Source organism: Ambystoma mexicanum, chromosome 7q (assembly GCF_040938575.1).
Source record: "Ambystoma mexicanum isolate Mex_15411 chromosome 7q, UKY_AmexF1_1, whole genome shotgun sequence".
Classification (NCBI taxonomy): domain Eukaryota; kingdom Metazoa; phylum Chordata; class Amphibia; order Caudata; family Ambystomatidae; genus Ambystoma; species Ambystoma mexicanum.
The window spans coordinates 1,138,920,482-1,139,064,660 of record NC_090941.1 but is presented as its reverse complement, the minus strand read 5'-3'; positions in this window follow the sequence as shown (position 1 = coordinate 1,139,064,660).

Below are 144,179 nucleotides of genomic sequence, written 5' to 3'. Positions count from 1 at the left end.
AGTGGAGATATTGCAACAATTGCTCACCTAACATGGAAGCACTTACTAACTAAAGAAAAATAGAAAGAACTCCTGTTAGGTGAGCACCTGATGCTCAAATGCAATTATTCTCTAAATATTATAACATACACTTCCAGAGCTGTTGTTTAGTTAACAGAACTTCAACCTCAATAGGTAAGCACTTACAAGCTTGAAGCTGTATTTCTATGAGGTTTCAAGACATCTGAAATTCAAAACTGCAATGTTCAGCCAGTTGGCCTGAATCACTGTTCTCATCCGAGGCCGTTCCTGCTATGGGCACTGTGGAAGAAGTGCCCACCTTTTTATCCCTTGAAAGGCCCTCAAGGCACCAAACCATTAAGTAGCTCCTCCCACATTTGTCCCGCTCTTTTCTGAGCTTGCTTGGTGAAGATTTTGAAAGTATAGAGAGATGGTTTTCTGTAGTAGAGATATTGCAACAATTGCTCACCTAACATGGAAGCACTTACTAACTAAAGAAAAATAGAAAGAACTCCTGTTAGGTGAGCACCTGATGCTCAAATGCAATTATTCTCTAAATATTATAACATACACTTCCAGAGCTGTTGTTTAGTTAACAGAACTTCAACCTCAATAGGTAAGCACTTACAAGCTTGAAGGTGTATTTCTATGAGGTTTCAAGACATCTGAAATTCAAAACTGCAATGTTCAGCCAGTTGGCCTGCATCACTGTTCTCATCCGAGGCCGTTCCTGCTATGGGCACTGTGGAAGAAGTGCCCACCTTTTTATCCCTTGAAAGGCCCTGAAGGCACCAAACCATTAAGTAGCTCCTCCCACATTTTTCCCGCTCTTTTCTGAGCTTGCTTGGTGAAGATTTTGAAAGTATAGAGAGATGGTTTTCTGTAGTGGAGATATTGCAACAATTGCTCACCTAACATGGAAGCACTTACTAACTAAAGAAAAATAGAAAGAACTCCTGTTAGGTGAGCACCTGATGCTCAAATGCAATTATTCTCTAAATATTATAACATACACTTCCAGAGCTGTTGTTTAGTTAACAGAACTTCAACCTCAATAGGTAAGCACTTACAAGCTTGAAGCTGTATTTCTATGAGGTTTCAAGACATCTGAAATTCAAAACTGCAATGTTCAGCCAGTTGGCCTGCATCACTGTTCTCATCCGAGGCTGTTCCTGCTATGGGCACTGTGGAAGAAGTGCCCACCTTTTTATCCCTTGAAAGGCCCTCAAGGCACCAAACCATTAAGTAGCTCCTCCCACATTTGTCCCGCTCTTTTCTGAGCTTGCTTGGTGAAGATTTTGAAAGTATAGAGAGATGGTTTTCTGTAGTAGAGATATTGCAACAAAATTGCTCACCTAACATGGAAGCACTTACTAACTAAAGAAAAATAGAAAGAACTCCTGTTAGGTGAGCACCTGATGCTCAAATGCAATTATTCTCTAAATATTATAACATACACTTCCAGAGCTGTTGTTTAGTTAACAGAACTTCAACCTCAATAGGTAAGCACTTACAAGCTTGAAGCTGTATTTCTATGAGGTTTCAAGACATCTGAAATTCAAAACTGCAATGTTCAGCCAGTTGGCCTGCATCACTGTTCTCATCCGAGGCCGTTCCTGCTATGGGCACTGTGGAAGAAGTGCCCACCTTTTTATCCCTTGAAAGGCCCTCAAGGCACCAAACCATTAAGTAGCTCCTCCCACATTTTTCCCGCTCTTTTCTGAGCTTGCTTGGTGAAGATTTTGAAAGTATAGAGAGATGGTTTTCTGTAGTGGGGATATTGCAACAATTGCTCACCTAACATGGTAGCACTTACTTACTAAAGGAAAATAGAAAGAACTCCTGTTAGGTGAGCACCTGATGTTCAAATGCAATCCATCCTAAATATTATAACATACACTTCCAAAGTTGCTGTTTAGTTCACAGAACTTCAACCTCAAAAGGTAAGCACTTATAACCATGAAGCTGTATTTCTATGAGGTTTCAAGACATCTGAAATTCAAAACTGCAATGTTCAGCCAATGGGTCTGCATCCCCGTTCTTGTCTGAGGCTATTCCTGTTATGGGCAATGTGGAAGAAGTGCTCGCCTTTTTATCCCTTGAAAGGCCCTGAAGGCACCAAACCATTAAGTAGCTCCTCCCACATTTTTCCCGCTCTTTCTGAGCTTGCTTGGTGAAGATTTTGAAAGTATAGAGAGATGGTTTTCTGTAGTAGAGATATTGCAACAATTGCTCACCTAACATGGAAGCACTTACTAACTAAAGAAAAATAGAAAGAACTCCTGTTAGGTGAGCACCTGATGCTCAAATGCAATTATTCTCTAAATATTATAACATACACTTCCAGAGCTGTTGTTTAGTTAACAGAACTTCAACCTCAATAGGTAAGCACTTACAAGCTTGAAGCTGTATTTCTATGAGGTTTCAAGACATCTGAAATTCAAAACTGCAATGTTCAGCCAGTTGGCCTGCATCACTGTTCTCATCCGAGGCCGTTCCTGCTATGGGCACTGTGGAAGAAGTGCCCACCTTTTTATCCCTTGAAAGGCCCTCAAGGCACCAAACCATTAAGTAGCTCCTCCCACATTTTTCCCGCTCTTTTCTGAGCTTGCTTGGTGAAGATTTTGAAAGTATGGAGAGATGGTTTTCTGTAGTGGGGATATTGCAACAATTGCTCACCTAACATGGAAGCACTTACTAACTAAAGAAAAATAGAAAGAACTCCTGTTAGGTGAGCACCTGATGTTCAAATGCAATCCATCCTAAATATTATAACATACACTTCCAAAGTTGCTGTTTAGTTCACAGAACTTCAACCTCAAAAGGTAAGCACTTATAACCATGAAGCTGTATTTCTATGAGGTTTCAAGACATCTGAAATTCAAAACTGCAATGTTCAGCCAATGGGTCTGCATCCCTGTTCTTGTCTGAGGCTGTTACTGTTATGGGCACTGTGGAAGAAGTGCTCGCCTTTTTATCCCTTGAAAGGCCCTGAAGGCACCAAACCATTAAGTAGCTCCTCCCACATTTTTCCCGCTCTTTTCTGAGCTTGCCTGGTGAAGATTTTGCAAGTATGGAGAGATGGTTTTCTGTAGTGGGGATATTGCAACAATTGCTCACCTAACATGGAAGCACTTACTAACTAAAGAAAAATAGAAAGAACTCCTGTTAGGTGAGCACCTGATGTTCAAATGCAATCCATCCTAAATATTATAACATACACTTCCAAAGTTGCTGTTTAGTTCACAGAACTTCAACCTCAAAAGGTAAGCACTTATAACCATGAAGCTGTATTTCTATGAGGTTTCAAGACATCTGAAATTCAAAACTGCAATGTTCAGCCAATGGGTCTGCATCCCTGTTCTTGTCTGAGGCTGTTACTGTTATGGGCACTGTGGAAGAAGTGCTCGCCTTTTTATCCCTTGAAAGGCCCTGAAGGCACCAAACCATTAAGTAGCTCCTCCCACATTTTTCCCGCTCTTTTCTGAGCTTGCTTGGTGAAGATTTTGAAAGTATAGAGAGATGGTTTTCTGTAGTGGAGATATTGCAACAATTGCTCACCTAACATGGAAGCACTTACTAACTAAAGAAAAATAGAAAGAACTCCTGTTAGGTGAGCACCTGATGCTCAAATGCAATTATTCTCTAAATATTATAACATACACTTCCAGAGCTGTTGTTTAGTTAACAGAACTTCAACCTCAATAGGTAAGCACTTACAAGCTTGAAGCTGTATTTCTATGAGGTTTCAAGACATCTGAAATTCAAAACTGCAATGTTCAGCCAGTTGGCCTGCATCACTGTTCTCATCCGAGGCTGTTCCTGCTATGGGCACTGTGGAAGAAGTGCCCACCTTTTTATCCCTTGAAAGGCCCTGAAGGCACCAAACCATTAAGTAGCTCCTCCCACATTTTTCCCGCTCTTTTCTGAGCTTGCTTGGTGAAGATTTTGAAAGTATAGAGAGATGGTTTTCTGTAGTGGAGATATTGCAACAATTGCTCACCTAACAAGGAAGCACTTACTAACTAAAGAAAAATAGAAAGAACTCCTGTTAGGTGAGCACCTTATGCTCAAATGCAATTATTCTCTAAATATTATAACATACACTTCCAGAGCTGTTGTTTAGTTAACAGAACTTCAACCTCAATAGGTAAGCACTTACAAGCTTGAAGCTGTATTTCTATGAGGTTTCAAGACATCTGAAATTCAAAACTGCAATGTTCAGCCAGTTGGCCTGCATCACTGTTCTCATCCGAGGCCGTTCCTGCTATGGGCACTGTGGAAGAAGTGCCCACCTTTTTATCCCTTGAAAGGCCCTCAAGGCACCAAACCATTAAGTAGCTCCTCCCACATTTGTCCCGCTCTTTTCTGAGCTTGCTTTGTGAAGATTTTGAAAGTATAGAGAGATGGTTTTCTGTAGTAGAGATATTGCAACAATTGCTCACCTAACATGGAAGCACTTACTAACTAAAGAAAAATAGAAAGAACTCCTGTTAGGTGAGCACCTGATGCTCAAATGCAATTATTCTCTAAATATGATAACATACACTTCCAGAGCTGTTGTTTAGTTAACAGAACTTCAACCTCAATAGGTAAGCACTTACAAGCTTGAAGCTGTATTTCTATGAGGTTTCAAGACATCTGAAATTCAAAACTGCAATGTTCAGCCAGTTGGCCTGCATCACTGTTCTCATCCGAGGCCGTTCCTGCTATGGGCACTGTGGAAGAAGTGCCCACCTTTTTATCCCTTGAAAGGCCCTCAAGGCACCAAACCATTAAGTAGCTCCTCCCACATTTTTCCCGCTCTTTTCTGAGCTTGCTTGGTGAAGATTTTGAAAGTATGGAGAGATGGTTTTCTGTAGTGGGGATATTGCAACAATTGCTCACCTAACATGGAAGCACTTACTAACTAAAGAAAAATAGAAAGAACTCCTGTTAGGTGAGCACCTGATGTTCAAATGCAATCCATCCTAAATATTATAACATACACTTCCAAAGTTGCTGTTTAGTTCACAGAACTTCAACCTCAAAAGGTAAGCACTTATAACCATGAAGCTGTATTTCTATGAGGTTTCAAGACATCTGAAATTCAAAACTGCAATGTTCAGCCAATGGGTCTGCATCCCTGTTCTTGTCTGAGGCTGTTACTGTTATGGGCACTGTGGAAGAAGTGCTCGCCTTTTTATCCCTTGAAAGGCCCTGAAGGCACCAAACCATTAAGTAGCTCCTCCCACATTTTTCCCGCTCTTTTCTGAGCTTGCCTGGTGAAGATTTTGCAAGTATGGAGAGATGGTTTTCTGTAGTGGGGATATTGCAACAATTGCTCACCTAACATGGAAGCACTTACTAACTAAAGAAAAATAGAAAGAACTCCTGTTAGGTGAGCACCTGATGTTCAAATGCAATCCATCCTAAATATTATAACATACACTTCCAAAGTTGCTGTTTAGTTCACAGAACTTCAACCTCAAAAGGTAAGCACTTATAACCATGAAGCTGTATTTCTATGAGGTTTCAAGACATCTGAAATTCAAAACTGCAATGTTCAGCCAATGGGTCTGCATCCCTGTTCTTGTCTGAGGCTGTTACTGTTATGGGCACTGTGGAAGAAGTGCTCGCCTTTTTATCCCTTGAAAGGCCCTGAAGGCACCAAACCATTAAGTAGCTCCTCCCACATTTTTCCCGCTCTTTTCTGAGCTTGCTTGGTGAAGATTTTGAAAGTATAGAGAGATGGTTTTCTGTAGTGGAGATATTGCAACAATTGCTCACCTAACATGGAAGCACTTACTAACTAAAGAAAAATAGAAAGAACTCCTGTTAGGTGAGCACCTGATGCTCAAATCCAATTATTCTCTAAATATTATAACATACACTTCCAGAGCTGTTGTTTAGTTAACAGAACTTCAACCTCAATAGGTAAGCACTTACAAGCTTGAAGCTGTATTTCTATGAGGTTTCAAGACATCTGAAATTCAAAACTGCAATGTTCAGCCAGTTGGCCTGCATCACTGTTCTCATCCGAGGCTGTTCCTGCTATGGGCACTGTGGAAGAAGTGCCCACCTTTTTATCCCTTGAAAGGCCCTCAAGGCACCAAACCATTAAGTAGCTCCTCCCACATTTGTCCCGCTCTTTTCTGAGCTTGCTTGGTGAAGATTTTGAAAGTATAGAGAGATGGTTTTCTGTAGTAGAGATATTGCAACAAAATTGCTCACCTAACATGGAAGCACTTACTAACTAAAGAAAAATAGAAAGAACTCCTGTTAGGTGAGCACCTGATGCTCAAATGCAATTATTCTCTAAATATTATAACATACACTTCCAGAGCTGTTGTTTAGTTAACAGAACTTCAACCTCAATAGGTAAGCACTTACAAGCTTGAAGCTGTATTTCTATGAGGTTTCAAGACATCTGAAATTCAAAACTGCAATGTTCAGCCAGTTGGCCTGCATCACTGTTCTCATCCGAGGCCGTTCCTGCTATGGGCACTGTGGAAGAAGTGCCCACCTTTTTATCCCTTGAAAGGCCCTCAAGGCACCAAACCATTAAGTAGCTCCTCCCACATTTTTCCCGCTCTTTTCTGAGCTTGCTTGGTGAAAATTTTGAAAGTATAGAGAGATGGTTTTCTGTAGTGGGGATATTGCAACAATTGCTCACCTAACATGGAAGCACTTACTTACTAAAGGAAAATAGAAAGAACTCCTGTTAGGTGAGCACCTGATGTTCAAATGCAATCCATCCTAAATATTATAACATACACTTCCAAAGTTGCTGTTTAGTTCACAGAACTTCAACCTCAAAAGGTAAGCACTTATAACCATGAAGCTGTATTTCTATGAGGTTTCAAGACATCTGAAATTCAAAACTGCAATGTTCAGCCAATGGGTCTGCATCCCCGTTCTTGTCTGAGGCTATTCCTGTTATGGGCAATGTGGAAGAAGTGCTCGCCTTTTTATCCCTTGAAAGGCCCTGAAGGCACCAAACCATTAAGTAGCTCCTCCCACATTTTTCCCGCTCTTTCTGAGCTTGCTTGGTGAAGATTTTGAAAGTATAGAGAGATGGTTTTCTGTAGTGGGGATATTGCAACAATTGCTCACCTAACATGGAAGCACTTACTAACTAAAGAAAAATAGAAAGAACTCCTGTTAGGTGAACACCTGATGCTCAAATGTAATCCATCCCTAAATATTATACCATGTACTTCCAGAGTTGTTGTTTATTTCACAGAACTTCAAACTCAAAAGGTAAGCACTTACAAGCTTGAAGCTGTATTTCTATGAGGTTTCAAGACATCTGAAATTCAAAACTGCAATGTTCAGCCAAAGGGTCTGCATCCCTGTTCTTGTCTGAGGCTGTTCCTGGTATGGGCACTGTGGAAGAAGTTCTAGCCTTTTTATCCCTTGAAAGTCCCTGAAGGCACCAAACCATTAAGAAGCTCCTCCCACATTTTTCCCGCTCTTTTCTGAGCTTGCTTGGTGAAGATTTTGAAAGTATAGAGAGATGGTTTTCTGTAGTGGAGATATTGCAACAATTGCTCACCTAACATGGAAGCACTTACTAACTAAAGAAAAATAGAAAGAACTCCTGTTAGGTGAGCACCTGATGCTCAAATGCAATTATTCTCTAAATATTATAACATACACTTCCAGAGCTGTTGTTTAGTTAACAGAACTTCAACCTCAATAGGTAAGCACTTACAAGCTTGAAGCTGTATTTCTATGAGGTTTCAAGACATCTGAAATTCAAAACTGCAATGTTCAGCCAGTTGGCCTGCATCACTGTTCTCATCCGAGGCCGTTCCTGCTATGGGCACTGTGGAAGAAGTGCCCACCTTTTTATCCCTTGAAAGGCCCTCAAGGCACCAAACCATTAAGTAGCTCCTCCCACATTTTTCCCGCTCTTTTCTGAGCTTGCTTGGTGAAGATTTTGAAAGTATGGAGAGATGGTTTTCTGTAGTGGGGATATTGCAACAATTGCTCACCTAACATGGAAGCACTTACTAACTAAAGAAAAATAGAAAGAACTCCTGTTAGGTGAGCACCTGATGTTCAAATGCAATCCATCCTAAATATTATAACATACACTTCCAAAGTTGCTGTTTAGTTCACAGAACTTCAACCTCAAAAGGTAAGCACTTATAACCATGAAGCTGTATTTCTATGAGGTTTCAAGACATCTGAAATTCAAAACTGCAATGTTCAGCCAATGGGTCTGCATCCCTGTTCTTGTCTGAGGCTGTTACTGTTATGGGCACTGTGGAAGAAGTGCTCGCCTTTTTATCCCTTGAAAGGCCCTGAAGGCACCAAACCATTAAGTAGCTCCTCCCACATTTTTCCCGCTCTTTTCTGAGCTTGCTTGGTGAAGATTTTGAAAGTATAGAGAGATGGTTTTCTGTAGTGGAGATATTGCAACAATTGCTCACCTAACATGGAAGCACTTACTAACTAAAGAAAAATAGAAAGAACTCCTGTTAGGTGAGCACCTGATGCTCAAATGCAATTATTCTCTAAATATTTTAACATACACTTCCAGAGCTGTTGTTTAGTTAACAGAACTTCAACCTCAATAGGTAAGCACTTACAAGCTTGAAGCTGTATTTCTATGAGGTTTCAAGACATCTGAAATTCAAAACTGCAATGTTCAGCCAGTTGGCCTGCATCACTGTTCTCATCCGAGGCCGTTCCTGCTATGGGCACTGTGGAAGAAGTGCCCACCTTTTTATCCCTTGAAAGGCCCTCAAGGCACCAAACCATTAAGTAGCTCCTCCCACATTTTTCCCGCTCTTTTCTGAGCTTGCTTGGTGAAGATTTTGAAAGTATGGAGAGATGGTTTTCTGTAGTGGGGATATTGCAACAATTGCTCACCTAACATGGAAGCACTTACTAACTAAAGAAAAATAGAAAGAACTCCTGTTAGGTGAGCACCTGATGTTCAAATGCAATCCATCCTAAATATTATAACATACACTTCCAAAGTTGCTGTTTAGTTCACAGAACTTCAACCTCAAAAGGTAAGCACTTATAACCATGAAGCTGTATTTCTATGAGGTTTCAAGACATCTGAAATTCAAAACTGCAATGTTCAGCCAATGGGTCTGCATCCCTGTTCTTGTCTGAGGCTGTTACTGTTATGGGCACTGTGGAAGAAGTGCTCGCCTTTTTATCCCTTGAAAGGCCCTGAAGGCACCAAACCATTAAGTAGCTCCTCCCACATTTTTCCCGCTCTTTTCTGAGCTTGCCTGGTTAAGATTTTGCAAGTATGGAGAGATGGTTTTCTGTAGTGGGGATATTGCAACAATTGCTCACCTAACATGGAAGCACTTACTAACTAAAGAAAAATAGAAAGAACTCCTGTTAGGTGAGCACCTGATGTTCAAATGCAATCCATCCTAAATATTATAACATACACTTCCAAAGTTGCTGTTTAGTTCACAGAACTTCAACCTCAAAAGGTAAGCACTTATAACCATGAAGCTGTATTTCTATGAGGTTTCAAGACATCTGAAATTCAAAACTGCAATGTTCAGCCAATGGGTCTGCATCCCTGTTCTTGTCTGAGGCTGTTACTGTTATGGGCACTGTGGAAGAAGTGCTCGCCTTTTTATCCCTTGAAAGGCCCTGAAGGCACCAAACCATTAAGTAGCTCCTCCCACATTTTTCCCGCTCTTTTCTGAGCTTGCTTGGTGAAGATTTTGAAAGTATAGAGAGATGGTTTTCTGTAGTGGAGATATTGCAACAATTGCTCACCTAACATGGAAGCACTTACTAACTAAAGAAAAATAGAAAGAACTCCTGTTAGGTGAGCACCTGATGCTCAAATGCAATTATTCTCTAAATATTATAACATACACTTCCAGAGCTGTTGTTTAGTTAACAGAACTTCAACCTCAATAGGTAAGCACTTACAAGCTTGAAGCTGTATTTCTATGAGGTTTCAAGACATCTGAAATTCAAAACTGCAATGTTCAGCCAGTTGGCCTGCATCACTGTTCTCATCCGAGGCTGTTCCTGCTATGGGCACTGTGGAAGAAGTGCCCACCTTTTTATCCCTTGAAAGGCCCTCAAGGCACCAAACCATTAAGTAGCTCCTCCCACATTTGTCCCGCTCTTTTCTGAGCTTGCTTGGTGAAGATTTTGAAAGTATAGAGAGATGGTTTTCTGTAGTAGAGATATTGCAACAAAATTGCTCACCTAACATGGAAGCACTTACTAACTAAAGAAAAATAGAAAGAACTCCTGTTAGGTGAGCACCTGATGCTCAAATGCAATTATTCTCTAAATATTATAACATACACTTCCAGAGCTGTTGTTTAGTTAACAGAACTTCAACCTCAATAGGTAAGCACTTACAAGCTTGAAGCTGTATTTCTATGAGGTTTCAAGACATCTGAAATTCAAAACTGCAATGTTCAGCCAGTTGGCCTGCATCACTGTTCTCATCCGAGGCCGTTCCTGCTATGGGCACTGTGGAAGAAGTGCCCACCTTTTTATCCCTTGAAAGGCCCTGAAGGCACCAAACCATTAAGTAGCTCCTCCCACATTTTTCCCGCTCTTTTCTGAGCTTGCTTGGTGAAGATTTTGAAAGTATAGAGAGATGGTTTTCTGTAGTGGAGATATTGCAACAATTGCTCACCTAACATGGAAGCACTTACTAACTAAAGAAAAATAGAAAGAACTCCTGTTAGGTGAACACCTGATGCTCAAATGTAATCCATCCCTAAATATTATACCATGTACTTCCAGAGTTGTTGTTTATTTCACAGAACTTCAAACTCAAAAGGTAAGCACTTACAAGCTTGAAGCTGTATTTCTATGAGGTTTCAAGACATCTGAAATTCAAAACTGCAATGTTCAGCCAAAGGGTCTGCATCCCTGTTCTTGTCTGAGGCTGTTCCTGGTATGGGCACTGTGGAAGAAGTTCTAGCCTTTTTATCCCTTGAAAGTCCCTGAAGGCACCAAACCATTAAGAAGCTCCTCCCACATTTTTCCCGCTCTTTTCTGAGCTTGCTTGGTGAAGATTTTGAAAGTATAGAGAGATGGTTTTCTGTAGTGGAGATATTGCAACAATTGCTCACCTAACATGGAAGCACTTACTAACTAAAGAAAAATAGAAAGAACTCCTGTTAGGTGAGCACCTGATGCTCAAATGCAATTATTCTCTAAATATTATAACATACACTTCCAGAGCTGTTGTTTAGTTAACAGAACTTCAACCTCAATAGGTAAGCACTTACAAGCTTGAAGCTGTATTTCTATGAGGTTTCAAGACATCTGAAATTCAAAACTGCAATGTTCAGCCAGTTGGCCTGCATCACTGTTCTCATCCGAGGCCGTTCCTGCTATGGGCACTGTGGAAGAAGTGCCCACCTTTTTATCCCTTGAAAGGCCCTCAAGGCACCAAACCATTAAGTAGCTCCTCCCACATTTTTCCCGCTCTTTTCTGAGCTTGCTTGGTGAAGATTTTGAAAGTATGGAGAGATGGTTTTCTGTAGTGGGGATATTGCAACAATTGCTCACCTAACATGGAAGCACTTACTAACTAAAGAAAAATAGAAAGAACTCCTGTTAGGTGAGCACCTGATGTTCAAATGCAATCCATCCTAAATATTATAACATACACTTCCAAAGTTGCTGTTTAGTTCACAGAACTTCAACCTCAAAAGGTAAGCACTTATAACCATGAAGCTGTATTTCTATGAGGTTTCAAGACATCTGAAATTCAAAACTGCAATGTTCAGCCAATGGGTCTGAATCACTGTTCTCATCCGTTCCTGCTATGGGCACTGTGGAAGAAGTGCCCACCTTTTTATCCCTTGAAAGGCCCTCAAGGCACCAAACCATTAAGTAGCTCCTCCCACATTTGTCCCGCTCTTTTCTGAGCTTGCTTGGTGAAGATTTTGAAAGTATAGAGAGATGGTTTTCTGTAGTAGAGATATTGCAACAATTGCTCACCTAACATGGAAGCACTTACTAACTAAAGAAAAATAGAAAGAACTCCTGTTAGGTGAGCACCTGATGCTCAAATGCAATTATTCTCTAAATATTATAACATACACTTCCAGAGCTGTTGTTTAGTTAACAGAACTTCAACCTCAATAGGTAAGCACTTACAAGCTTGAAGGTGTATTTCTATGAGGTTTCAAGACATCTGAAATTCAAAACTGCAATGTTCAGCCAGTTGGCCTGCATCACTGTTCTCATCCGAGGCCGTTCCTGCTATGGGCACTGTGGAAGAAGTGCCCACCTTTTTATCCCTTGAAAGGCCCTGAAGGCACCAAACCATTAAGTAGCTCCTCCCACATTTTTCCCGCTCTTTTCTGAGCTTGCTTGGTGAAGATTTTGAAAGTATAGAGAGATGGTTTTCTGTAGTGGAGATATTGCAACAATTGCTCACCTAACATGGAAGCACTTACTAACTAAAGAAAAATAGAAAGAACTCCTGTTAGGTGAGCACCTGATGCTCAAATGCAATTATTCTCTAAATATTATAACATACACTTCCAGAGCTGTTGTTTAGTTAACAGAACTTCAACCTCAATAGGTAAGCACTTACAAGCTTGAAGCTGTATTTCTATGAGGTTTCAAGACATCTGAAATTCAAAACTGCAATGTTCAGCCAGTTGGCCTGCATCACTGTTCTCATCCGAGGCTGTTCCTGCTATGGGCACTGTGGAAGAAGTGCCCACCTTTTTATCCCTTGAAAGGCCCTCAAGGCACCAAACCATTAAGTAGCTCCTCCCACATTTGTCCCGCTCTTTTCTGAGCTTGCTTGGTGAAGATTTTGAAAGTATAGAGAGATGGTTTTCTGTAGTAGAGATATTGCAACAAAATTGCTCACCTAACATGGAAGCACTTACTAACTAAAGAAAAATAGAAAGAACTCCTGTTAGGTGAGCACCTGATGCTCAAATGCAATTATTCTCTAAATATTATAACATACACTTCCAGAGCTGTTGTTTAGTTAACAGAACTTCAACCTCAATAGGTAAGCACTTACAAGCTTGAAGCTGTATTTCTATGAGGTTTCAAGACATCTGAAATTCAAAACTGCAATGTTCAGCCAGTTGGCCTGCATCACTGTTCTCATCCGAGGCCGTTCCTGCTATGGGCACTGTGGAAGAAGTGCCCACCTTTTTATCCCTTGAAAGGCCCTCAAGGCACCAAACCATTAAGTAGCTCCTCCCACATTTTTCCCGCTCTTTTCTGAGCTTGCTTGGTGAAGATTTTGAAAGTATAGAGAGATGGTTTTCTGTAGTGGGGATATTGCAACAATTGCTCACCTAACATGGTAGCACTTACTTACTAAAGGAAAATAGAAAGAACTCCTGTTAGGTGAGCACCTGATGTTCAAATGCAATCCATCCTAAATATTATAACATACACTTCCAAAGTTGCTGTTTAGTTCACAGAACTTCAACCTCAAAAGGTAAGCACTTATAACCATGAAGCTGTATTTCTATGAGGTTTCAAGACATCTGAAATTCAAAACTGCAATGTTCAGCCAATGGGTCTGCATCCCCGTTCTTGTCTGAGGCTATTCCTGTTATGGGCAATGTGGAAGAAGTGCTCGCCTTTTTATCCCTTGAAAGGCCCTGAAGGCACCAAACCATTAAGTAGCTCCTCCCACATTTTTCCCGCTCTTTCTGAGCTTGCTTGGTGAAGATTTTGAAAGTATAGAGAGATGGTTTTCTGTAGTGGGGATATTGCAACAATTGCTCACCTAACATGGAAGCACTTACTAACTAAAGAAAAATAGAAAGAACTCCTGTTAGGTGAACACCTGATGCTCAAATGTAATCCATCCCTAAATATTATACCATGTACTTCCAGAGTTGTTGTTTATTTCACAGAACTTCAAACTCAAAAGGTAAGCACTTACAAGCTTGAAGCTGTATTTCTATGAGGTTTCAAGACATCTGAAATTCAAAACTGCAATGTTCAGCCAAAGGGTCTGCATCCCTGTTCTTGTCTGAGGCTGTTCCTGGTATGGGCACTGTGGAAGAAGTTCTAGCCTTTTTATCCCTTGAAAGTCCCTGAAGGCACCAAACCATTAAGAAGCTCCTCCCACATTTTTCCCGCTCTTTTCTGAGCTTGCTTGGTGAAGATTTTGAAAGTATAGAGAGATGGTTTTCTGTAGTGGAGATATTGCAACAATTGCTCACCTAACATGGAAGCACTTACTAACTAAAGAAAAATAGAAATAACTCCTGTTAGGTGAGCACCTGATGTTCAAATGCAATCCATCCTAAATATTATAACATACACTTCCAAAATTGCTGTTTAGTTCACAGAACTTCAACCTCAAAAGGGAAGCACTTACACATATATAAAACGCAGGTGCCAACCTTGAAGCTGTATTTCTGTGAGGTTCCAAGACATCTGAAATTCAAAACTGCAATGTTCAGCCAGTGGGTCTGCATCCCTGTTCTTGTCTGAGGCTGTTCCTGTTATGGGCACTGTGGAAGAAGTGCTCGCCTTTTTATCCCTTGAAAGGCCCTGAAGGCACCAAAACATTAAGTAGCTCCTCCCACATTTTTCCCGCTCTTTTCTGAGCTTGATTGGTGAAGATTTTAAAAGTATAGAGAGATGGTTTTCTGTAGTGGGGATATTGCAACAATTGCTCACCTAACATGGAAGCACTTACTAACTAAAGAAAAATAGAAAGAACTCCTGTTAGGTGAGCACCTGATGCTCAAATGCAATTATTCTCTAAATATTATAACATACACTTCCAGAGCTGTTGTTTAGTTAACAGAGTTGTTGTTTATTTCACAGAACTTCAAACTCAAAAGGTAAGCACTTACAAGCTTGAAGCTGTATTTCTATGAGGTTTCAAGGCATCTGAAATTCAAAACTGCAATGTTCAGCCAAAGGGTCTGCATCCCTGTTCTTGTCAGAGGCTGTTTCTGGTATGGGCACTGTGGAAGAAGTGCCCACCTTTTTATCCCTTGAAAGGCCCTCAAGGCACCAAACCATTAATTAGCTCCTCCCACATTTTTCCCGCTCTTTTCCGAGCTTGCTTGGTGAAGATTTTGAAAGTATAGAGAGATGGTTTTCTGTAGTGGGGATAGTGCAACAATTGCTCACCTAACATAGAAGCACTTACTAACTAAAGAAAAATAGAAAGAACTCCTGTTAGGTGAACACCTGATGCTCAAATGCAATCCATCCCTAAATAGTATACCATGTACTTCCAGAGTTGTTGTTTATTTCACAGAACTTCAAACTCAAAAGGTAAGCACTTATAACCATGAAGCTGTATTTCTATGAGGTTTCAAGACATCTGAAATTCAAAACTGCAATGTTCAGCCAGTTGGCCTGCATCACTGTTGTCATCCGAGGCCGTTCCTGCTATGGGCACTGTGGAGAAGGGCCCACCTTTTTATCCCTTGAAAGGCCCTCAAGGCACCAGACCATTAAGTAGCTCCTCCCACATTTTTCCCGCTCTTTTCTGAGGTTGCTTGGTGAAGATTTTGAAAGTATAGAGAGATGGTTTTCTGTAGTGGGGATATTGCAACAATTGCTCACCTAACATGGAAGCACTTACTAACTAAAGAAAAATAGAAAGAACTCCTGTTAGGTGAACACCTGATGCTCAAATGCAATCCATCCCTAAATATTATACCATGTACTTCCAGAGTTGTTGTTTATTTCACAGAACTTCAAACTCAAAAGGTAAGCACTTACAAGCTTGAAGCTGTATTTCTATGAGGTTTCAAGGCATCTGAAATTCAAAACTGCAATGTTCAGCCAAAGGGTCTGCATCCCTGTTCTTGTCAGAGGCTGTTTCTGGTATGGGCACTGTGGAATAAGTGCTCGCCTTTTTATCCCTTGAAAGGCCCTGAAGGCACCAAACCATTAAGTAGCTCCTCCCACATTTTTCCCGCTCTTTTCTGAGCTTGCTTGGTGAAGATTTTAAAAGTATAGAGGGATGGTTTTCTGCAGTGGAGATATTGCAACAATTGCTCACCTAACATGGAAGCACTTACTAACTAAAGAAAAATAGAAAGAACTCCTGTTAGGTGAGCACCTGATGTTCAAATGCAATCCATCCTAAATATTATATCATACACTTCCAAAGTTGCTGTTTAGTTCACAGAACTTCAACCTCAAAAGGTAAGCACTTATAACCATGAAGCTGTATTTCTATGAGGTTTCAAGACATCTGAAATTCAAAACTGCAATGTTCAGCCAATGGGTCTGCATCCCTGTTCTTGTCTGAGGCTGTTACTGTTATGGGCACTGTGGAAGAAGTGCTCGCCTTTTTATCCCTTGAAAGGCCCTGAAGGCACCAAACCATTAAGTAGCTCCTCCCACATTTTTCCCGCTCTTTTCTGAGCTTGCTTGGTGAAGATTTTGAAAGTATAGAGAGATGGTTTTCTGTAGTGGAGATATTGCAACAATTGCTCACCTAACATGGAAGCACTTACTAACTAAAGAAAAATAGAAAGAACTCCTGTTAGGTGAGCACCTGATGCTCAAATGCAATTATTCTCTAAATATTATAACATACACTTCCAGAGCTGTTGTTTAGTTAACAGAACTTCAACCTCAATAGGTAAGCACTTACAAGCTTGAAGCTGTATTTCTATGAGGTTTCAAGACATCTGAAATTCAAAACTGCAATGTTCAGCCAGTTGGCCTGAATCACTGTTCTCATCCGAGGCCGTTCCTGCTATGGGCACTGTGGAAGAAGTGCCCACCTTTTTATCCCTTGAAAGGCCCTCAAGGCACCAAACCATTAAGTAGCTCCTCCCACATTTGTCCCGCTCTTTTCTGAGCTTGCTTGGTGAAGATTTTGAAAGTATAGAGAGATGGTTTTCTGTAGTAGAGATATTGCAACAATTGCTCACCTAACATGGAAGCACTTACTAACTAAAGAAAAATAGAAAGAACTCCTGTTAGGTGAGCACCTGATGCTCAAATGCAATTATTCTCTAAATATTATAACATACACTTCCAGAGCTGTTGTTTAGTTAACAGAACTTCAACCTCAATAGGTAAGCACTTACAAGCTTGAAGGTGTATTTCTATGAGGTTTCAAGACATCTGAAATTCAAAACTGCAATGTTCAGCCAGTTGGCCTGCATCACTGTTCTCATCCGAGGCCGTTCCTGCTATGGGCACTGTGGAAGAAGTGCCCACCTTTTTATCCCTTGAAAGGCCCTGAAGGCACCAAACCATTAAGTAGCTCCTCCCACATTTTTCCCGCTCTTTTCTGAGCTTGCTTGGTGAAGATTTTGAAAGTATAGAGAGATGGTTTTCTGTAGTGGAGATATTGCAACAATTGCTCACCTAACATGGAAGCACTTACTAACTAAAGAAAAATAGAAAGAACTCCTGTTAGGTGAGCACCTGATGCTCAAATGCAATTATTCTCTAAATATTATAACATACACTTCCAGAGCTGTTGTTTAGTTAACAGAACTTCAACCTCAATAGGTAAGCACTTACAAGCTTGAAGCTGTATTTCTATGAGGTTTCAAGACATCTGAAATTCAAAACTGCAATGTTCAGCCAGTTGGCCTGCATCACTGTTCTCATCCGAGGCTGTTCCTGCTATGGGCACTGTGGAAGAAGTGCCCACCTTTTTATCCCTTGAAAGGCCCTCAAGGCACCAAACCATTAAGTAGCTCCTCCCACATTTGTCCCGCTCTTTTCTGAGCTTGCTTGGTGAAGATTTTGAAAGTATAGAGAGATGGTTTTCTGTAGTAGAGATATTGCAACAAAATTGCTCACCTAACATGGAAGCACTTACTAACTAAAGAAAAATAGAAAGAACTCCTGTTAGGTGAGCACCTGATGCTCAAATGCAATTATTCTCTAAATATTATAACATACACTTCCAGAGCTGTTGTTTAGTTAACAGAACTTCAACCTCAATAGGTAAGCACTTACAAGCTTGAAGCTGTATTTCTATGAGGTTTCAAGACATCTGAAATTCAAAACTGCAATGTTCAGCCAGTTGGCCTGCATCACTGTTCTCATCCGAGGCCGTTCCTGCTATGGGCACTGTGGAAGAAGTGCCCACCTTTTTATCCCTTGAAAGGCCCTCAAGGCACCAAACCATTAAGTAGCTCCTCCCACATTTTTCCCGCTCTTTTCTGAGCTTGCTTGGTGAAGATTTTGAAAGTATAGAGAGATGGTTTTCTGTAGTGGGGATATTGCAACAATTGCTCACCTAACATGGTAGCACTTACTTACTAAAGGAAAATAGAAAGAACTCCTGTTAGGTGAGCACCTGATGTTCAAATGCAATCCATCCTAAATATTATAACATACACTTCCAAAGTTGCTGTTTAGTTCACAGAACTTCAACCTCAAAAGGTAAGCACTTATAACCATGAAGCTGTATTTCTATGAGGTTTCAAGACATCTGAAATTCAAAACTGCAATGTTCAGCCAATGGGTCTGCATCCCCGTTCTTGTCTGAGGCTATTCCTGTTATGGGCAATGTGGAAGAAGTGCTCGCCTTTTTATCCCTTGAAAGGCCCTGAAGGCACCAAACCATTAAGTAGCTCCTCCCACATTTTTCCCGCTCTTTCTGAGCTTGCTTGGTGAAGATTTTGAAAGTATAGAGAGATGGTTTTCTGTAGTGGGGATATTGCAACAATTGCTCACCTAACATGGAAGCACTTACTAACTAAAGAAAAATAGAAAGAACTCCTGTTAGGTGAACACCTGATGCTCAAATGTAATCCATCCCTAAATATTATACCATGTACTTCCAGAGTTGTTGTTTATTTCACAGAACTTCAAACTCAAAAGGTAAGCACTTACAAGCTTGAAGCTGTATTTCTATGAGGTTTCAAGACATCTGAAATTCAAAACTGCAATGTTCAGCCAAAGGGTCTGCATCCCTGTTCTTGTCTGAGGCTGTTCCTGGTATGGGCACTGTGGAAGAAGTTCTAGCCTTTTTATCCCTTGAAAGTCCCTGAAGGCACCAAACCATTAAGAAGCTCCTCCCACATTTTTCCCGCTCTTTTCTGAGCTTGCTTGGTGAAGATTTTGAAAGTATAGAGAGATGGTTTTCTGTAGTGGAGATATTGCAACAATTGCTCACCTAACATGGAAGCACTTACTAACTAAAGAAAAATAGAAATAACTCCTGTTAGGTGAGCACCTGATGTTCAAATGCAATCCATCCTAAATATTATAACATACACTTCCAAAATTGCTGTTTAGTTCACAGAACTTCAACCTCAAAAGGGAAGCACTTACACATATATAAAACGCAGGTGCCAACCTTGAAGCTGTATTTCTGTGAGGTTCCAAGACATCTGAAATTCAAAACTGCAATGTTCAGCCAGTGGGTCTGCATCCCTGTTCTTGTCTGAGGCTGTTCCTGTTATGGGCACTGTGGAAGAAGTGCTCGCCTTTTTATCCCTTGAAAGGCCCTGAAGGCACCAAAACATTAAGTAGCTCCTCCCACATTTTTCCCGCTCTTTTCTGAGCTTGATTGGTGAAGATTTTAAAAGTATAGAGAGATGGTTTTCTGTAGTGGGGATATTGCAACAATTGCTCACCTAACATGGAAGCACTTACTAACTAAAGAAAAATAGAAAGAACTCCTGTTAGGTGAGCACCTGATGCTCAAATGCAATTATTCTCTAAATATTATAACATACACTTCCAGAGCTGTTGTTTAGTTAACAGAGTTGTTGTTTATTTCACAGAACTTCAAACTCAAAAGGTAAGCACTTACAAGCTTGAAGCTGTATTTCTATGAGGTTTCAAGGCATCTGAAATTCAAAACTGCAATGTTCAGCCAAAGGGTCTGCATCCCTGTTCTTGTCAGAGGCTGTTTCTGGTATGGGCACTGTGGAAGAAGTGCCCACCTTTTTATCCCTTGAAAGGCCCTCAAGGCACCAAACCATTAATTAGCTCCTCCCACATTTTTCCCGCTCTTTTCCGAGCTTGCTTGGTGAAGATTTTGAAAGTATAGAGAGATGGTTTTCTGTAGTGGGGATAGTGCAACAATTGCTCACCTAACATAGAAGCACTTACTAACTAAAGAAAAATAGAAAGAACTCCTGTTAGGTGAACACCTGATGCTCAAATGCAATCCATCCCTAAATAGTATACCATGTACTTCCAGAGTTGTTGTTTATTTCACAGAACTTCAAACTCAAAAGGTAAGCACTTATAACCATGAAGCTGTATTTCTATGAGGTTTCAAGACATCTGAAATTCAAAACTGCAATGTTCAGCCAGTTGGCCTGCATCACTGTTGTCATCCGAGGCCGTTCCTGCTATGGGCACTGTGGAGAAGGGCCCACCTTTTTATCCCTTGAAAGGCCCTCAAGGCACCAGACCATTAAGTAGCTCCTCCCACATTTTTCCCGCTCTTTTCTGAGGTTGCTTGGTGAAGATTTTGAAAGTATAGAGAGATGGTTTTCTGTAGTGGGGATATTGCAACAATTGCTCACCTAACATGGAAGCACTTACTAACTAAAGAAAAATAGAAAGAACTCCTGTTAGGTGAACACCTGATGCTCAAATGCAATCCATCCCTAAATATTATACCATGTACTTCCAGAGTTGTTGTTTATTTCACAGAACTTCAAACTCAAAAGGTAAGCACTTACAAGCTTGAAGCTGTATTTCTATGAGGTTTCAAGGCATCTGAAATTCAAAACTGCAATGTTCAGCCAAAGGGTCTGCATCCCTGTTCTTGTCAGAGGCTGTTTCTGGTATGGGCACTGTGGAATAAGTGCTCGCCTTTTTATCCCTTGAAAGGCCCTGAAGGCACCAAACCATTAAGTAGCTCCTCCCACATTTTTCCCGCTCTTTTCTGAGCTTGCTTGGTGAAGATTTTAAAAGTATAGAGGGATGGTTTTCTGCAGTGGAGATATTGCAACAATTGCTCACCTAACATGGAAGCACTTACTAACTAAAGAAAAATAGAAAGAACTCCTGTTAGGTGAGCACCTGATGTTCAAATGCAATCCATCCTAAATATTATATCATACACTTCCAAAGTTGCTGTTTAGTTCACAGAACTTCAACCTCAAAAGGTAAGCACTTATAACCATGAAGCTGTATTTCTATGAGGTTTCAAGACATCTGAAATTCAAAACTGCAATGTTCAGCCAATGGGTCTGCATCCCTGTTCTTGTCTGAGGCTGTTACTGTTATGGGCACTGTGGAAGAAGTGCTCGCCTTTTTATCCCTTGAAAGGCCCTGAAGGCACCAAACCATTAAGTAGCTCCTCCCACATTTTTCCCGCTCTTTTCTGAGCTTGCTTGGTGAAGATTTTGAAAGTATAGAGAGATGGTTTTCTGTAGTGGAGATATTGCAACAATTGCTCACCTAACATGGAAGCACTTACTAACTAAAGAAAAATAGAAAGAACTCCTGTTAGGTGAGCACCTGATGCTCAAATGCAATTATTCTCTAAATATTATAACATACACTTCCAGAGCTGTTGTTTAGTTAACAGAACTTCAACCTCAATAGGTAAGCACTTACAAGCTTGAAGCTGTATTTCTATGAGGTTTCAAGACATCTGAAATTCAAAACTGCAATGTTCAGCCAGTTGGCCTGCATCACTGTTCTCATCCGAGGCCGTTCCTGCTATGGGCACTGTGGAAGAAGTGCCCACCTTTTTATCCCTTGAAAGGCCCTCAAGGCACCAAACCATTAAGTAGCTCCTCCCACATTTTTCCCGCTCTTTTCTGAGCTTGCTTGGTGAAGATTTTGAAAGTATAGAGAGATGGTTTTCTGTAGTGGGGATATTGCAACAATTGCTCACCTAACATGGAAGCACTTACTTACTAAAGGAAAATAGAAAGAACTCCTGTTAGGTGAGCACCTGATGTTCAAATGCAATCCATCCTAAATATTATAACATACACTTCCAAAGTTGCTGTTTAGTTCACAGAACTTCAACCTCAAAAGGTAAGCACTTATAACCATGAAGCTGTATTTCTATGAGGTTTCAAGACATCTGAAATTCAAAACTGCAATGTTCAGCCAATGGGTCTGCATCCCCGTTCTTGTCTGAGGCTATTCCTGTTATGGGCAATGTGGAAGAAGTGCTCGCCTTTTTATCCCTTGAAAGGCCCTGAAGGCACCAAACCATTAAGTAGCTCCTCCCACATTTTTCCCGCTCTTTCTGAGCTTGCTTGGTGAAGATTTTGAAAGTATAGAGAGATGGTTTTCTGTAGTGGGGATATTGCAACAATTGCTCACCTAACATGGAAGCACTTACTAACTAAAGAAAAATAGAAAGAACTCCTGTTAGGTGAGCACCCGATGCTCAAATGCAATTATTCTCTAAATATTATAACATACACTTCCAGAGCTGTTGTTTAGTTAACAGAACTTCAACCTCAATAGGTAAGCACTTACAAGCTTGAAGCTGTATTTCTATGAGGTTTCAAGACATCTGAAATTCAAAACTGCAATGTTCAGCCAGTTGGCCTGCATCACTGTTCTCATCCGAGGCCGTTCCTGCTATGGGCGCTGTGGAAGAAGTGCCCACCTTTTTATCCCTTGAAAGGCCCTGAAGGCACCAAACCATTAAGTAGCTCCTCCCACATTTTTCCCGCTCTTTTCTGAGCTTGCTTGGTGAAGATTTTGAAAGTATAGAGAGATGGTTTTCTGTAGTGGAGATATTGCAACAATTGCTCACCTAACATGGAAGCACTTACTAACTAAAGAAAAATAGAAAGAACTCCTGTTAGGTGAGCACCTGATGCTCAAATGCAATTATTCTCTAAATATTATAACATACACTTCCAGAGCTGTTGTTTAGTTAACAGAACTTCAACCTCAATAGGTAAGCACTTACAAGCTTGAAGCTGTATTTCTATGAGGTTTCAAGACATCTGAAATTCAAAACTGCAATGTTCAGCCAGTTGGCCTGCATCACTGTTCTCATCCGAGGCCGTTCCTGCTATGGGCACTGTGGAAGAAGTGCCCACCTTTTTATCCCTTGAAAGGCCCTCAAGGCACCAAACCATTACGTAGCTCCTCCCACATTTGTCCCGCTCTTTTCTGAGCTTGCTTGGTGAAGATTTTGAAAGTATAGAGAGATGGTTTTCTGTAGTAGAGATATTGCAACAATTGCTCACCTAACATGGAAGCACTTACTAACTAAAGAAAAATAGAAAGAACTCCTGTTAGGTGAGCACCTGAGCCTCAAATGCAATTATTCTCTAAATATTATAACATACACTTCCAGAGCTGTTGTTTAGTTAACAGAACTTCAACCTCAATAGGTAAGCACTTACAAGCTTGAAGCTGTATTTCTATGAGGTTTCAAGACATCTGAAATTCAAAACTGCAATGTTCAGCCAGTTGGCCTGCATCACTGTTCTCATCCGAGGCCGTTCCTGCTATGGGCACTGTGGAAGAAGTGCCCACCTTTTTATCCCTTGAAAGGCCCTCAAGGCACCAAACCATTAAGTAGCTCCTCCCACATTTTTCCCGCTCTTTTCTGAGCTTGCTTGGTGAAGATTTTGAAAGTATAGAGAGATGGTTTTCTGTAGTGGGGATATTGCAACAATTGCTCACCTAACATGGAAGCACTTACTAACTAAAGAAAAATAGAAAGAACTCCTGTTAGGTGAGCACCTGATGTTCAAATGCAATCCATCCTAAATATTATAACATACACTTCCAAAGTTGCTGTTTAGTTCACACAACTTCAACCTCAAAAGGTAAGCACTTATAACCATGAAGCTGTATTTCTATGAGGTTTCAAGACATCTGAAATTCAAAACTGCAATGTTCAGCCAAAGGGTCTGCATCCCTGTTCTTGTCTGAGGCTGTTCCTGGTATGGGCACTGTGGAAGAAGTTCTAGCCTTTTTATCCCTTGAAAGTCCCTGAAGGCACCAAACCATTAAGAAGCTCCTCCCACATTTTTCCCGCTCTTTTCTGAGCTTGCTTGGTGAAGATTTTGAAAGTATAGAGAGATGGTTTTCTGTAGTGGAGATATTGCAACAATTGCTCACCTAACATGGAAGCACTTACTAACTAAAGAAAAATAGAAATAACTCCTGTTAGGTGAGCACCTGATGTTCAAATGCAATCCATCCTAAATATTATAACATACACTTCCAAAATTGCTGTTTAGTTCACAGAACTTCAACCTCAAAAGGGAAGCACTTACACATATATAAAACGCAGGTGCCAACCTTGAAGCTGTATTTCTGTGAGGTTCCAAGACATCTGAAATTCAAAACTGCAATGTTCAGCCAGTGGGTCTGCATCCCTGTTCTTGTCTGAGGCTGTTCCTGTTATGGGCACTGTGGAAGAAGTGCTCGCCTTTTTATCCCTTGAAAGGCCCTGAAGGCACCAAAACATTAAGTAGCTCCTCCCACATTTTTCCCGCTCTTTTCTGAGCTTGATTGGTGAAGATTTTAAAAGTATAGAGAGATGGTTTTCTGTAGTGGGGATATTGCAACAATTGCTCACCTAACATGGAAGCACTTACTAACTAAAGAAAAATAGAAAGAACTCCTGTTAGGTGAGCACCTGATGCTCAAATGCAATTATTCTCTAAATATTATAACATACACTTCCAGAGCTGAAGGCACCAAACCATTAAGTAGCTCCTCCCACATTTTTCCCGCTCTTTTCTGAGCTTGCTTGGTGAAGATTTTGAAAGTATAGAGAGATGGTTTTCTGTAGTGGAGATATTGCAACAATTGCTCACCTAACATGGAAGCACTTACTAACTAAAGAAAAATAGAAAGAACTCCTGTTAGGTGAGCACCTGATGCTCAAATGCAATTATTCTCTAAATATTATAACATACACTTCCAGAGCTGTTGTTTAGTTAACAGAACTTCAACCTCAATAGGTAAGCACTTACAAGCTTGAAGCTGTATTTCTATGAGGTTTCAAGACATCTGAAATTCAAAACTGCAATGTTCAGCCAGTTGGCCTGCATCACTGTTCTCATCCGAGGCCGTTCCTGCTATGGGCACTGTGGAAGAAGTGCCCACCTTTTTATCCCTTGAAAGGCCCTCAAGGCACCAAACCATTACGTAGCTCCTCCCACATTTGTCCCGCTCTTTTCTGAGCTTGCTTGGTGAAGATTTTGAAAGTATAGAGAGATGGTTTTCTGTAGTAGAGATATTGCAACAATTGCTCACCTAACATGGAAGCACTTACTAACTAAAGAAAAATAGAAAGAACTCCTGTTAGGTGAGCACCTGAGCCTCAAATGCAATTATTCTCTAAATATTATAACATACACTTCCAGAGCTGTTGTTTAGTTAACAGAACTTCAACCTCAATAGGTAAGCACTTACAAGCTTGAAGCTGTATTTCTATGAGGTTTCAAGACATCTGAAATTCAAAACTGCAATGTTCAGCCAGTTGGCCTGCATCACTGTTCTCATCCGAGGCCGTTCCTGCTATGGGCACTGTGGAAGAAGTGCCCACCTTTTTATCCCTTGAAAGGCCCTCAAGGCACCAAACCATTAAGTAGCTCCTCCCACATTTTTCCCGCTCTTTTCTGAGCTTGCTTGGTGAAGATTTTGAAAGTATAGAGAGATGGTTTTCTGTAGTGGGGATATTGCAACAATTGCTCACCTAACATGGAAGCACTTACTAACTAAAGAAAAATAGAAAGAACTCCTGTTAGGTGAGCACCTGATGTTCAAATGCAATCCATCCTAAATATTATAACATACACTTCCAAAGTTGCTGTTTAGTTCACACAACTTCAACCTCAAAAGGTAAGCACTTATAACCATGAAGCTGTATTTCTATGAGGTTTCAAGACATCTGAAATTCAAAACTGCAATGTTCAGCCAAAGGGTCTGCATCCCTGTTCTTGTCTGAGGCTGTTCCTGGTATGGGCACTGTGGAAGAAGTTCTAGCCTTTTTATCCCTTGAAAGTCCCTGAAGGCACCAAACCATTAAGAAGCTCCTCCCACATTTTTCCCGCTCTTTTCTGAGCTTGCTTGGTGAAGATTTTGAAAGTATAGAGAGATGGTTTTCTGTAGTGGAGATATTGCAACAATTGCTCACCTAACATGGAAGCACTTACTAACTAAAGAAAAATAGAAATAACTCCTGTTAGGTGAGCACCTGATGTTCAAATGCAATCCATCCTAAATATTATAACATACACTTCCAAAATTGCTGTTTAGTTCACAGAACTTCAACCTCAAAAGGGAAGCACTTACACATATATAAAACGCAGGTGCCAACCTTGAAGCTGTATTTCTGTGAGGTTCCAAGACATCTGAAATTCAAAACTGCAATGTTCAGCCAGTGGGTCTGCATCCCTGTTCTTGTCTGAGGCTGTTCCTGTTATGGGCACTGTGGAAGAAGTGCTCGCCTTTTTATCCCTTGAAAGGCCCTGAAGGCACCAAAACATTAAGTAGCTCCTCCCACATTTTTCCCGCTCTTTTCTGAGCTTGATTGGTGAAGATTTTAAAAGTATAGAGAGATGGTTTTCTGTAGTGGGGATATTGCAACAATTGCTCACCTAACATGGAAGCACTTACTAACTAAAGAAAAATAGAAAGAACTCCTGTTAGGTGAGCACCTGATGCTCAAATGCAATTATTCTCTAAATATTATAACATACACTTCCAGAGCTGTTGTTTAGTTAACAGAGTTGTTGTTTATTTCACAGAACTTCAAACTCAAAAGGTAAGCACTTACAAGCTTGAAGCTGTATTTCTATGAGGTTTCAAGGCATCTGAAATTCAAAACTGCAATGTTCAGCCAAAGGGTCTGCATCCCTGTTCTTGTCAGAGGCTGTTTCTGGTATGGGCACTGTGGAAGAAGTGCCCACCTTTTTATCCCTTGAAAGGCCCTCAAGGCACCAAACCATTAATTAGCTCCTCCCACATTGTTCCCGCTCTTTTCCGAGCTTGCTTGGTGAAGATTTTGAAAGTATAGAGAGATGGTTTTCTGTAGTGGGGATAGTGCAACAATTGCTCACCTAACATAGAAGCACTTACTAACTAAAGAAAAATAGAAAGAACTCCTGTTAGGTGAACACCTGATGCTCAAATGCAATCCATCCCTAAATAGTATACCATGTACTTCCAGAGTTGTTGTTTATTTCACAGAACTTCAAACTCAAAAGGTAAGCACTTATAACCATGAAGCTGTATTTCTATGAGGTTTCAAGACATCTGAAATTCAAAACTGCAATGTTCAGCCAGTTGGCCTGCATCACTGTTGTCATCCGAGGCCGTTCCTGCTATGGGCACTGTGGAGAAGGGCCCACCTTTTTATCCCTTGAAAGGCCCTCAAGGCACCAGACCATTAAGTAGCTCCTCCCACATTTTTCCCGCTCTTTTCTGAGGTTGCTTGGTGAAGATTTTGAAAGTATAGAGAGATGGTTTTCTGTAGTGGGGATATTGCAACAATTGCTCACCTAACATGGAAGCACTTACTAACTAAAGAAAAATAGAAAGAACTCCTGTTAGGTGAACACCTGATGCTCAAATGCAATCCATCCCTAAATATTATACCATGTACTTCCAGAGTTGTTGTTTATTTCACAGAACTTCAAACTCAAAAGGTAAGCACTTACAAGCTTGAAGCTGTATTTCTATGAGGTTTCAAGACATCTGAAATTCAAAACTGCAATGTTCAGCCAATGGGTCTGCATCCCTGTTCTTGTCTGAGGCTGTTACTGTTATGGGCACTGTGGAAGAAGTGCTCGCCTTTTTATCCCTTGAAAGGCCCTGAAGGCACCAAACCATTAAGTAGCTCCTCCCACATTTTTCCCGCTCTTTTCTGAGCTTGCTTGGTGAAGATTTTGAAAGTATAGAGAGATGGTTTTCTGTAGTGGAGATATTGCAACAATTGCTCACCTAACATGGAAGCACTTACTAACTAAAGAAAAATAGAAAGAACTCCTGTTAGGTGAGCACCTGATGCTCAAATGCAATTATTCTCTAAATATTATAACATACACTTCCAGAGCTGTTGTTTAGTTAACAGAACTTCAACCTCAATAGGTAAGCACTTACAAGCTTGAAGCTGTATTTCTATGAGGTTTCAAGACATCTGAAATTCAAAACTGCAATGTTCAGCCAGTTGGCCTGCATCACTGTTCTCATCCGAGGCCGTTCCTGCTATGGGCACTGTGGAAGAAGTGCCCACCTTTGTATCCCTTGAAAGGCCCTGAAGGCACCAAACCATTAAGTAGCTCCTCCCACATTTTTCCCGCTCTTTTCTGAGCTTGCTTGGTGAAGATTTTGAAAGTATAGAGAGATGGTTTTCTGTAGTGGAGATATTGTAACAATTGCTCACCTAACATGGAAGCACTTACTAACTAAAGAAAAATAGAAAGAACTCCTGTTAGGTGAGCACCTGATGCTCAAATGCAATTATTATCTAAATATTATAACATACACTTCCAGAGCTGTTGTTTAGTTAACAGAACTTCAACCTCAATAGGTAAGCACTTACAAGCTTGAAGCTGTATTTCTATGAGGTTTCAAGACATCTGAAATTCAAAACTGCAATGTTCAGCCAGTTGGCCTGCATCACTGTTCTCATCCGAGGCCGTTCCTGCTATGGGCACTGTGGAAGAAGTGCCCACCTTTGTATCCCTTGAAAGGCCCTGAAGGCACCAAACCATTAAGTAGCTCCTCCCACATTTTTCCCGCTCTTTTCTGAGCTTGCTTGGTGAAGATTTTGAAAGTATAGAGAGATGGTTTTCTGTAGTGGAGATATTGTAACAATTGCTCACCTAACATGGAAGCACTTACTAACTAAAGAAAAATAGAAAGAACTCCTGTTAGGTGAGCACCTGATGCGCAAATGCAATTATTCTCTAAATATTATAACATACACTTCCAGAGCTGTTGTTTAGTTAACAGAACTTCAACCTCAATAGGTAAGCACTTACAAGCTTGAAGCTGTATTTCTATGAGGTTTCAAGACATCTGAAATTCAAAACTGCAATGTTCAGCCAGTTGGCCTGCATCACTGTTCTCATCCGAGGCCGTTCCTGCTATGGGCACTGTGGAAGAAGTGCCCACCTTTTTATCCCTTGAAAGGCCCTCAAGGCACCAAACCATTAAGTAGCTCCTCCCACATTTTTCCCGCTCTTTTCTGAGCTTGCTTGGTGAAGATTTTGAAAGTATAGAGAGATGGTTTTCTGTAGTAGAGATATTGCAACAATTGCTCACCTAACATGGAAGCACTTACTAACTAAAGAAAAATAGAAAGAACTCCTGTTAGGTGAGCACCTGATGCGCAAATGCAATTATTCTCTAAATATTATAACATACACTTCCAGAGCTGTTGTTTAGTTAACAGAACTTCAACCTCAATAGGTAAGCACTTACAAGCTTGAAGCTGTATTTCTATGAGGTTTCAAGACATCTGAAATTCAAAACTGCAATGTTCAGCCAGTTGGCCTGCATCACTGTTCTCATCCGAGGCCGTTCCTGCTATGGGCACTGTGGAAGAAGTGCCCACCTTTTTATCCCTTGAAAGGCCCTCAAGGCACCAAACCATTAAGTAGCTCCTCCCACATTTTTCCCGCTCTTTTCTGAGCTTGCTTGGTGAAGATTTTGAAAGTATAGAGAGATGGTTTTCTGTAGTGGGGATATTGCAACAATTGCTCACCTAACATGGAAGCACTTACTAACTAAAGAAAAATAGAAAGAACTCCTGTTAGGTGAGCACCTGATGTTCAAATGCAATCCATCCTAAATATTATAACATACACTTCCAAAGTTGCTGTTTAGTTCACAGAACTTCAACCTCAAAAGGTAAGCACTTATAACCATGAAGCTGTATTTCTATGAGGTTTCAAGACATCTGAAATTCAAAACTGCAATGTTCAGCCAATGGGTCTGCATCCCTGTTCTTGTCTGAGGCTGTTACTGTTATGGGCACTGTGGAAGAAGTGCTCGCCTTTTTATCCCTTGAAAGGCCCTGAAGGCACCAAACCATTAAGTAGCTCCTCCCACATTTTTCCCGCTCTTTTCTGAGCTTGCTTGGTGAAGATTTTGAAAGTATAGAGAGATGGTTTTCTGTAGTGGAGATATTGCAACAATTGCTCACCTAACATGGAAGCACTTACTAACTAAAGAAAAATAGAAAGAACTCCTGTTAGGTGAGCACCCGATGCTCAAATGCAATTATTCTCTAAATATTATAACATACACTTCCAGAGCTGTTGTTTAGTTAACAGAACTTCAACCTCAATAGGTAAGCACTTACAAGCTTGAGGCTGTATTTCTATGAGGTTTCAAGACATCTGAAATTCAAAACTGCAATGTTCAGCCAGTTGGCCTGCATCACTGTTCTCATCCGAGGCCGTTCCTGCTATGGGCACTGTGGAAGAAGTGCCCACCTTTTTATCCCTTGAAAGGCCCTGAAGGCACCAAACCATTAAGTAGCTCCTCCCACATTTTTCCCGCTCTTTTCTGAGCTTGCTTGGTGAAGATTTTGAAAGTATAGAGAGATGGTTTTCTGTAGTGGAGATATTGCAACAATTGCTCACCTAACATGGAAGCACTTACTAACTAAAGAAAAATAGAAAGAACTCCTGTTAGGTGAGCACCTGATGCTCAAATGCAATTATTCTCTAAATATTATAACATACACTTCCAGAGCTGTTGTTTAGTTAACAGAACTTCAACCTCAATAGGTAAGCACTTACAAGCTTGAAGCTGTATTTCTATGAGGTTTCAAGACATCTGAAATTCAAAACTGCAATGTTCAGCCAGTTGGCCTGCATCACTGTTCTCATCCGAGGCCGTTCCTGCTATGGGCACTGTGGAAGAAGTGCCCACCTTTTTATCCCTTGAAAGGCCCTCAAGGCACCAAACCATTACGTAGCTCCTCCCACATTTGTCCCGCTCTTTTCTGAGCTTGCTTGGTGAAGATTTTGAAAGTATAGAGAGATGGTTTTCTGTAGTAGAGATATTGCAACAATTGCTCACCTAACATGGAAGCACTTACTAACTAAAGAAAAATAGAAAGAACTCCTGTTAGGTGAGCACCTGATGCTCAAATGCAATTATTCTCTAAATATTATAACATACACTTCCAGAGCTGTTGTTTAGTTAACAGAACTTCAACCTCAATAGGTAAGCACTTACAAGCTTGAAGCTGTATTTCTATGAGGTTTCAAGACATCTGAAATTCAAAACTGCAATGTTCAGCCAGTTGGCCTGCATCACTGTTCTCATCCGAGGCCGTTCCTGCTATGGGCACTGTGGAAGAAGTGCCCACCTTTTTATCCCTTGAAAGGCCCTCAAGGCACCAAACCATTAAGTAGCTCCTCCCACATTTTTCCCGCTCTTTTCTGAGCTTGCTTGGTGAAGATTTTGAAAGTATAGAGAGATGGTTTTCTGTAGTGGGGATATTGCAACAATTGCTCACCTAACATGGAAGCACTTACTAACTAAAGAAAAATAGAAAGAACTCCTGTTAGGTGAGCACCTGATGTTCAAATGCAATCCATCCTAAATATTATAACATACACTTCCAAAGTTGCTGTTTAGTTCACAGAACTTCAACCTCAAAAGGTAAGCACTTATAACCATGAAGCTGTATTTCTATGAGGTTTCAAGACATCTGAAATTCAAAACTGCAATGTTCAGCCAAAGGGTCTGCATCCCTGTTCTTGTCAGAGGCTGTTTCTGGTATGGGCACTGTGGAATAAGTGCTCGCCTTTTTATCCCTTGAAAGGCCCTGAAGGCACCAAACCATTAAGTAGCTCCTCCCACATTTTTCCCGCTCTTTTCTGAGCTTGCTTGGTGAAGATTTTGAAAGTATAGAGAGATGGTTTTCTGTAGTGGAGATATTGCAACAATTGCTCACCTAACATGGAAGCACTTACTAACTAAAGAAAAATAGAAAGAACTCCTGTTAGGTGAGCACCTGATGCTCAAATGCAATTAGTCTCTAAATATTATAACATACACTTCCAGAGCTGTTGTTTAGTTAACAGAACTTCAACCTCAATAGGTAAGCACTTACAAGCTTGAAGCTGTATTTCTATGAGGTTTCAAGACATCTGAAATTCAAAACTGCAATGTTCAGCCAGTTGGCCTGCATCACTGTTCTCATCCGAGGCCGTTCCTGCTATGGGCACTGTGGAAGAAGTGCCCACCTTTGTATCCCTTGAAAGGCCCTGAAGGCACCAAACCATTAAGTAGCTCCTCCCACATTTTTCCCGCTCTTTTCTGAGCTTGCTTGGTGAAGATTTTGAAAGTATAGAGAGATGGTTTTCTGTAGTGGAGATATTGTAACAATTGCTCACCTAACATGGAAGCACTTACTAACTAAAGAAAAATAGAAAGAACTCCTGTTAGGTGAGCACCTGATGCTCAAATGCAATTATTATCTAAATATTATAACATACACTTCCAGAGCTGTTGTTTAGTTAACAGAACTTCAACCTCAATAGGTAAGCACTTACAAGCTTGAAGCTGTATTTCTATGAGGTTTCAAGACATCTGAAATTCAAAACTGCAATGTTCAGCCAGTTGGCCTGCATCACTGTTCTCATCCGAGGCCGTTCCTGCTATGGGCACTGTGGAAGAAGTGCCCACCTTTTTATCCCTTGAAAGGCCCTCAAGGCACCAAACCATTAAGTAGCTCCTCCCACATTTGTCCCGCTCTTTTCTGAGCTTGCTTGGTGAAGATTTTGAAAGTATAGAGAGATGGTTTTCTGTAGTAGAGATATTGCAACAATTGCTCACCTAACATGGAAGCACTTACTAACTAAAGAAAAATAGAAAGAACTCCTGTTAGGTGAGCACCTGATGCGCAAATGCAATTATTCTCTAAATATTATAACATACACTTCCAGAGCTGTTGTTTAGTTAACAGAACTTCAACCTCAATAGGTAAGCACTTACAAGCTTGAAGCTGTATTTCTATGAGGTTTCAAGACATCTGAAATTCAAAACTGCAATGTTCAGCCAGTTGGCCTGCATCACTGTTCTCATCCGAGGCCGTTCCTGCTATGGGCACTGTGGAAGAAGTGCCCACCTTTTTATCCCTTGAAAGGCCCTCAAGGCACCAAACCATTAAGTAGCTCCTCCCACATTTTTCCCGCTCTTTTCTGAGCTTGCTTGGTGAAGATTTTGAAAGTATAGAGAGATGGTTTTCTGTAGTGGGGATATTGCAACAATTGCTCACCTAACATGGAAGCACTTACTAACTAAAGAAAAATAGAAAGAACTCCTGTTAGGTGAGCACCTGATGTTCAAATGCAATCCATCCTAAATATTATAACATACACTTCCAAAGTTGCTGTTTAGTTCACAGAACTTCAACCTCAAAAGGTAAGCACTTATAACCATGAAGCTGTATTTCTATGAGGTTTCAAGACATCTGAAATTCAAAACTGCAATGTTCAGCCAATGGGTCTGCATCCCTGTTCTTGTCTGAGGCTGTTACTGTTATGGGCACTGTGGAAGAAGTGCTCGCCTTTTTATCCCTTGAAAGGCCCTGAAGGCACCAAACCATTAAGTAGCTCCTCCCACATTTTTCCCGCTCTTTTCTGAGCTTGCTTGGTGAAGATTTTGAAAGTATAGAGAGATGGTTTTCTGTAGTGGAGATATTGCAACAATTGCTCACCTAACATGGAAGCACTTACTAACTAAAGAAAAATAGAAAGAACTCCTGTTAGGTGAGCACCCGATGCTCAAATGCAATTATTCTCTAAATATTATAACATACACTTCCAGAGCTGTTGTTTAGTTAACAGAACTTCAACCTCAATAGGTAAGCACTTACAAGCTTGAAGCTGTATTTCTATGAGGTTTCAAGACATCTGAAATTCAAAACTGCAATGTTCAGCCAGTTGGCCTGCATCACTGTTCTCATCCGAGGCCGTTCCTGCTATGGGCGCTGTGGAAGAAGTGCCCACCTTTTTATCCCTTGAAAGGCCCTGAAGGCACCAAACCATTAAGTAGCTCCTCCCACATTTTTCCCGCTCTTTTCTGAGCTTGCTTGGTGAAGATTTTGAAAGTATAGAGAGATGGTTTTCTGTAGTGGAGATATTGCAACAATTGCTCACCTAACATGGAAGCACTTACTAACTAAAGAAAAATAGAAAGAACTCCTGTTAGGTGAGCACCTGATGCTCAAATGCAATTATTCTCTAAATATTATAACATACACTTCCAGAGCTGTTGTTTAGTTAACAGAACTTCAACCTCAATAGGTAAGCACTTACAAGCTTGAAGCTGTATTTCTATGAGGTTTCAAGACATCTGAAATTCAAAACTGCAATGTTCAGCCAGTTGGCCTGCATCACTGTTCTCATCCGAGGCCGTTCCTGCTATGGGCACTGTGGAAGAAGTGCCCACCTTTTTATCCCTTGAAAGGCCCTCAAGGCACCAAACCATTACGTAGCTCCTCCCACATTTGTCCCGCTCTTTTCTGAGCTTGCTTGGTGAAGATTTTGAAAGTATAGAGAGATGGTTTTCTGTAGTAGAGATATTGCAACAATTGCTCACCTAACATGGAAGCACTTACTAACTAAAGAAAAATAGAAAGAACTCCTGTTAGGTGAGCACCTGAGCCTCAAATGCAATTATTCTCTAAATATTATAACATACACTTCCAGAGCTGTTGTTTAGTTAACAGAACTTCAACCTCAATAGGTAAGCACTTACAAGCTTGAAGCTGTATTTCTATGAGGTTTCAAGACATCTGAAATTCAAAACTGCAATGTTCAGCCAGTTGGCCTGCATCACTGTTCTCATCCGAGGCCGTTCCTGCTATGGGCACTGTGGAAGAAGTGCCCACCTTTTTATCCCTTGAAAGGCCCTCAAGGCACCAAACCATTAAGTAGCTCCTCCCACATTTTTCCCGCTCTTTTCTGAGCTTGCTTGGTGAAGATTTTGAAAGTATAGAGAGATGGTTTTCTGTAGTGGGGATATTGCAACAATTGCTCACCTAACATGGAAGCACTTACTAACTAAAGAAAAATAGAAAGAACTCCTGTTAGGTGAGCACCTGATGTTCAAATGCAATCCATCCTAAATATTATAACATACACTTCCAAAGTTGCTGTTTAGTTCACACAACTTCAACCTCAAAAGGTAAGCACTTATAACCATGAAGCTGTATTTCTATGAGGTTTCAAGACATCTGAAATTCAAAACTGCAATGTTCAGCCAAAGGGTCTGCATCCCTGTTCTTGTCAGAGGCTGTTTCTGGTATGGGCACTGTGGAATAAGTGCTCGCCTTTTTATCCCTTGAAAGGCCTTGAAGGCACCAAACCATTAAGTAGCTCCTCCCACATTTTGAAAGTATAGAGAGATGGTTTTCTGTAGTGGGGATATTGCAACAATTGCTCGCCTAACATGGAAGCACTTACTAACTAAAGAAAAATAGAAAGAACTCCTGTTAGGTGAGCACCTGATGTTCAAATGCAATCCATCCTAAATATTATAACATACACTTCCAAAGTTGCTGTTTAGTTCACAGAACTTCAACCTCAAAAGGTAAGCACTTATAACCATGAAGCTGTATTTCTATGAGGTTTCAAGACATCTGAAATTCAAAACTGCAATGTTCAGCCAATGGGTCTGCATCCCTGTTCTTGTCTGAGGCTGTTCCTGTTATGGGCACTGTGGAAGAAGTGCTCGCCTTTTTATCCCTTGAAAGGCCCTGAAGGCACCAAACCATTAAGTAGCTCCTCCCAGATTTTTCCCGCTCTTTCTGAGCTTGCTTGGTGAAGATTTTGAAAGTATAGAGAGATGGTTTTCTGTAGTGGAGATATTGCAACAATTGCTCACCTAACATGGAAGCACTTACTAACTAAAGAAAAATAGAAAGAACTCCTGTTAGGTGAGCACCTGATGCTCAAATGCAATTATTCTCTAAATATTATAACATACACTTCCAGAGCTGTTGTTTAGTTAACAGAACTTCAACCTCAATAGGTAAGCACTTACAAGCTTGAAGCTGTATTTCTATGAGGTTTCAAGACATCTGAAATTCAAAACTGCAATGTTCAGCCAGTTGGCCTGCATCACTGTTCTCATCCGAGGCCGTTCCTGCTATGGGCACTGTGGAAGAAGTGCCCACCTTTTTATCCCTTGAAAGGCCCTGAAGGCACCAAACCATTAAGTAGCTCCTCCCACATTTTTCCCGCTCTTTTCTGAGCTTGCTTGGTGAAGATTTTGAAAGTATAGATGGATGGTTTTCTGCAGTGGAGATATTGCAACAATTGCTCACCTAACATGGAAGCACTTACTAACTAAAGAAAAATAGAAAGAACTCCTGTTAGGTGAGCACCTGATGCTCAAATGCAATTATTCTCTAAATATTATAACATACACTTCCAGAGCTGTTGTTTAGTTAACAGAACTTCAACCTCAATAGGTAAGCACTTACAAGCTTGAAGCTGTATTTCTATGAGGTTTCAAGACATCTGAAATTCAAAACTGCAATGTTCAGCCAGTTGGCCTGCATCACTGTTCTCATCCGAGGCCGTTCCTGCTATGGGCACTGTGGAAGAAGTGCCCACCTTTTTATCCCTTGAAAGGCCCTCAAGGCACCAAACCATTAAGTAGCTCCTCCCACATTTTTCCCGCTCTTTTCTGAGCTTGCTTGGTGAAGATTTTGAAAGTATAGAGAGATGGTTTTCTGTAGTGGGGATATTGCAACAATTGCTCACCTAACATGGAAGCACTTACTAACTAAAGAAAAATAGAAAGAACTCCTGTTAGGTGAGCACCTGATGTTCAAATGCAATCCATCCTAAATATTATAACATACACTTCCAAAGTTGCTGTTTAGTTCACAGAACTTCATCCTCAAAAGGTAAGCACTTATAACCATGAAGCTGTATTTCTATGAGGTTTCAAGACATCTGAAATTCAAAACTGCAATGTTCAGCCAATGGGTCTGCATCCCTGTTCTTGTCTGAGGCTGTTCCTGTTATGGGCACTGTGGAAGAAGTGCTCGCCTTTTTATCCCTTGAAAGGCCCTGAAGGCACCAAACCATTAAGTAGCTCCTCCCACATTTTTTCCGCTCTTTCTGAGCTTGCTTGGTGAAGATTTTGAAAGTATAGAGAGATGGTTTTCTGTAGTGGGGATATTGCAACAATTGCTCACCTAACATGGAAGCACTTACTAACTAAAGAAAAATAGAAAGAACTCCTGTTAGGTGAACACCTGATGCTCAAATGTAATCCATCCCTAAATATTATACCATGTACTTCCAGAGTTGTTGTTTATTTCACAGAACTTCAAACTCAAAAGGTAAGCACTTACAAGCTTGAAGCTGTATTTCTATGAGGTTTCAAGACATCTGAAATTCAAAACTGCAATGTTCAGCCAAAGGGTCTGCATCCCTGTTCTTGTCTGAGGCTATTCCTGGTATGGGCACTGTGGAAGAAGTTCTAGCCTTTTTATCCCTTGAAAGTCCCTGAAGGCACCAAACCATTAAGAAGCTCCTCCCACATTTTTCCCGCTCTTTTCTGAGCTTGCTTGGTGAAGATTTTGAAAGTATAGAGAGATGGTTTTCTGTAGTGGAGATATTGCAACAATTGCTCACCTAACATGGAAGCACTTACTAACTAAAGAAAAATAGAAAGAACTCCTGTTAGGTGAGCACCTGATGCTCAAATGCAATTATTCTCTAAATATTATAACATACACTTCCAGAGCTGTTGTTTAGTTAACAGAACTTCAACCTCAATAGGTAAGCACTTACAAGCTTGAAGCTGTATTTCTATGAGGTTTCAAGACATCTGAAATTCAAAACTGCAATGTTCAGCCAATGGGTCTGCATCCCTGTTCTTGTCTGAGGCTGTTCCTGTTATGGGCACTGTGGAAGAAGTGCTCGCCTTTTTATCCCTTGAAAGGCCCTGAAGGCGCCAAACCATTAAGTAGCTCCTCCCACATTTTTCCCGCTCTTTCTGAGCTTGCCTGGTGAAGATTTTGAAAGTATAGAGAGATGGTTTTCTGTAGTGGGGATATTGCAACAATTGCTCACCTAACATGGAAGCACTTACTAACTAAAGAAAAATAGAAAGAACTCCTGTTAGGTGAACACCTGATGCTCAAATGTAATCCATCCCTAAATATTATACCATGTACTTCCAGAGTTGTTGTTTATTTCACAGAACGTCAAACTCAAAAGGTAAGCACTTACAAGCTTGAAGCTGTATTTCTATGAGGTTTCAAGACATCTGAAATTCAAAACTGCAATGTTCAGCCAAAGGGTCTGCATCCCTGTTCTTGTCTGAGGCTGTTCCTGTTATGGGCACTGTGGAAGAAGTGCTCGCCTTTTTATCCCTTGAAAGGCCCTGAAGGCACCAAAACATTAAGTAGCTCCTCCCACATTTTTCCCGCTCTTTTCTGAGCTTGATTGGTGAAGATTTTGAAAGTATAGAGAGATGGTTTTCTGTAGTGGGGATATTGCAACAATTGCTCACCTAACATGGAAGCACTTACTAACTAAAGAAAAATAGAAAGAACTCCTGTTAGGTGAGCACCTGATGCTCAAATGCAATTATTCTCTAAATATTATAACATACACTTCCAGAGCTGTTGTTTAGTTAACAGAGTTGTTGTTTATTTCACAGAACTTCAAACTCAAAAGGTAAGCACTTACAAGCTTGAAGCTGTATTTCTATGAGGTTTCAAGGCATCTGAAATTCAAAACTGCAATGTTCAGCCAAAGGGTCTGCATCCCTGTTCTTGTCAGAGGCTGTTTCTGGTATGGGCACTGTGGAAGAAGTGCCCACCTTTTTATCCCTTGAAAGGCCCTCAAGGCACCAAACCATTAAGTAGCTCCTCCCACATTTTTCCCGCTCTTTTCCGAGCTTGCTTGGTGAAGATTTTGAAAGTATAGAGAGATGGTTTTCTGTAGTGGGGATAGTGCAACAATTGCTCACCTAACATAGAAGCACTTACTAACTAAAGAAAAATAGAAAGAACTCCTGTTAGGTGAACACCTGATGCTCAAATGCAATCCATCCCTAAATAGTATACCATGTACTTCCAGAGTTGTTGTTTATTTCACAGAACTTCAAACTCAAAAGGTAAGCACTTATAACCATGAAGCTGTATTTCTATGAGGTTTCAAGACATCTGAAATTCAAAACTGCAATGTTCAGCCAGTTGGCCTGCATCACTGTTGTCATCCAAGGCCGTTCCTGCTATGGGCACTGTGGAGAAGGGCCCACCTTTTTATCCCTTGAAAGGCCATCAAGGCACCAGACCATTAAGTAGCTCCTCTCACATTTTTCCCGCTCTTTTCTGAGGTTGCTTGGTGAAGATTTTGAAAGTATAGAGAGATGGTTTTCTGTAGTGGGGATATTGCAACAATTGCTCACCTAACATGGAAGCACTTACTAACTAAAGAAAAATAGAAAGAACTCCTGTTAGGTGAACGCCTGATGCTCAAATGCAATCCATCCCTAAATATTATACCATGTACTTCCAGGGTTGTTGTTTATTTCACAGAACTTCAAACTCAAAAGGTAAGCACTTACAAGCTTGAAGCTGTATTTCTATGAGGTTTCAAGGCATCTGAAATTCAAAACTGCAATGTTCAGCCAAAGGGTCTGCATCCCTGTTCTTGTCAGAGGCTGTTTCTGGTATGGGCACTGTGGAATAAGTGCTCGCCTTTTTATCCCTTGAAAGGCCCTGAAGGCACCAAACCATTAAGTAGCTCCTCCCACATTTTTCCCGCTCTTTTCTGAGCTTGCTTGGTGAAGATTTTGAAAGTATAGAGGGATGGTTTTCTGCAGTGGAGATATTGCAACAATTGCTCACCTAACATGGAAGCACTTACTAACTAAAGAAAAATAGAAAGAACTCCTGTTAGGTGAGCACATGATGCTCAAATGCAATTATTCTCTAAATATTATAACATACACTTCCAGAGCTGTTGTTTAGTTAACAGAACTTCAACCTCAATAGGTAAGCACTTACAAGCTTGAAGCTGTATTTCTATGAGGTTTCAAGGCATCTGAAATTCAAAACTGCAATGTTCAGCCAAAGGGTCTGCATCCCTGTTCTTGTCAGAGGCTGTTTCTGGTATGGGCACTGTGGAATAAGTGCTCGCCTTTTTATCCCTTGAAAGGCCCTGAAGGCACCAAACCATTAAGTAGCTCCTCCCACATTTTTCCCGCTCTTTTCTGAGCTTGCTTGGTGAAGATTTTGAAAGTATAGAGAGATGGTTTTCTGTAGTGGAGATATTGCAACAATTGCTCACCTAACATGGAAGCACTTACTAACTAAAGAAAAATAGAAAGAACTCCTGTTAGGTGAGCACCTGATGCTCAAATGCAATTAGTCTCTAAATATTATAACATACACTTCCAGAGCTGTTGTTTAGTTAACAGAACTTCAACCTCAATAGGTAAGCACTTACAAGCTTGAAGCTGTATTTCTATGAGGTTTCAAGACATCTGAAATTCAAAACTGCAATGTTCAGCCAGTTGGCCTGCATCACTGTTCTCATCCGAGGCCGTTCCTGCTATGGGCACTGTGGAAGAAGTGCCCACCTTTGTATCCCTTGAAAGGCCCTGAAGGCACCAAACCATTAAGTAGCTCCTCCCACATTTTTCCCGCTCTTTTCTGAGCTTGCTTGGTGAAGATTTTGAAAGTATAGAGAGATGGTTTTCTGTAGTGGAGATATTGTAACAATTGCTCACCTAACATGGAAGCACTTACTAACTAAAGAAAAATAGAAAGAACTCCTGTTAGGTGAGCACCTGATGCTCAAATGCAATTATTATCTAAATATTATAACATACACTTCCAGAGCTGTTGTTTAGTTAACAGAACTTCAACCTCAATAGGTAAGCACTTACAAGCTTGAAGCTGTATTTCTATGAGGTTTCAAGACATCTGAAATTCAAAACTGCAATGTTCAGCCAGTTGGCCTGCATCACTGTTCTCATCCGAGGCCGTTCCTGCTATGGGCACTGTGGAAGAAGTGCCCACCTTTTTATCCCTTGAAAGGCCCTCAAGGCACCAAACCATTAAGTAGCTCCTCCCACATTTGTCCCGCTCTTTTCTGAGCTTGCTTGGTGAAGATTTTGAAAGTATAGAGAGATGGTTTTCTGTAGTAGAGATATTGCAACAATTGCTCACCTAACATGGAAGCACTTACTAACTAAAGAAAAATAGAAAGAACTCCTGTTAGGTGAGCACCTGATGCGCAAATGCAATTATTCTCTAAATATTATAACATACACTTCCAGAGCTGTTGTTTAGTTAACAGAACTTCAACCTCAATAGGTAAGCACTTACAAGCTTGAAGCTGTATTTCTATGAGGTTTCAAGACATCTGAAATTCAAAACTGCAATGTTCAGCCAGTTGGCCTGCATCACTGTTCTCATCCGAGGCCGTTCCTGCTATGGGCACTGTGGAAGAAGTGCCCACCTTTTTATCCCTTGAAAGGCCCTCAAGGCACCAAACCATTAAGTAGCTCCTCCCACATTTTTCCCGCTCTTTTCTGAGCTTGCTTGGTGAAGATTTTGAAAGTATAGAGAGATGGTTTTCTGTAGTGGGGATATTGCAACAATTGCTCACCTAACATGGAAGCACTTACTAACTAAAGAAAAATAGAAAGAACTCCTGTTAGGTGAGCACCTGATGTTCAAATGCAATCCATCCTAAATATTATAACATACACTTCCAAAGTTGCTGTTTAGTTCACAGAACTTCAACCTCAAAAGGTAAGCACTTATAACCATGAAGCTGTATTTCTATGAGGTTTCAAGACATCTGAAATTCAAAACTGCAATGTTCAGCCAATGGGTCTGCATCCCTGTTCTTGTCTGAGGCTGTTACTGTTATGGGCACTGTGGAAGAAGTGCTCGCCTTTTTATCCCTTGAAAGGCCCTGAAGGCACCAAACCATTAAGTAGCTCCTCCCACATTTTTCCCGCTCTTTTCTGAGCTTGCTTGGTGAAGATTTTGAAAGTATAGAGAGATGGTTTTCTGTAGTGGAGATATTGCAACAATTGCTCACCTAACATGGAAGCACTTACTAACTAAAGAAAAATAGAAAGAACTCCTGTTAGGTGAGCACCCGATGCTCAAATGCAATTATTCTCTAAATATTATAACATACACTTCCAGAGCTGTTGTTTAGTTAACAGAACTTCAACCTCAATAGGTAAGCACTTACAAGCTTGAAGCTGTATTTCTATGAGGTTTCAAGACATCTGAAATTCAAAACTGCAATGTTCAGCCAGTTGGCCTGCATCACTGTTCTCATCCGAGGCCGTTCCTGCTATGGGCGCTGTGGAAGAAGTGCCCACCTTTTTATCCCTTGAAAGGCCCTGAAGGCACCAAACCATTAAGTAGCTCCTCCCACATTTTTCCCGCTCTTTTCTGAGCTTGCTTGGTGAAGATTTTGAAAGTATAGAGAGATGGTTTTCTGTAGTGGAGATATTGCAACAATTGCTCACCTAACATGGAAGCACTTACTAACTAAAGAAAAATAGAAAGAACTCCTGTTAGGTGAGCACCTGATGCTCAAATGCAATTATTCTCTAAATATTATAACATACACTTCCAGAGCTGTTGTTTAGTTAACAGAACTTCAACCTCAATAGGTAAGCACTTACAAGCTTGAAGCTGTATTTCTATGAGGTTTCAAGACATCTGAAATTCAAAACTGCAATGTTCAGCCAGTTGGCCTGCATCACTGTTCTCATCCGAGGCCGTTCCTGCTATGGGCACTGTGGAAGAAGTGCCCACCTTTTTATCCCTTGAAAGGCCCTCAAGGCACCAAACCATTACGTAGCTCCTCCCACATTTGTCCCGCTCTTTTCTGAGCTTGCTTGGTGAAGATTTTGAAAGTATAGAGAGATGGTTTTCTGTAGTAGAGATATTGCAACAATTGCTCACCTAACATGGAAGCACTTACTAACTAAAGAAAAATAGAAAGAACTCCTGTTAGGTGAGCACCTGAGCCTCAAATGCAATTATTCTCTAAATATTATAACATACACTTCCAGAGCTGTTGTTTAGTTAACAGAACTTCAACCTCAATAGGTAAGCACTTACAAGCTTGAAGCTGTATTTCTATGAGGTTTCAAGACATCTGAAATTCAAAACTGCAATGTTCAGCCAGTTGGCCTGCATCACTGTTCTCATCCGAGGCCGTTCCTGCTATGGGCACTGTGGAAGAAGTGCCCACCTTTTTATCCCTTGAAAGGCCCTCAAGGCACCAAACCATTAAGTAGCTCCTCCCACATTTTTCCCGCTCTTTTCTGAGCTTGCTTGGTGAAGATTTTGAAAGTATAGAGAGATGGTTTTCTGTAGTGGGGATATTGCAACAATTGCTCACCTAACATGGAAGCACTTACTAACTAAAGAAAAATAGAAAGAACTCCTGTTAGGTGAGCACCTGATGTTCAAATGCAATCCATCCTAAATATTATAACATACACTTCCAAAGTTGCTGTTTAGTTCACACAACTTCAACCTCAAAAGGTAAGCACTTATAACCATGAAGCTGTATTTCTATGAGGTTTCAAGACATCTGAAATTCAAAACTGCAATGTTCAGCCAAAGGGTCTGCATCCCTGTTCTTGTCAGAGGCTGTTTCTGGTATGGGCACTGTGGAATAAGTGCTCGCCTTTTTATCCCTTGAAAGGCCTTGAAGGCACCAAACCATTAAGTAGCTCCTCCCACATTTTGAAAGTATAGAGAGATGGTTTTCTGTAGTGGGGATATTGCAACAATTGCTCGCCTAACATGGAAGCACTTACTAACTAAAGAAAAATAGAAAGAACTCCTGTTAGGTGAGCACCTGATGTTCAAATGCAATCCATCCTAAATATTATAACATACACTTCCAAAGTTGCTGTTTAGTTCACAGAACTTCAACCTCAAAAGGTAAGCACTTATAACCATGAAGCTGTATTTCTATGAGGTTTCAAGACATCTGAAATTCAAAACTGCAATGTTCAGCCAATGGGTCTGCATCCCTGTTCTTGTCTGAGGCTGTTCCTGTTATGGGCACTGTGGAAGAAGTGCTCGCCTTTTTATCCCTTGAAAGGCCCTGAAGGCACCAAACCATTAAGTAGCTCCTCCCAGATTTTTCCCGCTCTTTCTGAGCTTGCTTGGTGAAGATTTTGAAAGTATAGAGAGATGGTTTTCTGTAGTGGAGATATTGCAACAATTGCTCACCTAACATGGAAGCACTTACTAACTAAAGAAAAATAGAAAGAACTCCTGTTAGGTGAGCACCTGATGCTCAAATGCAATTATTCTCTAAATATTATAACATACACTTCCAGAGCTGTTGTTTAGTTAACAGAACTTCAACCTCAATAGGTAAGCACTTACAAGCTTGAAGCTGTATTTCTATGAGGTTTCAAGACATCTGAAATTCAAAACTGCAATGTTCAGCCAGTTGGCCTGCATCACTGTTCTCATCCGAGGCCGTTCCTGCTATGGGCACTGTGGAAGAAGTGCCCACCTTTTTATCCCTTGAAAGGCCCTGAAGGCACCAAACCATTAAGTAGCTCCTCCCACATTTTCCCCGCTCTTTTCTGAGCTTGCTTGGTGAAGATTTTGAAAGTATAGATGGATGGTTTTCTGCAGTGGAGATATTGCAACAATTGCTCACCTAACATGGAAGCACTTACTAACTAAAGAAAAATAGAAAGAACTCCTGTTAGGTGAGCACCTGATGCTCAAATGCAATTATTCTCTAAATATTATAACATACACTTCCAGAGCTGTTGTTTAGTTAACAGAACTTCAACCTCAATAGGTAAGCACTTACAAGCTTGAAGCTGTATTTCTATGAGGTTTCAAGACATCTGAAATTCAAAACTGCAATGTTCAGCCAGTTGGCCTGCATCACTGTTCTCATCCGAGGCCGTTCCTGCTATGGGCACTGTGGAAGAAGTGCCCACCTTTTTATCCCTTGAAAGGCCCTCAAGGCACCAAACCATTAAGTAGCTCCTCCCACATTTTTCCCGCTCTTTTCTGAGCTTGCTTGGTGAAGATTTTGAAAGTATAGAGAGATGGTTTTCTGTAGTGGGGATATTGCAACAATTGCTCACCTAACATGGAAGCACTTACTAACTAAAGAAAAATAGAAAGAACTCCTGTTAGGTGAGCACCTGATGTTCAAATGCAATCCATCCTAAATATTATAACATACACTTCCAAAGTTGCTGTTTAGTTCACAGAACTTCATCCTCAAAAGGTAAGCACTTATAACCATGAAGCTGTATTTCTATGAGGTTTCAAGACATCTGAAATTCAAAACTGCAATGTTCAGCCAATGGGTCTGCATCCCTGTTCTTGTCTGAGGCTGTTCCTGTTATGGGCACTGTGGAAGAAGTGCTCGCCTTTTTATCCCTTGAAAGGCCCTGAAGGCACCAAACCATTAAGTAGCTCCTCCCACATTTTTTCCGCTCTTTCTGAGCTTGCTTGGTGAAGATTTTGAAAGTATAGAGAGATGGTTTTCTGTAGTGGGGATATTGCAACAATTGCTCACCTAACATGGAAGCACTTACTAACTAAAGAAAAATAGAAAGAACTCCTGTTAGGTGAACACCTGATGCTCAAATGTAATCCATCCCTAAATATTATACCATGTACTTCCAGAGTTGTTGTTTATTTCACAGAACTTCAAACTCAAAAGGTAAGCACTTACAAGCTTGAAGCTGTATTTCTATGAGGTTTCAAGACATCTGAAATTCAAAACTGCAATGTTCAGCCAAAGGGTCTGCATCCCTGTTCTTGTCTGAGGCTATTCCTGGTATGGGCACTGTGGAAGAAGTTCTAGCCTTTTTATCCCTTGAAAGTCCCTGAAGGCACCAAACCATTAAGAAGCTCCTCCCACATTTTTCCCGCTCTTTTCTGAGCTTGCTTGGTGAAGATTTTGAAAGTATAGAGAGATGGTTTTCTGTAGTGGAGATATTGCAACAATTGCTCACCTAACATGGAAGCACTTACTAACTAAAGAAAAATAGAAAGAACTCCTGTTAGGTGAGCACCTGATGCTCAAATGCAATTATTCTCTAAATATTATAACATACACTTCCAGAGCTGTTGTTTAGTTAACAGAACTTCAACCTCAATAGGTAAGCACTTACAAGCTTGAAGCTGTATTTCTATGAGGTTTCAAGACATCTGAAATTCAAAACTGCAATGTTCAGCCAATGGGTCTGCATCCCTGTTCTTGTCTGAGGCTGTTCCTGTTATGGGCACTGTGGAAGAAGTGCTCGCCTTTTTATCCCTTGAAAGGCCCTGAAGGCGCCAAACCATTAAGTAGCTCCTCCCACATTTTTCCCGCTCTTTCTGAGCTTGCCTGGTGAAGATTTTGAAAGTATAGAGAGATGGTTTTCTGTAGTGGGGATATTGCAACAATTGCTCACCTAACATGGAAGCACTTACTAACTAAAGAAAAATAGAAAGAACTCCTGTTAGGTGAACACCTGATGCTCAAATGTAATCCATCCCTAAATATTATACCATGTACTTCCAGAGTTGTTGTTTATTTCACAGAACGTCAAACTCAAAAGGTAAGCACTTACAAGCTTGAAGCTGTATTTCTATGAGGTTTCAAGACATCTGAAATTCAAAACTGCAATGTTCAGCCAAAGGGTCTGCATCCCTGTTCTTGTCTGAGGCTGTTCCTGTTATGGGCACTGTGGAAGAAGTGCTCGCCTTTTTATCCCTTGAAAGGCCCTGAAGGCACCAAAACATTAAGTAGCTCCTCCCACATTTTTCCCGCTCTTTTCTGAGCTTGATTGGTGAAGATTTTGAAAGTATAGAGAGATGGTTTTCTGTAGTGGGGATATTGCAACAATTGCTCACCTAACATGGAAGCACTTACTAACTAAAGAAAAATAGAAAGAACTCCTGTTAGGTGAGCACCTGATGCTCAAATGCAATTATTCTCTAAATATTATAACATACACTTCCAGAGCTGTTGTTTAGTTAACAGAGTTGTTGTTTATTTCACAGAACTTCAAACTCAAAAGGTAAGCACTTACAAGCTTGAAGCTGTATTTCTATGAGGTTTCAAGGCATCTGAAATTCAAAACTGCAATGTTCAGCCAAAGGGTCTGCATCCCTGTTCTTGTCAGAGGCTGTTTCTGGTATGGGCACTGTGGAAGAAGTGCCCACCTTTTTATCCCTTGAAAGGCCCTCAAGGCACCAAACCATTAAGTAGCTCCTCCCACATTTTTCCCGCTCTTTTCCGAGCTTGCTTGGTGAAGATTTTGAAAGTATAGAGAGATGGTTTTCTGTAGTGGGGATAGTGCAACAATTGCTCACCTAACATAGAAGCACTTACTAACTAAAGAAAAATAGAAAGAACTCCTGTTAGGTGAACACCTGATGCTCAAATGCAATCCATCCCTAAATAGTATACCATGTACTTCCAGAGTTGTTGTTTATTTCACAGAACTTCAAACTCAAAAGGTAAGCACTTATAACCATGAAGCTGTATTTCTATGAGGTTTCAAGACATCTGAAATTCAAAACTGCAATGTTCAGCCAGTTGGCCTGCATCACTGTTGTCATCCAAGGCCGTTCCTGCTATGGGCACTGTGGAGAAGGGCCCACCTTTTTATCCCTTGAAAGGCCATCAAGGCACCAGACCATTAAGTAGCTCCTCTCACATTTTTCCCGCTCTTTTCTGAGGTTGCTTGGTGAAGATTTTGAAAGTATAGAGAGATGGTTTTCTGTAGTGGGGATATTGCAACAATTGCTCACCTAACATGGAAGCACTTACTAACTAAAGAAAAATAGAAAGAACTCCTGTTAGGTGAACGCCTGATGCTCAAATGCAATCCATCCCTAAATATTATACCATGTACTTCCAGGGTTGTTGTTTATTTCACAGAACTTCAAACTCAAAAGGTAAGCACTTACAAGCTTGAAGCTGTATTTCTATGAGGTTTCAAGGCATCTGAAATTCAAAACTGCAATGTTCAGCCAAAGGGTCTGCATCCCTGTTCTTGTCAGAGGCTGTTTCTGGTATGGGCACTGTGGAATAAGTGCTCGCCTTTTTATCCCTTGAAAGGCCCTGAAGGCACCAAACCATTAAGTAGCTCCTCCCACATTTTTCCCGCTCTTTTCTGAGCTTGCTTGGTGAAGATTTTGAAAGTATAGAGGGATGGTTTTCTGCAGTGGAGATATTGCAACAATTGCTCACCTAACATGGAAGCACTTACTAACTAAAGAAAAATAGAAAGAACTCCTGTTAGGTGAGCACATGATGCTCAAATGCAATTATTCTCTAAATATTATAACATACACTTCCAGAGCTGTTGTTTAGTTAACAGAACTTCAACCTCAATAGGTAAGCACTTACAAGCTTGAAGCTGTATTTCTATGAGGTTTCAAGGCATCTGAAATTCAAAACTGCAATGTTCAGCCAAAGGGTCTGCATCCCTGTTCTTGTCAGAGGCTGTTTCTGGTATGGGCACTGTGGAAGAAGTGCCCACCTTTTTATCCCTTGAAAGGCCCTCAAGGCACCAAACCATTAAGTAGCTCCTCCCACATTTTTCCCGCTCTTTTCCGAGCTTGCTTGGTGAAGATTTTGAAAGTATAGAGAGATGGTTTTCTGTAGTGGGGATAGTGCAACAATTGCTCACCTAACATAGAAGCACTTACTAACTAAAGAAAAATAGAAAGAACTCCTGTTAGGTGAACACCTGATGCTCAAATGCAATCCATCCCTAAATAGTATACCATGTACTTCCAGAGTTGTTGTTTATTTCACAGAACTTCAAACTCAAAAGGTAAGCACTTATAACCATGAAGCTGTATTTCTATGAGGTTTCAAGACATCTGAAATTCAAAACTGCAATGTTCAGCCAGTTGGCCTGCATCACTGTTGTCATCCAAGGCCGTTCCTGCTATGGGCACTGTGGAGAAGGGCCCACCTTTTTATCCCTTGAAAGGCCCTCAAGGCACCAGACCATTAAGTAGCTCCTCCCACATTTTTCCTGCTCTTTTCTGAGGTTGCTTGGTGAAGATTTTGAAAGTATAGAGAGATGGTTTTCTGTAGTGGGGATATTGCAACAATTGCTCACCTAACATGGAAGCACTTACTAACTAAAGAAAAATAGAAAGAACTCCTGTTAGGTGAACACCTGATGCTCAAATGCAATCCATCCCTAAATATTATACCATGTACTTCCAGGGTTGTTGTTTATTTCACAGAACTTCAAACTCAAAAGGTAAGCACTTACAAGCTTGAAGCTGTATTTCTATGAGGTTTCAAGGCATCTGAAATTCAAAACTGCAATGTTCAGCCAAAGGGTCTGCATCCCTGTTCTTGTCAGAGGCTGTTTCTGGTATGGGCACTGTGGAAGAAGTGCCCACCTTTTTATCCCTTGAAAGGCCCTCAAGGCACCAAACCATTAAGTAGCTCCTCCCACATTTTTCCCGCTCTTTTCTGAGCTTGCTTGGTGAAGATTTTGAAAGTATAGAGGGATGGTTTTCTGCAGTGGAGATATTGCAACAATTGCTCACCTAACATGGAAGCACTTACTAACTAAAGAAAAATAGAAAGAACCCCTGTTAGGTGAGCACCTGATGCTCAAATGCAATTATTCTCTAAATATTATAACATACACTTCCAGAGCTGTTGTTTAGTTAACAGAACTTCAACCTCAATAGGTAAGCACTTACAAGCTTGAAGCTGTAATTCTATGAGGTTTCAAGACATCTGAGATTCAAAACTGCAATGTTCAGCCAGTTGGCCTGCATCACTGTTCTCATCTGAGGCCGTTCCTGCTATGGGCACTGTGGAAGAAGTGCCCACCTTTTTATCCCTTGAAAGGCCCTCAAGGCACCAAACCATTAAGTAGCTCCTCCCACATTTTTCCCGCTCTTTTCTGAGCTTGCTTGGTGAAGATTTTGAAAGTATAGAGAGATGGTTTTCTGTAGTGGGGATATTGCAACAATTGCTCACCCAACATGGAAGCACTTACTAACTAAAGAAAAATAGAAAGAACTCCTGTTAGGTGAGCACCTGATGTTCAAATGCAATCCATCCTAAATATTATAACATACACTTCCAAAGTTGCTGTTTAGTTCACAGAACTTCAACCTCAAAAGGTAAGCACTTATAACCATGAAGCTGTATTTCTATGAGGTTTCAAGACATCTGAAATTCAAAACTGCAATGTTCAGCCAATGGGTCTGCATCCCTGTTCTTGTCTGAGGCTGTTACTGTTATGGGCACTGTGGAAGAAGTGCTCGCCTTTTTATCCCTTGAAAGGCCCTGAAGGCACCAAACCATTAAGTAGCTCCTCCCACATTTTTCCCGCTCTTTTCTGAGCTTGCTTGGTGAAGATTTTGAAAGTATAGAGAGATGGTTTTCTGTAGTGGAGATATTGCAACAATTGCTCACCTAACATGGAAGCACTTACTAACTAAAGAAAAATAGAAAGAACTCCTGTTAGGTGAGCACCTGATGCTCAAATGCAATTATTCTCTAAATATTATAACATACACTTCCAGAGCTGTTGTTTAGTTAACAGAACTTCAACCTCAATAGGTAAGCACTTACAAGCTTGAAGCTGTATTTCTATGAGGTTTCAAGACATCTGAAATTCAAAACTGCAATGTTCAGCCAGTTGGCCTGCATCACTGTTCTCATCCGAGGCCGTTCCTGCTATGGGCACTGTGGAAGAAGTGCCCACCTTTTTATCCCTTGAAAGGCCCTGAAGGCACCAAACCATTAAGTAGCTCCTCCCACATTTTTCCCGCTCTTTTCTGAGCTTGCTTGGTGAAGATTTTGAAAGTATAGAGAGATGGTTTTCTGTAGTGGAGATATTGCAACAATTGCTCACCTAACATGGAAGCACTTACTAACTAAAGAAAAATAGAAAGAACTCCTGTTAGGTGAGCACCTGATGCTCAAATGCAATTATTCTCTAAATATTATAACATACACTTCCAGAGCTGTTGTTTAGTTAACAGAACTTCAACCTCAATAGGTAAGCACTTACAAGCTTGAAGCTGTATTTCTATGAGGTTTCAAGACATCTGAAATTCAAAACTGCAATGTTCAGCCAGTTGGCCTGCATCACTGTTCTCATCCGAGGCCGTTCCTGCTATGGGCACTGTGGAAGAAGTGCCCACCTTTTTATCCCTTGAAAGGCCCTCAAGGCACCAAACCATTAAGTAGCTCCTCCCACATTTGTCCCGCTCTTTTCTGAGCTTGCTTGGTGAAGATTTTGAAAGTATAGAGAGATGGTTTTCTGTAGTAGAGATATTGCAACAATTGCTCACCTAACATGGAAGCACTTACTAACTAAAGAAAAATAGAAAGAACTCCTGTTAGGTGAGCACCTGATGCGCAAATGCAATTATTCTCTAAATATTATAACATACACTTCCAGAGCTGTTGTTTAGTTAACAGAACTTCAACCTCAATAGGTAAGCACTTACAAGCTTGAAGCTGTATTTCTATGAGGTTTCAAGACATCTGAAATTCAAAACTGCAATGTTCAGCCAGTTGGCCTGCATCACTGTTCTCATCCGAGGCCGTTCCTGCTATGGGCACTGTGGAAGAAGTGCCCACCTTTTTATCCCTTGAAAGGCCCTGAAGGCACCAAACCATTAAGTAGCTCCTCCCACATTTTTCCCGCTCTTTTCTGAGCTTGCTTGGTGAAGATTTTGAAAGTATAGAGAGATGGTTTTCTGTAGTGGAGATATTGCAACAATTGCTCACCTAACATGGAAGCACTTACTAACTAAAGAAAAATAGAAAGAACTCCTGTTAGGTGAGCACCTGATGCTCAAATGCAATTATTCTCTAAATATTATAACATACACTTCCAGAGCTGTTGTTTAGTTAACAGAACTTCAACCTCAATAGGTAAGCACTTACAAGCTTGAAGCTGTATTTCTATGAGGTTTCAAGACATCTGAAATTCAAAACTGCAATGTTCAGCCAGTTGGCCTGCATCACTGTTCTCATCCGAGGCCGTTCCTGCTATGGGCACTGTGGAAGAAGTGCCCACCTTTTTATCCCTTGAAAGGCCCTCAAGGCACCAAACCATTACGTAGCTCCTCCCACATTTGTCCCGCTCTTTTCTGAGCTTGCTTGGTGAAGATTTTGAAAGTATAGAGAGATGGTTTTCTGTAGTAGAGATATTGCAACAATTGCTCACCTAACATGGAAGCACTTACTAACTAAAGAAAAATAGAAAGAACTCCTGTTAGGTGAGCACCTGATGCTCAAATGCAATTATTCTCTAAATATTATAACATACACTTCCAGAGCTGTTGTTTAGTTAACAGAACTTCAACCTCAATAGGTAAGCACTTACAAGCTTGAAGCTGTATTTCTATGAGGTTTCAAGACATCTGAAATTCAAAACTGCAATGTTCAGCCAGTTGGCCTGCATCACTGTTCTCATCCGAGGCCGTTCCTGCTATGGGCACTGTGGAAGAAGTGCCCACCTTTTTATCCCTTGAAAGGCCCTCAAGGCACCAAACCATTAAGTAGCTCCTCCCACATTTTTCCCGCTCTTTTCTGAGCTTGCTTGGTGAAGATTTTGAAAGTATAGAGAGATGGTTTTCTGTAGTGGGGATATTGCAACAATTGCTCACCTAACATGGAAGCACTTACTAACTAAAGAAAAATAGAAAGAACTCCTGTTAGGTGAGCACCTGATGTTCAAATGCAATCCATCCTAAATATTATAACATACACTTCCAAAGTTGCTGTTTAGTTCACAGAACTTCAACCTCAAAAGGTAAGCACTTATAACCATGAAGCTGTATTTCTATGAGGTTTCAAGACATCTGAAATTCAAAACTGCAATGTTCAGCCAAAGGGTCTGCATCCCTGTTCTTGTCAGAGGCTGTTTCTGGTATGGGCACTGTGGAATAAGTGCTCGCCTTTTTATCCCTTGAAAGGCCCTGAAGGCACCAAACCATTAAGTAGCTCCTCCCACATTTTTCCCGCTCTTTTCTGAGCTTGCTTGGTGAAGATTTTGAAAGTATAGAGAGATGGTTTTCTGTAGTGGAGATATTGCAACAATTGCTCACCTAACATGGAAGCACTTACTAACTAAAGAAAAATAGAAAGAACTCCTGTTAGGTGAGCACCTGATGCTCAAATGCAATTAGTCTCTAAATATTATAACATACACTTCCAGAGCTGTTGTTTAGTTAACAGAACTTCAACCTCAATAGGTAAGCACTTACAAGCTTGAAGCTGTATTTCTATGAGGTTTCAAGACATCTGAAATTCAAAACTGCAATGTTCAGCCAGTTGGCCTGCATCACTGTTCTCATCCGAGGCCGTTCCTGCTATGGGCACTGTGGAAGAAGTGCCCACCTTTGTATCCCTTGAAAGGCCCTGAAGGCACCAAACCATTAAGTAGCTCCTCCCACATTTTTCCCGCTCTTTTCTGAGCTTGCTTGGTGAAGATTTTGAAAGTATAGAGAGATGGTTTTCTGTAGTGGAGATATTGTAACAATTGCTCACCTAACATGGAAGCACTTACTAACTAAAGAAAAATAGAAAGAACTCCTGTTAGGTGAGCACCTGATGCTCAAATGCAATTATTATCTAAATATTATAACATACACTTCCAGAGCTGTTGTTTAGTTAACAGAACTTCAACCTCAATAGGTAAGCACTTACAAGCTTGAAGCTGTATTTCTATGAGGTTTCAAGACATCTGAAATTCAAAACTGCAATGTTCAGCCAGTTGGCCTGCATCACTGTTCTCATCCGAGGCCGTTCCTGCTATGGGCACTGTGGAAGAAGTGCCCACCTTTTTATCCCTTGAAAGGCCCTCAAGGCACCAAACCATTAAGTAGCTCCTCCCACATTTGTCCCGCTCTTTTCTGAGCTTGCTTGGTGAAGATTTTGAAAGTATAGAGAGATGGTTTTCTGTAGTAGAGATATTGCAACAATTGCTCACCTAACATGGAAGCACTTACTAACTAAAGAAAAATAGAAAGAACTCCTGTTAGGTGAGCACCTGATGCGCAAATGCAATTATTCTCTAAATATTATAACATACACTTCCAGAGCTGTTGTTTAGTTAACAGAACTTCAACCTCAATAGGTAAGCACTTACAAGCTTGAAGCTGTATTTCTATGAGGTTTCAAGACATCTGAAATTCAAAACTGCAATGTTCAGCCAGTTGGCCTGCATCACTGTTCTCATCCGAGGCCGTTCCTGCTATGGGCACTGTGGAAGAAGTGCCCACCTTTTTATCCCTTGAAAGGCCCTCAAGGCACCAAACCATTAAGTAGCTCCTCCCACATTTTTCCCGCTCTTTTCTGAGCTTGCTTGGTGAAGATTTTGAAAGTATAGAGAGATGGTTTTCTGTAGTGGGGATATTGCAACAATTGCTCACCTAACATGGAAGCACTTACTAACTAAAGAAAAATAGAAAGAACTCCTGTTAGGTGAGCACCTGATGTTCAAATGCAATCCATCCTAAATATTATAACATACACTTCCAAAGTTGCTGTTTAGTTCACAGAACTTCAACCTCAAAAGGTAAGCACTTATAACCATGAAGCTGTATTTCTATGAGGTTTCAAGACATCTGAAATTCAAAACTGCAATGTTCAGCCAATGGGTCTGCATCCCTGTTCTTGTCTGAGGCTGTTACTGTTATGGGCACTGTGGAAGAAGTGCTCGCCTTTTTATCCCTTGAAAGGCCCTGAAGGCACCAAACCATTAAGTAGCTCCTCCCACATTTTTCCCGCTCTTTTCTGAGCTTGCTTGGTGAAGATTTTGAAAGTATAGAGAGATGGTTTTCTGTAGTGGAGATATTGCAACAATTGCTCACCTAACATGGAAGCACTTACTAACTAAAGAAAAATAGAAAGAACTCCTGTTAGGTGAGCACCCGATGCTCAAATGCAATTATTCTCTAAATATTATAACATACACTTCCAGAGCTGTTGTTTAGTTAACAGAACTTCAACCTCAATAGGTAAGCACTTACAAGCTTGAAGCTGTATTTCTATGAGGTTTCAAGACATCTGAAATTCAAAACTGCAATGTTCAGCCAGTTGGCCTGCATCACTGTTCTCATCCGAGGCCGTTCCTGCTATGGGCGCTGTGGAAGAAGTGCCCACCTTTTTATCCCTTGAAAGGCCCTGAAGGCACCAAACCATTAAGTAGCTCCTCCCACATTTTTCCCGCTCTTTTCTGAGCTTGCTTGGTGAAGATTTTGAAAGTATAGAGAGATGGTTTTCTGTAGTGGAGATATTGCAACAATTGCTCACCTAACATGGAAGCACTTACTAACTAAAGAAAAATAGAAAGAACTCCTGTTAGGTGAGCACCTGATGCTCAAATGCAATTATTCTCTAAATATTATAACATACACTTCCAGAGCTGTTGTTTAGTTAACAGAACTTCAACCTCAATAGGTAAGCACTTACAAGCTTGAAGCTGTATTTCTATGAGGTTTCAAGACATCTGAAATTCAAAACTGCAATGTTCAGCCAGTTGGCCTGCATCACTGTTCTCATCCGAGGCCGTTCCTGCTATGGGCACTGTGGAAGAAGTGCCCACCTTTTTATCCCTTGAAAGGCCCTCAAGGCACCAAACCATTACGTAGCTCCTCCCACATTTGTCCCGCTCTTTTCTGAGCTTGCTTGGTGAAGATTTTGAAAGTATAGAGAGATGGTTTTCTGTAGTAGAGATATTGCAACAATTGCTCACCTAACATGGAAGCACTTACTAACTAAAGAAAAATAGAAAGAACTCCTGTTAGGTGAGCACCTGAGCCTCAAATGCAATTATTCTCTAAATATTATAACATACACTTCCAGAGCTGTTGTTTAGTTAACAGAACTTCAACCTCAATAGGTAAGCACTTACAAGCTTGAAGCTGTATTTCTATGAGGTTTCAAGACATCTGAAATTCAAAACTGCAATGTTCAGCCAGTTGGCCTGCATCACTGTTCTCATCCGAGGCCGTTCCTGCTATGGGCACTGTGGAAGAAGTGCCCACCTTTTTATCCCTTGAAAGGCCCTCAAGGCACCAAACCATTAAGTAGCTCCTCCCACATTTTTCCCGCTCTTTTCTGAGCTTGCTTGGTGAAGATTTTGAAAGTATAGAGAGATGGTTTTCTGTAGTGGGGATATTGCAACAATTGCTCACCTAACATGGAAGCACTTACTAACTAAAGAAAAATAGAAAGAACTCCTGTTAGGTGAGCACCTGATGTTCAAATGCAATCCATCCTAAATATTATAACATACACTTCCAAAGTTGCTGTTTAGTTCACACAACTTCAACCTCAAAAGGTAAGCACTTATAACCATGAAGCTGTATTTCTATGAGGTTTCAAGACATCTGAAATTCAAAACTGCAATGTTCAGCCAAAGGGTCTGCATCCCTGTTCTTGTCAGAGGCTGTTTCTGGTATGGGCACTGTGGAATAAGTGCTCGCCTTTTTATCCCTTGAAAGGCCTTGAAGGCACCAAACCATTAAGTAGCTCCTCCCACATTTTGAAAGTATAGAGAGATGGTTTTCTGTAGTGGGGATATTGCAACAATTGCTCGCCTAACATGGAAGCACTTACTAACTAAAGAAAAATAGAAAGAACTCCTGTTAGGTGAGCACCTGATGTTCAAATGCAATCCATCCTAAATATTATAACATACACTTCCAAAGTTGCTGTTTAGTTCACAGAACTTCAACCTCAAAAGGTAAGCACTTATAACCATGAAGCTGTATTTCTATGAGGTTTCAAGACATCTGAAATTCAAAACTGCAATGTTCAGCCAATGGGTCTGCATCCCTGTTCTTGTCTGAGGCTGTTCCTGTTATGGGCACTGTGGAAGAAGTGCTCGCCTTTTTATCCCTTGAAAGGCCCTGAAGGCACCAAACCATTAAGTAGCTCCTCCCAGATTTTTCCCGCTCTTTCTGAGCTTGCTTGGTGAAGATTTTGAAAGTATAGAGAGATGGTTTTCTGTAGTGGAGATATTGCAACAATTGCTCACCTAACATGGAAGCACTTACTAACTAAAGAAAAATAGAAAGAACTCCTGTTAGGTGAGCACCTGATGCTCAAATGCAATTATTCTCTAAATATTATAACATACACTTCCAGAGCTGTTGTTTAGTTAACAGAACTTCAACCTCAATAGGTAAGCACTTACAAGCTTGAAGCTGTATTTCTATGAGGTTTCAAGACATCTGAAATTCAAAACTGCAATGTTCAGCCAGTTGGCCTGCATCACTGTTCTCATCCGAGGCCGTTCCTGCTATGGGCACTGTGGAAGAAGTGCCCACCTTTTTATCCCTTGAAAGGCCCTGAAGGCACCAAACCATTAAGTAGCTCCTCCCACATTTTTCCCGCTCTTTTCTGAGCTTGCTTGGTGAAGATTTTGAAAGTATAGATGGATGGTTTTCTGCAGTGGAGATATTGCAACAATTGCTCACCTAACATGGAAGCACTTACTAACTAAAGAAAAATAGAAAGAACTCCTGTTAGGTGAGCACCTGATGCTCAAATGCAATTATTCTCTAAATATTATAACATACACTTCCAGAGCTGTTGTTTAGTTAACAGAACTTCAACCTCAATAGGTAAGCACTTACAAGCTTGAAGCTGTATTTCTATGAGGTTTCAAGACATCTGAAATTCAAAACTGCAATGTTCAGCCAGTTGGCCTGCATCACTGTTCTCATCCGAGGCCGTTCCTGCTATGGGCACTGTGGAAGAAGTGCCCACCTTTTTATCCCTTGAAAGGCCCTCAAGGCACCAAACCATTAAGTAGCTCCTCCCACATTTTTCCCGCTCTTTTCTGAGCTTGCTTGGTGAAGATTTTGAAAGTATAGAGAGATGGTTTTCTGTAGTGGGGATATTGCAACAATTGCTCACCTAACATGGAAGCACTTACTAACTAAAGAAAAATAGAAAGAACTCCTGTTAGGTGAGCACCTGATGTTCAAATGCAATCCATCCTAAATATTATAACATACACTTCCAAAGTTGCTGTTTAGTTCACAGAACTTCATCCTCAAAAGGTAAGCACTTATAACCATGAAGCTGTATTTCTATGAGGTTTCAAGACATCTGAAATTCAAAACTGCAATGTTCAGCCAATGGGTCTGCATCCCTGTTCTTGTCTGAGGCTGTTCCTGTTATGGGCACTGTGGAAGAAGTGCTCGCCTTTTTATCCCTTGAAAGGCCCTGAAGGCACCAAACCATTAAGTAGCTCCTCCCACATTTTTTCCGCTCTTTCTGAGCTTGCTTGGTGAAGATTTTGAAAGTATAGAGAGATGGTTTTCTGTAGTGGGGATATTGCAACAATTGCTCACCTAACATGGAAGCACTTACTAACTAAAGAAAAATAGAAAGAACTCCTGTTAGGTGAACACCTGATGCTCAAATGTAATCCATCCCTAAATATTATACCATGTACTTCCAGAGTTGTTGTTTATTTCACAGAACTTCAAACTCAAAAGGTAAGCACTTACAAGCTTGAAGCTGTATTTCTATGAGGTTTCAAGACATCTGAAATTCAAAACTGCAATGTTCAGCCAAAGGGTCTGCATCCCTGTTCTTGTCTGAGGCTATTCCTGGTATGGGCACTGTGGAAGAAGTTCTAGCCTTTTTATCCCTTGAAAGTCCCTGAAGGCACCAAACCATTAAGAAGCTCCTCCCACATTTTTCCCGCTCTTTTCTGAGCTTGCTTGGTGAAGATTTTGAAAGTATAGAGAGATGGTTTTCTGTAGTGGAGATATTGCAACAATTGCTCACCTAACATGGAAGCACTTACTAACTAAAGAAAAATAGAAAGAACTCCTGTTAGGTGAGCACCTGATGCTCAAATGCAATTATTCTCTAAATATTATAACATACACTTCCAGAGCTGTTGTTTAGTTAACAGAACTTCAACCTCAATAGGTAAGCACTTACAAGCTTGAAGCTGTATTTCTATGAGGTTTCAAGACATCTGAAATTCAAAACTGCAATGTTCAGCCAATGGGTCTGCATCCCTGTTCTTGTCTGAGGCTGTTCCTGTTATGGGCACTGTGGAAGAAGTGCTCGCCTTTTTATCCCTTGAAAGGCCCTGAAGGCGCCAAACCATTAAGTAGCTCCTCCCACATTTTTCCCGCTCTTTCTGAGCTTGCCTGGTGAAGATTTTGAAAGTATAGAGAGATGGTTTTCTGTAGTGGGGATATTGCAACAATTGCTCACCTAACATGGAAGCACTTACTAACTAAAGAAAAATAGAAAGAACTCCTGTTAGGTGAACACCTGATGCTCAAATGTAATCCATCCCTAAATATTATACCATGTACTTCCAGAGTTGTTGTTTATTTCACAGAACGTCAAACTCAAAAGGTAAGCACTTACAAGCTTGAAGCTGTATTTCTATGAGGTTTCAAGACATCTGAAATTCAAAACTGCAATGTTCAGCCAAAGGGTCTGCATCCCTGTTCTTGTCTGAGGCTGTTCCTGTTATGGGCACTGTGGAAGAAGTGCTCGCCTTTTTATCCCTTGAAAGGCCCTGAAGGCACCAAAACATTAAGTAGCTCCTCCCACATTTTTCCCGCTCTTTTCTGAGCTTGATTGGTGAAGATTTTGAAAGTATAGAGAGATGGTTTTCTGTAGTGGGGATATTGCAACAATTGCTCACCTAACATGGAAGCACTTACTAACTAAAGAAAAATAGAAAGAACTCCTGTTAGGTGAGCACCTGATGCTCAAATGCAATTATTCTCTAAATATTATAACATACACTTCCAGAGCTGTTGTTTAGTTAACAGAGTTGTTGTTTATTTCACAGAACTTCAAACTCAAAAGGTAAGCACTTACAAGCTTGAAGCTGTATTTCTATGAGGTTTCAAGGCATCTGAAATTCAAAACTGCAATGTTCAGCCAAAGGGTCTGCATCCCTGTTCTTGTCAGAGGCTGTTTCTGGTATGGGCACTGTGGAAGAAGTGCCCACCTTTTTATCCCTTGAAAGGCCCTCAAGGCACCAAACCATTAAGTAGCTCCTCCCACATTTTTCCCGCTCTTTTCCGAGCTTGCTTGGTGAAGATTTTGAAAGTATAGAGAGATGGTTTTCTGTAGTGGGGATAGTGCAACAATTGCTCACCTAACATAGAAGCACTTACTAACTAAAGAAAAATAGAAAGAACTCCTGTTAGGTGAACACCTGATGCTCAAATGCAATCCATCCCTAAATAGTATACCATGTACTTCCAGAGTTGTTGTTTATTTCACAGAACTTCAAACTCAAAAGGTAAGCACTTATAACCATGAAGCTGTATTTCTATGAGGTTTCAAGACATCTGAAATTCAAAACTGCAATGTTCAGCCAGTTGGCCTGCATCACTGTTGTCATCCAAGGCCGTTCCTGCTATGGGCACTGTGGAGAAGGGCCCACCTTTTTATCCCTTGAAAGGCCATCAAGGCACCAGACCATTAAGTAGCTCCTCTCACATTTTTCCCGCTCTTTTCTGAGGTTGCTTGGTGAAGATTTTGAAAGTATAGAGAGATGGTTTTCTGTAGTGGGGATATTGCAACAATTGCTCACCTAACATGGAAGCACTTACTAACTAAAGAAAAATAGAAAGAACTCCTGTTAGGTGAACGCCTGATGCTCAAATGCAATCCATCCCTAAATATTATACCATGTACTTCCAGGGTTGTTGTTTATTTCACAGAACTTCAAACTCAAAAGGTAAGCACTTACAAGCTTGAAGCTGTATTTCTATGAGGTTTCAAGGCATCTGAAATTCAAAACTGCAATGTTCAGCCAAAGGGTCTGCATCCCTGTTCTTGTCAGAGGCTGTTTCTGGTATGGGCACTGTGGAATAAGTGCTCGCCTTTTTATCCCTTGAAAGGCCCTGAAGGCACCAAACCATTAAGTAGCTCCTCCCACATTTTTCCCGCTCTTTTCTGAGCTTGCTTGGTGAAGATTTTGAAAGTATAGAGGGATGGTTTTCTGCAGTGGAGATATTGCAACAATTGCTCACCTAACATGGAAGCACTTACTAACTAAAGAAAAATAGAAAGAACTCCTGTTAGGTGAGCACATGATGCTCAAATGCAATTATTCTCTAAATATTATAACATACACTTCCAGAGCTGTTGTTTAGTTAACAGAACTTCAACCTCAATAGGTAAGCACTTACAAGCTTGAAGCTGTATTTCTATGAGGTTTCAAGGCATCTGAAATTCAAAACTGCAATGTTCAGCCAAAGGGTCTGCATCCCTGTTCTTGTCAGAGGCTGTTTCTGGTATGGGCACTGTGGAAGAAGTGCCCACCTTTTTATCCCTTGAAAGGCCCTCAAGGCACCAAACCATTAAGTAGCTCCTCCCACATTTTTCCCGCTCTTTTCCGAGCTTGCTTGGTGAAGATTTTGAAAGTATAGAGAGATGGTTTTCTGTAGTGGGGATAGTGCAACAATTGCTCACCTAACATAGAAGCACTTACTAACTAAAGAAAAATAGAAAGAACTCCTGTTAGGTGAACACCTGATGCTCAAATGCAATCCATCCCTAAATAGTATACCATGTACTTCCAGAGTTGTTGTTTATTTCACAGAACTTCAAACTCAAAAGGTAAGCACTTATAACCATGAAGCTGTATTTCTATGAGGTTTCAAGACATCTGAAATTCAAAACTGCAATGTTCAGCCAGTTGGCCTGCATCACTGTTGTCATCCAAGGCCGTTCCTGCTATGGGCACTGTGGAGAAGGGCCCACCTTTTTATCCCTTGAAAGGCCCTCAAGGCACCAGACCATTAAGTAGCTCCTCCCACATTTTTCCTGCTCTTTTCTGAGGTTGCTTGGTGAAGATTTTGAAAGTATAGAGAGATGGTTTTCTGTAGTGGGGATATTGCAACAATTGCTCACCTAACATGGAAGCACTTACTAACTAAAGAAAAATAGAAAGAACTCCTGTTAGGTGAACACCTGATGCTCAAATGCAATCCATCCCTAAATATTATACCATGTACTTCCAGGGTTGTTGTTTATTTCACAGAACTTCAAACTCAAAAGGTAAGCACTTACAAGCTTGAAGCTGTATTTCTATGAGGTTTCAAGGCATCTGAAATTCAAAACTGCAATGTTCAGCCAAAGGGTCTGCATCCCTGTTCTTGTCAGAGGCTGTTTCTGGTATGGGCACTGTGGAAGAAGTGCCCACCTTTTTATCCCTTGAAAGGCCCTCAAGGCACCAAACCATTAAGTAGCTCCTCCCACATTTTTCCCGCTCTTTTCTGAGCTTGCTTGGTGAAGATTTTGAAAGTATAGAGGGATGGTTTTCTGCAGTGGAGATATTGCAACAATTGCTCACCTAACATGGAAGCACTTACTAACTAAAGAAAAATAGAAAGAACCCCTGTTAGGTGAGCACCTGATGCTCAAATGCAATTATTCTCTAAATATTATAACATACACTTCCAGAGCTGTTGTTTAGTTAACAGAACTTCAACCTCAATAGGTAAGCACTTACAAGCTTGAAGCTGTAATTCTATGAGGTTTCAAGACATCTGAGATTCAAAACTGCAATGTTCAGCCAGTTGGCCTGCATCACTGTTCTCATCTGAGGCCGTTCCTGCTATGGGCACTGTGGAAGAAGTGCCCACCTTTTTATCCCTTGAAAGGCCCTCAAGGCACCAAACCATTAAGTAGCTCCTCCCACATTTTTCCCGCTCTTTTCTGAGCTTGCTTGGTGAAGATTTTGAAAGTATAGAGAGATGGTTTTCTGTAGTGGGGATATTGCAACAATTGCTCACCCAACATGGAAGCACTTACTAACTAAAGAAAAATAGAAAGAACTCCTGTTAGGTGAGCACCTGATGTTCAAATGCAATCCATCCTAAATATTATAACATACACTTCCAAAGTTGCTGTTTAGTTCACAGAACTTCAACCTCAAAAGGTAAGCACTTATAACCATGAAGCTGTATTTCTATGAGGTTTCAAGACATCTGAAATTCAAAACTGCAATGTTCAGCCAATGGGTCTGCATCCCTGTTCTTGTCTGAGGCTGTTACTGTTATGGGCACTGTGGAAGAAGTGCTCGCCTTTTTATCCCTTGAAAGGCCCTGAAGGCACCAAACCATTAAGTAGCTCCTCCCACATTTTTCCCGCTCTTTTCTGAGCTTGCTTGGTGAAGATTTTGAAAGTATAGAGAGATGGTTTTCTGTAGTGGAGATATTGCAACAATTGCTCACCTAACATGGAAGCACTTACTAACTAAAGAAAAATAGAAAGAACTCCTGTTAGGTGAGCACCTGATGCTCAAATGCAATTATTCTCTAAATATTATAACATACACTTCCAGAGCTGTTGTTTAGTTAACAGAACTTCAACCTCAATAGGTAAGCACTTACAAGCTTGAAGCTGTATTTCTATGAGGTTTCAAGACATCTGAAATTCAAAACTGCAATGTTCAGCCAGTTGGCCTGCATCACTGTTCTCATCCGAGGCCGTTCCTGCTATGGGCACTGTGGAAGAAGTGCCCACCTTTTTATCCCTTGAAAGGCCCTCAAGGCACCAAACCATTAAGTAGCTCCTCCCACATTTTTCCCGCTCTTTTCTGAGCTTGCTTGGTGAAGATTTTGAAAGTATAGAGGGATGGTTTTCTGCAGTGGAGATATTGCAACAATTGCTCACCTAACATGGAAGCACTTACTAACTAAAGAAAAATAGAAAGAACCCCTGTTAGGTGAGCACCTGATGCTCAAATGCAATTATTCTCTAAATATTATAACATACACTTCCAGAGCTGTTGTTTAGTTAACAGAACTTCAACCTCAATAGGTAAGCACTTACAAGCTTGAAGCTGTAATTCTATGAGGTTTCAAGACATCTGAGATTCAAAACTGCAATGTTCAGCCAGTTGGCCTGCATCACTGTTCTCATCTGAGGCCGTTCCTGCTATGGGCACTGTGGAAGAAGTGCCCACCTTTTTATCCCTTGAAAGGCCCTCAAGGCACCAAACCATTAAGTAGCTCCTCCCACATTTTTCCCGCTCTTTTCTGAGCTTGCTTGGTGAAGATTTTGAAAGTATAGAGAGATGGTTTTCTGTAGTGGGGATATTGCAACAATTGCTCACCCAACATGGAAGCACTTACTAACTAAAGAAAAATAGAAAGAACTCCTGTTAGGTGAGCACCTGATGTTCAAATGCAATCCATCCTAAATATTATAACATACACTTCCAAAGTTGCTGTTTAGTTCACAGAACTTCAACCTCAAAAGGTAAGCACTTATAACCATGAAGCTGTATTTCTATGAGGTTTCAAGACATCTGAAATTCAAAACTGCAATGTTCAGCCAATGGGTCTGCATCCCTGTTCTTGTCTGAGGCTGTTACTGTTATGGGCACTGTGGAAGAAGTGCTCGCCTTTTTATCCCTTGAAAGGCCCTGAAGGCACCAAACCATTAAGTAGCTCCTCCCACATTTTTCCCGCTCTTTTCTGAGCTTGCTTGGTGAAGATTTTGAAAGTATAGAGAGATGGTTTTCTGTAGTGGAGATATTGCAACAATTGCTCACCTAACATGGAAGCACTTACTAACTAAAGAAAAATAGAAAGAACTCCTGTTAGGTGAGCACCTGATGCTCAAATGCAATTATTCTCTAAATATTATAACATACACTTCCAGAGCTGTTGTTTAGTTAACAGAACTTCAACCTCAATAGGTAAGCACTTACAAGCTTGAAGCTGTATTTCTATGAGGTTTCAAGACATCTGAAATTCAAAACTGCAATGTTCAGCCAGTTGGCCTGCATCACTGTTCTCATCCGAGGCCGTTCCTGCTATGGGCACTGTGGAAGAAGTGCCCACCTTTTTATCCCTTGAAAGGCCCTGAAGGCACCAAACCATTAAGTAGCTCCTCCCACATTTTTCCCGCTCTTTTCTGAGCTTGCTTGGTGAAGATTTTGAAAGTATAGAGAGATGGTTTTCTGTAGTGGAGATATTGCAACAATTGCTCACCTAACATGGAAGCACTTACTAACTAAAGAAAAATAGAAAGAACTCCTGTTAGGTGAGCACCTGATGCTCAAATGCAATTATTCTCTAAATATTATAACATACACTTCCAGAGCTGTTGTTTAGTTAACAGAACTTCAACCTCAATAGGTAAGCACTTACAAGCTTGAAGCTGTATTTCTATGAGGTTTCAAGACATCTGAAATTCAAAACTGCAATGTTCAGCCAGTTGGCCTGCATCACTGTTCTCATCCGAGGCCGTTCCTGCTATGGGCACTGTGGAAGAAGTGCCCACCTTTTTATCCCTTGAAAGGCCCTCAAGGCACCAAACCATTAAGTAGCTCCTCCCACATTTGTCCCGCTCTTTTCTGAGCTTGCTTGGTGAAGATTTTGAAAGTATAGAGAGATGGTTTTCTGTAGTAGAGATATTGCAACAATTGCTCACCTAACATGGAAGCACTTACTAACTAAAGAAAAATAGAAAGAACTCCTGTTAGGTGAGCACCTGATGCGCAAATGCAATTATTCTCTAAATATTATAACATACACTTCCAGAGCTGTTGTTTAGTTAACAGAACTTCAACCTCAATAGGTAAGCACTTACAAGCTTGAAGCTGTATTTCTATGAGGTTTCAAGACATCTGAAATTCAAAACTGCAATGTTCAGCCAGTTGGCCTGCATCACTGTTCTCATCCGAGGCCGTTCCTGCTATGGGCACTGTGGAAGAAGTGCCCACCTTTTTATCCCTTGAAAGGCCCTCAAGGCACCAAACCATTAAGTAGCTCCTCCCACATTTTTCCCGCTCTTTTCTGAGCTTGCTTGGTGAAGATTTTGAAAGTATAGAGAGATGGTTTTCTGTAGTGGGGATATTGCAACAATTGCTCACCTAACATGGAAGCACTTACTAACTAAAGAAAAATAGAAAGAACTCCTGTTAGGTGAGCACCTGATGTTCAAATGCAATCCATCCTAAATATTATAACATACACTTCCAAAGTTGCTGTTTAGTTCACAGAACTTCAACCTCAAAAGGTAAGCACTTATAACCATGAAGCTGTATTTCTATGAGGTTTCAAGACATCTGAAATTCAAAACTGCAATGTTCAGCCAATGGGTCTGCATCCCTGTTCTTGTCTGAGGCTGTTACTGTTATGGGCACTGTGGAAGAAGTGCTCGCCTTTTTATCCCTTGAAAGGCCCTGAAGGCACCAAACCATTAAGTAGCTCCTCCCACATTTTTCCCGCTCTTTTCTGAGCTTGCTTGGTGAAGATTTTGAAAGTATAGAGAGATGGTTTTCTGTAGTGGAGATATTGCAACAATTGCTCACCTAACATGGAAGCACTTACTAACTAAAGAAAAATAGAAAGAACTCCTGTTAGGTGAGCACCCGATGCTCAAATGCAATTATTCTCTAAATATTATAACATACACTTCCAGAGCTGTTGTTTAGTTAACAGAACTTCAACCTCAATAGGTAAGCACTTACAAGCTTGAGGCTGTATTTCTATGAGGTTTCAAGACATCTGAAATTCAAAACTGCAATGTTCAGCCAGTTGGCCTGCATCACTGTTCTCATCCGAGGCCGTTCCTGCTATGGGCACTGTGGAAGAAGTGCCCACCTTTTTATCCCTTGAAAGGCCCTGAAGGCACCAAACCATTAAGTAGCTCCTCCCACATTTTTCCCGCTCTTTTCTGAGCTTGCTTGGTGAAGATTTTGAAAGTATAGAGAGATGGTTTTCTGTAGTGGAGATATTGCAACAATTGCTCACCTAACATGGAAGCACTTACTAACTAAAGAAAAATAGAAAGAACTCCTGTTAGGTGAGCACCTGATGCTCAAATGCAATTATTCTCTAAATATTATAACATACACTTCCAGAGCTGTTGTTTAGTTAACAGAACTTCAACCTCAATAGGTAAGCACTTACAAGCTTGAAGCTGTATTTCTATGAGGTTTCAAGACATCTGAAATTCAAAACTGCAATGTTCAGCCAGTTGGCCTGCATCACTGTTCTCATCCGAGGCCGTTCCTGCTATGGGCACTGTGGAAGAAGTGCCCACCTTTTTATCCCTTGAAAGGCCCTCAAGGCACCAAACCATTACGTAGCTCCTCCCACATTTGTCCCGCTCTTTTCTGAGCTTGCTTGGTGAAGATTTTGAAAGTATAGAGAGATGGTTTTCTGTAGTAGAGATATTGCAACAATTGCTCACCTAACATGGAAGCACTTACTAACTAAAGAAAAATAGAAAGAACTCCTGTTAGGTGAGCACCTGATGCTCAAATGCAATTATTCTCTAAATATTATAACATACACTTCCAGAGCTGTTGTTTAGTTAACAGAACTTCAACCTCAATAGGTAAGCACTTACAAGCTTGAAGCTGTATTTCTATGAGGTTTCAAGACATCTGAAATTCAAAACTGCAATGTTCAGCCAGTTGGCCTGCATCACTGTTCTCATCCGAGGCCGTTCCTGCTATGGGCACTGTGGAAGAAGTGCCCACCTTTTTATCCCTTGAAAGGCCCTCAAGGCACCAAACCATTAAGTAGCTCCTCCCACATTTTTCCCGCTCTTTTCTGAGCTTGCTTGGTGAAGATTTTGAAAGTATAGAGAGATGGTTTTCTGTAGTGGGGATATTGCAACAATTGCTCACCTAACATGGAAGCACTTACTAACTAAAGAAAAATAGAAAGAACTCCTGTTAGGTGAGCACCTGATGTTCAAATGCAATCCATCCTAAATATTATAACATACACTTCCAAAGTTGCTGTTTAGTTCACAGAACTTCAACCTCAAAAGGTAAGCACTTATAACCATGAAGCTGTATTTCTATGAGGTTTCAAGACATCTGAAATTCAAAACTGCAATGTTCAGCCAAAGGGTCTGCATCCCTGTTCTTGTCAGAGGCTGTTTCTGGTATGGGCACTGTGGAATAAGTGCTCGCCTTTTTATCCCTTGAAAGGCCCTGAAGGCACCAAACCATTAAGTAGCTCCTCCCACATTTTTCCCGCTCTTTTCTGAGCTTGCTTGGTGAAGATTTTGAAAGTATAGAGAGATGGTTTTCTGTAGTGGAGATATTGCAACAATTGCTCACCTAACATGGAAGCACTTACTAACTAAAGAAAAATAGAAAGAACTCCTGTTAGGTGAGCACCTGATGCTCAAATGCAATTAGTCTCTAAATATTATAACATACACTTCCAGAGCTGTTGTTTAGTTAACAGAACTTCAACCTCAATAGGTAAGCACTTACAAGCTTGAAGCTGTATTTCTATGAGGTTTCAAGACATCTGAAATTCAAAACTGCAATGTTCAGCCAGTTGGCCTGCATCACTGTTCTCATCCGAGGCCGTTCCTGCTATGGGCACTGTGGAAGAAGTGCCCACCTTTGTATCCCTTGAAAGGCCCTGAAGGCACCAAACCATTAAGTAGCTCCTCCCACATTTTTCCCGCTCTTTTCTGAGCTTGCTTGGTGAAGATTTTGAAAGTATAGAGAGATGGTTTTCTGTAGTGGAGATATTGTAACAATTGCTCACCTAACATGGAAGCACTTACTAACTAAAGAAAAATAGAAAGAACTCCTGTTAGGTGAGCACCTGATGCTCAAATGCAATTATTATCTAAATATTATAACATACACTTCCAGAGCTGTTGTTTAGTTAACAGAACTTCAACCTCAATAGGTAAGCACTTACAAGCTTGAAGCTGTATTTCTATGAGGTTTCAAGACATCTGAAATTCAAAACTGCAATGTTCAGCCAGTTGGCCTGCATCACTGTTCTCATCCGAGGCCGTTCCTGCTATGGGCACTGTGGAAGAAGTGCCCACCTTTTTATCCCTTGAAAGGCCCTCAAGGCACCAAACCATTAAGTAGCTCCTCCCACATTTGTCCCGCTCTTTTCTGAGCTTGCTTGGTGAAGATTTTGAAAGTATAGAGAGATGGTTTTCTGTAGTAGAGATATTGCAACAATTGCTCACCTAACATGGAAGCACTTACTAACTAAAGAAAAATAGAAAGAACTCCTGTTAGGTGAGCACCTGATGCGCAAATGCAATTATTCTCTAAATATTATAACATACACTTCCAGAGCTGTTGTTTAGTTAACAGAACTTCAACCTCAATAGGTAAGCACTTACAAGCTTGAAGCTGTATTTCTATGAGGTTTCAAGACATCTGAAATTCAAAACTGCAATGTTCAGCCAGTTGGCCTGCATCACTGTTCTCATCCGAGGCCGTTCCTGCTATGGGCACTGTGGAAGAAGTGCCCACCTTTTTATCCCTTGAAAGGCCCTCAAGGCACCAAACCATTAAGTAGCTCCTCCCACATTTTTCCCGCTCTTTTCTGAGCTTGCTTGGTGAAGATTTTGAAAGTATAGAGAGATGGTTTTCTGTAGTGGGGATATTGCAACAATTGCTCACCTAACATGGAAGCACTTACTAACTAAAGAAAAATAGAAAGAACTCCTGTTAGGTGAGCACCTGATGTTCAAATGCAATCCATCCTAAATATTATAACATACACTTCCAAAGTTGCTGTTTAGTTCACAGAACTTCAACCTCAAAAGGTAAGCACTTATAACCATGAAGCTGTATTTCTATGAGGTTTCAAGACATCTGAAATTCAAAACTGCAATGTTCAGCCAATGGGTCTGCATCCCTGTTCTTGTCTGAGGCTGTTACTGTTATGGGCACTGTGGAAGAAGTGCTCGCCTTTTTATCCCTTGAAAGGCCCTGAAGGCACCAAACCATTAAGTAGCTCCTCCCACATTTTTCCCGCTCTTTTCTGAGCTTGCTTGGTGAAGATTTTGAAAGTATAGAGAGATGGTTTTCTGTAGTGGAGATATTGCAACAATTGCTCACCTAACATGGAAGCACTTACTAACTAAAGAAAAATAGAAAGAACTCCTGTTAGGTGAGCACCCGATGCTCAAATGCAATTATTCTCTAAATATTATAACATACACTTCCAGAGCTGTTGTTTAGTTAACAGAACTTCAACCTCAATAGGTAAGCACTTACAAGCTTGAAGCTGTATTTCTATGAGGTTTCAAGACATCTGAAATTCAAAACTGCAATGTTCAGCCAGTTGGCCTGCATCACTGTTCTCATCCGAGGCCGTTCCTGCTATGGGCGCTGTGGAAGAAGTGCCCACCTTTTTATCCCTTGAAAGGCCCTGAAGGCACCAAACCATTAAGTAGCTCCTCCCACATTTTTCCCGCTCTTTTCTGAGCTTGCTTGGTGAAGATTTTGAAAGTATAGAGAGATGGTTTTCTGTAGTGGAGATATTGCAACAATTGCTCACCTAACATGGAAGCACTTACTAACTAAAGAAAAATAGAAAGAACTCCTGTTAGGTGAGCACCTGATGCTCAAATGCAATTATTCTCTAAATATTATAACATACACTTCCAGAGCTGTTGTTTAGTTAACAGAACTTCAACCTCAATAGGTAAGCACTTACAAGCTTGAAGCTGTATTTCTATGAGGTTTCAAGACATCTGAAATTCAAAACTGCAATGTTCAGCCAGTTGGCCTGCATCACTGTTCTCATCCGAGGCCGTTCCTGCTATGGGCACTGTGGAAGAAGTGCCCACCTTTTTATCCCTTGAAAGGCCCTCAAGGCACCAAACCATTACGTAGCTCCTCCCACATTTGTCCCGCTCTTTTCTGAGCTTGCTTGGTGAAGATTTTGAAAGTATAGAGAGATGGTTTTCTGTAGTAGAGATATTGCAACAATTGCTCACCTAACATGGAAGCACTTACTAACTAAAGAAAAATAGAAAGAACTCCTGTTAGGTGAGCACCTGAGCCTCAAATGCAATTATTCTCTAAATATTATAACATACACTTCCAGAGCTGTTGTTTAGTTAACAGAACTTCAACCTCAATAGGTAAGCACTTACAAGCTTGAAGCTGTATTTCTATGAGGTTTCAAGACATCTGAAATTCAAAACTGCAATGTTCAGCCAGTTGGCCTGCATCACTGTTCTCATCCGAGGCCGTTCCTGCTATGGGCACTGTGGAAGAAGTGCCCACCTTTTTATCCCTTGAAAGGCCCTCAAGGCACCAAACCATTAAGTAGCTCCTCCCACATTTTTCCCGCTCTTTTCTGAGCTTGCTTGGTGAAGATTTTGAAAGTATAGAGAGATGGTTTTCTGTAGTGGGGATATTGCAACAATTGCTCACCTAACATGGAAGCACTTACTAACTAAAGAAAAATAGAAAGAACTCCTGTTAGGTGAGCACCTGATGTTCAAATGCAATCCATCCTAAATATTATAACATACACTTCCAAAGTTGCTGTTTAGTTCACACAACTTCAACCTCAAAAGGTAAGCACTTATAACCATGAAGCTGTATTTCTATGAGGTTTCAAGACATCTGAAATTCAAAACTGCAATGTTCAGCCAAAGGGTCTGCATCCCTGTTCTTGTCAGAGGCTGTTTCTGGTATGGGCACTGTGGAATAAGTGCTCGCCTTTTTATCCCTTGAAAGGCCTTGAAGGCACCAAACCATTAAGTAGCTCCTCCCACATTTTGAAAGTATAGAGAGATGGTTTTCTGTAGTGGGGATATTGCAACAATTGCTCGCCTAACATGGAAGCACTTACTAACTAAAGAAAAATAGAAAGAACTCCTGTTAGGTGAGCACCTGATGTTCAAATGCAATCCATCCTAAATATTATAACATACACTTCCAAAGTTGCTGTTTAGTTCACAGAACTTCAACCTCAAAAGGTAAGCACTTATAACCATGAAGCTGTATTTCTATGAGGTTTCAAGACATCTGAAATTCAAAACTGCAATGTTCAGCCAATGGGTCTGCATCCCTGTTCTTGTCTGAGGCTGTTCCTGTTATGGGCACTGTGGAAGAAGTGCTCGCCTTTTTATCCCTTGAAAGGCCCTGAAGGCACCAAACCATTAAGTAGCTCCTCCCAGATTTTTCCCGCTCTTTCTGAGCTTGCTTGGTGAAGATTTTGAAAGTATAGAGAGATGGTTTTCTGTAGTGGAGATATTGCAACAATTGCTCACCTAACATGGAAGCACTTACTAACTAAAGAAAAATAGAAAGAACTCCTGTTAGGTGAGCACCTGATGCTCAAATGCAATTATTCTCTAAATATTATAACATACACTTCCAGAGCTGTTGTTTAGTTAACAGAACTTCAACCTCAATAGGTAAGCACTTACAAGCTTGAAGCTGTATTTCTATGAGGTTTCAAGACATCTGAAATTCAAAACTGCAATGTTCAGCCAGTTGGCCTGCATCACTGTTCTCATCCGAGGCCGTTCCTGCTATGGGCACTGTGGAAGAAGTGCCCACCTTTTTATCCCTTGAAAGGCCCTGAAGGCACCAAACCATTAAGTAGCTCCTCCCACATTTTTCCCGCTCTTTTCTGAGCTTGCTTGGTGAAGATTTTGAAAGTATAGATGGATGGTTTTCTGCAGTGGAGATATTGCAACAATTGCTCACCTAACATGGAAGCACTTACTAACTAAAGAAAAATAGAAAGAACTCCTGTTAGGTGAGCACCTGATGCTCAAATGCAATTATTCTCTAAATATTATAACATACACTTCCAGAGCTGTTGTTTAGTTAACAGAACTTCAACCTCAATAGGTAAGCACTTACAAGCTTGAAGCTGTATTTCTATGAGGTTTCAAGACATCTGAAATTCAAAACTGCAATGTTCAGCCAGTTGGCCTGCATCACTGTTCTCATCCGAGGCCGTTCCTGCTATGGGCACTGTGGAAGAAGTGCCCACCTTTTTATCCCTTGAAAGGCCCTCAAGGCACCAAACCATTAAGTAGCTCCTCCCACATTTTTCCCGCTCTTTTCTGAGCTTGCTTGGTGAAGATTTTGAAAGTATAGAGAGATGGTTTTCTGTAGTGGGGATATTGCAACAATTGCTCACCTAACATGGAAGCACTTACTAACTAAAGAAAAATAGAAAGAACTCCTGTTAGGTGAGCACCTGATGTTCAAATGCAATCCATCCTAAATATTATAACATACACTTCCAAAGTTGCTGTTTAGTTCACAGAACTTCATCCTCAAAAGGTAAGCACTTATAACCATGAAGCTGTATTTCTATGAGGTTTCAAGACATCTGAAATTCAAAACTGCAATGTTCAGCCAATGGGTCTGCATCCCTGTTCTTGTCTGAGGCTGTTCCTGTTATGGGCACTGTGGAAGAAGTGCTCGCCTTTTTATCCCTTGAAAGGCCCTGAAGGCACCAAACCATTAAGTAGCTCCTCCCACATTTTTTCCGCTCTTTCTGAGCTTGCTTGGTGAAGATTTTGAAAGTATAGAGAGATGGTTTTCTGTAGTGGGGATATTGCAACAATTGCTCACCTAACATGGAAGCACTTACTAACTAAAGAAAAATAGAAAGAACTCCTGTTAGGTGAACACCTGATGCTCAAATGTAATCCATCCCTAAATATTATACCATGTACTTCCAGAGTTGTTGTTTATTTCACAGAACTTCAAACTCAAAAGGTAAGCACTTACAAGCTTGAAGCTGTATTTCTATGAGGTTTCAAGACATCTGAAATTCAAAACTGCAATGTTCAGCCAAAGGGTCTGCATCCCTGTTCTTGTCTGAGGCTATTCCTGGTATGGGCACTGTGGAAGAAGTTCTAGCCTTTTTATCCCTTGAAAGTCCCTGAAGGCACCAAACCATTAAGAAGCTCCTCCCACATTTTTCCCGCTCTTTTCTGAGCTTGCTTGGTGAAGATTTTGAAAGTATAGAGAGATGGTTTTCTGTAGTGGAGATATTGCAACAATTGCTCACCTAACATGGAAGCACTTACTAACTAAAGAAAAATAGAAAGAACTCCTGTTAGGTGAGCACCTGATGCTCAAATGCAATTATTCTCTAAATATTATAACATACACTTCCAGAGCTGTTGTTTAGTTAACAGAACTTCAACCTCAATAGGTAAGCACTTACAAGCTTGAAGCTGTATTTCTATGAGGTTTCAAGACATCTGAAATTCAAAACTGCAATGTTCAGCCAATGGGTCTGCATCCCTGTTCTTGTCTGAGGCTGTTCCTGTTATGGGCACTGTGGAAGAAGTGCTCGCCTTTTTATCCCTTGAAAGGCCCTGAAGGCGCCAAACCATTAAGTAGCTCCTCCCACATTTTTCCCGCTCTTTCTGAGCTTGCCTGGTGAAGATTTTGAAAGTATAGAGAGATGGTTTTCTGTAGTGGGGATATTGCAACAATTGCTCACCTAACATGGAAGCACTTACTAACTAAAGAAAAATAGAAAGAACTCCTGTTAGGTGAACACCTGATGCTCAAATGTAATCCATCCCTAAATATTATACCATGTACTTCCAGAGTTGTTGTTTATTTCACAGAACGTCAAACTCAAAAGGTAAGCACTTACAAGCTTGAAGCTGTATTTCTATGAGGTTTCAAGACATCTGAAATTCAAAACTGCAATGTTCAGCCAAAGGGTCTGCATCCCTGTTCTTGTCTGAGGCTGTTCCTGTTATGGGCACTGTGGAAGAAGTGCTCGCCTTTTTATCCCTTGAAAGGCCCTGAAGGCACCAAAACATTAAGTAGCTCCTCCCACATTTTTCCCGCTCTTTTCTGAGCTTGATTGGTGAAGATTTTGAAAGTATAGAGAGATGGTTTTCTGTAGTGGGGATATTGCAACAATTGCTCACCTAACATGGAAGCACTTACTAACTAAAGAAAAATAGAAAGAACTCCTGTTAGGTGAGCACCTGATGCTCAAATGCAATTATTCTCTAAATATTATAACATACACTTCCAGAGCTGTTGTTTAGTTAACAGAGTTGTTGTTTATTTCACAGAACTTCAAACTCAAAAGGTAAGCACTTACAAGCTTGAAGCTGTATTTCTATGAGGTTTCAAGGCATCTGAAATTCAAAACTGCAATGTTCAGCCAAAGGGTCTGCATCCCTGTTCTTGTCAGAGGCTGTTTCTGGTATGGGCAATGTGGAAGAAGTGCCCACCTTTTTATCCCTTGAAAGGCCCTCAAGGCACCAAACCATTAAGTAGCTCCTCCCACATTTTTCCCGCTCTTTTCCGAGCTTGCTTGGTGAAGATTTTGAAAGTATAGAGAGATGGTTTTCTGTAGTGGGGATAGTGCAACAATTGCTCACCTAACATAGAAGCACTTACTAACTAAAGAAAAATAGAAAGAACTCCTGTTAGGTGAACACCTGATGCTCAAATGCAATCCATCCCTAAATAGTATACCATGTACTTCCAGAGTTGTTGTTTATTTCACAGAACTTCAAACTCAAAAGGTAAGCACTTATAACCATGAAGCTGTATTTCTATGAGGTTTCAAGACATCTGAAATTCAAAACTGCAATGTTCAGCCAGTTGGCCTGCATCACTGTTGTCATCCAAGGCCGTTCCTGCTATGGGCACTGTGGAGAAGGGCCCACCTTTTTATCCCTTGAAAGGCCATCAAGGCACCAGACCATTAAGTAGCTCCTCTCACATTTTTCCCGCTCTTTTCTGAGGTTGCTTGGTGAAGATTTTGAAAGTATAGAGAGATGGTTTTCTGTAGTGGGGATATTGCAACAATTGCTCACCTAACATGGAAGCACTTACTAACTAAAGAAAAATAGAAAGAACTCCTGTTAGGTGAACGCCTGATGCTCAAATGCAATCCATCCCTAAATATTATACCATGTACTTCCAGGGTTGTTGTTTATTTCACAGAACTTCAAACTCAAAAGGTAAGCACTTACAAGCTTGAAGCTGTATTTCTATGAGGTTTCAAGGCATCTGAAATTCAAAACTGCAATGTTCAGCCAAAGGGTCTGCATCCCTGTTCTTGTCAGAGGCTGTTTCTGGTATGGGCACTGTGGAATAAGTGCTCGCCTTTTTATCCCTTGAAAGGCCCTGAAGGCACCAAACCATTAAGTAGCTCCTCCCACATTTTTCCCGCTCTTTTCTGAGCTTGCTTGGTGAAGATTTTGAAAGTATAGAGGGATGGTTTTCTGCAGTGGAGATATTGCAACAATTGCTCACCTAACATGGAAGCACTTACTAACTAAAGAAAAATAGAAAGAACTCCTGTTAGGTGAGCACATGATGCTCAAATGCAATTATTCTCTAAATATTATAACATACACTTCCAGAGCTGTTGTTTAGTTAACAGAACTTCAACCTCAATAGGTAAGCACTTACAAGCTTGAAGCTGTATTTCTATGAGGTTTCAAGGCATCTGAAATTCAAAACTGCAATGTTCAGCCAAAGGGTCTGCATCCCTGTTCTTGTCAGAGGCTGTTTCTGGTATGGGCACTGTGGAAGAAGTGCCCACCTTTTTATCCCTTGAAAGGCCCTCAAGGCACCAAACCATTAAGTAGCTCCTCCCACATTTTTCCCGCTCTTTTCCGAGCTTGCTTGGTGAAGATTTTGAAAGTATAGAGAGATGGTTTTCTGTAGTGGGGATAGTGCAACAATTGCTCACCTAACATAGAAGCACTTACTAACTAAAGAAAAATAGAAAGAACTCCTGTTAGGTGAACACCTGATGCTCAAATGCAATCCATCCCTAAATAGTATACCATGTACTTCCAGAGTTGTTGTTTATTTCACAGAACTTCAAACTCAAAAGGTAAGCACTTATAACCATGAAGCTGTATTTCTATGAGGTTTCAAGACATCTGAAATTCAAAACTGCAATGTTCAGCCAGTTGGCCTGCATCACTGTTGTCATCCAAGGCCGTTCCTGCTATGGGCACTGTGGAGAAGGGCCCACCTTTTTATCCCTTGAAAGGCCCTCAAGGCACCAGACCATTAAGTAGCTCCTCCCACATTTTTCCTGCTCTTTTCTGAGGTTGCTTGGTGAAGATTTTGAAAGTATAGAGAGATGGTTTTCTGTAGTGGGGATATTGCAACAATTGCTCACCTAACATGGAAGCACTTACTAACTAAAGAAAAATAGAAAGAACTCCTGTTAGGTGAACACCTGATGCTCAAATGCAATCCATCCCTAAATATTATACCATGTACTTCCAGGGTTGTTGTTTATTTCACAGAACTTCAAACTCAAAAGGTAAGCACTTACAAGCTTGAAGCTGTATTTCTATGAGGTTTCAAGGCATCTGAAATTCAAAACTGCAATGTTCAGCCAAAGGGTCTGCATCCCTGTTCTTGTCAGAGGCTGTTTCTGGTATGGGCACTGTGGAAGAAGTGCCCACCTTTTTATCCCTTGAAAGGCCCTGAAGGCACCAAACCATTAAGTAGCTCCTCCCACATTTTTCCCGCTCTTTTCTGAGCTTGCTTGGTGAAGATTTTGAAAGTATAGAGAGATGGTTTTCTGTAGTGGGGATATTGCAACAATTGCTCGCCTAACATGGAAGCACTTACTAACTAAAGAAAAATAGAAAGAACTCCTGTTAGGTGAGCACCTGATGTTCAAATGCAATCCATCCTAAATATTATAACATACACTTCCAAAGTTGCTGTTTAGTTCACAGAACTTCAACCTCAAAAGGTAAGCACTTATAACCATGAAGCTGTATTTCTATGAGGTTTCAAGACATCTGAAATTCAAAACTGCAATGTTCAGCCAATGGGTCTGCATCCCTGTTCTTGTCTGAGGCTGTTCCTGTTATGGGCACTGTGGAAGAAGTGCTCGCCTTTTTATCCCTTGAAAGGCCCTGAAGGCACCAAACCATTAAGTAGCTCCTCCCAGATTTTTCCCGCTCTTTCTGAGCTTGCTTGGTGAAGATTTTGAAAGTATAGAGAGATGGTTTTCTGTAGTGGAGATATTGCAACAATTGCTCACCTAACATGGAAGCACTTACTAACTAAAGAAAAATAGAAAGAACTCCTGTTAGGTGAGCACCTGATGCTCAAATGCAATTATTCTCTAAATATTATAACATACACTTCCAGAGCTGTTGTTTAGTTAACAGAACTTCAACCTCAATAGGTAAGCACTTACAAGCTTGAAGCTGTATTTCTATGAGGTTTCAAGACATCTGAAATTCAAAACTGCAATGTTCAGCCAGTTGGCCTGCATCACTGTTCTCATCCGAGGCCGTTCCTGCTATGGGCACTGTGGAAGAAGTGCCCACCTTTTTATCCCTTGAAAGGCCCTGAAGGCACCAAACCATTAAGTAGCTCCTCCCACATTTTTCCCGCTCTTTTCTGAGCTTGCTTGGTGAAGATTTTGAAAGTATAGATGGATGGTTTTCTGCAGTGGAGATATTGCAACAATTGCTCACCTAACATGGAAGCACTTACTAACTAAAGAAAAATAGAAAGAACTCCTGTTAGGTGAGCACCTGATGCTCAAATGCAATTATTCTCTAAATATTATAACATACACTTCCAGAGCTGTTGTTTAGTTAACAGAACTTCAACCTCAATAGGTAAGCACTTACAAGCTTGAAGCTGTATTTCTATGAGGTTTCAAGACATCTGAAATTCAAAACTGCAATGTTCAGCCAGTTGGCCTGCATCACTGTTCTCATCCGAGGCCGTTCCTGCTATGGGCACTGTGGAAGAAGTGCCCACCTTTTTATCCCTTGAAAGGCCCTCAAGGCACCAAACCATTAAGTAGCTCCTCCCACATTTTTCCCGCTCTTTTCTGAGCTTGCTTGGTGAAGATTTTGAAAGTATAGAGAGATGGTTTTCTGTAGTGGGGATATTGCAACAATTGCTCACCTAACATGGAAGCACTTACTAACTAAAGAAAAATAGAAAGAACCCCTGTTAGGTGAGCACCTGATGCTCAAATGCAATTATTCTCTAAATATTATAACATACACTTCCAGAGCTGTTGTTTAGTTAACAGAACTTCAACCTCAATAGGTAAGCACTTACAAGCTTGAAGCTGTAATTCTATGAGGTTTCAAGACATCTGAGATTCAAAACTGCAATGTTCAGCCAGTTGGCCTGCATCACTGTTCTCATCTGAGGCCGTTCCTGCTATGGGCACTGTGGAAGAAGTGCCCACCTTTTTATCCCTTGAAAGGCCCTCAAGGCACCAAACCATTAAGTAGCTCCTCCCACATTTTTCCCGCTCTTTTCTGAGCTTGCTTGGTGAAGATTTTGAAAGTATAGAGAGATGGTTTTCTGTAGTGGGGATATTGCAACAATTGCTCACCCAACATGGAAGCACTTACTAACTAAAGAAAAATAGAAAGAACTCCTGTTAGGTGAGCACCTGATGTTCAAATGCAATCCATCCTAAATATTATAACATACACTTCCAAAGTTGCTGTTTAGTTCACAGAACTTCAACCTCAAAAGGTAAGCACTTATAACCATGAAGCTGTATTTCTATGAGGTTTCAAGACATCTGAAATTCAAAACTGCAATGTTCAGCCAATGGGTCTGCATCCCTGTTCTTGTCTGAGGCTGTTACTGTTATGGGCACTGTGGAAGAAGTGCTCGCCTTTTTATCCCTTGAAAGGCCCTGAAGGCACCAAACCATTAAGTAGCTCCTCCCACATTTTTCCCGCTCTTTTCTGAGCTTGCTTGGTGAAGATTTTGAAAGTATAGAGAGATGGTTTTCTGTAGTGGAGATATTGCAACAATTGCTCACCTAACATGGAAGCACTTACTAACTAAAGAAAAATAGAAAGAACTCCTGTTAGGTGAGCACCTGATGCTCAAATGCAATTATTCTCTAAATATTATAACATACACTTCCAGAGCTGTTGTTTAGTTAACAGAACTTCAACCTCAATAGGTAAGCACTTACAAGCTTGAAGCTGTATTTCTATGAGGTTTCAAGACATCTGAAATTCAAAACTGCAATGTTCAGCCAGTTGGCCTGCATCACTGTTCTCATCCGAGGCCGTTCCTGCTATGGGCACTGTGGAAGAAGTGCCCACCTTTTTATCCCTTGAAAGGCCCTGAAGGCACCAAACCATTAAGTAGCTCCTCCCACATTTTTCCCGCTCTTTTCTGAGCTTGCTTGGTGAAGATTTTGAAAGTATAGAGAGATGGTTTTCTGTAGTGGAGATATTGCAACAATTGCTCACCTAACATGGAAGCACTTACTAACTAAAGAAAAATAGAAAGAACTCCTGTTAGGTGAGCACCTGATGCTCAAATGCAATTATTCTCTAAATATTATAACATACACTTCCAGAGCTGTTGTTTAGTTAACAGAACTTCAACCTCAATAGGTAAGCACTTACAAGCTTGAAGCTGTATTTCTATGAGGTTTCAAGACATCTGAAATTCAAAACTGCAATGTTCAGCCAGTTGGCCTGCATCACTGTTCTCATCCGAGGCCGTTCCTGCTATGGGCACTGTGGAAGAAGTGCCCACCTTTTTATCCCTTGAAAGGCCCTCAAGGCACCAAACCATTAAGTAGCTCCTCCCACATTTGCCCCGCTCTTTTCTGAGCTTGCTTGGTGAAGATTTTGAAAGTATAGAGAGATGGTTTTCTGTAGTAGAGATATTGCAACAATTGCTCACCTAACATGGAAGCACTTACTAACTAAAGAAAAATAGAAAGAACTCCTGTTAGGTGAGCACCTGATGCTCAAATGCAATTATTCTCTAAATATTATAACATACACTTCCAGAGCTGTTGTTTAGTTAACAGAACTTCAACCTCAATAGGTAAGCACTTACAAGCTTGAAGCTGTATTTCTATGAGGTTTCAAGACATCTGAAATTCAAAACTGCAATGTTCAGCCAGTTGGCCTGCATCACTGTTCTCATCCGAGGCCGTTCCTGCTATGGGCACTGTGGAAGAAGTGCCCACCTTTTTATCCCTTGAAAGGCCCTCAAGGCACCAAACCATTAAGTAGCTCCTCCCACATTTTTCCCGCTCTTTTCTGAGCTTGCTTGGTGAAGATTTTGCAAGTATGGAGAGATGGTTTTCTGTAGTGGGGATATTGCAACAATTGCTCACCTAACATGGAAGCACTTACTAACTAAAGAAAAATAGAAAGAACTCCTGTTAGGTGAGCACCTGATGTTCAAATGCAATCCATCCTAAATATTATAACATACACTTCCAAAGTTGCTGTTTAGTTCACAGAACTTCAACCTCAAAAGGTAAGCACTTATAACCATGAAGCTGTATTTCTATGAGGTTTCAAGACATCTGAAATTCAAAACTGCAATGTTCAGCCAATGGGTCTGCATCCCTGTTCTTGTCTGAGGCTGTTACTGTTATGGGCACTGTGGAAGAAGTGCTCGCCTTTTTATCCCTTGAAAGGCCCTGAAGGCACCAAACCATTAAGTAGCTCCTCCCACATTTTTCCCGCTCTTTTCTGAGCTTGCTTGGTGAAGATTTTGAAAGTATAGAGAGATGGTTTTCTGTAGTGGAGATATTGCAACAATTGCTCACCTAACATGGAAGCACTTACTAACTAAAGAAAAATAGAAAGAACTCCTGTTAGGTGAGCACCTGATGCTCAAATGCAATTATTCTCTAAATATTATAACATACACTTCCAGAGCTGTTGTTTAGTTAACAGAACTTCAACCTCAATAGGTAAGCACTTACAAGCTTGAAGCTGTATTTCTATGAGGTTTCAAGACATCTGAAATTCAAAACTGCAATGTTCAGCCAGTTGGCCTGCATCACTGTTCTCATCCGAGGCTGTTCCTGCTATGGGCACTGTGGAAGAAGTGCCCACCTTTTTATCCCTTGAAAGGCCCTGAAGGCACCAAACCATTAAGTAGCTCCTCCCACATTTTTCCCGCTCTTTTCTGAGCTTGCTTGGTGAAGATTTTGAAAGTATAGAGAGTTGGTTTTCTGTAGTGGAGATATTGCAACAATTGCTCACCTAACAAGGAAGCACTTACTAACTAAAGAAAAATAGAAAGAACTCCTGTTAGGTGAGCACCTTATGCTCAAATGCAATTATTCTCTAAATATTATAACATACACTTCCAGAGCTGTTGTTTAGTTAACAGAACTTCAACCTCAATAGGTAAGCACTTACAAGCTTGAAGCTGTATTTCTATGAGGTTTCAAGACATCTGAAATTCAAAACTGCAATGTTCAGCCAGTTGGCCTGCATCACTGTTCTCATCCGAGGCCGTTCCTGCTATGGGCACTGTGGAAGAAGTGCCCACCTTTTTATCCCTTGAAAGGCCCTCAAGGCACCAAACCATTAAGTAGCTCCTCCCACATTTGTCCCGCTCTTTTCTGAGCTTGCTTTGTGAAGATTTTGAAAGTATAGAGAGATGGTTTTCTGTAGTAGAGATATTGCAACAATTGCTCACCTAACATGGAAGCACTTACTAACTAAAGAAAAATAGAAAGAACTCCTGTTAGGTGAGCACCTGATGCTCAAATGCAATTATTCTCTAAATATTATAACATACACTTCCAGAGCTGTTGTTTAGTTAACAGAACTTCAACCTCAATAGGTAAGCACTTACAAGCTTGAAGCTGTATTTCTATGAGGTTTCAAGACATCTGAAATTCAAAACTGCAATGTTCAGCCAGTTGGCCTGCATCACTGTTCTCATCCGAGGCCGTTCCTGCTATGGGCACTGTGGAAGAAGTGCCCACCTTTTTATCCCTTGAAAGGCCCTCAAGGCACCAAACCATTAAGTAGCTCCTCCCACATTTTTCCCGCTCTTTTCTGAGCTTGCTTGGTGAAGATTTTGAAAGTATGGAGAGATGGTTTTCTGTAGTGGGGATATTGCAACAATTGCTCACCTAACATGGAAGCACTTACTAACTAAAGAAAAATAGAAAGAACTCCTGTTAGGTGAGCACCTGATGTTCAAATGCAATCCATCCTAAATATTATAACATACACTTCCAAAGTTGCTGTTTAGTTCACAGAACTTCAACCTCAAAAGGTAAGCACTTATAACCATGAAGCTGTATTTCTATGAGGTTTCAAGACATCTGAAATTCAAAACTGCAATGTTCAGCCAATGGGTCTGCATCCCTGTTCTTGTCTGAGGCTGTTACTGTTATGGGCATTGTGGAAGAAGTGCTCGCCTTTTTATCCCTTGAAAGGCCCTGAAGGCACCAAACCATTAAGTAGCTCCTCCCACATTTTTCCCGCTCTTTTCTGAGCTTGCCTGGTGAAGATTTTGAAAGTATAGAGAGATGGTTTTCTGTAGTGGAGATATTGCAACAATTGCTCACCTAACATGGAAGCACTTACTAACTAAAGAAAAATAGAAAGAACTCCTGTTAGGTGAGCACCTGATGCTCAAATGCAATTATTCTCTAAATATTATAACATACACTTCCAGAGCTGTTGTTTAGTTAACAGAACTTCAACCTCAATAGGTAAGCACTTACAAGCTTGAAGCTGTATTTCTATGAGGTTTCAAGACATCTGAAATTCAAAACTGCAATGTTCAGCCAGTTGGCCTGCATCACTGTTCTCATCCGAGGCCGTTCCTGCTATGGGCACTGTGGAAGAAGTGCCCACCTTTTTATCCCTTGAAAGGCCCTGAAGGCACCAAACCATTAAGTAGCTCCTCCCACATTTTTCCCGCTCTTTTCTGAGCTTGCTTGGTGAAGATTTTGAAAGTATAGAGAGATGGTTTTCTGTAGTGGAGATATTGCAACAATTGCTCACCTAACATGGAAGCACTTACTAACTAAAGAAAAATAGAAAGAACTCCTGTTAGGTGAGCACCTGATGCTCAAATGCAATTATTCTCTAAATATTATAACATACACTTCCAGAGCTGTTGTTTAGTTAACAGAACTTCAACCTCAATAGGTAAGCACTTACAAGCTTGAAGCTGTATTTCTATGAGGTTTCAAGACATCTGAAATTCAAAACTGCAATGTTCAGCCAGTTGGCCTGCATCACTGTTCTCATCCGAGGCTGTTCCTGCTATGGGCACTGTGGAAGAAGTGCCCACCTTTTTATCCCTTGAAAGGCCCTCAAGGCACCAAACCATTAAGTAGCTCCTCCCACATTTGTCCCGCTCTTTTCTGAGCTTGCTTGGTGAAGATTTTGAAAGTATAGAGAGATGGTTTTCTGTAGTAGAGATATTGCAACAAAATTGCTCACCTAACATGGAAGCACTTACTAACTAAAGAAAAATAGAAAGAACTCCTGTTAGGTGAGCACCTGATGCTCAAATGCAATTATTCTCTAAATATTATAACATACACTTCCAGAGCTGTTGTTTAGTTAACAGAACTTCAACCTCAATAGGTAAGCACTTACAAGCTTGAAGCTGTATTTCTATGAGGTTTCAAGACATCTGAAATTCAAAACTGCAATGTTCAGCCAGTTGGCCTGCATCACTGTTCTCATCCGAGGCCGTTCCTGCTATGGGCACTGTGGAAGAAGTGCCCACCTTTTTATCCCTTGAAAGGCCCTCAAGGCACCAAACCATTAAGTAGCTCCTCCCACATTTTTCCCGCTCTTTTCTGAGCTTGCTTGGTGAAGATTTTGAAAGTATAGAGAGATGGTTTTCTGTAGTGGGGATATTGCAACAATTGCTCACCTAACATGGAAGCACTTACTAACTAAAGAAAAATAGAAAGAACTCCTGTTAGGTGAGCACCTGATGCTCAAATGCAATTATTCTCTAAATATTATAACATACACTTCCAGAGCTGTTGTTTAGTTAACAGAACTTCAACCTCAATAGGTAAGCACTTACAAGCTTGAAGCTGTATTTCTATGAGGTTTCAAGACATCTGAAATTCAAAACTGCAATGTTCAGCCAGTTGGCCTGCATCACTGTTCTCATCCGAGGCCGTTCCTGCTATGGGCACTGTGGAAGAAGTGCCCACCTTTTTATCCCTTGAAAGGCCCTCAAGGCACCAAACCATTAAGTAGCTCCTCCCACATTTTTCCCGCTCTTTTCTGAGCTTGCTTGGTGAAGATTTTGAAAGTATAGAGAGATGGTTTTCTGTAGTGGGGATATTGCAACAATTGCTCACCTAACATGGAAGCACTTACTAACTAAAGAAAAATAGAAAGAACTCCTGTTAGGTGAGCACCTGATGTTCAAATGCAATCCATCCTAAATATTATAACATACACTTCCAAAGTTGCTGTTTAGTTCACAGAACTTCAACCTCAAAAGGTAAGCACTTATAACCATGAAGCTGTATTTCTATGAGGTTTCAAGACATCTGAAATTCAAAACTGCAATGTTCAGCCAAAGGGTCTGCATCCCTGTTCTTGTCAGAGGCTGTTTCTGGTATGGGCACTGTGGAATAAGTGCTCGCCTTTTTATCCCTTGAAAGGCCCTGAAGGCACCAAACCATTAAGTAGCTCCTCCCACATTTTTCCCGCTCTTTTCTGAGCTTGCTTGGTGAAGATTTTGAAAGTATAGAGAGATGGTTTTCTGTAGTGGAGATATTGCAACAATTGCTCACCTAACATGGAAGCACTTACTAACTAAAGAAAAATAGAAAGAACTCCTGTTAGGTGAGCACCTGATGCTCAAATGCAATTATTCTCTAAATATTATAACATACACTTCCAGAGCTGTTGTTTAGTTAACAGAACTTCAACCTCAATAGGTAAGCACTTACAAGCTTGAAGCTGTATTTCTATGAGGTTTCAAGACATCTGAAATTCAAAACTGCAATGTTCAGCCAGTTGGCCTGCATCACTGTTCTCATCCGAGGCCGTTCCTGCTATGGGCACTGTGGAAGAAGTGCCCACCTTTGTATCCCTTGAAAGGCCCTGAAGGCACCAAACCATTAAGTAGCTCCTCCCACATTTTTCCCGCTCTTTTCTGAGCTTGCTTGGTGAAGATTTTGAAAGTATAGAGAGATGGTTTTCTGTAGTGGAGATATTGTAACAATTGCTCACCTAACATGGAAGCACTTACTAACTAAAGAAAAATAGAAAGAACTCCTGTTAGGTGAGCACCTGATGCTCAAATGCAATTATTATCTAAATATTATAACATACACTTCCAGAGCTGTTGTTTAGTTAACAGAACTTCAACCTCAATAGGTAAGCACTTACAAGCTTGAAGCTGTATTTCTATGAGGTTTCAAGACATCTGAAATTCAAAACTGCAATGTTCAGCCAGTTGGCCTGCATCACTGTTCTCATCCGAGGCCGTTCCTGCTATGGGCACTGTGGAAGAAGTGCCCACCTTTTTATCCCTTGAAAGGCCCTCAAGGCACCAAACCATTAAGTAGCTCCTCCCACATTTGTCCCGCTCTTTTCTGAGCTTGCTTGGTGAAGATTTTGAAAGTATAGAGAGATGGTTTTCTGTAGTAGAGATATTGCAACAATTGCTCACCTAACATGGAAGCACTTACTAACTAAAGAAAAATAGAAAGAACTCCTGTTAGGTGAGCACCTGATGCGCAAATGCAATTATTCTCTAAATATTATAACATACACTTCCAGAGCTGTTGTTTAGTTAACAGAACTTCAACCTCAATAGGTAAGCACTTACAAGCTTGAAGCTGTATTTCTATGAGGTTTCAAGACATCTGAAATTCAAAACTGCAATGTTCAGCCAGTTGGCCTGCATCACTGTTCTCATCCGAGGCCGTTCCTGCTATGGGCACTGTGGAAGAAGTGCCCACCTTTTTATCCCTTGAAAGGCCCTCAAGGCACCAAACCATTAAGTAGCTCCTCCCACATTTTTCCCGCTCTTTTCTGAGCTTGCTTGGTGAAGATTTTGAAAGTATAGAGAGATGGTTTTCTGTAGTGGGGATATTGCAACAATTGCTCACCTAACATGGAAGCACTTACTAACTAAAGAAAAATAGAAAGAACTCCTGTTAGGTGAGCACCTGATGTTCAAATGCAATCCATCCTAAATATTATAACATACACTTCCAAAGTTGCTGTTTAGTTCACAGAACTTCAACCTCAAAAGGTAAGCACTTATAACCATGAAGCTGTATTTCTATGAGGTTTCAAGACATCTGAAATTCAAAACTGCAATGTTCAGCCAATGGGTCTGCATCCCTGTTCTTGTCTGAGGCTGTTACTGTTATGGGCACTGTGGAAGAAGTGCTCGCCTTTTTATCCCTTGAAAGGCCCTGAAGGCACCAAACCATTAAGTAGCTCCTCCCACATTTTTCCCGCTCTTTTCTGAGCTTGCTTGGTGAAGATTTTGAAAGTATAGAGAGATGGTTTTCTGTAGTGGAGATATTGCAACAATTGCTCACCTAACATGGAAGCACTTACTAACTAAAGAAAAATAGAAAGAACTCCTGTTAGGTGAGCACCTGATGCTCAAATGCAATTATTCTCTAAATATTATAACATACACTTCCAGAGCTGTTGTTTAGTTAACAGAACTTCAACCTCAATAGGTAAGCACTTACAAGCTTGAAGCTGTATTTCTATGAGGTTTCAAGACATCTGAAATTCAAAACTGCAATGTTCAGCCAGTTGGCCTGCATCACTGTTCTCATCCGAGGCCGTTCCTGCTATGGGCACTGTGGAAGAAGTGCCCACCTTTTTATCCCTTGAAAGGCCCTCAAGGCACCAAACCATTACGTAGCTCCTCCCACATTTGTCCCGCTCTTTTCTGAGCTTGCTTGGTGAAGATTTTGAAAGTATAGAGAGATGGTTTTCTGTAGTAGAGATATTACAACAATTGCTCACCTAACATGGAAGCACTTACTAACTAAAGAAAAATAGAAAGAACTCCTGTTAGGTGAGCACCTGATGCTCAAATGCAATTATTCTCTAAATATTATAACATACACTTCCAGAGCTGTTGTTTAGTTAACAGAACTTCAACCTCAATAGGTAAGCACTTACAAGCTTGAAGCTGTATTTCTATGAGGTTTCAAGACATCTGAAATTCAAAACTGCAATGTTCAGCCAGTTGGCCTGCATCACTGTTCTCATCCGAGGCCGTTCCTGCTATGGGCACTGTGGAAGAAGTGCCCACCTTTTTATCCCTTGAAAGGCCCTCAAGGCACCAAACCATTAAGTAGCTCCTCCCACATTTTTCCCGCTCTTTTCTGAGCTTGCTTGGTGAAGATTTTGAAAGTATAGAGAGATGGTTTTCTGTAGTGGGGATATTGCAACAATTGCTCACCTAACATGGAAGCACTTACTAACTAAAGAAAAATAGAAAGAACTCCGGTTAGGTGAGCACCTGATGTTCAAATGCAATCCATCCTAAATATTATAACATACACTTCCAAAGTTGCTGTTTAGTTCACACAACTTCAACCTCAAAAGGTAAGCACTTATAACCATGAAGCTGTATTTCTATGAGATTTCAAGACATCTGAAATTCAAAACTGCAATGTTCAGCCAAAGGGTCTGCATCCCTGTTCTTGTCAGAGGCTGTTTCTGGTATGGGCACTGTGGAATAAGTGCTCGCCTTTTTATCCCTTGAAAGGCCTTGAAGGCACCAAACCATTAAGTAGCTCCTCCCACATTTTGAAAGTATAGAGAGATGGTTTTCTGTAGTGGGGATATTGCAACAATTGCTCGCCTAACATGGAAGCACTTACTAACTAAAGAAAAATAGAAAGAACTCCTGTTAGGTGAGCACCTGATGTTCAAATGCAATCCATCCTAAATATTATAACATACACTTCCAAAGTTGCTGTTTAGTTCACAGAACTTCAACCTCAAAAGGTAAGCACTTATAACCATGAAGCTGTATTTCTATGAGGTTTCAAGACATCTGAAATTCAAAACTGCAATGTTCAGCCAATGGGTCTGCATCCCTGTTCTTGTCTGAGGCTGTTCCTGTTATGGGCACTGTGGAAGAAGTGCTCGCCTTTTTATCCCTTGAAAGGCCCTGAAGGCACCAAACCATTAAGTAGCTCCTCCCAGATTTTTCCCGCTCTTTCTGAGCTTGCTTGGTGAAGATTTTGAAAGTATAGAGAGATGGTTTTCTGTAGTGGAGATATTGCAACAATTGCTCACCTAACATGGAAGCACTTACTAACTAAAGAAAAATAGAAAGAACTCCTGTTAGGTGAGCACCTGATGCTCAAATGCAATTATTCTCTAAATATTATAACATACACTTCCAGAGCTGTTGTTTAGTTAACAGAACTTCAACCTCAATAGGTAAGCACTTACAAGCTTGAAGCTGTATTTCTATGAGGTTTCAAGACATCTGAAATTCAAAACTGCAATGTTCAGCCAGTTGGCCTGCATCACTGTTCTCATCCGAGGCCGTTCCTGCTATGGGCACTGTGGAAGAAGTGCCCACCTTTTTATCCCTTGAAAGGCCCTGAAGGCACCAAACCATTAAGTAGCTCCTCCCACATTTTTCCCGCTCTTTTCTGAGCTTGCTTGGTGAAGATTTTGAAAGTATAGATGGATGGTTTTCTGCAGTGGAGATATTGCAACAATTGCTCACCTAACATGGAAGCACTTACTAACTAAAGAAAAATAGAAAGAACTCCTGTTAGGTGAGCACCTGATGCTCAAATGCAATTATTCTCTAAATATTATAACATACACTTCCAGAGCTGTTGTTTAGTTAACAGAACTTCAACCTCAATAGGTAAGCACTTACAAGCTTGAAGCTGTATTTCTATGAGGTTTCAAGACATCTGAAATTCAAAACTGCAATGTTCAGCCAGTTGGCCTGCATCACTGTTCTCATCCGAGGCCGTTCCTGCTATGGGCACTGTGGAAGAAGTGCCCACCTTTTTATCCCTTGAAAGGCCCTCAAGGCACCAAACCATTAAGTAGCTCCTCCCACATTTTTCCCGCTCTTTTCTGAGCTTGCTTGGTGAAGATTTTGAAAGTATAGAGAGATGGTTTTCTGTAGTGGGGATATTGCAACAATTGCTCACCTAACATGGAAGCACTTACTAACTAAAGAAAAATAGAAAGAACTCCTGTTAGGTGAGCACCTGATGTTCAAATGCAATCCATCCTAAATATTATAACATACACTTCCAAAGTTGCTGTTTAGTTCACAGAACTTCATCCTCAAAAGGTAAGCACTTATAACCATGAAGCTGTATTTCTATGAGGTTTCAAGACATCTGAAATTCAAAACTGCAATGTTCAGCCAATGGGTCTGCATCCCTGTTCTTGTCTGAGGCTGTTCCTGTTATGGGCACTGTGGAAGAAGTGCTCGCCTTTTTATCCCTTGAAAGGCCCTGAAGGCACCAAACCATTAAGTAGCTCCTCCCACATTTTTCCCGCTCTTTCTGAGCTTGCTTGGTGAAGATTTTGAAAGTATAGAGAGATGGTTTTCTGTAGTGGGGATATTGCAACAATTGCTCACCTAACATGGAAGCACTTACTAACTAAAGAAAAATAGAAAGAACTCCTGTTAGGTGAACACCTGATGCTCAAATGTAATCCATCCCTAAATATTATACCATGTACTTCCAGAGTTGTTGTTTATTTCACAGAACTTCAAACTCAAAAGGTAAGCACTTACAAGCTTGAAGCTGTATTTCTATGAGGTTTCAAGACATCTGAAATTCAAAACTGCAATGTTCAGCCAAAGGGTCTGCATCCCTGTTCTTGTCTGAGGCTATTCCTGGTATGGGCACTGTGGAAGAAGTTCTAGCCTTTTTATCCCTTGAAAGTCCCTGAAGGCACCAAACCATTAAGAAGCTCCTCCCACATTTTTCCCGCTCTTTTCTGAGCTTGCTTGGTGAAGATTTTGAAAGTATAGAGAGATGGTTTTCTGTAGTGGAGATATTGCAACAATTGCTCACCTAACATGGAAGCACTTACTAACTAAAGAAAAATAGAAATAACTCCTGTTAGGTGAGCACCTGATGTTCAAATGCAATCCATCCTAAATATTATAACATACACTTCCAAAGTTGCTGTTTAGTTCACAGAACTTCAACCTCAAAAGGTAAGCACTTATAACCATGAAGCTGTATTTCTATGAGGTTTCAAGACATCTGAAATTCAAAACTGCAATGTTCAGCCAATGGGTCTGCATCCCTGTTCTTGTCTGAGGCTGTTCCTGTTATGGGCACTGTGGAAGAAGTGCTCGCATTTTTATCCCTTGAAAGGCCCTGAAGGCACCAAACCATTAAGTAGCTCCTCCAACATTTTTCCCGCTCTTTCTGAGCTTGCTTGGTGAAGATTTTGAGAGTATAGAGAGATGGTTTTCTGTAGTGGGGATATTGCAACAATTGCTCACCTAACATGGAAGCACTTACTAACTAAAGAAAAATAGAAAGAACTCCTGTTAGGTGAACACCTGATGCTCAAATGCAATCCATCCCTAAATAGTATACCATGTACTTCCAGAGTTGTTGTTTATTTCACAGAACTTCAAACTCAAAAGGTAAGCACTTATAACCATGAAGCTGTATTTCTATGAGGTTTCAAGACATCTGAAATTCAAAACTGCAATGTTCAGCCAATGGGTCTGCATCCCCGTTCTTGTCTGAGGCTGTTCCTGTTATGGGCAATGTGGAAGAAGTGCTCGCCTTTTTATCCCTTGAAAGGCCCTGAAGGCACCAAACCATTAAGTAGCTCCTCCCACATTTTTCCCGCTCTTTCTGAGCTTGCTTGGTGAAGATTTTGAAAGTATAGAGAGATGGTTTTCTGTAGTGGGGATATTGCAACAATTGCTCACCTAACATGGAAGCACTTACTAACTAAAGAAAAATAGAAAGAACTCCTGTTAGGTGAGCACCTGATGCTCAAATGCAATTATTCTCTAAATATTATAACATACACTTCCAGAGCTGTTGTTTAGTTAACAGAACTTCAACCTCAATAGGTAAGCACTTACAAGCTTGAAGCTGTATTTCTATGAGGTTTCAAGACATCTGAAATTCAAAACTGCAATGTTCAGCCAGTTGGCCTGCATCACTGTTCTCATCCGAGGCCGTTCCTGCTATGGGCACTGTGGAAGAAGTGCCCACCTTTGTATCCCTTGAAAGGCCCTGAAGGCACCAAACCATTAAGTAGCTCCTCCCACATTTTTCCCGCTCTTTTCTGAGCTTGCTTGGTGAAGATTTTGAAAGTATAGAGAGATGGTTTTCTGTAGTGGAGATATTGTAACAATTGCTCACCTAACATGGAAGCACTTACTAACTAAAGAAAAATAGAAAGAACTCCTGTTAGGTGAGCACCTGATGCTCAAATGCAATTATTATCTAAATATTATAACATACACTTCCAGAGCTGTTGTTTAGTTAACAGAACTTCAACCTCAATAGGTAAGCACTTACAAGCTTGAAGCTGTATTTCTATGAGGTTTCAAGACATCTGAAATTCAAAACTGCAATGTTCAGCCAGTTGGCCTGCATCACTGTTCTCATCCGAGGCCGTTCCTGCTATGGGCACTGTGGAAGAAGTGCCCACCTTTTTATCCCTTGAAAGGCCCTCAAGGCACCAAACCATTAAGTAGCTCCTCCCACATTTGTCCCGCTCTTTTCTGAGCTTGCTTGGTGAAGATTTTGAAAGTATAGAGAGATGGTTTTCTGTAGTAGAGATATTGCAACAATTGCTCACCTAACATGGAAGCACTTACTAACTAAAGAAAAATAGAAAGAACTCCTGTTAGGTGAGCACCTGATGCGCAAATGCAATTATTCTCTAAATATTATAACATACACTTCCAGAGCTGTTGTTTAGTTAACAGAACTTCAACCTCAATAGGTAAGCACTTACAAGCTTGAAGCTGTATTTCTATGAGGTTTCAAGACATCTGAAATTCAAAACTGCAATGTTCAGCCAGTTGGCCTGCATCACTGTTCTCATCCGAGGCCGTTCCTGCTATGGGCACTGTGGAAGAAGTGCCCACCTTTTTATCCCTTGAAAGGCCCTCAAGGCACCAAACCATTAAGTAGCTCCTCCCACATTTTTCCCGCTCTTTTCTGAGCTTGCTTGGTGAAGATTTTGAAAGTATAGAGAGATGGTTTTCTGTAGTGGGGATATTGCAACAATTGCTCACCTAACATGGAAGCACTTACTAACTAAAGAAAAATAGAAAGAACTCCTGTTAGGTGAGCACCTGATGTTCAAATGCAATCCATCCTAAATATTATAACATACACTTCCAAAGTTGCTGTTTAGTTCACAGAACTTCAACCTCAAAAGGTAAGCACTTATAACCATGAAGCTGTATTTCTATGAGGTTTCAAGACATCTGAAATTCAAAACTGCAATGTTCAGCCAATGGGTCTGCATCCCTGTTCTTGTCTGAGGCTGTTACTGTTATGGGCACTGTGGAAGAAGTGCTCGCCTTTTTATCCCTTGAAAGGCCCTGAAGGCACCAAACCATTAAGTAGCTCCTCCCACATTTTTCCCGCTCTTTTCTGAGCTTGCTTGGTGAAGATTTTGAAAGTATAGAGAGATGGTTTTCTGTAGTGGAGATATTGCAACAATTGCTCACCTAACATGGAAGCACTTACTAACTAAAGAAAAATAGAAAGAACTCCTGTTAGGTGAGCACCTGATGCTCAAATGCAATTATTCTCTAAATATTATAACATACACTTCCAGAGCTGTTGTTTAGTTAACAGAACTTCAACCTCAATAGGTAAGCACTTACAAGCTTGAAGCTGTATTTCTATGAGGTTTCAAGACATCTGAAATTCAAAACTGCAATGTTCAGCCAGTTGGCCTGCATCACTGTTCTCATCCGAGGCCGTTCCTGCTATGGGCACTGTGGAAGAAGTGCCCACCTTTTTATCCCTTGAAAGGCCCTCAAGGCACCAAACCATTACGTAGCTCCTCCCACATTTGTCCCGCTCTTTTCTGAGCTTGCTTGGTGAAGATTTTGAAAGTATAGAGAGATGGTTTTCTGTAGTAGAGATATTGCAACAATTGCTTACCTAACATGGAAGCACTTACTAACTAAAGAAAAATAGAAAGAACTCCTGTTAGGTGAGCACCTGATGCTCAAATGCAATTATTCTCTAAATATTATAACATACACTTCCAGAGCTGTTGTTTAGTTAACAGAACTTCAACCTCAATAGGTAAGCACTTACAAGCTTGAAGCTGTATTTCTATGAGGTTTCAAGACATCTGAAATTCAAAACTGCAATGTTCAGCCAGTTGGCCTGCATCACTGTTCTCATCCGAGGCCGTTCCTGCTATGGGCACTGTGGAAGAAGTGCCCACCTTTTTATCCCTTGAAAGGCCCTCAAGGCACCAAACCATTAAGTAGCTCCTCCCACATTTTTCCCGCTCTTTTCTGAGCTTGCTTGGTGAAGATTTTGAAAGTATAGAGAGATGGTTTTCTGTAGTGGGGATATTGCAACAATTGCTCACCTAACATGGAAGCACTTACTAACTAAAGAAAAATAGAAAGAACTCCTGTTAGGTGAGCACCTGATGTTCAAATGCAATCCATCCTAAATATTATAACATACACTTCCAAAGTTGCTGTTTAGTTCACACAACTTCAACCTCAAAAGGTAAGCACTTATAACCATGAAGCTGTATTTCTATGAGGTTTCAAGACATCTGAAATTCAAAACTGCAATGTTCAGCCAAAGGGTCTGCATCCCTGTTCTTGTCAGAGGCTGTTTCTGGTATGGGCACTGTGGAATAAGTGCTCGCCTTTTTATCCCTTGAAAGGCCTTGAAGGCACCAAACCATTAAGTAGCTCCTCCCACATTTTGAAAGTATAGAGAGATGGTTTTCTGTAGTGGGGATATTGCAACAATTGCTCGCCTAACATGGAAGCACTTACTAACTAAAGAAAAATAGAAAGAACTCCTGTTAGGTGAGCACCTGATGTTCAAATGCAATCCATCCTAAATATTATAACATACACTTCCAAAGTTGCTGTTTAGTTCACAGAACTTCAACCTCAAAAGGTAAGCACTTATAACCATGAAGCTGTATTTCTATGAGGTTTCAAGACATCTGAAATTCAAAACTGCAATGTTCAGCCAATGGGTCTGCATCCCTGTTCTTGTCTGAGGCTGTTCCTGTTATGGGCACTGTGGAAGAAGTGCTCGCCTTTTTATCCCTTGAAAGGCCCTGAAGGCACCAAACCATTAAGTAGCTCCTCCCAGATTTTTCCCGCTCTTTCTGAGCTTGCTTGGTGAAGATTTTGAAAGTATAGAGAGATGGTTTTCTGTAGTGGAGATATTGCAACAATTGCTCACCTAACATGGAAGCACTTACTAACTAAAGAAAAATAGAAAGAACTCCTGTTAGGTGAGCACCTGATGCTCAAATGCAATTATTCTCTAAATATTATAACATACACTTCCAGAGCTGTTGTTTAGTTAACAGAACTTCAACCTCAATAGGTAAGCACTTACAAGCTTGAAGCTGTATTTCTATGAGGTTTCAAGACATCTGAAATTCAAAACTGCAATGTTCAGCCAGTTGGCCTGCATCACTGTTCTCATCCGAGGCCGTTCCTGCTATGGGCACTGTGGAAGAAGTGCCCACCTTTTTATCCCTTGAAAGGCCCTGAAGGCACCAAACCATTAAGTAGCTCCTCCCACATTTTTCCCGCTCTTTTCTGAGCTTGCTTGGTGAAGATTTTGAAAGTATAGATGGATGGTTTTCTGCAGTGGAGATATTGCAACAATTGCTCACCTAACATGGAAGCACTTACTAACTAAAGAAAAATAGAAAGAACTCCTGTTAGGTGAGCACCTGATGCTCAAATGCAATTATTCTCTAAATATTATAACATACACTTCCAGAGCTGTTGTTTAGTTAACAGAACTTCAACCTCAATAGGTAAGCACTTACAAGCTTGAAGCTGTATTTCTATGAGGTTTCAAGACATCTGAAATTCAAAACTGCAATGTTCAGCCAGTTGGCCTGCATCACTGTTCTCATCCGAGGCCGTTCCTGCTATGGGCACTGTGGAAGAAGTGCCCACCTTTTTATCCCTTGAAAGGCCCTCAAGGCACCAAACCATTAAGTAGCTCCTCCCACATTTTTCCCGCTCTTTTCTGAGCTTGCTTGGTGAAGATTTTGAAAGTATAGAGAGATGGTTTTCTGTAGTGGGGATATTGCAACAATTGCTCACCTAACATGGAAGCACTTACTAACTAAAGAAAAATAGAAAGAACTCCTGTTAGGTGAGCACCTGATGTTCAAATGCAATCCATCCTAAATATTATAACATACACTTCCAAAGTTGCTGTTTAGTTCACAGAACTTCATCCTCAAAAGGTAAGCACTTATAACCATGAAGCTGTATTTCTATGAGGTTTCAAGACATCTGAAATTCAAAACTGCAATGTTCAGCCAATGGGTCTGCATCCCTGTTCTTGTCTGAGGCTGTTCCTGTTATGGGCACTGTGGAAGAAGTGCTCGCCTTTTTATCCCTTGAAAGGCCCTGAAGGCACCAAACCATTAAGTAGCTCCTCCCACATTTTTCCCGCTCTTTCTGAGCTTGCTTGGTGAAGATTTTGAAAGTATAGAGAGATGGTTTTCTGTAGTGGGGATATTGCAACAATTGCTCACCTAACATGGAAGCACTTACTAACTAAAGAAAAATAGAAATAACTCCTGTTAGGTGAACACCTGATGCTCAAATGTAATCCATCCCTAAATATTATACCATGTACTTCCAGAGTTGTTGTTTATTTCACAGAACTTCAAACTCAAAAGGTAAGCACTTACAAGCTTGAAGCTGTATTTCTATGAGGTTTCAAGACATCTGAAATTCAAAACTGCAATGTTCAGCCAAAGGGTCTGCATCCCTGTTCTTGTCTGAGGCTATTCCTGGTATGGGCACTGTGGAAGAAGTTCTAGCCTTTTTATCCCTTGAAAGTCCCTGAAGGCACCAAACCATTAAGAAGCTCCTCCCACATTTTTCCCGCTCTTTTCTGAGCTTGCTTGGTGAAGATTTTGAAAGTATAGAGAGATGGTTTTCTGTAGTGGAGATATTGCAACAATTGCTCACCTAACATGGAAGCACTTACTAACTAAAGAAAAATAGAAATAACTCCTGTTAGGTGAGCACCTGATGTTCAAATGCAATCCATCCTAAATATTATAACATACACTTCCAAAGTTGCTGTTTAGTTCACAGAACTTCAACCTCAAAAGGTAAGCACTTATAACCATGAAGCTGTATTTCTATGAGGTTTCAAGACATCTGAAATTCAAAACTGCAATGTTCAGCCAATGGGTCTGCATCCCTGTTCTTGTCTGAGGCTGTTCCTGTTATGGGCACTGTGGAAGAAGTGCTCGCATTTTTATCCCTTGAAAGGCCCTGAAGGCACCAAACCATTAAGTAGCTCCTCCAACATTTTTCCCGCTCTTTCTGAGCTTGCTTGGTGAAGATTTTGAGAGTATAGAGAGATGGTTTTCTGTAGTGGGGATATTGCAACAATTGCTCACCTAACATGGAAGCACTTACTAACTAAAGAAAAATAGAAAGAACTCCTGTTAGGTGAACACCTGATGCTCAAATGCAATCCATCCCTAAATAGTATACCATGTACTTCCAGAGTTGTTGTTTATTTCACAGAACTTCAAACTCAAAAGGTAAGCACTTATAACCATGAAGCTGTATTTCTATGAGGTTTCAAGACATCTGAAATTCAAAACTGCAATGTTCAGCCAATGGGTCTGCATCCCCGTTCTTGTCTGAGGCTGTTCCTGTTATGGGCAATGTGGAAGAAGTGCTCGCCTTTTTATCCCTTGAAAGGCCCTGAAGGCACCAAACCATTAAGTAGCTCCTCCCACATTTTTCCCGCTCTTTCTGAGCTTGCTTGGTGAAGATTTTGAAAGTATAGAGAGATGGTTTTCTGTAGTGGGGATATTGCAACAATTGCTCACCTAACATGGAAGCACTTACTAACTAAAGAAAAATAGAAAGAACTCCTGTTAGGTGAGCACCTGATGCTCAAATGCAATTATTCTCTAAATATTATAACATACACTTCCAGAGCTGTTGTTTAGTTAACAGAACTTCAACCTCAATAGGTAAGCACTTACAAGCTTGAAGCTGTATTTCTATGAGGTTTCAAGACATCTGAAATTCAAAACTGCAATGTTCAGCCAGTTGGCCTGCATCACTGTTCTCATCCGAGGCCGTTCCTGCTATGGGCATTGTGGAAGAAGTGCCCACCTTTTTATCCCTTGAAAGGCCCTCAAGGCACCAAACCATTAAGTAGCTCCTCCCACATTTTTCCCGCTCTTTTCTGAGCTTGCTTGGTGAAGATTTTGAAAGTATAGAGAGATGGTTTTCTGTAGTGGGGATATTGCAACAATTGCTCACCTAACATGGAAGCACTTACTAACTAAAGAAAAATAGAAAGAACTCCTGTTAGGTGAGCACCTGATGCTCAAATGCAATTATTCTCTAAATATTATAACATACACTTCCAGAGCTGTTGTTTAGTTAACAGAACTTCAACCTCAATAGGTAAGCACTTACAAGCTTGAAGCTGTATTTCTATGAGGTTTCAAGACATCTGAAATTCAAAACTGCAATGTTCAGCCAGTTGGCCTGCATCACTGTTCTCATCCGAGGCCGTTCCTGCTATGGGCACTGTGGAAGAAGTGCCCACCTTTTTATCCCTTGAAAGGCCCTCAAGGCACCAAACCATTAAGTAGCTCCTCCCACATTTTTCCCGCTCTTTTCTGAGCTTGCTTGGTGAAGATTTTGAAAGTATAGAGAGATGGTTTTCTGTAGTGGGGATATTGCAACAATTGCTCACCTAACATGGAAGCACTTACTAACTAAAGAAAAATAGAAAGAACTCCTGTTAGGTGAGCACCTGATGTTCAAATGCAATCCATCCTAAATATTATAACATACACTTCCAAAGTTGCTGTTTAGTTCACAGAACTTCAACCTCAAAAGGTAAGCACTTATAACCATGAAGCTGTATTTCTATGAGGTTTCAAGACATCTGAAATTCAAAACTGCAATGTTCAGCCAAAGGGTCTGCATCCCTGTTCTTGTCAGAGGCTGTTTCTGGTATGGGCACTGTGGAATAAGTGCTCGCCTTTTTATCCCTTGAAAGGCCCTGAAGGCACCAAACCATTAAGTAGCTCCTCCCACATTTTTCCCGCTCTTTTCTGAGCTTGCTTGGTGAAGATTTTGAAAGTATAGAGAGATGGTTTTCTGTAGTGGAGATATTGCAACAATTGCTCACCTAACATGGAAGCACTTACTAACTAAAGAAAAATAGAAAGAACTCCTGTTAGGTGAGCACCTGATGCTCAAATGCAATTATTCTCTAAATATTATAACATACACTTCCAGAGCTGTTGTTTAGTTAACAGAACTTCAACCTCAATAGGTAAGCACTTACAAGCTTGAAGCTGTATTTCTATGAGGTTTCAAGACATCTGAAATTCAAAACTGCAATGTTCAGCCAGTTGGCCTGCATCACTGTTCTCATCCGAGGCCGTTCCTGCTATGGGCACTGTGGAAGAAGTGCCCACCTTTGTATCCCTTGAAAGGCCCTGAAGGCACCAAACCATTAAGTAGCTCCTCCCACATTTTTCCCGCTCTTTTCTGAGCTTGCTTGGTGAAGATTTTGAAAGTATAGAGAGATGGTTTTCTGTAGTGGAGATATTGCAACAATTGCTCACCTAACATGGAAGCACTTACTAACTAAAGAAAAATAGAAAGAACTCCTGTTAGGTGAGCACCTGATGTTCAAATGCAATCCATCCTAAATATTATAACATACACTTCCAAAGTTGCTGTTTAGTTCACAGAACTTCAACCTCAAAAGGTAAGCACTTATAACCATGAAGCTGTATTTCTATGAGGTTTCAAGACATCTGAAATTCAAAACTGCAATGTTCAGCCAATGGGTCTGCATCCCTGTTCTTGTCTGAGGCTGTTACTGTTATGGGCACTGTGGAAGAAGTGCTCGCCTTTTTATCCCTTGAAAGGCCCTGAAGGCACCAAACCATTAAGTAGCTCCTCCCACATTTTTCCCGCTCTTTTCTGAGCTTGCTTGGTGAAGATTTTGAAAGTATAGAGAGATGGTTTTCTGTAGTGGAGATATTGCAACAATTGCTCACCTAACATGGAAGCACTTACTAACTAAAGAAAAATAGAAATAACTCCTGTTAGGTGAGCACCTGATGTTCAAATGCAATCCATCCTAAATATTATAACATACACTTCCAAAGTTGCTGTTTAGTTCACAGAACTTCAACCTCAAAAGGTAAGCACTTATAACCATGAAGCTGTATTTCTATGAGGTTTCAAGACATCTGAAATTCAAAACTGCAATGTTCAGCCAAAGGGTCTGCATCCCTGTTCTTGTCTGAGGCTATTCCTGGTATGGGCACTGTGGAAGAAGTTCTAGCCTTTTTATCCCTTGAAAGTCCCTGAAGGCACCAAACCATTAAGAAGCTCCTCCCACATTTTTCCCGCTCTTTTCTGAGCTTGCTTGGTGAAGATTTTGAAAGTATAGAGAGATGGTTTTCTGTAGTGGAGATATTGCAACAATTGCTCACCTAACATGGAAGCACTTACTAACTAAAGAAAAATAGAAATAACTCCTGTTAGGTGAGCACCTGATGTTCAAATGCAATCCATCCTAAATATTATAACATACACTTCCAAAGTTGCTGTTTAGTTCACAGAACTTCAACCTCAAAAGGTAAGCACTTATAACCATGAAGCTGTATTTCTATGAGGTTTCAAGACATCTGAAATTCAAAACTGCAATGTTCAGCCAATGGGTCTGCATCCCTGTTCTTGTCTGAGGCTGTTCCTGTTATGGGCACTGTGGAAGAAGTGCTCGCATTTTTATCCCTTGAAAGGCCCTGAAGGCACCAAACCATTAAGTAGCTCCTCCAACATTTTTCCCGCTCTTTCTGAGCTTGCTTGGTGAAGATTTTGAGAGTATAGAGAGATGGTTTTCTGTAGTGGGGATATTGCAACAATTGCTCACCTAACATGGAAGCACTTACTAACTAAAGAAAAATAGAAAGAACTCCTGTTAGGTGAACACCTGATGCTCAAATGCAATCCATCCCTAAATAGTATACCATGTACTTCCAGAGTTGTTGTTTATTTCACAGAACTTCAAACTCAAAAGGTAAGCACTTATAACCATGAAGCTGTATTTCTATGAGGTTTCAAGACATCTGAAATTCAAAACTGCAATGTTCAGCCAATGGGTCTGCATCCCCGTTCTTGTCTGAGGCTGTTCCTGTTATGGGCAATGTGGAAGAAGTGCTCGCCTTTTTATCCCTTGAAAGGCCCTGAAGGCACCAAACCATTAAGTAGCTCCTCCCACATTTTTCCCGCTCTTTCTGAGCTTGCTTGGTGAAGATTTTGAAAGTATAGAGAGATGGTTTTCTGTAGTGGGGATATTGCAACAATTGCTCACCTAACATGGAAGCACTTACTAACTAAAGAAAAATAGAAAGAACTCCTGTTAGGTGAGCACCTGATGCTCAAATGCAATTATTCTCTAAATATTATAACATACACTTCCAGAGCTGTTGTTTAGTTAACAGAACTTCAACCTCAATAGGTAAGCACTTACAAGCTTGAAGCTGTATTTCTATGAGGTTTCAAGACATCTGAAATTCAAAACTGCAATGTTCAGCCAGTTGGCCTGCATCACTGTTCTCATCCGAGGCCGTTCCTGCTATGGGCATTGTGGAAGAAGTGCCCACCTTTTTATCCCTTGAAAGGCCCTCAAGGCACCAAACCATTAAGTAGCTCCTCCCACATTTTTCCCGCTCTTTTCTGAGCTTGCTTGGTGAAGATTTTGAAAGTATAGAGAGATGGTTTTCTGTAGTGGGGATATTGCAACAATTGCTCACCTAACATGGAAGCACTTACTAACTAAAGAAAAATAGAAAGAACTCCTGTTAGGTGAGCACCTGATGCTCAAATGCAATTATTCTCTAAATATTATAACATACACTTCCAGAGCTGTTGTTTAGTTAACAGAACTTCAACCTCAATAGGTAAGCACTTACAAGCTTGAAGCTGTATTTCTATGAGGTTTCAAGACATCTGAAATTCAAAACTGCAATGTTCAGCCAGTTGGCCTGCATCACTGTTCTCATCCGAGGCCGTTCCTGCTATGGGCACTGTGGAAGAAGTGCCCACCTTTTTATCCCTTGAAAGGCCCTCAAGGCACCAAACCATTAAGTAGCTCCTCCCACATTTTTCCCGCTCTTTTCTGAGCTTGCTTGGTGAAGATTTTGAAAGTATAGAGAGATGGTTTTCTGTAGTGGGGATATTGCAACAATTGCTCACCTAACATGGAAGCACTTACTAACTAAAGAAAAATAGAAAGAACTCCTGTTAGGTGAGCACCTGATGTTCAAATGCAATCCATCCTAAATATTATAACATACACTTCCAAAGTTGCTGTTTAGTTCACAGAACTTCAACCTCAAAAGGTAAGCACTTATAACCATGAAGCTGTATTTCTATGAGGTTTCAAGACATCTGAAATTCAAAACTGCAATGTTCAGCCAAAGGGTCTGCATCCCTGTTCTTGTCAGAGGCTGTTTCTGGTATGGGCACTGTGGAATAAGTGCTCGCCTTTTTATCCCTTGAAAGGCCCTGAAGGCACCAAACCATTAAGTAGCTCCTCCCACATTTTTCCCGCTCTTTTCTGAGCTTGCTTGGTGAAGATTTTGAAAGTATAGAGAGATGGTTTTCTGTAGTGGAGATATTGCAACAATTGCTCACCTAACATGGAAGCACTTACTAACTAAAGAAAAATAGAAAGAACTCCTGTTAGGTGAGCACCTGATGCTCAAATGCAATTATTCTCTAAATATTATAACATACACTTCCAGAGCTGTTGTTTAGTTAACAGAACTTCAACCTCAATAGGTAAGCACTTACAAGCTTGAAGCTGTATTTCTATGAGGTTTCAAGACATCTGAAATTCAAAACTGCAATGTTCAGCCAGTTGGCCTGCATCACTGTTCTCATCCGAGGCCGTTCCTGCTATGGGCACTGTGGAAGAAGTGCCCACCTTTGTATCCCTTGAAAGGCCCTGAAGGCACCAAACCATTAAGTAGCTCCTCCCACATTTTTCCCGCTCTTTTCTGAGCTTGCTTGGTGAAGATTTTGAAAGTATAGAGAGATGGTTTTCTGTAGTGGAGATATTGCAACAATTGCTCACCTAACATGGAAGCACTTACTAACTAAAGAAAAATAGAAAGAACTCCTGTTAGGTGAGCACCTGATGTTCAAATGCAATCCATCCTAAATATTATAACATACACTTCCAAAGTTGCTGTTTAGTTCACAGAACTTCAACCTCAAAAGGTAAGCACTTATAACCATGAAGCTGTATTTCTATGAGGTTTCAAGACATCTGAAATTCAAAACTGCAATGTTCAGCCAATGGGTCTGCATCCCTGTTCTTGTCTGAGGCTGTTACTGTTATGGGCACTGTGGAAGAAGTGCTCGCCTTTTTATCCCTTGAAAGGCCCTGAAGGCACCAAACCATTAAGTAGCTCCTCCCACATTTTTCCCGCTCTTTTCTGAGCTTGCTTGGTGAAGATTTTGAAAGTATAGAGAGATGGTTTTCTGTAGTGGGGATATTGCAACAATTGCTCACCTAACATGGAAGCACTTACTAACTAAAGAAAAATAGAAAGAACTCCTGTTAGGTGAGCACCTGATGCTCAAATGCAATTATTCTCTAAATATTATAACATACACTTCCAGAGCTGTTGTTTAGTTAACAGAACTTCAACCTCAATAGGTAAGCACTTACAAGCTTGAAGCTGTATTTCTATGAGGTTTCAAGACATCTGAAATTCAAAACTGCAATGTTCAGCCAGTTGGCCTGCATCACTGTTCTCATCCGAGGCCGTTCCTGCTATGGGCACTGTGGAAGAAGTGCCCACCTTTTTATCCCTTGAAAGGCCCTCAAGGCACCAAACCATTAAGTAGCTCCTCCCACATTTTTCCCGCTCTTTTCTGAGCTTGCTTGGTGAAGATTTTGAAAGTATAGAGAGATGGTTTTCTGTAGTGGGGATATTGCAACAATTGCTCACCTAACATGGAAGCACTTACTAACTAAAGAAAAATAGAAAGAACTCCTGTTAGGTGAGCACCTGATGTTCAAATGCAATCCATCCTAAATATTATAACATACACTTCCAAAGTTGCTGTTTAGTTCACAGAACTTCAACCTCAAAAGGTAAGCACTTATAACCATGAAGCTGTATTTCTATGAGGTTTCAAGACATCTGAAATTCAAAACTGCAATGTTCAGCCAAAGGGTCTGCATCCCTGTTCTTGTCAGAGGCTGTTTCTGGTATGGGCACTGTGGAATAAGTGCTCGCCTTTTTATCCCTTGAAAGGCCCTGAAGGCACCAAACCATTAAGTAGCTCCTCCCACATTTTTCCCGCTCTTTTCTGAGCTTGCTTGGTGAAGATTTTGAAAGTATAGAGAGATGGTTTTCTGTAGTGGAGATATTGCAACAATTGCTCACCTAACATGGAAGCACTTACTAACTAAAGAAAAATAGAAAGAACTCCTGTTAGGTGAGCACCTGATGCTCAAATGCAATTATTCTCTAAATATTATAACATACACTTCCAGAGCTGTTGTTTAGTTAACAGAACTTCAACCTCAATAGGTAAGCACTTACAAGCTTGAAGCTGTATTTCTATGAGGTTTCAAGACATCTGAAATTCAAAACTGCAATGTTCAGCCAGTTGGCCTGCATCACTGTTCTCATCCGAGGCCGTTCCTGCTATGGGCACTGTGGAAGAAGTGCCCACCTTTGTATCCCTTGAAAGGCCCTGAAGGCACCAAACCATTAAGTAGCTCCTCCCACATTTTTCCCGCTCTTTTCTGAGCTTGCTTGGTGAAGATTTTGAAAGTATAGAGAGATGGTTTTCTGTAGTGGAGATATTGCAACAATTGCTCACCTAACATGGAAGCACTTACTAACTAAAGAAAAATAGAAAGAACTCCTGTTAGGTGAGCACCTGATGTTCAAATGCAATCCATCCTAAATATTATAACATACACTTCCAAAGTTGCTGTTTAGTTCACAGAACTTCAACCTCAAAAGGTAAGCACTTATAACCATGAAGCTGTATTTCTATGAGGTTTCAAGACATCTGAAATTCAAAACTGCAATGTTCAGCCAATGGGTCTGCATCCCTGTTCTTGTCTGAGGCTGTTACTGTTATGGGCACTGTGGAAGAAGTGCTCGCCTTTTTATCCCTTGAAAGGCCCTGAAGGCACCAAACCATTAAGTAGCTCCTCCCACATTTTTCCCGCTCTTTTCTGAGCTTGCTTGGTGAAGATTTTGAAAGTATAGAGAGATGGTTTTCTGTAGTGGAGATATTGCAACAATTGCTCACCTAACATGGAAGCACTTACTAACTAAAGAAAAATAGAAAGAACTCCTGTTAGGTGAGCACCCGATGCTCAAATGCAATTATTCTCTAAATATTATAACATACACTTCCAGAGCTGTTGTTTAGTTAACAGAACTTCAACCTCAATAGGTAAGCACTTACAAGCTTGAAGCTGTATTTCTATGAGGTTTCAAGACATCTGAAATTCAAAACTGCAATGTTCAGCCAGTTGGCCTGCATCACTGTTCTCATCCGAGGCCGTTCCTGCTATGGGCACTGTGGAAGAAGTGCCCACCTTTTTATCCCTTGAAAGGCCCTGAAGGCACCAAACCATTAAGTAGCTCCTCCCACATTTTTCCCGCTCTTTTCTGAGCTTGCTTGGTGAAGATTTTGAAAGTATAGAGAGATGGTTTTCTGTAGTGGAGATATTGCAACAATTGCTCACCTAACATGGAAGCACTTACTAACTAAAGAAAAATAGAAAGAACTCCTGTTAGGTGAGCACCTGATGCTCAAATGCAATTATTCTCTAAATATTATAACATACACTTCCAGAGCTGTTGTTTAGTTAACAGAACTTCAACCTCAATAGGTAAGCACTTACAAGCTTGAAGCTGTATTTCTATGAGGTTTCAAGACATCTGAAATTCAAAACTGCAATGTTCAGCCAGTTGGCCTGCATCACTGTTCTCATCCGAGGCCGTTCCTGCTATGGGCACTGTGGAAGAAGTGCCCACCTTTTTATCCCTTGAAAGGCCCTCAAGGCACCAAACCATTAAGTAGCTCCTCCCACATTTTTCCCGCTCTTTTCTGAGCTTGCTTGGTGAAGATTTTGAAAGTATAGAGAGATGGTTTTCTGTAGTGGGGATATTGCAACAATTGCTCACCTAACATGGAAGCACTTACTAACTAAAGAAAAATAGAAAGAACTCCTGTTAGGTGAGCACCTGATGTTCAAATGCAATCCATCCTAAATATTATAACATACACTTCCAAAGTTGCTGTTTAGTTCACACAACTTCAACCTCAAAAGGTAAGCACTTATAACCATGAAGCTGTATTTCTATGAGGTTTCAAGACATCTGAAATTCAAAACTGCAATGTTCAGCCAAAGGGTCTGCATCCCTGTTCTTGTCAGAGGCTGTTTCTGGTATGGGCACTGTGGAATAAGTGCTCGCCTTTTTATCCCTTGAAAGGCCTTGAAGGCACCAAACCATTAAGTAGCTCCTCCCACATTTTGAAAGTATAGAGAGATGGTTTTCTGTAGTGGGGATATTGCAACAATTGCTCGCCTAACATGGAAGCACTTACTAACTAAATAAAAATAGAAAGAACTCCTGTTAGGTGAGCACCTGATGTTCAAATGCAATCCATCCTAAATATTATAACATACACTTCCAAAGTTGCTGTTTAGTTCACAGAACTTCAACCTCAAAAGGTAAGCACTTATAACCATGAAGCTGTATTTCTATGAGGTTTCAAGACATCTGAAATTCAAAACTGCAATGTTCAGCCAATGGGTCTGCATCCCTGTTCTTGTCTGAGGCTGTTCCTGTTATGGGCACTGTGGAAGAAGTGCTCGCCTTTTTATCCCTTGAAAGGCCCTGAAGGCACCAAACCATTAAGTAGCTCCTCCCAGATTTTTCCCGCTCTTTCTGAGCTTGCTTGGTGAAGATTTTGAAAGTATAGAGAGATGGTTTTCTGTAGTGGAGATATTGCAACAATTGCTCACCTAACATGGAAGCACTTACTAACTAAAGAAAAATAGAAAGAACTCCTGTTAGGTGAGCACCTGATGCTCAAATGCAATTATTCTCTAAATATTATAACATACACTTCCAGAGCTGTTGTTTAGTTAACAGAACTTCAACCTCAATAGGTAAGCACTTACAAGCTTGAAGCTGTATTTCTATGAGGTTTCAAGACATCTGAAATTCAAAACTGCAATGTTCAGCCAGTTGGCCTGCATCACTGTTCTCATCCGAGGCCGTTCCTGCTATGGGCACTGTGGAAGAAGTGCCCACCTTTTTATCCCTTGAAAGGCCCTCAAGGCACCAAACCATTAAGTAGCTCCTCCCACATTTGTCCCGCTCTTTTCTGAGCTTGCTTGGTGAAGATTTTGAAAGTATAGAGAGATGGTTTTCTGTAGTAGAGATATTGCAACAATTGCTCACCTAACATGGAAGCACTTACTAACTAAAGAAAAATAGAAAGAACTCCTGTTAGGTGAGCACCTGATGCGCAAATGCAATTATTCTCTAAATATTATAACATACACTTCCAGAGCTGTTGTTTAGTTAACAGAACTTCAACCTCAATAGGTAAGCACTTACAAGCTTGAAGCTGTATTTCTATGAGGTTTCAAGACATCTGAAATTCAAAACTGCAATGTTCAGCCAGTTGGCCTGCATCACTGTTCTCATCCGAGGCCGTTCCTGCTATGGGCACTGTGGAAGAAGTGCCCACCTTTTTATCCCTTGAAAGGCCCTCAAGGCACCAAACCATTAAGTAGCTCCTGCCACATTTTTCCCGCTCTTTTCTGAGCTTGCTTGGTGAAGATTTTGAAAGTATAGAGAGATGGTTTTCTGTAGTGGGGATATTGCAACAATTGCTCACCTAACATGGAAGCACTTACTAACTAAAGAAAAATAGAAAGAACTCCTGTTAGGTGAGCACCTGATGTTCAAATGCAATCCATCCTAAATATTATAACATACACTTCCAAAGTTGCTGTTTAGTTCACAGAACTTCAACCTCAAAAGGTAAGCACTTATAACCATGAAGCTGTATTTCTATGAGGTTTCAAGACATCTGAAATTCAAAACTGCAATGTTCAGCCAATGGGTCTGCATCCCTGTTCTTGTCTGAGGCTGTTACTGTTATGGGCACTGTGGAAGAAGTGCTCGCCTTTTTATCCCTTGAAAGGCCCTGAAGGCACCAAACCATTAAGTAGCTCCTCCCACATTTTTCCCGCTCTTTTCTGAGCTTGCTTGGTGAAGATTTTGAAAGTATAGAGAGATGGTTTTCTGTAGTGGAGATATTGCAACAATTGCTCACCTAACATGGAAGCACTTACTAACTAAAGAAAAATAGAAAGAACTCCTGTTAGGTGAGCACCTGATGCTCAAATGCAATTATTCTCTAAATATTATAACATACACTTCCAGAGCTGTTGTTTAGTTAACAGAACTTCAACCTCAATAGGTAAGCACTTACAAGCTTGAAGCTGTATTTCTATGAGGTTTCAAGACATCTGAAATTCAAAACTGCAATGTTCAGCCAGTTGGCCTGCATCACTGTTCTCATCCGAGGCCGTTCCTGCTATGGGCACTGTGGAAGAAGTGCCCACCTTTTTATCCCTTGAAAGGCCCTCAAGGCACCAAACCATTACGTAGCTCCTCCCACATTTGTCCCGCTCTTTTCTGAGCTTGCTTGGTGAAGATGTTGAAAGTATAGAGAGATGGTTTTCTGTAGTAGAGATATTGCAACAATTGCTCACCTAACATGGAAGCACTTACTAACTAAAGAAAAATAGAAAGAACTCCTGTTAGGTGAGCACCTGATGCTCAAATGCAATTATTCTCTAAATATTATAACATACACTTCCAGAGCTGTTGTTTAGTTAACAGAACTTCAACCTCAATAGGTAAGCACTTACAAGCTTGAAGCTGTATTTCTATGAGGTTTCAAGACATCTGAAATTCAAAACTGCAATGTTCAGCCAGTTGGCCTGCATCACTGTTCTCATCCGAGGCCGTTCCTGCAATGGGCACTGTGGAAGAAGTGCCCACCTTTTTATCCCTTGAAAGGCCCTCAAGGCACCAAACCATTAAGTAGCTCCTCCCACATTTTTCCCGCTCTTTTCTGAGCTTGCTTGGTGAAGATTTTGAAAGTATAGAGAGATGGTTTTCTGTAGTGGGGATATTGCAACAATTGCTCACCTAACATGGAAGCACTTACTAACTAAAGAAAAATAGAAAGAACTCCTGTTAGGTGAGCACCTGATGTTCAAATGCAATCCATCCTAAATATTATAACATACACTTCCAAAGTTGCTGTTTAGTTCACACAACTTCAACCTCAAAAGGGAAGCACTTATAACCATGAAGCTGTATTTCTATGAGGTTTCAAGACATCTGAAATTCAAAACTGCAATGTTCAGCCAAAGGGTCTGCATCCCTGTTCTTGTCAGAGGCTGTTTCTGGTATGGGCACTGTGGAATAAGTGCTCGCCTTTTTATCCCTTGAAAGGCCTTGAAGGCACCAAACCATTAAGTAGCTCCTCCCACATTTTGAAAGTATAGAGAGATGGTTTTCTGTAGTGGGGATATTGCAACAATTGCTCGCCTAACATGGAAGCACTTACTAACTAAAGAAAAATAGAAAGAACTCCTGTTAGGTGAGCACCTGATGTTCAAATGCAATCCATCCTAAATATTATAACATACACTTCCAAAGTTGCTGTTTAGTTCACAGAACTTCAACCTCAAAAGGTAAGCACTTATAACCATGAAGCTGTATTTCTATGAGGTTTCAAGACATCTGAAATTCAAAACTGCAATGTTCAGCCAATGGGTCTGCATCCCTGTTCTTGTCTGAGGCTGTTCCTGTTATGGGCACTGTGGAAGAAGTGCTCGCCTTTTTATCCCTTGAAAGGCCCTGAAGGCACCAAACCATTAAGTAGCTCCTCCCAGATTTTTCCCGCTCTTTCTGAGCTTGCTTGGTGAAGATTTTGAAAGTATAGAGAGATGGTTTTCTGTAGTGGAGATATTGCAACAATTGCTCACCTAACATGGAAGCACTTACTAACTAAAGAAAAATAGAAAGAACTCCTGTTAGGTGAGCACCTGATGCTCAAATGCAATTATTCTCTAAATATTATAACATACACTTCCAGAGCTGTTGTTTAGTTAACAGAACTTCAACCTCAATAGGTAAGCACTTACAAGCTTGAAGCTGTATTTCTATGAGGTTTCAAGACATCTGAAATTCAAAACTGCAATGTTCAGCCAGTTGGCCTGCATCACTGTTCTCATCCGAGGCCGTTCCTGCTATGGGCACTGTGGAAGAAGTGCCCACCTTTTTATCCCTTGAAAGGCCCTGAAGGCACCAAACCATTAAGTAGCTCCTCCCACATTTTTCCCGCTCTTTTCTGAGCTTGCTTGGTGAAGATTTTGAAAGTATAGATGGATGGTTTTCTGCAGTGGAGATATTGCAACAATTGCTCACCTAACATGGAAGCACTTACTAACTAAAGAAAAATAGAAAGAACTCCTGTTAGGTGAGCACCTGATGCTCAAATGCAATTATTCTCTAAATATTATAACATACACTTCCAGAGCTGTTGTTTAGTTAACAGAACTTCAACCTCAATAGGTAAGCACTTACAAGCTTGAAGCTGTATTTCTATGAGGTTTCAAGACATCTGAAATTCAAAACTGCAATGTTCAGCCAGTTGGCCTGCATCACTGTTCTCATCCGAGGCCGTTCCTGCTATGGGCACTGTGGAAGAAGTGCCCACCTTTTTATCCCTTGAAAGGCCCTCAAGGCACCAAACCATTAAGTAGCTCCTCCCACATTTTTCCCGCTCTTTTCTGAGCTTGCTTGGTGAAGATTTTGAAAGTATAGAGAGATGGTTTTCTGTAGTGGGGATATTGCAACAATTGCTCACCTAACATGGAAGCACTTACTAACTAAAGAAAAATAGAAAGAACTCCTGTTAGGTGAGCACCTGATGTTCAAATGCAATCCATCCTAAATATTATAACATACACTTCCAAAGTTGCTGTTTAGTTCACAGAACTTCATCCTCAAAAGGTAAGCACTTATAACCATGAAGCTGTATTTCTATGAGGTTTCAAGACATCTGAAATTCAAAACTGCAATGTTCAGCCAATGGGTCTGCATCCCTGTTCTTGTCTGAGGCTGTTCCTGTTATGGGCACTGTGGAAGAAGTGCTCGCCTTTTTATCCCTTGAAAGGCCCTGAAGGCACCAAACCATTAAGTAGCTCCTCCCACATTTTTCCCGCTCTTTCTGAGCTTGCTTGGTGAAGATTTTGAAAGTATAGAGAGATGGTTTTCTGTAGTGGGGATATTGCAACAATTGCTCACCTAACATGGAAGCACTTACTAACTAAAGAAAAATAGAAAGAACTCCTGTTAGGTGAGCACCTGATGTTCAAATGCAATCCATCCTAAATATTATAACATACACTTCCAAAGTTGCTGTTTAGTTCACAGAACTTCAACCTCAAAAGGTAAGCACTTATAACCATGAAGCTGTATTTCTATGAGGTTTCAAGACATCTGAAATTCAAAACTGCAATGTTCAGCCAATGGGTCTGCATCCCTGTTCTTGTCTGAGGCTGTTCCTGTTATGGGCACTGTGGAAGAAGTGCTCGCCTTTTTATCCCTTGAAAGGCCCTGAAGGCACCAAACCATTAAGTAGCTCCTCCCAGATTTTTCCCGCTCTTTCTGAGCTTGCTTGGTGAAGATTTTGAAAGTATAGAGAGATGGTTTTCTGTAGTGGAGATATTGCAACAATTGCTCACCTAACATGGAAGCACTTACTAACTAAAGAAAAATAGAAAGAACTCCTGTTAGGTGAGCACCTGATGCTCAAATGCAATTATTCTCTAAATATTATAACATACACTTCCAGAGCTGTTGTTTAGTTAACAGAACTTCAACCTCAATAGGTAAGCACTTACAAGCTTGAAGCTGTATTTCTATGAGGTTTCAAGACATCTGAAATTCAAAACTGCAATGTTCAGCCAGTTGGCCTGCATCACTGTTCTCATCCGAGGCCGTTCCTGCTATGGGCACTGTGGAAGAAGTGCCCACCTTTTTATCCCTTGAAAGGCCCTCAAGGCACCAAACCATTAAGTAGCTCCTCCCACATTTGTCCCGCTCTTTTCTGAGCTTGCTTGGTGAAGATTTTGAAAGTATAGAGAGATGGTTTTCTGTAGTAGAGATATTGCAACAATTGCTCACCTAACATGGAAGCACTTACTAACTAAAGAAAAATAGAAAGAACTCCTGTTAGGTGAGCACCTGATGCTCAAATGCAATTATTCTCTAAATATTATAACATACACTTCCAGAGCTGTTGTTTAGTTAACAGAACTTCAACCTCAATAGGTAAGCACTTACAAGCTTGAAGCTGTATTTCTATGAGGTTTCAAGACATCTGAAATTCAAAACTGCAATGTTCAGCCAGTTGGCCTGCATCACTGTTCTCATCCGAGGCCGTTCCTGCTATGGGCACTGTGGAAGAAGTGCCCACCTTTTTATCCCTTGAAAGGCCCTGAAGGCACCAAACCATTAAGTAGCTCCTCCCACATTTTTCCCGCTCTTTTCTGAGCTTGCTTGGTGAAGATTTTGAAAGTATAGATGGATGGTTTTCTGCAGTGGAGATATTGCAACAATTGCTCACCTAACATGGAAGCACTTACTAACTAAAGAAAAATAGAAAGAACTCCTGTTAGGTGAGCACCTGATGCTCAAATGCAATTATTCTCTAAATATTATAACATACACTTCCAGAGCTGTTGTTTAGTTAACAGAACTTCAACCTCAATAGGTAAGCACTTACAAGCTTGAAGCTGTATTTCTATGAGGTTTCAAGACATCTGAAATTCAAAACTGCAATGTTCAGCCAGTTGGCCTGCATCACTGTTCTCATCCGAGGCCGTTCCTGCTATGGGCACTGTGGAAGAAGTGCCCACCTTTTTATCCCTTGAAAGGCCCTCAAGGCACCAAACCATTAAGTAGCTCCTCCCACATTTTTCCCGCTCTTTTCTGAGCTTGCTTGGTGAAGATTTTGAAAGTATAGAGAGATGGTTTTCTGTAGTGGGGATATTGCAACAATTGCTCACCTAACATGGAAGCACTTACTAACTAAAGAAAAATAGAAAGAACTCCTGTTAGGTGAGCACCTGATGTTCAAATGCAATCCATCCTAAATATTATAACATACACTTCCAAAGTTGCTGTTTAGTTCACAGAACTTCATCCTCAAAAGGTAAGCACTTATAACCATGAAGCTGTATTTCTATGAGGTTTCAAGACATCTGAAATTCAAAACTGCAATGTTCAGCCAATGGGTCTGCATCCCTGTTCTTGTCTGAGGCTGTTCCTGTTATGGGCACTGTGGAAGAAGTGCTCGCCTTTTTATCCCTTGAAAGGCCCTGAAGGCACCAAACCATTAAGTAGCTCCTCCCACATTTTTCCCGCTCTTTCTGAGCTTGCTTGGTGAAGATTTTGAAAGTATAGAGAGATGGTTTTCTGTAGTGGGGATATTGCAACAATTGCTCACCTAACATGGAAGCACTTACTAACTAAAGAAAAATAGAAAGAACTCCTGTTAGGTGAACACCTGATGCTCAAATGTAATCCATCCCTAAATATTATACCATGTACTTCCAGAGTTGTTGTTTATTTCACAGAACTTCAAACTCAAAAGGTAAGCACTTACAAGCTTGAAGCTGTATTTCTATGAGGTTTCAAGACATCTGAAATTCAAAACTGCAATGTTCAGCCAAAGGGTCTGCATCCCTGTTCTTGTCTGAGGCTATTCCTGGTATGGGCACTGTGGAAGAAGTTCTAGCCTTTTTATCCCTTGAAAGTCCCTGAAGGCACCAAACCATTAAGAAGCTCCTCCCACATTTTTCCCGCTCTTTTCTGAGCTTGCTTGGTGAAGATTTTGAAAGTATAGAGAGATGGTTTTCTGTAGTGGAGATATTGCAACAATTGCTCACCTAACATGGAAGCACTTACTAACTAAAGAAAAATAGAAATAACTCCTGTTAGGTGAGCACCTGATGTTCAAATGCAATCCATCCTAAATATTATAACATACACTTCCAAAGTTGCTGTTTAGTTCACAGAACTTCAACCTCAAAAGGTAAGCACTTATAACCATGAAGCTGTATTTCTATGAGGTTTCAAGACATCTGAAATTCAAAACTGCAATGTTCAGCCAATGGGTCTGCATCCCTGTTCTTGTCTGAGGCTGTTCCTGTTATGGGCACTGTGGAAGAAGTGCTCGCATTTTTATCCCTTGAAAGGCCCTGAAGGCACCAAACCATTAAGTAGCTCCTCCAACATTTTTCCCGCTCTTTCTGAGCTTGCTTGGTGAAGATTTTGAGAGTATAGAGAGATGGTTTTCTGTAGTGGGGATATTGCAACAATTGCTCACCTAACATGGAAGCACTTACTAACTAAAGAAAAATAGAAAGAACTCCTGTTAGGTGAACACCTGATGCTCAAATGCAATCCATCCCTAAATAGTATACCATGTACTTCCAGAGTTGTTGTTTATTTCACAGAACTTCAAACTCAAAAGGTAAGCACTTATAACCATGAAGCTGTATTTCTATGAGGTTTCAAGACATCTGAAATTCAAAACTGCAATGTTCAGCCAATGGGTCTGCATCCCCGTTCTTGTCTGAGGCTGTTCCTGTTATGGGCAATGTGGAAGAAGTGCTCGCCTTTTTATCCCTTGAAAGGCCCTGAAGGCACCAAACCATTAAGTAGCTCCTCCCACATTTTTCCCGCTCTTTCTGAGCTTGCTTGGTGAAGATTTTGAAAGTATAGAGAGATGGTTTTCTGTAGTGGGGATATTGCAACAATTGCTCACCTAACATGGAAGCACTTACTAACTAAAGAAAAATAGAAAGAACTCCTGTTAGGTGAGCACCTGATGCTCAAATGCAATTATTCTCTAAATATTATAACATACACTTCCAGAGCTGTTGTTTAGTTAACAGAACTTCAACCTCAATAGGTAAGCACTTACAAGCTTGAAGCTGTATTTCTATGAGGTTTCAAGACATCTGAAATTCAAAACTGCAATGTTCAGCCAGTTGGCCTGCATCACTGTTCTCATCCGAGGCCGTTCCTGCTATGGGCATTGTGGAAGAAGTGCCCACCTTTTTATCCCTTGAAAGGCCCTCAAGGCACCAAACCATTAAGTAGCTCCTCCCACATTTTTCCCGCTCTTTTCTGAGCTTGCTTGGTGAAGATTTTGAAAGTATAGAGAGATGGTTTTCTGTAGTGGGGATATTGCAACAATTGCTCACCTAACATGGAAGCACTTACTAACTAAAGAAAAATAGAAAGAACTCCTGTTAGGTGAGCACCTGATGCTCAAATGCAATTATTCTCTAAATATTATAACATACACTTCCAGAGCTGTTGTTTAGTTAACAGAACTTCAACCTCAATAGGTAAGCACTTACAAGCTTGAAGCTGTATTTCTATGAGGTTTCAAGACATCTGAAATTCAAAACTGCAATGTTCAGCCAGTTGGCCTGCATCACTATTCTCATCCGAGGCCGTTCCTGCTATGGGCACTGTGGAAGAAGTGCCCACCTTTTTATCCCTTGAAAGGCCCTCAAGGCACCAAACCATTAAGTAGCTCCTCCCACATTTTTCCCGCTCTTTTCTGAGCTTGCTTGGTGAAGATTTTGAAAGTATAGAGAGATGGTTTTCTGTAGTGGGGATATTGCAACAATTGCTCACCTAACATGGAAGCACTTACTAACTAAAGAAAAATAGAAAGAACTCCTGTTAGGTGAGCACCTGATGTTCAAATGCAATCCATCCTAAATATTATAACATACACTTCCAAAGTTGCTGTTTAGTTCACAGAACTTCAACCTAAAAAGGTAAGCACTTATAACCATGAAGCTGTATTTCTATGAGGTTTCAAGACATCTGAAATTCAAAACTGCAATGTTCAGCCAAAGGGTCTGCATCCCTGTTCTTGTCAGAGGCTGTTTCTGGTATGGGCACTGTGGAATAAGTGCTCGCCTTTTTATCCCTTGAAAGGCCCTGAAGGCACCAAACCATTAAGTAGCTCCTCCCACATTTTTCCCGCTCTTTTCTGAGCTTGCTTGGTGAAGATTTTGAAAGTATAGAGAGATGGTTTTCTGTAGTGGAGATATTGCAACAATTGCTCACCTAACATGGAAGCACTTACTAACTAAAGAAAAATAGAAAGAACTCCTGTTAGGTGAGCACCTGATGCTCAAATGCAATTATTCTCTAAATATTATAACATACACTTCCAGAGCTGTTGTTTAGTTAACAGAACTTCAACCTCAATAGGTAAGCACTTACAAGCTTGAAGCTGTATTTCTATGAGGTTTCAAGACATCTGAAATTCAAAACTGCAATGTTCAGCCAGTTGGCCTGCATCACTGTTCTCATCCGAGGCCGTTCCTGCTATGGGCACTGTGGAAGAAGTGCCCACCTTTGTATCCCTTGAAAGGCCCTGAAGGCACCAAACCATTAAGTAGCTCCTCCCACATTTTTCCCGCTCTTTTCTGAGCTTGCTTGGTGAAGATTTTGAAAGTATAGAGAGATGGTTTTCTGTAGTGGAGATATTGCAACAATTGCTCACCTAACATGGAAGCACTTACTAACTAAAGAAAAATAGAAAGAACTCCTGTTAGGTGAGCACCTGATGTTCAAATGCAATCCATCCTAAATATTATAACATACACTTCCAAAGTTGCTGTTTAGTTCACAGAACTTCAACCTCAAAAGGTAAGCACTTATAACCATGAAGCTGTATTTCTATGAGGTTTCAAGACATCTGAAATTCAAAACTGCAATGTTCAGCCAATGGGTCTGCATCCCTGTTCTTGTCTGAGGCTGTTACTGTTATGGGCACTGTGGAAGAAGTGCTCGCCTTTTTATCCCTTGAAAGGCCCTGAAGGCACCAAACCATTAAGTAGCTCCTCCCACATTTTTCCCGCTCTTTTCTGAGCTTGCTTGGTGAAGATTTTGAAAGTATAGAGAGATGGTTTTCTGTAGTGGAGATATTGCAACAATTGCTCACCTAACATGGAAGCACTTACTAACTAAAGAAAAATAGAAAGAACTCCTGTTAGGTGAGCACCCGATGCTCAAATGCAATTATTCTCTAAATATTATAACATACACTTCCAGAGCTGTTGTTTAGTTAACAGAACTTCAACCTCAATAGGTAAGCACTTACAAGCTTGAAGCTGTATTTCTATGAGGTTTCAAGACATCTGAAATTCAAAACTGCAATGTTCAGCCAGTTGGCCTGCATCACTGTTCTCATCCGAGGCCGTTCCTGCTATGGGCACTGTGGAAGAAGTGCCCACCTTTTTATCCCTTGAAAGGCCCTGAAGGCACCAAACCATTAAGTAGCTCCTCCCACATTTTTCCCGCTCTTTTCTGAGCTTGCTTGGTGAAGATTTTGAAAGTATAGAGAGATGGTTTTCTGTAGTGGAGATATTGCAACAATTGCTCACCTAACATGGAAGCACTTACTAACTAAAGAAAAATAGAAAGAACTCCTGTTAGGTGAGCACCTGATGCTCAAATGCAATTATTCTCTAAATATTATAACATACACTTCCAGAGCTGTTGTTTAGTTAACAGAACTTCAACCTCAATAGGTAAGCACTTACAAGCTTGAAGCTGTATTTCTATGAGGTTTCAAGACATCTGAAATTCAAAACTGCAATGTTCAGCCAGTTGGCCTGCATCACTGTTCTCATCCGAGGCCGTTCCTGCTATGGGCACTGTGGAAGAAGTGCCCACCTTTTTATCCCTTGAAAGGCCCTCAAGGCACCAGACCATTACGTAGCTCCTCCCACATTTGTCCCGCTCTTTTCTGAGCTTGCTTGGTGAAGATTTTGAAAGTATAGAGAGATGGTTTTCTGTAGTAGAGATATTGCAACAATTGCTCACCTAACATGGAAGCACTTACTAACTAAAGAAAAATAGAAAGAACTCCTGTTAGGTGAGCACCTGATGCTCAAATGCAATTATTCTCTAAATATTATAACATACACTTCCAGAGCTGTTGTTTAGTTAACAGAACTTCAACCTCAATAGGTAAGCACTTACAAGCTTGAAGCTGTATTTCTATGAGGTTTCAAGACATCTGAAATTCAAAACTGCAATGTTCAGCCAGTTGGCCTGCATCACTGTTCTCATCCGAGGCCGTTCCTGCTATGGGCACTGTGGAAGAAGTGCCCACCTTTTTATCCCTTGAAAGGCCCTCAAGGCACCAAACCATTAAGTAGCTCCTCCCACATTTTTCCCGCTCTTTTCTGAGCTTGCTTGGTGAAGATTTTGAAAGTATAGAGAGATGGTTTTCTGTAGTGGGGATATTGCAACAATTGCTCACCTAACATGGAAGCACTTACTAACTAAAGAAAAATAGAAAGAACTCCTGTTAGGTGAGCACCTGATGTTCAAATGCAATCCATCCTAAATATTATAACATACACTTCCAAAGTTGCTGTTTAGTTCACACAACTTCAACCTCAAAAGGTAAGCACTTATAACCATGAAGCTGTATTTCTATGAGGTTTCAAGACATCTGAAATTCAAAACTGCAATGTTCAGCCAAAGGGTCTGCATCCCTGTTCTTGTCAGAGGCTGTTTCTGGTATGGGCACTGTGGAATAAGTGCTCGCCTTTTTATCCCTTGAAAGGCCTTGAAGGCACCAAACCATTAAGTAGCTCCTCCCACATTTTGAAAGTATAGAGAGATGGTTTTCTGTAGTGGGGATATTGCAACAATTGCTCGCCTAACATGGAAGCACTTACTAACTAAAGAAAAATAGAAAGAACTCCTGTTAGGTGAGCACCTGATGTTCAAATGCAATCCATCCTAAATATTATAACATACACTTCCAAAGTTGCTGTTTAGTTCACAGAACTTCAACCTCAAAAGGTAAGCACTTATAACCATGAAGCTGTATTTCTATGAGGTTTCAAGACATCTGAAATTCAAAACTGCAATGTTCAGCCAATGGGTCTGCATCCCTGTTCTTGTCTGAGGCTGTTCCTGTTATGGGCACTGTGGAAGAAGTGCTCGCCTTTTTATCCCTTGAAAGGCCCTGAAGGCACCAAACCATTAAGTAGCTCCTCCCAGATTTTTCCCGCTCTTTCTGAGCTTGCTTGGTGAAGATTTTGAAAGTATAGAGAGATGGTTTTCTGTAGTGGAGATATTGCAACAATTGCTCACCTAACATGGAAGCACTTACTAACTAAAGAAAAATAGAAAGAACTCCTGTTAGGTGAGCACCTGATGCTCAAATGCAATTATTCTCTAAATATTATAACATACACTTCCAGAGCTGTTGTTTAGTTAACAGAACTTCAACCTCAATAGGTAAGCACTTACAAGCTTGAAGCTGTATTTCTATGAGGTTTCAAGACATCTGAAATTCAAAACTGCAATGTTCAGCCAGTTGGCCTGCATCACTGTTCTCATCCGAGGCCGTTCCTGCTATGGGCACTGTGGAAGAAGTGCCCACCTTTTTATCCCTTGAAAGGCCCTGAAGGCACCAAACCATTAAGTAGCTCCTCCCACATTTTTCCCGCTCTTTTCTGAGCTTGCTTGGTGAAGATTTTGAAAGTATAGATGGATGGTTTTCTGCAGTGGAGATATTGCAACAATTGCTCACCTAACATGGAAGCACTTACTAACTAAAGAAAAATAGAAAGAACTCCTGTTAGGTGAGCACCTGATGCTCAAATGCAATTATTCTCTAAATATTATAACATACACTTCCAGAGCTGTTGTTTAGTTAACAGAACTTCAACCTCAATAGGTAAGCACTTACAAGCTTGAAGCTGTATTTCTATGAGGTTTCAAGACATCTGAAATTCAAAACTGCAATGTTCAGCCAGTTGGCCTGCATCACTGTTCTCATCCGAGGCCGTTCCTGCTATGGGCACTGTGGAAGAAGTGCCCACCTTTTTATCCCTTGAAAGGCCCTCAAGGCACCAAACCATTAAGTAGCTCCTCCCACATTTTTCCCGCTCTTTTCTGAGCTTGCTTGGTGAAGATTTTGAAAGTATAGAGAGATGGTTTTCTGTAGTGGGGATATTGCAACAATTGCTCACCTAACATGGAAGCACTTACTAACTAAAGAAAAATAGAAAGAACTCCTGTTAGGTGAGCACCTGATGTTCAAATGCAATCCATCCTAAATATTATAACATACACTTCCAAAGTTGCTGTTTAGTTCACAGAACTTCATCCTCAAAAGGTAAGCACTTATAACCATGAAGCTGTATTTCTATGAGGTTTCAAGACATCTGAAATTCAAAACTGCAATGTTCAGCCAGTTGGCCTGCATCACTGTTCTCATCCGAGGCCGTTCCTGCTATGGGCACTGTGGAAGAAGTGCTCGCCTTTTTATCCCTTGAAAGGCCCTGAAGGCACCAAACCATTAAGTAGCTCCTCCCACATTTTTCCCGCTCTTTCTGAGCTTGCTTGGTGAAGATTTTGAAAGTATAGAGAGATGGTTTTCTGTAGTGGGGATATTGCAACAATTGCTCACCTAACATGGAAGCACTTACTAACTAAAGAAAAATAGAAAGAACTCCTGTTAGGTGAACACCTGATGCTCAAATGTAATCCATCCCTAAATATTATACCATGTACTTCCAGAGTTGTTGTTTATTTCACAGAACTTCAAACTCAAAAGGTAAGCACTTACAAGCTTGAAGCTGTATTTCTATGAGGTTTCAAGACATCTGAAATTCAAAACTGCAATGTTCAGCCAAAGGGTCTGCATCCCTGTTCTTGTCTGAGGCTATTCCTGGTATGGGCACTGTGGAAGAAGTTCTAGCCTTTTTATCCCTTGAAAGTCCCTGAAGGCACCAAACCATTAAGAAGCTCCTCCCACATTTTTCCCGCTCTTTTCTGAGCTTGCTTGGTGAAGATTTTGAAAGTATAGAGAGATGGTTTTCTGTAGTGGAGATATTGCAACAATTGCTCACCTAACATGGAAGCACTTACTAACTAAAGAAAAATAGAAATAACTCCTGTTAGGTGAGCACCTGATGTTCAAATGCAATCCATCCTAAATATTATAACATACACTTCCAAAGTTGCTGTTTAGTTCACAGAACTTCAACCTCAAAAGGTAAGCACTTATAACCATGAAGCTGTATTTCTATGAGGTTTCAAGACATCTGAAATTCAAAACTGCAATGTTCAGCCAATGGGTCTGCATCCCTGTTCTTGTCTGAGGCTGTTCCTGTTATGGGCACTGTGGAAGAAGTGCTCGCATTTTTATCCCTTGAAAGGCCCTGAAGGCACCAAACCATTAAGTAGCTCCTCCAACATTTTTCCCGCTCTTTCTGAGCTTGCTTGGTGAAGATTTTGAGAGTATAGAGAGATGGTTTTCTGTAGTGGGGATATTGCAACAATTGCTCACCTAACATGGAAGCACTTACTAACTAAAGAAAAATAGAAAGAACTCCTGTTAGGTGAACACCTGATGCTCAAATGCAATCCATCCCTAAATAGTATACCATGTACTTCCAGAGTTGTTGTTTATTTCACAGAACTTCAAACTCAAAAGGTAAGCACTTATAACCATGAAGCTGTATTTCTATGAGGTTTCAAGACATCTGAAATTCAAAACTGCAATGTTCAGCCAATGGGTCTGCATCCCCGTTCTTGTCTGAGGCTGTTCCTGTTATGGGCAATGTGGAAGAAGTGCTCGCCTTTTTATCCCTTGAAAGGCCCTGAAGGCACCAAACCATTAAGTAGCTCCTCCCACATTTTTCCCGCTCTTTCTGAGCTTGCTTGGTGAAGATTTTGAAAGTATAGAGAGATGGTTTTCTGTAGTGGGGATATTGCAACAATTGCTCACCTAACATGGAAGCACTTACTAACTAAAGAAAAATAGAAAGAACTCCTGTTAGGTGAACACCTGATGCTCAAATGTAATCCATCCCTAAATATTATACCATGTACTTCCAGAGTTGTTGTTTATTTCACAGAACTTCAAACTCAAAAGGTAAGCACTTACAAGCTTGAAGCTGTATTTCTATGAGGTTTCAAGACATCTGAAATTCAAAACTGCAATGTTCAGCCAAAGGGTCTGCATCCCTGTTCTTGTCTGAGGCTGTTCCTGGTATGGGCACTGTGGAAGAAGTTCTAGCCTTTTTATCCCTTGAAAGTCCCTGAAGGCACCAAACCATTAAGAAGCTCCTCCCACATTTTTCCCGCTCTTTTCTGAGCTTGCTTGGTGAAGATTTTGAAAGTATAGAGAGATGGTTTTCTGTAGTGGAGATATTGCAACAATTGCTCACCTAACATGGAAGCACTTACTAACTAAAGAAAAATAGAAATAACTCCTGTTAGGTGAGCACCTGATGTTCAAATGCAATCCATCCTAAATATTATAACATACACTTCCAAAATTGCTGTTTAGTTCACAGAACTTCAACCTCAAAAGGGAAGCACTTACACATATATAAAACGCAGGTGCCAACCTTGAGGCTGTATTTCTGTGAGGTTCCAAGACATCTGAAATTCAAAACTGCAATGTTCAGCCAGTGGGTCTGCATCCCTGTTCTTGTCTGAGGCTGTTCCTGTTATGGGCACTGTGGAAGAAGTGCTCGCCTTTTTATCCCTTGAAAGGCCCTGAAGGCACCAAAACATTAAGTAGCTCCTCCCACATTTTTCCCGCTCTTTTCTGAGCTTGATTGGTGAAGATTTTAAAAGTATAGAGAGATGGTTTTCTGTAGTGGGGATATTGCAACAATTGCTCACCTAACATGGAAGCACTTACTAACTAAAGAAAAATAGAAAGAACTCCTGTTAGGTGAGCACCTGATGCTCAAATGCAATTATTCTCTAAATATTATAACATACACTTCCAGAGCTGTTGTTTAGTTAACAGAGTTGTTGTTTATTTCACAGAACTTCAAACTCAAAAGGTAAGCACTTACAAGCTTGAAGCTGTATTTCTATGAGGTTTCAAGGCATCTGAAATTCAAAACTGCAATGTTCAGCCAAAGGGTCTGCATCCCTGTTCTTGTCAGAGGCTGTTTCTGGTATGGGCACTGTGGAAGAAGTGCCCACCTTTTTATCCCTTGAAAGGCCCTCAAGGCACCAAACCATTAAGTAGCTCCTCCCACATTTTTCCCGCTCTTTTCCGAGCTTGCTTGGTGAAGATTTTGAAAGTATAGAGAGATGGTTTTCTGTAGTGGGGATAGTGCAACAATTGCTCACCTAACATAGAAGCACTTACTAACTAAAGAAAAATAGAAAGAACTCCTGTTAGGTGAACACCTGATGCTCAAATGCAATACATCCCTAAATAGTATACCATGTACTTCCAGAGTTGTTGTTTATTTCACAGAACTTCAAACTCAAAAGGTAAGCACTTATAACCATGAAGCTGTATTTCTATGAGGTTTCAAGACATCTGAGATTCAAAACTGCAATGTTCAGCCAGTTGGCCTGCATCACTGTTGTCATCCGAGGCCGTTCCTGCTATGGGCACTGTGGAGAAGGGCCCACCTTTTTATCCCTTGAAAGGCCCTCAAGGCACCAGACCATTAAGTAGCTCCTCCCACATTTTTCCCGCTCTTTTCTGAGGTTGCTTGGTGAAGATTTTGAAAGTATAGAGAGATGGTTTTCTGTAGTGGGGATATTGCAACAATTGCTCACCTAACATGGAAGCACTTACTAACTAAAGAAAAATAGAAAGAACTCCTGTTAGGTGAACACCTGATGCTCAAATGCAATCCATCCCTAAATATTATACCATGTACTTCCAGAGTTGTTGTTTATTTCACAGAACTTCAAACTCAAAAGGTAAGCACTTACAAGCTTGAAGCTGTATTTCTATGAGGTTTCAAGGCATCTGAAATTCAAAACTGCAATGTTCAGCCAAAGGGTCTGCATCCCTGTTCTTGTCTGAGGCTGTTCCTGTTATGGGCACTGTGGAAGAAGTGCTCGCCTTTTTATCCCTTGAAAGGCCCTGAAGGCACCAAAACATTAAGTAGCTCCTCCCACATTTTTCCCGCTCTTTTCTGAGCTTGATTGGTGAAGATTTTAAAAGTATAGAGAGATGGTTTTCTGTAGTGGGGATATTGCAACAATTGCTCACCTAACATGGAAGCACTTACTAACTAAAGAAAAATAGAAAGAACTCCTGTTAGGTGAGCACCTGATGCTCAAATGCAATTATTCTCTAAATATTATAACATACACTTCCAGAGCTGTTGTTTAGTTAACAGAGTTGTTGTTTATTTCACAGAACTTCAAACTCAAAAGGTAAGCACTTACAAGCTTGAAGCTGTATTTCTATGAGGTTTCAAGGCATCTGAAATTCAAAACTGCAATGTTCAGCCAAAGGGTCTGCATCCCTGTTCTTGTCAGAGGCTGTTTCTGGTATGGGCACTGTGGAAGAAGTGCCCACCTTTTTATCCCTTGAAAGGCCCTCAAGGCACCAAACCATTAAGTAGCTCCTCCCACATTTTTCCCGCTCTTTTCCGAGCTTGCTTGGTGAAGATTTTGAAAGTATAGAGAGATGGTTTTCTGTAGTGGGGATAGTGCAACAATTGCTCACCTAACATAGAAGCACTTACTAACTAAAGAAAAATAGAAAGAACTCCTGTTAGGTGAACACCTGATGCTCAAATGCAATACATCCCTAAATAGTATACCATGTACTTCCAGAGTTGTTGTTTATTTCACAGAACTTCAAACTCAAAAGGTAAGCACTTATAACCATGAAGCTGTATTTCTATGAGGTTTCAAGACATCTGAGATTCAAAACTGCAATGTTCAGCCAGTTGGCCTGCATCACTGTTGTCATCCGAGGCCGTTCCTGCTATGGGCACTGTGGAGAAGGGCCCACCTTTTTATCCCTTGAAAGGCCCTCAAGGCACCAGACCATTAAGTAGCTCCTCCCACATTTTTCCCGCTCTTTTCTGAGGTTGCTTGGTGAAGATTTTGAAAGTATAGAGAGATGGTTTTCTGTAGTGGGGATATTGCAACAATTGCTCACCTAACATGGAAGCACTTACTAACTAAAGAAAAATAGAAAGAACTCCTGTTAGGTGAACACCTGATGCTCAAATGCAATCCATCCCTAAATATTATACCATGTACTTCCAGAGTTGTTGTTTATTTCACAGAACTTCAAACTCAAAAGGTAAGCACTTACAAGCTTGAAGCTGTATTTCTATGAGGTTTCAAGGCATCTGAAATTCAAAACTGCAATGTTCAGCCAAAGGGTCTGCATCCCTGTTCTTGTCAGAGGCTGTTTCTGGTATGGGCACTGTGGAATAAGTGCTCGCCTTTTTATCCCTTGAAAGGCCCTGAAGGCACCAAACCATTAAGTAGCTCCTCCCACATTTTTCCCGCTCTTTTCTGAGCTTGCTTGGTGAAGATTTTAAAAGTATAGAGGGATGGTTTTCTGCAGTGGAGATATTGCAACAATTGCTCACCTAACATGGAAGCACTTACTAACTAAAGAAAAATAGAAAAAACTCCTGTTAGGTGAGCACCTGATGTTCAAATGCAATCCATCCTAAATATTATAACATACACTTCCAAAGTTGCTGTTTAGTTCACAAAACTTCAACCTCAAAAGGTAAGCACTTATAACCATGAAGCTGTATTTCTATGAGGTTTCAAGACATCTGAAATTCAAAACTGCAATGTTCAGCCAATGGGTCTGCATCCCTGTTCTTGTCTGAGGCTGTTACTGTTATGGGCACTGTGGAAGAAGTGCTCGCCTTTTTATCCCTTGAAAGGCCCTGAAGGCACCAAACCATTAAGTAGCTCCTCCCACATTTTTCCCGCTCTTTTCTGAGCTTGCTTGGTGAAGATTTTGAAAGTATAGAGGGATGGTTTTCTGCAGTGGAGATATTGCAACAATTGCTCACCTAACATGGAAGCACTTACTAACTAAAGAAAAATAGAAAGAACTCCTGTTAGGTGAGCACCTGATGTTCAAATGCAATCCATCCTAAATATTATAACATACACTTCCAAAGTTGCTGTTTAGTTCACAGAACTTCAACCTCAAAAGGTAAGCACTTATAACCATGAAGCTGTATTTCTATGAGGTTTCAAGACATCTGAAATTCAAAACTGCAATGTTCAGCCAATGGGTCTGCATCCCTGTTCTTGTCTGAGGCTGTTACTGTTATGGGCACTGTGGAAGAAGTGCTCGCCTTTTTATCCCTTGAAAGGCCCTGAAGGCACCAAACCATTAAGTAGCTCCTCCCACATTTTTCCCGCTCTTTTCTGAGCTTGCTTGGTGAAGATTTTGAAAGTATAGAAAGATGGTTTTCTGTAGTGGAGATATTGCAACAATTGCTCACCTAACATGGAAGCACTTACTAACTAAAGAAAAATAGAAAGAACTCCTGTTAGGTGAGCACCTGATGCTCAAATGCAATTATTCTCTAAATATTATAACATACACTTCCAGAGCTGTTGTTTAGTTAACAGAACTTCAACCTCAATAGGTAAGCACTTACAAGCTTGAAGCTGTATTTCTATGAGGTTTCAAGACATCTGAAATTCAAAACTGCAATGTTCAGCCAGTTGGCCTGCATCACTGTTCTCATCCGAGGCCGTTCCTGCTATGGGCACTGTGGAAGAAGTGCCCACCTTTGTATCCCTTGAAAGGCCCTGAAGGCACCAAACCATTAAGTAGCTCCTCCCACATTTTTCCCGCTCTTTTCTGAGCTTGCTTGGTGAAGATTTTGAAAGTATAGAGAGATGGTTTTCTGTAGTGGAGATATTGCAACAATTGCTCACCTAACATGGAAGCACTTACTAACTAAAGAAAAATAGAAAGAACTCCTGTTAGGTGAGCACCCGATGCTCAAATGCAATTATTCTCTAAATATTATAACATACACTTCCAGAGCTGTTGTTTAGTTAACAGAACTTCAACCTCAATAGGTAAGCACTTACAAGCTTGAAGCTGTATTTCTATGAGGTTTCAAGACATCTGAAATTCAAAACTGCAATGTTCAGCCAGTTGGCCTGCATCACTGTTCTCATCCGAGGCCGTTCCTGCTATGGGCACTGTGGAAGAAGTGCCCACCTTTTTATCCCTTGAAAGGCCCTGAAGGCACCAAACCATTAAGTAGCTCCTCCCACATTTTTCCCGCTCTTTTCTGAGCTTGCTTGGTGAAGATTTTGAAAGTATAGAGAGATGGTTTTCTGTAGTGGAGATATTGCAACAATTGCTCACCTAACATGGAAGCACTTACTAACTAAAGAAAAATAGAAAGAACTCCTGTTAGGTGAGCACCTGATGCTCAAATGCAATTATTCTCTAAATATTATAACATACACTTCCAGAGCTGTTGTTTAGTTAACAGAACTTCAACCTCAATAGGTAAGCACTTACAAGCTTGAAGCTGTATTTCTATGAGGTTTCAAGACATCTGAAATTCAAAACTGCAATGTTCAGCCAGTTGGCCTGCATCACTGTTCTCATCCGAGGCCGTTCCTGCTATGGGCACTGTGGAAGAAGTGCCCACCTTTTTATCCCTTGAAAGGCCCTCAAGGCACCAAACCATTACGTAGCTCCTCCCACATTTGTCCCGCTCTTTTCTGAGCTTGCTTGGTGAAGATTTTGAAAGTATAGAGAGATGGTTTTCTGTAGTAGAGATATTGCAACAATTGCTCACCTAACATGGAAGCACTTACTAACTAAAGAAAAATAGAAAGAACTCCTGTTAGGTGAGCACCTGATGCTCAAATGCAATTATTCTCTAAATATTATAACATACACTTCCAGAGCTGTTGTTTAGTTAACAGAACTTCAACCTCAATAGGTAAGCACTTACAAGCTTGAAGCTTTATTTCTATGAGGTTTCAAGACATCTGAAATTCAAAACTGCAATGTTCAGCCAGTTGGCCTGCATCACTGTTCTCATCCGAGGCCGTTCCTGCTATGGGCACTGTGGAAGAAGTGCCCACCTTTTTATCCCTTGAAAGGCCCTCAAGGCACCAAACCATTAAGTAGCTCCTCCCACATTTTTCCCGCTCTTTTCTGAGCTTGCTTGGTGAAGATTTTGAAAGTATAGAGAGATGGTTTTCTGTAGTGGGGATATTGCAACAATTGCTCACCTAACATGGAAGCACTTACTAACTAAAGAAAAATAGAAAGAACTCCTGTTAGGTGAGCACCTGATGTTCAAATGCAATCCATCCTAAATATTATAACATACACTTCCAAAGTTGCTGTTTAGTTCACAGAACTTCAACCTCAAAAGGTAAGCACTTATAACCATGAAGCTGTATTTCTATTAGGTTTCAAGACATCTGAAATTCAAAACTGCAATGTTCAGCCAAAGGGTCTGCATCCCTGTTCTTGTCAGAGGCTGTTTCTGGTATGGGCACTGTGGAATAAGTGCTCGCCTTTTTATCCCTTGAAAGGCCCTGAAGGCACCAAACCATTAAGTAGCTCCTCCCACATTTTTCCCGCTCTTTTCTGAGCTTGCTTGGTGAAGATTTTGAAAGTATAGAGAGATGGTTTTCTGTAGTGGAGATATTGCAACAATTGCTCACCTAACATGGAAGCACTTACTAACTAAAGAAAAATAGAAAGAACTCCTGTTAGGTGAGCACCTGATGCTCAAATGCAATTATTCTCTAAATATTATAACATACACTTCCAGAGCTGTTGTTTAGTTAACAGAACTTCAACCTCAATAGGTAAGCACTTACAAGCTTGAAGCTGTATTTCTATGAGGTTTCAAGACATCTGAAATTCAAAACTGCAATGTTCAGCCAGTTGGCCTGCATCACTGTTCTCATCCGAGGCCGTTCCTGCTATGGGCACTGTGGAAGAAGTGCCCACCTTTGTATCCCTTGAAAGGCCCTGAAGGCACCAAACCATTAAGTAGCTCCTCCCACATTTTTCCCGCTCTTTTCTGAGCTTGCTTGGTGAAGATTTTGAAAGTATAGAGAGATGGTTTTCTGTAGTGGAGATATTGTAACAATTGCTCACCTAACATGGAAGCACTTACTAACTAAAGAAAAATAGAAAGAACTCCTGTTAGGTGAGCACCTGATGCTCAAATGCAATTATTATCTAAATATTATAACATACACTTCCAGAGCTGTTGTTTAGTTAACAGAACTTCAACCTCAATAGGTAAGCACTTACAAGCTTGAAGCTGTATTTCTATGAGGTTTCAAGACATCTGAAATTCAAAACTGCAATGTTCAGCCAGTTGGCCTGCATCACTGTTCTCATCCGAGGCCGTTCCTGCTATGGGCACTGTGGAAGAAGTGCCCACCTTTTTATCCCTTGAAAGGCCCTCAAGGCACCAAACCATTAAGTAGCTCCTCCCACATTTGTCCCGCTCTTTTCTGAGCTTGCTTGGTGAAGATTTTGAAAGTATAGAGAGATGGTTTTCTGTAGTAGAGATATTGCAACAATTGCTCACCTAACATGGAAGCACTTACTAACTAAAGAAAAATAGAAAGAACTCATGTTAGGTGAGCACCTGATGCGCAAATGCAATTATTCTCTAAATATTATAACATACACTTCCAGAGCTGTTGTTTAGTTAACAGAACTTCAACCTCAATAGGTAAGCACTTACAAGCTTGAAGCTGTATTTCTATGAGGTTTCAAGACATCTGAAATTCAAAACTGCAATGTTCAGCCAGTTGGCCTGCATCACTGTTCTCATCCGAGGCCGTTCCTGCTATGGGCACTGTGGAAGAAGTGCCCACCTTTTTATCCCTTGAAAGGCCCTCAAGGCACCAGACCATTAAGTAGCTCCTCCCACATTTTTCCCGCTCTTTTCTGAGGTTGCTTGGTGAAGATTTTGAAAGTATAGAGAGATGGTTTTCTGTAGTGGGGATATTGCAACAATTGCTCACCTAACATGGAAGCACTTACTAACTAAAGAAAAATAGAAAGAACTCCTGTTAGGTGAACACCTGATGCTCAAATGCAATCCATCCCTAAATATTATACCATGTACTTCCAGAGTTGTTGTTTATTTCACAGAACTTCAAACTCAAAAGGTAAGCACTTACAAGCTTGAAGCTGTATTTCTATGAGGTTTCAAGGCATCTGAAATTCAAAACTGCAATGTTCAGCCAAAGGGTCTGCATCCCTGTTCTTGTCAGAGGCTGTTTCTGGTATGGGCACTGTGGAATAAGTGCTCGCCTTTTTATCCCTTGAAAGGCCCTGAAGGCACCAAACCATTAAGTAGCTCCTCCCACATTTTTCCCGCTCTTTTCTGAGCTTGCTTGGTGAAGATTTTAAAAGTATAGAGGGATGGTTTTCTGCAGTGGAGATATTGCAACAATTGCTCACCTAACATGGAAGCACTTACTAACTAAAGAAAAATAGAAAAAACTCCTGTTAGGTGAGCACCTGATGTTCAAATGCAATCCATCCTAAATATTATAACATACACTTCCAAAGTTGCTGTTTAGTTCACAAAACTTCAACCTCAAAAGGTAAGCACTTATAACCATGAAGCTGTATTTCTATGAGGTTTCAAGACATCTGAAATTCAAAACTGCAATGTTCAGCCAATGGGTCTGCATCCCTGTTCTTGTCTGAGGCTGTTACTGTTATGGGCACTGTGGAAGAAGTGCTCGCCTTTTTATCCCTTGAAAGGCCCTGAAGGCACCAAACCATTAAGTAGCTCCTCCCACATTTTTCCCGCTCTTTTCTGAGCTTGCTTGGTGAAGATTTTGAAAGTATAGAGGGATGGTTTTCTGCAGTGGAGATATTGCAACAATTGCTCACCTAACATGGAAGCACTTACTAACTAAAGAAAAATAGAAAGAACTCCTGTTAGGTGAGCACCTGATGTTCAAATGCAATCCATCCTAAATATTATAACATACACTTCCAAAGTTGCTGTTTAGTTCACAGAACTTCAACCTCAAAAGGTAAGCACTTATAACCATGAAGCTGTATTTCTATGAGGTTTCAAGACATCTGAAATTCAAAACTGCAATGTTCAGCCAATGGGTCTGCATCCCTGTTCTTGTCTGAGGCTGTTACTGTTATGGGCACTGTGGAAGAAGTGCTCGCCTTTTTATCCCTTGAAAGGCCCTGAAGGCACCAAACCATTAAGTAGCTCCTCCCACATTTTTCCCGCTCTTTTCTGAGCTTGCTTGGTGAAGATTTTGAAAGTATAGAAAGATGGTTTTCTGTAGTGGAGATATTGCAACAATTGCTCACCTAACATGGAAGCACTTACTAACTAAAGAAAAATAGAAAGAACTCCTGTTAGGTGAGCACCTGATGCTCAAATGCAATTATTCTCTAAATATTATAACATACACTTCCAGAGCTGTTGTTTAGTTAACAGAACTTCAACCTCAATAGGTAAGCACTTACAAGCTTGAAGCTGTATTTCTATGAGGTTTCAAGACATCTGAAATTCAAAACTGCAATGTTCAGCCAGTTGGCCTGCATCACTGTTCTCATCCGAGGCCGTTCCTGCTATGGGCACTGTGGAAGAAGTGCCCACCTTTGTATCCCTTGAAAGGCCCTGAAGGCACCAAACCATTAAGTAGCTCCTCCCACATTTTTCCCGCTCTTTTCTGAGCTTGCTTGGTGAAGATTTTGAAAGTATAGAGAGATGGTTTTCTGTAGTGGAGATATTGCAACAATTGCTCACCTAACATGGAAGCACTTACTAACTAAAGAAAAATAGAAAGAACTCCTGTTAGGTGAGCACCCGATGCTCAAATGCAATTATTCTCTAAATATTATAACATACACTTCCAGAGCTGTTGTTTAGTTAACAGAACTTCAACCTCAATAGGTAAGCACTTACAAGCTTGAAGCTGTATTTCTATGAGGTTTCAAGACATCTGAAATTCAAAACTGCAATGTTCAGCCAGTTGGCCTGCATCACTGTTCTCATCCGAGGCCGTTCCTGCTATGGGCACTGTGGAAGAAGTGCCCACCTTTTTATCCCTTGAAAGGCCCTGAAGGCACCAAACCATTAAGTAGCTCCTCCCACATTTTTCCCGCTCTTTTCTGAGCTTGCTTGGTGAAGATTTTGAAAGTATAGAGAGATGGTTTTCTGTAGTGGAGATATTGCAACAATTGCTCACCTAACATGGAAGCACTTACTAACTAAAGAAAAATAGAAAGAACTCCTGTTAGGTGAGCACCTGATGCTCAAATGCAATTATTCTCTAAATATTATAACATACACTTCCAGAGCTGTTGTTTAGTTAACAGAACTTCAACCTCAATAGGTAAGCACTTACAAGCTTGAAGCTGTATTTCTATGAGGTTTCAAGACATCTGAAATTCAAAACTGCAATGTTCAGCCAGTTGGCCTGCATCACTGTTCTCATCCGAGGCCGTTCCTGCTATGGGCACTGTGGAAGAAGTGCCCACCTTTTTATCCCTTGAAAGGCCCTCAAGGCACCAAACCATTACGTAGCTCCTCCCACATTTGTCCCGCTCTTTTCTGAGCTTGCTTGGTGAAGATTTTGAAAGTATAGAGAGATGGTTTTCTGTAGTAGAGATATTGCAACAATTGCTCACCTAACATGGAAGCACTTACTAACTAAAGAAAAATAGAAAGAACTCCTGTTAGGTGAGCACCTGATGCTCAAATGCAATTATTCTCTAAATATTATAACATACACTTCCAGAGCTGTTGTTTAGTTAACAGAACTTCAACCTCAATAGGTAAGCACTTACAAGCTTGAAGCTTTATTTCTATGAGGTTTCAAGACATCTGAAATTCAAAACTGCAATGTTCAGCCAGTTGGCCTGCATCACTGTTCTCATCCGAGGCCGTTCCTGCTATGGGCACTGTGGAAGAAGTGCCCACCTTTTTATCCCTTGAAAGGCCCTCAAGGCACCAAACCATTAAGTAGCTCCTCCCACATTTTTCCCGCTCTTTTCTGAGCTTGCTTGGTGAAGATTTTGAAAGTATAGAGAGATGGTTTTCTGTAGTGGGGATATTGCAACAATTGCTCACCTAACATGGAAGCACTTACTAACTAAAGAAAAATAGAAAGAACTCCTGTTAGGTGAGCACCTGATGTTCAAATGCAATCCATCCTAAATATTATAACATACACTTCCAAAGTTGCTGTTTAGTTCACAGAACTTCAACCTCAAAAGGTAAGCACTTATAACCATGAAGCTGTATTTCTATTAGGTTTCAAGACATCTGAAATTCAAAACTGCAATGTTCAGCCAAAGGGTCTGCATCCCTGTTCTTGTCAGAGGCTGTTTCTGGTATGGGCACTGTGGAATAAGTGCTCGCCTTTTTATCCCTTGAAAGGCCCTGAAGGCACCAAACCATTAAGTAGCTCCTCCCACATTTTTCCCGCTCTTTTCTGAGCTTGCTTGGTGAAGATTTTGAAAGTATAGAGAGATGGTTTTCTGTAGTGGAGATATTGCAACAATTGCTCACCTAACATGGAAGCACTTACTAACTAAAGAAAAATAGAAAGAACTCCTGTTAGGTGAGCACCTGATGCTCAAATGCAATTATTCTCTAAATATTATAACATACACTTCCAGAGCTGTTGTTTAGTTAACAGAACTTCAACCTCAATAGGTAAGCACTTACAAGCTTGAAGCTGTATTTCTATGAGGTTTCAAGACATCTGAAATTCAAAACTGCAATGTTCAGCCAGTTGGCCTGCATCACTGTTCTCATCCGAGGCCGTTCCTGCTATGGGCACTGTGGAAGAAGTGCCCACCTTTGTATCCCTTGAAAGGCCCTGAAGGCACCAAACCATTAAGTAGCTCCTCCCACATTTTTCCCGCTCTTTTCTGAGCTTGCTTGGTGAAGATTTTGAAAGTATAGAGAGATGGTTTTCTGTAGTGGAGATATTGTAACAATTGCTCACCTAACATGGAAGCACTTACTAACTAAAGAAAAATAGAAAGAACTCCTGTTAGGTGAGCACCTGATTCTCAAATGCAATTATTATCTAAATATTATAACATACACTTCCAGAGCTGTTGTTTAGTTAACAGAACTTCAACCTCAATAGGTAAGCACTTACAAGCTTGAAGCTGTATTTCTATGAGGTTTCAAGACATCTGAAATTCAAAACTGCAATGTTCAGCCAGTTGGCCTGCATCACTGTTCTCATCCGAGGCCGTTCCTGCTATGGGCACTGTGGAAGAAGTGCCCACCTTTTTATCCCTTGAAAGGCCCTCAAGGCACCAAACCATTAAGTAGCTCCTCCCACATTTGTCCCGCTCTTTTCTGAGCTTGCTTGGTGAAGATTTTGAAAGTATAGAGAGATGGTTTTCTGTAGTAGAGATATTGCAACAATTGCTCACCTAACATGGAAGCACTTACTAACTAAAGAAAAATAGAAAGAACTCATGTTAGGTGAGCACCTGATGCGCAAATGCAATTATTCTCTAAATATTATAACATACACTTCCAGAGCTGTTGTTTAGTTAACAGAACTTCAACCTCAATAGGTAAGCACTTACAAGCTTGAAGCTGTATTTCTATGAGGTTTCAAGACATCTGAAATTCAAAACTGCAATGTTCAGCCAGTTGGCCTGCATCACTGTTCTCATCCGAGGCCGTTCCTGCTATGGGCACTGTGGAAGAAGTGCCCACCTTTTTATCCCTTGAAAGGCCCTCAAGGCACCAAACCATTAAGTAGCTCCTCCCACATTTTTCCCGTTCTTTTCTGAGCTTGCTTGGTGAAGATTTTGAAAGTATAGAGAGATGGTTTTCTGTAGTGGGGATATTGCAACAATTGCTCACCTAACATGGAAGCACTTACTAACTAAAGAAAAATAGAAAGAACTCCTGTTAGGTGAGCACCTGATGTTCAAATGCAATCCATCCTAAATATTATAACATACACTTCCAAAGTTGCTGTTTAGTTCACAGAACTTCAACCTCAAAAGGTAAGCACTTATAACCATGAAGCTGTATTTCTATGAGGTTTCAAGACATCTGAAATTCAAAACTGCAATGTTCAGCCAATGGGTCTGCATCCCTGTTCTTGTCTGAGGCTGTTACTGTTATGGGCACTGTGGAAGAAGTGCTCGCCTTTTTATCCCTTGAAAGGCCCTGAAGGCACCAAACCATTAAGTAGCTCCTCCCACATTTTTCCCGCTCTTTTCTGAGCTTGCTTGGTGAAGATTTTGAAAGTATAGAGAGATGGTTTTCTGTAGTGGAGATATTGCAACAATTGCTCACCTAACATGGAAGCACTTACTAACTAAAGAAAAATAGAAAGAACTCCTGTTAGGTGAGCACCCGATGCTCAAATGCAATTATTCTCTAAATATTATAACATACACTTCCAGAGCTGTTGTTTAGTTAACAGAACTTCAACCTCAATAGGTAAGCACTTACAAGCTTGAAGCTGTATTTCTATGAGGTTTCAAGACATCTGAAATTCAAAACTGCAATGTTCAGCCAGTTGGCCTGCATCACTGTTCTCATCCGAGGCCGTTCCTGCTATGGGCACTGTGGAAGAAGTGCCCACCTTTTTATCCCTTGAAAGGCCCTGAAGGCACCAAACCATTAAGTAGCTCCTCCCACATTTTTCCCGCTCTTTTCTGAGCTTGCTTGGTGAAGATTTTGAAAGTATAGAGAGATGGTTTTCTGTAGTGGAGATATTGCAACAATTGCTCACCTAACATGGAAGCACTTACTAACTAAAGAAAAATAGAAAGAACTCCTGTTAGGTGAGCACCTGATGCTCAAATGCAATTATTCTCTAAATATTATAACATACACTTCCAGAGCTGTTGTTTAGTTAACAGAACTTCAACCTCAATAGGTAAGCACTTACAAGCTTGAAGCTGTATTTCTATGAGGTTTCAAGGCATCTGAAATTCAAAACTGCAATGTTCAGCCAAAGGGTCTGCATCCCTGTTCTTGTCAGAGGCTGTTTCTGGTATGGGCACTGTGGAAGAAGTGCCCACCTTTTTATCCCTTGAAAGGCCCTCAAGGCACCAAACCATTAAGTAGCTCCTCCCACATTTTTCCCGCTCTTTTCCGAGCTTGCTTGGTGAAGATTTTGAAAGTATAGAGAGATGGTTTTCTGTAGTGGGGATAGTGCAACAATTGCTCACCTAACATAGAAGCACTTACTAACTAAAGAAAAATAGAAAGAACTCCTGTTAGGTGAACACCTGATGCTCAAATGCAATACATCCCTAAATAGTATACCATGTACTTCCAGAGTTGTTGTTTATTTCACAGAACTTCAAACTCAAAAGGTAAGCACTTATAACCATGAAGCTGTATTTCTATGAGGTTTCAAGACATCTGAGATTCAAAACTGCAATGTTCAGCCAGTTGGCCTGCATCACTGTTGTCATCCGAGGCCGTTCCTGCTATGGGCACTGTGGAGAAGGGCCCACCTTTTTATCCCTTGAAAGGCCCTCAAGGCACCAGACCATTAAGTAGCTCCTCCCACATTTTTCCCGCTCTTTTCTGAGGTTGCTTGGTGAAGATTTTGAAAGTATAGAGAGATGGTTTTCTGTAGTGGGGATATTGCAACAATTGCTCACCTAACATGGAAGCACTTACTAACTAAAGAAAAATAGAAAGAACTCCTGTTAGGTGAACACCTGATGCTCAAATGCAATCCATCCCTAAATATTATACCATGTACTTCCAGAGTTGTTGTTTATTTCACAGAACTTCAAACTCAAAAGGTAAGCACTTACAAGCTTGAAGCTGTATTTCTATGAGGTTTCAAGGCATCTGAAATTCAAAACTGCAATGTTCAGCCAAAGGGTCTGCATCCCTGTTCTTGTCAGAGGCTGTTTCTGGTATGGGCACTGTGGAATAAGTGCTCGCCTTTTTATCCCTTGAAAGGCCCTGAAGGCACCAAACCATTAAGTAGCTCCTCCCACATTTTTCCCGCTCTTTTCTGAGCTTGCTTGGTGAAGATTTTAAAAGTATAGAGGGATGGTTTTCTGCAGTGGAGATATTGCAACAATTGCTCACCTAACATGGAAGCACTTACTAACTAAAGAAAAATAGAAAAAACTCCTGTTAGGTGAGCACCTGATGTTCAAATGCAATCCATCCTAAATATTATAACATACACTTCCAAAGTTGCTGTTTAGTTCACAAAACTTCAACCTCAAAAGGTAAGCACTTATAACCATGAAGCTGTATTTCTATGAGGTTTCAAGACATCTGAAATTCAAAACTGCAATGTTCAGCCAATGGGTCTGCATCCCTGTTCTTGTCTGAGGCTGTTACTGTTATGGGCACTGTGGAAGAAGTGCTCGCCTTTTTATCCCTTGAAAGGCCCTGAAGGCACCAAACCATTAAGTAGCTCCTCCCACATTTTTCCCGCTCTTTTCTGAGCTTGCTTGGTGAAGATTTTGAAAGTATAGAGGGATGGTTTTCTGCAGTGGAGATATTGCAACAATTGCTCACCTAACATGGAAGCACTTACTAACTAAAGAAAAATAGAAAGAACTCCTGTTAGGTGAGCACCTGATGTTCAAATGCAATCCATCCTAAATATTATAACATACACTTCCAAAGTTGCTGTTTAGTTCACAGAACTTCAACCTCAAAAGGTAAGCACTTATAACCATGAAGCTGTATTTCTATGAGGTTTCAAGACATCTGAAATTCAAAACTGCAATGTTCAGCCAATGGGTCTGCATCCCTGTTCTTGTCTGAGGCTGTTACTGTTATGGGCACTGTGGAAGAAGTGCTCGCCTTTTTATCCCTTGAAAGGCCCTGAAGGCACCAAACCATTAAGTAGCTCCTCCCACATTTTTCCCGCTCTTTTCTGAGCTTGCTTGGTGAAGATTTTGAAAGTATAGAAAGATGGTTTTCTGTAGTGGAGATATTGCAACAATTGCTCACCTAACATGGAAGCACTTACTAACTAAAGAAAAATAGAAAGAACTCCTGTTAGGTGAGCACCTGATGCTCAAATGCAATTATTCTCTAAATATTATAACATACACTTCCAGAGCTGTTGTTTAGTTAACAGAACTTCAACCTCAATAGGTAAGCACTTACAAGCTTGAAGCTGTATTTCTATGAGGTTTCAAGACATCTGAAATTCAAAACTGCAATGTTCAGCCAGTTGGCCTGCATCACTGTTCTCATCCGAGGCCGTTCCTGCTATGGGCACTGTGGAAGAAGTGCCCACCTTTGTATCCCTTGAAAGGCCCTGAAGGCACCAAACCATTAAGTAGCTCCTCCCACATTTTTCCCGCTCTTTTCTGAGCTTGCTTGGTGAAGATTTTGAAAGTATAGAGAGATGGTTTTCTGTAGTGGAGATATTGCAACAATTGCTCACCTAACATGGAAGCACTTACTAACTAAAGAAAAATAGAAAGAACTCCTGTTAGGTGAGCACCCGATGCTCAAATGCAATTATTCTCTAAATATTATAACATACACTTCCAGAGCTGTTGTTTAGTTAACAGAACTTCAACCTCAATAGGTAAGCACTTACAAGCTTGAAGCTGTATTTCTATGAGGTTTCAAGACATCTGAAATTCAAAACTGCAATGTTCAGCCAGTTGGCCTGCATCACTGTTCTCATCCGAGGCCGTTCCTGCTATGGGCACTGTGGAAGAAGTGCCCACCTTTTTATCCCTTGAAAGGCCCTGAAGGCACCAAACCATTAAGTAGCTCCTCCCACATTTTTCCCGCTCTTTTCTGAGCTTGCTTGGTGAAGATTTTGAAAGTATAGAGAGATGGTTTTCTGTAGTGGAGATATTGCAACAATTGCTCACCTAACATGGAAGCACTTACTAACTAAAGAAAAATAGAAAGAACTCCTGTTAGGTGAGCACCTGATGCTCAAATGCAATTATTCTCTAAATATTATAACATACACTTCCAGAGCTGTTGTTTAGTTAACAGAACTTCAACCTCAATAGGTAAGCACTTACAAGCTTGAAGCTGTATTTCTATGAGGTTTCAAGACATCTGAAATTCAAAACTGCAATGTTCAGCCAGTTGGCCTGCATCACTGTTCTCATCCGAGGCCGTTCCTGCTATGGGCACTGTGGAAGAAGTGCCCACCTTTTTATCCCTTGAAAGGCCCTCAAGGCACCAAACCATTACGTAGCTCCTCCCACATTTGTCCCGCTCTTTTCTGAGCTTGCTTGGTGAAGATTTTGAAAGTATAGAGAGATGGTTTTCTGTAGTAGAGATATTGCAACAATTGCTCACCTAACATGGAAGCACTTACTAACTAAAGAAAAATAGAAAGAACTCCTGTTAGGTGAGCACCTGATGCTCAAATGCAATTATTCTCTAAATATTATAACATACACTTCCAGAGCTGTTGTTTAGTTAACAGAACTTCAACCTCAATAGGTAAGCACTTACAAGCTTGAAGCTGTATTTCTATGAGGTTTCAAGACATCTGAAATTCAAAACTGCAATGTTCAGCCAGTTGGCCTGCATCACTGTTCTCATCCGAGGCCGTTCCTGCTATGGGCACTGTGGAAGAAGTGCCCACCTTTTTATCCCTTGAAAGGCCCTCAAGGCACCAAACCATTAAGTAGCTCCTCCCACATTTTTCCCGCTCTTTTCTGAGCTTGCTTGGTGAAGATTTTGAAAGTATAGAGAGATGGTTTTCTGTAGTGGGGATATTGCAACAATTGCTCACCTAACATGGAAGCACTTACTAACTAAAGAAAAATAGAAAGAACTCCTGTTAGGTGAGCACCTGATGTTCAAATGCAATCCATCCTAAATATTATAACATACACTTCCAAAGTTGCTGTTTAGTTCACAGAACTTCAACCTCAAAAGGTAAGCACTTATAACCATGAAGCTGTATTTCTATGAGGTTTCAAGACATCTGAAATTCAAAACTGCAATGTTCAGCCAAAGGGTCTGCATCCCTGTTCTTGTCAGAGGCTGTTTCTGGTATGGGCACTGTGGAATAAGTGCTCGCCTTTTTATCCCTTGAAAGGCCCTGAAGGCACCAAACCATTAAGTAGCTCCTCCCACATTTTTCCCGCTCTTTTCTGAGCTTGCTTGGTGAAGATTTTGAAAGTATAGAGAGATGGTTTTCTGTAGTGGAGATATTGCAACAATTGCTCACCTAACATGGAAGCACTTACTAACTAAAGAAAAATAGAAAGAACTCCTGTTAGGTGAGCACCTGATGCTCAAATGCAATTATTCTCTAAATATTATAACATACACTTCCAGAGCTGTTGTTTAGTTAACAGAACTTCAACCTCAATAGGTAAGCACTTACAAGCTTGAAGCTGTATTTCTATGAGGTTTCAAGACATCTGAAATTCAAAACTGCAATGTTCAGCCAGTTGGCCTGCATCACTGTTCTCATCCGAGGCCGTTCCTGCTATGGGCACTGTGGAAGAAGTGCCCACCTTTGTATCCCTTGAAAGGCCCTGAAGGCACCAAACCATTAAGTAGCTCCTCCCACATTTTTCCCGCTCTTTTCTGAGCTTGCTTGGTGAAGATTTTGAAAGTATAGAGAGATGGTTTTCTGTAGTGGAGATATTGTAACAATTGCTCACCTAACATGGAAGCACTTACTAACTAAAGAAAAATAGAAAGAACTCCTGTTAGGTGAGCACCTGATGCTCAAATGCAATTATTATCTAAATATTATAACATACACTTCCAGAGCTGTTGTTTAGTTAACAGAACTTCAACCTCAATAGGTAAGCACTTACAAGCTTGAAGCTGTATTTCTATGAGGTTTCAAGACATCTGAAATTCAAAACTGCAATGTTCAGCCAATGGGTCTGCATCCCTGTTCTTGTCTGAGGCTGTTACTGTTATGGGCACTGTGGAAGAAGTGCTCGCCTTTTTATCCCTTGAAAGGCCCTGAAGGCACCAAACCATTAAGTAGCTCCTCCCACATTTTTCCCGCTCTTTTCTGAGCTTGCTTGGTGAAGATTTTGAAAGTATAGAGAGATGGTTTTCTGTAGTGGAGATATTGCAACAATTGCTCACCTAACATGGAAGCACTTACTAACTAAAGAAAAATAGAAAGAACTCCTGTTAGGTGAGCACCCGATGCTCAAATGCAATTATTCTCTAAATATTATAACATACACTTCCAGAGCTGTTGTTTAGTTAACAGAACTTCAACCTCAATAGGTAAGCACTTACAAGCTTGAAGCTGTATTTCTATGAGGTTTCAAGACATCTGAAATTCAAAACTGCAATGTTCAGCCAGTTGGCCTGCATCACTGTTCTCATCCGAGGCCGTTCCTGCTATGGGCACTGTGGAAGAAGTGCCCACCTTTTTATCCCTTGAAAGGCCCTGAAGGCACCAAACCATTAAGTAGCTCCTCCCACATTTTTCCCGCTCTTTTCTGAGCTTGCTTGGTGAAGATTTTGAAAGTATAGAGAGATGGTTTTCTGTAGTGGAGATATTGCAACAATTGCTCACCTAACATGGAAGCACTTACTAACTAAAGAAAAATAGAAAGAACTCCTGTTAGGTGAGCACCTGATGCTCAAATGCAATTATTCTCTAAATATTATAACATACACTTCCAGAGCTGTTGTTTAGTTAACAGAACTTCAACCTCAATAGGTAAGCACTTACAAGCTTGAAGCTGTATTTCTATGAGGTTTCAAGGCATCTGAAATTCAAAACTGCAATGTTCAGCCAAAGGGTCTGCATCCCTGTTCTTGTCAGAGGCTGTTTCTGGTATGGGCACTGTGGAAGAAGTGCCCACCTTTTTATCCCTTGAAAGGCCCTCAAGGCACCAAACCATTAAGTAGCTCCTCCCACATTTTTCCCGCTCTTTTCCGAGCTTGCTTGGTGAAGATTTTGAAAGTATAGAGAGATGGTTTTCTGTAGTGGGGATAGTGCAACAATTGCTCACCTAACATAGAAGCACTTACTAACTAAAGAAAAATAGAAAGAACTCCTGTTAGGTGAACACCTGATGCTCAAATGCAATACATCCCTAAATAGTATACCATGTACTTCCAGAGTTGTTGTTTATTTCACAGAACTTCAAACTCAAAAGGTAAGCACTTATAACCATGAAGCTGTATTTCTATGAGGTTTCAAGACATCTGAGATTCAAAACTGCAATGTTCAGCCAGTTGGCCTGCATCACTGTTGTCATCCGAGGCCGTTCCTGCTATGGGCACTGTGGAGAAGGGCCCACCTTTTTATCCCTTGAAAGGCCCTCAAGGCACCAGACCATTAAGTAGCTCCTCCCACATTTTTCCCGCTCTTTTCTGAGGTTGCTTGGTGAAGATTTTGAAAGTATAGAGAGATGGTTTTCTGTAGTGGGGATATTGCAACAATTGCTCACCTAACATGGAAGCACTTACTAACTAAAGAAAAATAGAAAGAACTCCTGTTAGGTGAACACCTGATGCTCAAATGCAATCCATCCCTAAATATTATACCATGTACTTCCAGAGTTGTTGTTTATTTCACAGAACTTCAAACTCAAAAGGTAAGCACTTACAAGCTTGAAGCTGTATTTCTATGAGGTTTCAAGGCATCTGAAATTCAAAACTGCAATGTTCAGCCAAAGGGTCTGCATCCCTGTTCTTGTCAGAGGCTGTTTCTGGTATGGGCACTGTGGAATAAGTGCTCGCCTTTTTATCCCTTGAAAGGCCCTGAAGGCACCAAACCATTAAGTAGCTCCTCCCACATTTTTCCCGCTCTTTTCTGAGCTTGCTTGGTGAAGATTTTAAAAGTATAGAGGGATGGTTTTCTGCAGTGGAGATATTGCAACAATTGCTCACCTAACATGGAAGCACTTACTAACTAAAGAAAAATAGAAAAAACTCCTGTTAGGTGAGCACCTGATGTTCAAATGCAATCCATCCTAAATATTATAACATACACTTCCAAAGTTGCTGTTTAGTTCACAAAACTTCAACCTCAAAAGGTAAGCACTTATAACCATGAAGCTGTATTTCTATGAGGTTTCAAGACATCTGAAATTCAAAACTGCAATGTTCAGCCAATGGGTCTGCATCCCTGTTCTTGTCTGAGGCTGTTACTGTTATGGGCACTGTGGAAGAAGTGCTCGCCTTTTTATCCCTTGAAAGGCCCTGAAGGCACCAAACCATTAAGTAGCTCCTCCCACATTTTTCCCGCTCTTTTCTGAGCTTGCTTGGTGAAGATTTTGAAAGTATAGAGGGATGGTTTTCTGCAGTGGAGATATTGCAACAATTGCTCACCTAACATGGAAGCACTTACTAACTAAAGAAAAATAGAAAGAACTCCTGTTAGGTGAGCACCTGATGTTCAAATGCAATCCATCCTAAATATTATAACATACACTTCCAAAGTTGCTGTTTAGTTCACAGAACTTCAACCTCAAAAGGTAAGCACTTATAACCATGAAGCTGTATTTCTATGAGGTTTCAAGACATCTGAAATTCAAAACTGCAATGTTCAGCCAATGGGTCTGCATCCCTGTTCTTGTCTGAGGCTGTTACTGTTATGGGCACTGTGGAAGAAGTGCTCGCCTTTTTATCCCTTGAAAGGCCCTGAAGGCACCAAACCATTAAGTAGCTCCTCCCACATTTTTCCCGCTCTTTTCTGAGCTTGCTTGGTGAAGATTTTGAAAGTATAGAAAGATGGTTTTCTGTAGTGGAGATATTGCAACAATTGCTCACCTAACATGGAAGCACTTACTAACTAAAGAAAAATAGAAAGAACTCCTGTTAGGTGAGCACCTGATGCTCAAATGCAATTATTCTCTAAATATTATAACATACACTTCCAGAGCTGTTGTTTAGTTAACAGAACTTCAACCTCAATAGGTAAGCACTTACAAGCTTGAAGCTGTATTTCTATGAGGTTTCAAGACATCTGAAATTCAAAACTGCAATGTTCAGCCAGTTGGCCTGCATCACTGTTCTCATCCGAGGCCGTTCCTGCTATGGGCACTGTGGAAGAAGTGCCCACCTTTGTATCCCTTGAAAGGCCCTGAAGGCACCAAACCATTAAGTAGCTCCTCCCACATTTTTCCCGCTCTTTTCTGAGCTTGCTTGGTGAAGATTTTGAAAGTATAGAGAGATGGTTTTCTGTAGTGGAGATATTGCAACAATTGCTCACCTAACATGGAAGCACTTACTAACTAAAGAAAAATAGAAAGAACTCCTGTTAGGTGAGCACCCGATGCTCAAATGCAATTATTCTCTAAATATTATAACATACACTTCCAGAGCTGTTGTTTAGTTAACAGAACTTCAACCTCAATAGGTAAGCACTTACAAGCTTGAAGCTGTATTTCTATGAGGTTTCAAGACATCTGAAATTCAAAACTGCAATGTTCAGCCAGTTGGCCTGCATCACTGTTCTCATCCGAGGCCGTTCCTGCTATGGGCACTGTGGAAGAAGTGCCCACCTTTTTATCCCTTGAAAGGCCCTGAAGGCACCAAACCATTAAGTAGCTCCTCCCACATTTTTCCCGCTCTTTTCTGAGCTTGCTTGGTGAAGATTTTGAAAGTATAGAGAGATGGTTTTCTGTAGTGGAGATATTGCAACAATTGC